Source organism: Ixodes scapularis, unplaced genomic scaffold (assembly GCF_016920785.2).
Source record: "Ixodes scapularis isolate PalLabHiFi unplaced genomic scaffold, ASM1692078v2 PGA_scaffold6__148_contigs__length_123643588, whole genome shotgun sequence".
Lineage (NCBI taxonomy): Eukaryota > Metazoa > Arthropoda > Arachnida > Ixodida > Ixodidae > Ixodes > Ixodes scapularis.
In genome coordinates, this window is record NW_024609881.1 from 36,423,422 (window position 1) to 36,567,600 (window position 144,179).

The following is a 144,179-nucleotide window of genomic DNA, read 5'->3' on the forward strand; positions in this document are numbered from 1 at the left end:
GTTGAGGCTCACCCTGAACGAGGTTGGTCGTCGATAAATAATTCGCCGGCCTTGAACCGAGAAAACTATTCGTAGACCTCTAATTTCTTAATAGCGTATTTTTTGTAAGCTGTTTGAAGCATTGCAAGAGTTTCGCCGCTTCTCACTGAAAGAAAACAAAATTTAATGCCGCGCGATCTCCTACAAATTCGGAATTGCAAAAAAAAAAAAAAAAAAAGACGAATAGTGTTTGTGAAGTGCTTGGGAAAAAGATTCACGATATGCAGCTATCAGTTTAGCAGACAACGTCGCTCGGAAAACTCACTCGGAAGGGGCGTCGCTAAGCTCTGCTAGCGGCGGAAGCTGGTACCGCCAACGGCCCCGCCTTCCAGAAATTTAATCCGGGTAATTTTGGGTCCCCCCTCGTATACTTTTTTTCGCACGTCATTTTTTTTTTTTTTGCTTTAAAGATGTTGATGATGCTATAAACGACAACCCCACTTTGCCAGTGAGTACAGTTGCAACGGAAAAAAAGTAGCACAAGTGACCGATCACCGGAGCGGCAAAATCGCGACAAGCGGCGCTATTGTACCGGAGCACGCCTTTAGCGAGAGTGCCAGTCATGTTGCATGTCTAAATGCGGGGGTGGCCGGCAGAATATTGAGGGATAAGATAGCTGTTAAAATATGGGCTTTGGGATGGGCTGCTTTCTGTGCCGGCCGCCCCCGCGTTGAGACATGAAACGTGACTGTCACTCTCGCTATCGGCGCGCTCGGGAACAATAGCGCCGCGTGTCGCGATTTTGCTGCTCCGGTCGTCGGTCACTTGTGCTACTCTTTTTCCGTTGCATCTGTACATTTGATCTAGCAAATAACGCGAAACATTATGTTCAGTGAAATGCAGATTCAGGGTCGCCTCATAGATGGCGCCAGCCTTCTTTGAGGCCAGTGTGTTCTGTAAAAAAAGCTAGACTTAAAAAAAAATGCATGTGCGATTTAATTGCGAACGCATTCTGCGGCGATTTATTTGCAAGTGCGCATGCGCTCTACAATCGGGTGGCGAGGGGGAAAGCGGGTGGTAAGGCGGATGCGTTCGCAGGCGATAAACGGGAATACGGGCCACTCGGTAGCGCCCAAACCTCCCATGGTGAACTATCGGCTTCGGCGGCCCACTTCTCGCTCTTCTGCTCTCTCCTCCTCTCTCGATGCCTCCGCAGAGCGTGGAGGACGTAGGACCCGTGGGCAATCGACGACCCGGAACTGGGTCAATCGGGGAACGAGGAGAGGAACGCCACCCTGAGTACACCTGTTTGGGTGTACTACATGTTTTGCCGGCTTTATGCTTCAATTCTTACAGGACGCGGAAGTTGAAGCCTGCAGGTTTCTGGCGGAGACGCACTTCCTAAAAGGAACCTTAAGTTTGGTCTTTCAGAACCTGATTCCTTTGAAGTAGCCGCATTCAGCGACTCTTATCTCAACAACCAGAACAAATCTCGCAAAAGTTCTGTTGGAATCCTGCAGTAAAATTCTTTGGGTAGATGTTTAAATAATTTTAGGCCACATAGGTTGCACGCTGCAGGTTTTGGAGGAGCTTCACTCCCCCAACTAACAAGTCGGTTTCGCTCTATTTTAAAGTGATTTTTTTGAAGTAGCCACATTCAGCGCCTCCTAACGCAACAACCAGGGCGAATCTCGCGAAGTTCCAGGGGAAACATGTTGCATAACTCTTTTAGTAGAAGTTTAAACAATTTGAAACCACATAGCCTCCACGCTGCACCTAACAGGCAGAGGCGCACTTTCGCGAAATACTTGACGCTTCGACCTTCTGGAACCCGATTATTTTGAAACAGTCAGATTTGGCGTCTCTTCACTCAACAACTAAGGCAAATCTCGCAGATTTTCAGGAGGATCGTGCAGTGCAACATTTCGAATAGATTCCTAAATAATTTTAAGCCATGTAGGTTACACGCTGCAGGTTCCTGGTGGAGGCGATCGTCGGCAAAATACTCTAGGTTATTATTCTTTTTTTTTTTGGAACGCGAGCTTTTTATGTTTAGCGCCTCTTATCTCAACCGCCAGGACGCAACTTGAAACGTTCCCGTGGAATCATGTAGTAAAACTCTTTGAGAATATGTCTAAATAATTTTAAGCCATATAGGATGCACAGTTCAGGTTCCTGACGGAGGGCACTCCCCCCGAGAACTCGTAAGTTCGCTCTTATGGGACGTGATTCTTTCGAAGTTGCCACAATCAGAGCTTCTTATGTCAACAACCATCGCGAATCTCCCAGAGATTCTGGGGAATCATGTAGTATAACTCTATGAATAGACATTTAAATTATTTCATGCCATATAGCTTCGAGGCTGCAGGTTCCTGATGGAGGCTCACTTCCCTAAAACACTCCAGGGCTCGCCCTTTTGGAACGTGATTTTTTCGAAGTAGCTAGATTCAGCTCTTTTATCTCAACAATAAGGACAAATCTCGCAAAGTTGCCATATAAAACTGTAGTAAAAGTCTTTCAGAAGATGTTTAAATACCCTTATGGCCGAATACGCCTCGCAAGTGGGCTCATTTTCATCTTCTGCACACGAGAAAGGAGGCACAAAGGCAGGAGAGGAGGTTGATGACTATTCCAACTAAGCTCCGCCCTCGCACATGTCGGGGGAGGCGGGGGGTAAACAAACATCGGCTTCGGTAATGGCGGCCGTGCTGTAGCGGTGACCGCGAGTCTTTTGTTTATTGTAGCCTTGTTAAAGTTTGCCGAGTTCACAAGATCGAGCACCTTTGTGCCCCTTAACGATTCCTCTGTCGTCTGCTCGAGGCATTTTGAAGATTCCAAGATAAAGACGACGAAGAGCATCAAAAAAGAAGGCGCTTGTCTATAAGGCCCCTGTATACAACAACTCAAATCTTTGACGTCACGGCGCGGTGGTGGCACGTCGGGCGCACTTTCGGTTCGTGGAGGCTTCCGAGATATTTGTGAAGGGTGAAAACACTGTTATGTTTACGTACTTACGCACGTACGACGAGAACGTGAAGTGTATGAAGGCCGAAGTACAGGCCAGAAGTTGCTTCAGTGCACGTTTGTGTGATGAAACGAACTGTCGCTTACGAATACATATAACTTGCCTGATATTTTTTATCGGATCTTTCGCAATTTTAGGTATTTCTGAAAAGGGAAGAAAGAGCAGGATTTCCTTGTCCGTGTGATCGTAACAAGCAGGTACGAAACACGCACCCGTATTGCGAGCCCGGAAAGCGAAGATTTGGGTCTCGAACCAATCACTTTAGAGTAAAAATAATTGCTCCTTCATTTCACTGAACGTCAACAGTAAAATAATAAAAGAGCTACTTATGCCGCTTTGGTAACATGTTCTAAACAAAGATGCTGCTCTCGCTGTATTATTAGCACAGCTTCATTCATGCAATAATTTTCATCGTACAGTATTTCATATCGCAGCGCAAATACAGTTCGCTTTGATAATCCTGACGACCTTTTTTAGACCTGCCATGTTCCCAATAAGTACACCATAAAATGTTATCATTATTGAAACGATTCCGACTGTTGCAGACGGTATACTTCAGTCATTCCATATCTGTTCGTCACCCGCAGTAGCCATATCGAGATGTTTCGAGGACCGGAAACAGCCAAATTCTAAAACAGCCAATTCTCGGAAGGCTTTTACCGTGATAAGTGTGAAATCCAGGCTAATTATATCTATTCGTTATAGACGTTTAAATTTCGCGTCCGATTTGTGAAGGATGGCTCTTTCGGGGCTAAATCCAGGCCCATGCATTTGTCCTTAACAACGTGCTTAGAAACGGTCTGTTTGGAGCAGTGACGTCACACTTACGGTTTCAATAGTATCTACACGTGCTGCCGTTTGTGTAGTCTAGCAACTTTGAAAACGTGCTGGCAACGGCGACTATCGGTCGCACTGCATGCGAATGAGCCTGCATCGGCATTGGTTCTCGCCTACGTCGGGCGTCGCGTTTTTGCGAGCAAGAAAACGCTCTATCCGGCCACGCTTTACCCGCAAGTGTAAACGTGCAATTAGGATCAATCATCATGCCTAACGACGAACAACATTAAAATACAGGCCACTGCAAAACCGTATTGAGCAATGTAATGCTATCCCGCGCATCACGCATGTTTTACGAGAGAAATCACATCCGGTCGGTAGGTCGGACACAGTCGTTAAAATCGCCCGCTCGTTACCCTAGAGAAAAAAAAAAGAAGGCATAAGAGAGATGCCCCGCCACCTTGTACACTCGTACATGATTCTCTGTAACGTTGCCTGCTCGCAAAACGTGTCAGTACCAATGGGCCACAACTTTTGCAGTGGTTCGCAGGATTTGCTTTTTTTTTTTTTTTTTTTTAATACCGAGCTCCGTCTGTGGGTACGGCTGTGACCTACACCCTAAAGGCTACCCAACGTGCCTCCACCCATCAGACCACACATTGGCATCGTGCGGTTGTATTATCTTTCATTGCTTTTTATGCAATATTTACAATAGATTCTACAGAAAGTATACGAAATAATCCCAGAATACGAAATATTCTAAAATGTAGGTACTGACAATGTCCATCGTGAGTTGCGGTGCCTACCGAAAATAGAGACAGTGGGAAGTGAGGATCGGGTAAAAGGGTGCACGTATGCGCTGAGTCTTTCTACAGAAAGATTCATTGCAGTCTAGGCGATCTCCACGATCACCCCAAGAGCTTACGCGTGAGCGGGAATTCGGAAACGCTTCCAGATCTGCCAGCTCAAAAAAGCGACTCAATCGAATTGCGTTCTTCCCGATCGGTGATTCCTTTGTTTACAAAGGTGGAACTGATCGTACTTCATAAGGTTGTTTATATACACATTCTGAAGGATGAATGCACACGCAGGAAAAAGCGGTTTCTTTCGAGGGCGCTGGTTAATAATTGAAGTTTTAATCACGTTTTGGAAGCCGAGGAAGACGAGGGGAGTGGATCGGTGGCCGAGTGGGCTAACGCGCACACCCAGCTCGACGCGCGTGGGGCGGAAGCTCGCGCTGCAGACCCCCAGAGATCCTGGGCTCAAGCCCCACCCCTGCCCGTTTCGATCTGGATGAGCATTGTACCTGTGTGCGGTCGTGTATCCTACTGCGTGATGCACGTTAAAGGCCCCAGGCTAGCGGTTGTACTGCACTGGCACAATTGCTCATCTACAGAGTAAACGAGTGTCGCCTCATCCTGGCAGACCGACCTTACGCTGTATAAATCACTAAAACGTCCAATTAGACTTTTGAGGAAGACTTCATCTATAGATCACATACTTATATATCATTTGAAAAGGCTCGTTCAAAAGCATACATATATTCAAGGAAAATAATGTTAAGCGCGTTTAATTAAAAAATATATTATTTTATAATTTTCAAAATTTTGTAGCATTTTATATCTACCCAAGAATGTAGCGAGCAGTAACGCAATATAACAACACCAAAAAACTCAAACAAACTTGCCAGTCCGAGCAGCCCCAAGGAGCACACCAGCGAGTTCCATCCAGTGCGATGCTTTTGAACAAAACCCCCTCAACCTTACGTTAGTTAAATCAGCACCTTTAATTGTGGACAGTTGGTGCCATTCAGTGATGTGCAGAGAAAGAGAAAAAAAAAAGAGTACGAGCGGTAACGACGGCGGGATAGCTCTGGCGGTGTTTTCTAATTGACCAGACGAATATACCATTATGGTATATCGGTATATTCGGCTTCTCAACGTGTGGTATATTCGGCTGGTTAATTTCCAGCCTCTTGGAGCACTGTGGAAAGACGATGCCCATTCGACAGGTCGAAGTCGGGCGCTCTAAGCATATTTGGTAGGTTCTGTCAGAGCGCCCTAAAATATTTGGATCGTGCCGTCCTCCGAATCGTAGCGCTGTGAGGCGCTCTAACGTCGAAGTGAGCGAGGCGGGAGACTGTGCCAGAGGACCGGTCACGTGACTCCAGCCACCTCCCTGTTAAGTTGAAAGAGACAGGAGCCTTTACGATCCAGAGGCTTTGCGTCGGACGTCGCCGCTTTTGGATACCAAGCATATCTCTATGTGCTGTTTAGTGATTTCCAGGAAGTGCTCGACGCTTGAAGGGGGACCGCAGCGAAAGCCAGCGTCCGTATTGAAGACTGCATATTTCGTGCGGGCGAGTGGTCATCTGGCGGGCTGTATAGATGAATGGTATGGACTAAACCCTTAGTATCGGGTGGCAGCTTGTGCCATGGCAGTAGAGTGGTTGTGGAAGGTGCCCTCGATATCTTGGTCCGAGCCAGCGCTCGGGCGGCTCCGAAAAGCGGCCGAGCATTCGGCGGGAGCCCCGTTCGTCTATTCGTCTAGCTCGCATTTATAGGCACTCCCGTACCTCCCAGATAAGATAGGATTGGAGGGCTAAAAAACGACCAGCCGAATATACCCTAAAAATATTATACTATATGAATGTTGTCTTACTTGTGTGAGCGTAAGTTGGGTCGAGCACAACACTTATCGTAAAAAAAAGAAACCAACTGGAGAACTACACTCTTTTAATGTGATAGCGCTAAGGAGCTCGTGTCGCAGTAAATCCGGCAGCGACGGGACCGTAAAATCCCCACTGGTCGATAGGGTCATGACGTCACAGCCACCTGACTTCACACGTGCGATGCCACGCCACATGACCTCGGGCGGGAACTTCAAACAACCCAAAACGCTCAAGTGTGACGTCAAATTTCAAGTGACATCACACGAGATATCACACGTGATATAAACCCTCGCTCGTCTTGGGAACGAGCGAAGGTTTATATGAAATGCTTTAGGTACGGACTCCGATAACGCAATCGCGTTTCGCTCTTAAAGGCGACGCTTAAGTGTTCTCCCCCCCCCCCCCCCCCTGTTTTCATTTACTTCGTGCTAGTCTGTTTCTCTGCACACTAAAACAAAGAAGTTGCTCAGATGTTTCCACTGCGCGAGTTTAGTCCGGCAGAGTATGGCGATATTGTTGCACGCTGTCCGTAAGAACTTTGGCCAATGCACTACGACTGGTAGTTTTTGTTCTTTACCTTGGAATAAGCAGTAGCAATACATGGACGAAAGCCGCAGTACGATTCTCATCCAGATCGAAAGGGGTAGCGTATTCCCTACCTGGGTAAGAAAGGTGGACTAGTCATACGTGCCTAATGACGGAAGAGACTCGCGGAAAAAGCATGGTGGGCGATACTGCAGTCCCAACATTTTAAAAGACCACAGAGTGGCCACCTAATGCAAGCATTTTATTTCTACATCGCTCCACAGCCAATGTACTTACTTACAACGTTGATCGCCAAATAACTTCAAATACAACCCCGAAGCAAACAACGAGAACGTTGCAAGCGCTGCCCTGCGTCTTTTGAACGATTAGCAACTAAACTAGCGAGTCGAAAGCGATCAATAAGTTCTAAAAAAAATAATGTTTATGTGGAGATGGTAATCAATTAAAATCAAAATGCAAAGTCCCTCTCTTTTGACCAAAAGAAAAGGGTCCCCCTCGGCCTACTCAAAGCAAAACAAAATTATCTACGATTGTGGGCCCGCGCGAACCGGTCAAAGACCTTTACTGACCGCTATAGATACTAATGATGTCATTCTTAGAAGCTGAAACGAAATCTCGGCCAGGTGCGCAAACCAAGCGGCAGTTTGATATCAAACCCTATGCACGCCTTGAAAGTGCCTTAATACGGCACCATACCAGTCGCCATTCCTCCATACATGTCCCTGTGCCCGTACCTTCTGAGCATACATTTCAAAACCATCCTATTTGTTCATATCGGCAAGGCCTGCCGAGAACAAACTGGATGGCGCGAAACGTAGGCTGCAGAAGGTACGGGCACAGGAGCACGGTACGGGGAAGTCGCCACTGATGTAGCGTCAGTGAAAGCAAGTTATGCATCTTTTTTTTTGATCCCACATGTGCGTGTTGCAATTGAGTAAAAAAATGAAAAGAAGCACCTGTAATAAAACAGACGTCCATGCCTGTTTTACTGACGGCCAGAAAATACCTACCACATGATAATAAAACGCGAGGGTGTCAACACGACATTGGGATTCGGCAATCGGCTATCATTTTGAGACTGCGCGACTTTCATTGCTCGATAAGATATTTTATTCCGCCGAGTATACGTGCCCTTAGACGGTCTTGAATTATTGTTTCCAGAGAAACCGTCCGGCAGGTCAAGTACCTATATTCGAAGGATGTCGGCTGGTAGTTGGGCTAAGCTTGTGCTCCTACCAGCAGCCGCCATTGCAATGCGTTATTCCGTGGACAATTTCAAGCTCTGTCCGTACGGGGACATGAGGTACATCATGGACGTGGACACAGGGGTTGACGATTCCATGGCTCTGATGGGGATGTTGTCTTACAGCAAGTGCGTCGAAGCCATTACTGTCGTCGCTGGTAACACCAATATGGAGAACGCGTATAACAACACAATGAGAGTGCTCAAGGAGCTTGGGCAGACGCAGGTATGTGCAACTTAGCAAATTTACGAGGACTGATTAAGAATGTTTGAAAGTAAGACTGCATCTGTTTCTATACGCAAGGTGGTGGACGAACAGCGTTCTGCTCGTGTTTGTGAATTTAATACATCCGCAGGTCGAAACCGACACTTGGACCTTCATAGCCTTTAGCGTTCAGTCGCAGCAAGTGAAGGCACTTTTCTTTTGTATGCTTTTCTGTTTCTTCTTATTTTTAGCGCGAACTGTTATGTAGGAAAACGATGTTAAACTTTTCCTCCGTCAACTTTCGTTTCTGAACAGTTTACGCAAAACCTTATATAAGTGCGAGTATTATTTTAGGGACTACGGTATGATCATTTTTTTTTCTTTTGCACTTAATGCTAATCTCTTAAACATAGTTCGCAAACGCCAGTACTGGTGATCGTTGTTTTCTTTTTTTTATATACATTGGTTTAAATTTGTTTTCAAGGATTGTATTGTTTTTTGTTTAACAGACGTGCTGCGTCAATATTGTATGTTATTTGACAGTTAGAGCACCCTTCAGTAGGCCCGGGGGCAGTTCATGGGCACTAAAAAGATCAAATAAATAAACACGTGTCGTTAGAACGGGTGACCAAGGCGTGCTTGTGAAAGTATGGCAGAGGTGCGTAAATGAATATAACGTTAATGTTTAAAAATATTTTACAGTTTTCATATATACCGGGTTTATGACCGTGTGAATTCTGGGCCTTTTGAAATTTAAGAGAGAGAGAGGAGCAAAAAAAAAAAAAGAAACCACATATGCACGAAAAGAAGCTCGCTGTTCTCTTTATTTTCTGAACCAATCTCGGAAGTATTATATGTCGATTGAATATGCCACATACTGGGCAGTGCGTTATGGGCTGTCTTTAACATTTTAATGAACGTTCGAAGGCAAAGTAATTTATATTTCAGACTAATCCAAGAAACTTCAGATTTTAGAGTGAATTCATAGGCCCATCAGATACTTCGCTGCCGCTACGAGACTTTGCTTACTTCTGTCTCAGGCTAATATTTTGCTTGGTATAGAATAAACATCTGAAGGTTTCTTGTGGGAAATTCCTTCAATATACTTTTTTTCTATTTGCTAGTTTAATTGTTTTATACTTTTTGCTATTCATTACGTTTTCTTATTTATTAATAATTTATTTTCATTTGAATCTCTTTGAACCTGTCCGCTTTGTAAATACCTGGTAGGTCCAAAAAGGTCAGTAAGCTTAGAATTGGTACCTTCGCTTATGCATGAACGTGGGGGCACCGTGATTGAAAATTCTAAAAATACTGCAAATTTGGAAGAAAAAAAAAAGTAAACGCCTACAATAGAGAATAGTACAAAACTAAGAGCGTGTGAGATAAGACGCGCAAAAGGAAGAGGAAAGGAATATAAGCGACGCTTCGTGCGCATGTCCTCCGTAAGGAGTACGTGCGCACGAACGCGAGGGCTGTCACAACATGACGCCAGAAGATTAAGAACAGACAAAACTAAGCCTAAAAAGGCACAGCAGCAAACGACAACCAGATGGGAGAACGAAGAACGGGAAGAGAGTAAAAAGAGTTACGAACAGGGAAGAACGGGACGACGAAGGAAAGTGGGAGACGGTGTCGACTCCGCAGAAAACTTACCGAAAACTACGGAAAAGAACGCGATGGCTGTTAAAACAGGCCGAAAAATAAATAATAAAACCGAAGGGCAAAACAGCAAAACGACAACCGGATGCGAAGAAGAAGAAATACCGCGAAAGTCAAAACTTATAGAGACGGGAAAAGTCACGTTACCAATGGCTTGCTGTTGTAGACCGACAGAAGATAAATGATAAATCACAATGCAATTGCATAGAGTTATTGCAACAAACTCTACAGTCTCGGCCGGCACTAGTGTGCTGTAGCATTTCGAAGCAGACAGCAAGCAGTCAGAAATTGACTTCCGGTAATGCATTTCCATGGGAAAAAGCCAGTGCATTTTCTCTCTGTGCTCCTTATAAGAGCGAATATCACGAATAATTTGTACGTACTAGGCACATTGTAAAATTTCTCAGTCACGCAGATGAAACAATTGGTCAGTTACAGTATTTCTATTTTAAATTTGTGGTATCAAAAACGTTGTAAGACCGCTTCGTACGTGCATTTATGTGCAGTGTCGGACACTGTTAGCGCGAATTCGGCGTCGACGCTTTTCAACTTCGGGCATATACGTGCCAAACGATCGAAGGACACGTGGAAAACCAAGAAAGACGGCAAGAACTACGCAATAACACTGGATTAGTAACTCATTGTGCATGCAGACGATCAAAATAAATTGAAAGCCACGTAATATAGTCAGATTTCCAATAAATAAGTACTGCTTCATTCTTTCTGCTGATGAATATGTGCGAAGATGCTTGTTCTAGGTTCAAATCATCACCCGCATGGTCCAAATCTTTGAAAATAAGGTGAGCCATAGAGCAGGTGCCCGATAAAGACTGCCCGACATGGAAAATGATAAAAAGACACCTTTCGACATGGAAAATGATAAAAAGACAACTTTCGTAGCTCACGAGATTTATTGTTTGGGTTCCACTGTTTCTTTAACCGATCGTAAAGGAGCACGACGAAGTCATTTTCATCTAATGACAGGACGAGCATATTAGCAATATATAAGCACCACCGAAATGCTAGCAAACCTTCAATACACTCTACATTCCTTTCGATCGTTAGTTTGCTTAGAATCCTCGCTCGTTTTCACGTCCCTTGCTTGAAACAGAGGTTTGGGCCTGAAATAGAGTGAAGTTTAACATCGTTCAGTGGTAGAGAAAAACAACGTAACTAAAGCAATTACATTTTCACAATACCAATAAAGGTGCATACTATCCGGTAACTGAAATGACAAAAGTTATTCATGTTATTTTCCGGCGAAGAGACATAAGTCACGCTTGTTTTCATAGGAATACACAGGGAGGCTGGAAATGTAGACTGCATGCTGTCTGCTTCAATTTGCAACCGGAAGTCGCGTAGAAACCAGCTCCAGCTCAGCTTCTAGTGTTTATTGTAATAACTCTTTGTTTAATTGCAAGCTCCTAGAAAAAAAAAAACCTTTAAAATTAAGGCGATTGTCTGTCCGGTGAAATCCGAAAGTTACTAAGTTTTCGCGCTGTAGAGTGGGCTGAAATATAGTCAGATATATTAATTTCAATAAAAGGGGCCTCAATATTTGTTCAATCAATCGTGAACATCAATACGCAACCGCACGCCAAATTTCGCAGTTCGCATGGCTGGGCATATTGTGACGTCACATGAGGCATGGTAACGTCAGAGTCGCAGGGGTTGACGTATTCTAGGCTTCAATCAACATGGTTAATGGTGCTTACAAATATCGCCGTCGAAGAGCTGAGCTTCCCCCAACACCGTACATGTTGTCTTTTTAAGAACGAGGTTATTTTACTGAGACAGCAGTCAGGAGTAAAGCCCCTCTATCCTGGGAAGAGTGGTGCCATCCATTGTTGTGGAAATGCTCGAGACACGTGCCGCTCGCCATTCTCGGAAGAACATGGCGTCTGAAATCAACCTCAGTGCTGCACTGTGTGGCCATGATCTTCCCAATGGCTCCGCGCTGCACGTCCCTCGTGCTTCGACGCTCCTTATGATATTTTTGAAACAAGAAGGGACTTTAGGCTGTTGATGTCGTGGCTCTCTTTGGATGATGTTTCGTCAGAGCTTCCGCTGCTGCCAACGAAAACGCCGTGCGTTTGACGGGGGCAATCTGAGCAGTTGGGATCTTTTAAAAGTTCACTACTTGTGCAGGGGAGGATTATAAATTCAGATATTGAGCAGAAGATATTACTTAAAGCAGTGACTATATAATTTACTCGTTCCCTTAAACAAAAGTTTACCGGACGACCCCTGTGAGGGTGGCAGGATATGGTAGGATAAATTACGCTAATTAAAACAAGTTTTTTTGCTGGGCAAAGAACGTTTTAGAGGCGTTCACATTCGCGACATGCAACGGTCGCGGAACCGACTAGTAATATTCGACTAGAGACCACCGACGTTCATACTGCCCACAACCGGCAAGTCAATTTTCAGAGCCTGCGGGGAGCCGCCGTCGATTAGGTCCTTCCCGCTACAGCTTGGGCTCGCATTTCGCAGCATTCCAATCTCCGTCGTCACACAGCTGAATCTGCGCCGTTTTTGCGATAAGAGAAATATTCGCGATGTTGGCGTCGGTTCTTTGGAGCCGTATAAAGAAAATCACAATCGCTCCATTTGCCTGCCCTCCCTCGAGCGGTACAGTACGTATCTTTTAAGTCGCGCGGCCGCTGCCGCTGCCGCGAACCAAGCTTCCGAGGTTTTGAACGGACATGTTAGTTGCTTATTCCGCACAAATGCCCCCCAAAGGCTGGCTCCCTGCCTTCCCGAATCTCATGGCTTGTGGTTTGGGCGCCGTGGGACCCGGAAAGGCAGGGAGCCAGCCTTTGGGGGGGAAAGCGCTTTATTCGAGCTCCAAGTGTTGCTTGAACCAGCTCCAGCCTAGAAGTGCCCGTCTCGTCGATTCTTCCTTCCGTCATCACGTCGCCTTTCCTCGACGCGCCAATCAGCGCACACCACGGGTAACAAAAATATAACAATCACACAACCCGACAACCCGTCGGCGACGGCGCTGAATATGCTGCCTCATGCATGTCGCATGCATGACACAGGCAAAATCGAGGCTCACTATACGTCCATTTCTTAGGCGCTGCTGATTCGTTCAGCCGCCGGGCGTCTGGAGGCGACCGGTCCGAAAATTTGGTCTGGAAGATACTGCCCCGAACCGGTCACTTTCGCATTTGAACTGTCGCTTTTGCGACAAGAAAACGTGTTGGACGAAAGTTGCCACTTGCAGGAGGAAACGCGCCTTTAGAGTGCTGGCTGCTACTTTTTACTCTATGCTTTCCACCATGTTTTTTTGTTTTCTTTTTCTTTTTATTACTTCCATATACGGGCAGTTTTATGGTTTCTTTTGTTTTCGGAATTGTGGAATTTGGGGATGTTTTATTAGAATCTCTCATTTATTTAAAGGGAAACTGAAGCGGTTCTCTATTTGAGAAAAGACATTTCAATGGCCTTCACTCTACCTCCAGGATAACGAATATCAAGATTATTTTTCAATTTGGTGCACGGAGGCTTCAGAAATTAATTTTTAAAGTACCGCCGAAGCCCCTCCTTCCCGGGGCGTGACGTCACACTAGGAGCTTTCGGAATATCTGCTCTCGCGCATCTTCAGCGCCTGTCAAAGCTATGCACGCGCACTCTTGCCATTTTCAGAAAGGTCAGAAAGAGACGTCACGACTGGTGTCAGTGCGGGGAAATATACCTGGCAAGCTTGCCGTTGCACGCGCTGCCCATACGAGCGACACGCGCTTGGCGGCCCGAAGATCCTAGTATGACGTCACGACTGGTCGAATGTTTTTTCGCTTTTTCTCGCTTTCCGTTGCATCTTCAGGGAAAACAAAAGTGATATTCAGATTCACGGGATAAAAATACGCCAGAATTCACCTCTAACTCGTTTTTTTCAAGAAGTGTTTCAGCTTCCCTTTAAGTGATCGTTACATGGCCAAGTTTGGAATAACGACGAAGACGCGAAGTTGGCGTCTGTTCCGGCCGCTGATCCCAAGCCGTCTCCATGCCGTCTCCACGTGCAATCTTGCGCCGTATTTGTGTATACCCTCGTGCGTAGGATTCCCTCGCGGTGCCATGAAGTTGTGCAATCTCGAGGCCATACGGCAGCCATTGCCAGACTAGAGAACAGTACTCGCGGCGCCATGGTGAACCTTGGGGTTATTATTCAACGTTATGTAAACTGGATATTGCGGGGAACTCTTGCAAGGATGCGGCAAGTTCCTCCGACGACGCGGCACATTAGTCGGGTTACGTAATCCGATGTCTTCAGGAGCTGTTCGGGTCGAGCGTAGGAATGTTCTTTCCGGAGCCGCTGCCCGTCGGTGCGTACGTGACCACAGAATAGGGAGCTTTAGCAGACCGTTTTCGTGCGGCCGCTCTGCAGAGCGGAGCGCGGAATTGCCACTACGCCTGCGCGCCGATGGTCTTGGCTGTAGAGTTCCGGGTAGGGGAGGGGCTTAGCGGAGCGGGAAACACGGTCTACTAAAACTCGCTAATAATGAAGTAAGCTATCAGAGCATTAGCTATTTTTTTTTAGATAAATGCTCCTGTGAAGCAGTGAATACTGTCAGTTTTGTTCCTTTGGCTGCTATCGAAAATAAATTTGCGCCAGCTGTTTAAACATTGCAATATCAAAAATGGAGGCAAGTACATGAAAAAGCAAAGTGGAGAAGAGCCTTTAATCGAGTAACAAATGGAAACACTCGTGTTTTACATTTAAAACGTTTTATGGTCGCTAACCTCAACCAAGGAAGTCATTTACAAATGATGGCATCTGTATTGTTCCAAAAGACGAAACCTTCATAGATTGAAAATGGCGTAGCAAAAAATGCTCCCAAAGGCAAGCATTCATTGTGCTCTGAAACGCGGAAACGAATTCCATGTTTATTTATTGGCCTCAAATGTTGCTTAGGGGGCATTGAAAACAACAAATGACAGTAAAATAAAACGATAGAAGATAGCCGAAAAACAGAGGTTGCAGAAAACATAATACCTCATTAAAGGTAAAACTCTCCTCTGTGACCGTAATGAGCGAATGCAAAGAGACAAATTTCGTTCTCAATGTTGATTTTCCGGTTGAGGTATATTTCACTCAGCGAATATCAATGAAAAATTTAACCTTGATTAAGGAAACTGCGATAAGAATAGGACGAAAGGAACGATAAGGATTGATCTACCCTTGTGGGAGAGCGCCTTTAGAGCTCGCGACACTAGAGCGCCGACGTTAGAGCGCGCGACACGAGGGCGCTGTGACAGTAGCGGGCTTGACACTAGCGCACACGACACGAGAGCGCATGACCGGTTTAGATTTCATATTAAAAATAGCGCAAAAAAAAACGGAATAAAAAAGACGGAGCTCACGATACGAGAGCGCACCCCAGCTGAGCCACGGCCTGACTGGAAGCGCGCGCTCTCTTTCTCTTCTTCCGGCCTCTGCAATTGGGGCAATAGCCACCTCCCGCCGCAATTCGCGGGGGGCGCTGTCACCTCACCCCTGGAGGGGCTTTAACCCCTGGGCTACCCTTTGCCGTTTGCACAGAGCGCGACCGCCAGTGTATCTCAGCGCTGTCGCAACTTGCGGCCGAGATTTTTATAGCCTTTGATACCTGATCCTTACGTTTAGGCCCTCAGCCACTATCTAATGCGCTTCTGATGAGCCCAGAACGGTGAATATTTGACGCACATCTGCGAGAGATTCGGGAGTAAAAAATGAAAGCCGTTTAGAACTCCCTGCAACGCCGAATTAGAGCACAGCTCTTGAGGAGGAATGAGTAGGGAAGTGTACTGAGGGGGGAGGAGGAGGGAAGGTTTTTGAGGGGAAGGTAAACCCCTTCTCCTTCTCACCCTCTCCCCTCATTCATGAATATGCTCCGGGGGGTCACCTGACCTCGGGGGGGAGGGGGTCACGTGGCCTCGGGGGGAGGGGGGTGTCACGTGACTTCGGGGGGAAGGGGGGAGGACGGGTCACATGACCTCGGGGAGGGGGGTCACGTGACCTCAGGGGATCACGTGACCTTGGAGGGGGGCACGCAACCCCTGGGGGTCACGTGACCTCGGGGGATCACGTGACCTTGGAGCCACCTTGGTGTTCACATGACCTCGGGGTTCACGTGACCTCGCGGTTCGTACGCCGGGGCGCGTGCAATATCTACTTTGCTGCGCGACATTTGATACGTCTCCTCACGTGATCGGATCTCGGCGAATAGCGGCGAGGGCGGCACGCGGCACATGGAACCAAACGCGGAACTCTGGCTCCCATAGGGAGCCTATATGGGAACTCTAAGTGGGGTGAGGTGGTTGCGCTTCTGGTGGCAAGCAAGTGACCTACATACGGAGAATAAATGCCGTTGACTCCCGGGCGATTGCAAAGGCAGTAAGAAGAGAAAGAGAGCGCGCGCCTCCAGTCCGACCGTGGTTGAGCGAACCGCGCGAAATGCGTGATGTACCCCCGGCTCCACAGACAGAACAAAATTGTGGGTCGGATCGGATCGGAGCATTGGTGATTTTTAAGTCATTGAAAAAGCCTTTAATAAAAAATAAAATAAAACGGTTACGATGTTTCCTAACCAGTTGTTTACTGACATCAGTGAGCAAAAGGCGTAGGGGAGTGGGGTGGGGCATATAGGCACAGGGGATTTCTGCGGTTGGGTGGAGCGGCGAGTCTAAGATTTCTTCGCAGTGCTGCGGTGCGCCTCTCCGATATACCATGAATACTTTACTTTTTGCTCCATTTGGTCTATTCTCGACAGGCATTTGGGATCCGATTTGTGTGGTGCTTATTTAGACGTCTCTCACATACTTTTCAATACTGTTGGGACCAGCCACGTAGCCAGAATTTTTATTCCGGGGCGGGGGGGGGGGGGGGGGATTCCAGCAAATTGGAAGATTTCGGGGGAGGGGGGGGAAGCCGGGAGTCATGGGTCCACCCCCTCCTTCCCTGGCTGCTTGATAGTGCCGCGCATGACCGTAATGAAGAAAGATCACCGCCAAAAGCTATCAGTGGAAAACTCGTCAAAAGGAATCTTAGCGCAATTTCATCGGACGCACAGCATTCCAGCCTTTTGGCGGATACAGGAAAACCTTCCCTGAAACTTTGCGAAATATATTTGAGAGAGTTTATTTTCTCAAATCTTAATTCGTTCACGCGTCGGATACGGTGACGGCGTCACCTTCTGTTGTGGAAAAAACACAACCTTAAGGCAATGCCTTTTTCGCATGTCTCAAAATGAGTCTACTTTGACCGTTCTCTGCATTCTACAGAATCGTAGCTTCCCCATCTTTGTTCTAGAAAGTAGTTCAATCTTCTAGGGTTGTAGAAGAATGCCTTGATTCAGGAGTATACGAATACCAACGATTTCAGAAATATATGAAGATGGAAGAAAACGTCTCAGCACAAACAGAAATAAGAGTTTGAACGTAAAATATTTATACATGTATAAACACCGAACTTTTACACGAGGATAGTGCCCCGAGTAGTGAATTTAAAGGATTGATTGAAGGATTCGTAGGTTGGCTGTATTTTTCGCCTTAAATCCCCGCAAATTTCACATAAAACACGCAATTGTCGAGCAAGTGGTCGGTTGGGTCGGGCCGCTCGCGCTTAAAGCCCCTTCATGTTTCAAAAATAGCGCAAGTTTCGTTGATGCATGAGGCACGTACAACGTGCAGCTTTTGGGAATATCATGGCGGCACAGCGCAGCCCTGGGCTAGATTTCAGACGCCATATTTTTCTCAAAAGTTGCAAGGGGCACGTGTCTCGAGTATTTCCACAACAATGAAAGGCGCCATTTTTTCCAGGATAGAGGGGCTTTACTCGCGATTTGACTGATTGTGCGCTCTTGCGACGGGCGGCCGCTCTAATGACACGCGAGCTACTGTCGCAGCCCTTTCGAGTCGCGCCCGCTAACGTCGCAGCACTCTCGTATCGCGCCCTCTCGCGTCACGGCGCTATCGCGTCGCGCGCGGTAACGTCGTGGCGCTGTACTGTCGGCGCTCGAATGTCGGCGCTCTTGGGTCGATCGTGCGATCTAGTGTTGTACATCCTACTCGTGTATGGTGCGGAGTGCATATTGCGGTGACAGGCCGCTTAAGCAAAAGCATTATTCAACATTCCAAGGGACCGTACATAAATAGGTTTCTTAACACATTGCACTATATTATGTAGAGATGACTATAGATGGCAGGTCTTGTCCATCAGAATTTGAAAGCATGAGCTTACTTGTGTAAAGATAAACAAATGAAGACCATAAGTTAGCCCCCTACGGCGTCCGTCTCCTCATGAAAGGCCTCTAATAGGCGTAACGACCGACAAATGCAGATTGCAGCCTATAGAGAGCCTTAAGTAAGAGTGCATTCAACTGCTCACCCGGGGTTACGTGTTAATGGGCGCCACTAAATTGCAAATTTCGCTGTGGTTCTTAGGCGCCACGGTCGGTTTTTCAACGACACTCTGGTTATAAACGACCCTGGAGATGCTTGAATGTTTTCCGCGAAAAATTAAATAACGCTTTTTTTAGACACCATTTTTGTTCTGATAGAAGGATTTTCTAAAGGCGAAAAAGGTCATCAAGCACACTCATAATGCTGGGCTTGGTCGCGACCTGGGCAATATATTTTCATCGCAGTAGTTACCTGACTGCCGCATAAAAGGCGCTGAGGGACTTATCCCGATTAGTTTGATTATTTTCAGTTTAATTGTGCTCGCGGCTGCGGAGGTGATTTATGTGGTTTTCGTTTAATTCTCTAATAAAACTGTTTCTATTGTAGCATAAGACTGATCAGTATTGTGGTAATTGTTGCGTCGGTGACTTGCACAATGTTGCGTTGGTGACTTGCACTTTCACATCTCTGAGTGATATACCGCCCCACGCATGCGCGCCATATGTTATCGCTTGGCGCCCTGGCTAGAAGAGCGGAACGCCGCTGGTGTGGGGATCGCTTTCATCTTGTGCGTTCTCGACGATGGACCATGTTGCAATAAAGCAGCAAGTCCTAGTGCCCCGGCGTCTGCCCCGACTTCCCCTCAACGTAACAGTGGCGACGAGATGTGGATCAGCAAGCGTGGTTGCTAAAGAACCATGAGCGTGGAAGAGGACGACAAGACTTCAGACAGGACTATGCAGAACAGTTCCGTCTCGGGGCACCTTCCGGAATTTTCTTCGGAGAAAGGCAACTTCGAAGTGTACGTGGAACGCTTTGAAGCTTTCGCAACTGCAAACAAGATTGACCTGGTTACCAAACAACAAGTATTTCTCACGCTTATCGGGGAGGCGGCGTTCACCACGCTTCGGAATGTGCTCTTTCCGAAAAAGCCTGTGGAAGCCACCTACGACGACATCGTCAAGATCCTCCTGAAAGCGGGTTCGAATCCCGGCTGAGGTGCCCGCAATATGACGGAGGCTTATTGCGGAGAAGACGCCGTGTAAACGAGCTTTCGGTTGCACGTCAAAAGATCCCCAGGTGGTCGAAATTAATCCTCAGTCCTCCGCTGGGGCGTGCCAGATGCCCGCCGTTGGTTTGGCGCGTAAAACCCCCAAATTTGACTTACATCCTCCTGAACCACTCTGCTCCCAGGCGTTCGGCGGTGGTAGAACGATACAAATTCTACCGAAGGGATCAACGTCAAGGTGAAAACATCAGTGACTTTGTCGTGGAAATAAAGAAACTGGCAGCTACGTGCGACTTCGGCACGTTTCTAGAGGAGGCGCTTCGAGACCGTCTCATCGTGGGATAACAAAACTACGCAATCCGCTGCAAGTTGCTGGCGACAAGCGATAAAGATCTCACCTTTGACCGGGCATTCAGCTCTGCCTTGGGAATGGAGGCCGCGCAAGGACGAAGCAAGGAGGTTCGACGAACAGAAGAACCCTCAGCTAGCACCAGTGTCCAAGAAGACGTCAACTGGCAGCGAAGGTCCACACAGCAACAACGTAAAACAACTTTCCGGCTTCAAAGACAAATGTCACTTGTACTAGGTGTGGTAACGCACAAAATTCAAAGGTGTGTCCTTACTTAAAGAGCACGCGTTTCAAATGCTAAAAACCTGGCCACATTGCGAAAATGTGTAGAACAAGTATCAAAGTCGTAACAACAGTAGAGAAAGCCGTTGAGGAAACTGAATTGTTCGAAGTTAGAGCAAAGCCAAAGGTAAACGCCTACTGTGTAAGCGTAATGATTGACGGCAAACAGGTCGAAACGCAAGTAGATACGGGATCTGCTGTTTCAATAATGAGTGAAAGCTCATTTGGTAAAACGTTTGGAAACAAACGCTGTGACAAAAGCAACTTAAGGCTAAAAGCTTACAATGGAAGTTCGATTCCAGTGAAAGGGTGTTTTAACGTTCGAGTAACGTACGAGGGAAGCGACCACACTTCGCCTTTGATCATTGCGCAGGATGCAAAAGGGACAGTCACTCCAAAGTTGCTGGGTCGCGACTGGTTATCAAAAGTTCGAATGAACTGGTCTCAGATAATCTCAGTGCACACGGTCATGACGGAAGTGTCTTGAAAACAGAAGTACAGTGACGTGTTTGAAACCGGATTCAGCGTAATCAAAGGCTTCAAAGGAAGCTTACTTCTTAAAGATTATGCCCCGCCTATTTTTTTGCAAAGCAAGGCCGGTTCCTTATGCGCTCTGTGAAAGCGTAGAGGAAGAACAAAAATCCTTTTAAGAAAACGGTGTAATCTACCGAGTCCAACACAGCGATTGGGCAACACCCTTCGTCGTCGTTCCAAAGGAAGACAAGACAGTGAGACTTTGAGGAAATTATCGTGTCAAAGTAAATCCACATTTGAAGGTAGATCACTACCCGCTTCCGTTGCATGAAGATATTTTTGCGGCAGTAGCGGGAGGAGCAGTCTTCACTGTCCTCGACTTGTCAAAAGCTTACTTGCAACTAGAGCTCGAGCAGCACTCGCAAGAGCTTCTAACGGTGAATACCCACCTCGGGTTATACCGGTTCCGACGACTTCCCTACGGCGTGGCAAGTGCGCCTGCATTGTTTCAGTCGGTGATAGATAAGATCCTTAAAGAAATGCCAAGCACTGCTTGCTACCTCGAAGATGTTCTAATTTCCGGTAGAACACACGAAGAATGCGCAGCAAACACCGAGCGCGTGTTGGAACGGCTACGCAAGCACGGAATCCGTGTTAACCCGAGGAAGTGTAATTTTTTTCTGAAAAGTGTCCGGTATCTTGGACACGAGATAAGAAGAAATGGACTGCAGCCAACAAAAGAAAAGGCGGAAGTGGTGTTGAAACCGCCAGAGCCACAAAACGAGAAAGAGTTGAGGGCTTTCTTAGGCTTACTGAACTTTTACGCAAAGTTTTTGCCGTGACTTGCCTCAACGCTAGAACCGATGCACAAACTGCTCTGAAATGGAAACGCATGGAACTGGACGCAGGAGTGCAAAGAAAGTTTTAAGTGTTGCAAAAAACTCCTGTGCAGCAATGCTGTTCTTGAGCTCTATGACGCAGCGAAACCGCTCAAATTGACGTGTGATGCATCTTCTTACGGTGTGGGCGCAGTTACCTCTCATGTGATCAACGGAGAAGAAAGGCCAGTGGCTTATGCATCTAGAACGTTAAGGGCCGCTGAGCGGAACTACGCTCATATCGAAAGAGAGGCGTTGGCGATCGTGTATGGCATACAGAAATTTCACAAGTATCTGTATGGCCGTCCGTTTACCATCGTAACAGACCACCAACCGCTCACGTACATTTTCGACCCGAAAAAGCATTCCAGCTCCATAGCCGCAGCAAGAATACGCCGCTGGTCCAACTTACTTGCCAGTTACCAGTACACCATCCAGTATCGGAAGGGTGGGTGCATTAGAAATACAGACGGGCTGTCCAGGTTACTGTTACCTTGTCCGCGGACGCAGGAAGCTGTTCATTGTTTCTCGCCCGTTCCTGACATGCAGCTAACAGCTAAAGATGTCGCAAAAGAAACTGAGGAAGACGATCATCTAAGGCATGGTCACGAGATGACTCGGCATGGTTGGCCCAAAGTTGTTGACAAAGAGCTGGAACCATACTTTATCAGACGGTACAAACTATCAATGGACATGAATTGCCTCCTATGGAAAAACCACGTGGTTATTCCAAGTTCCTTCAGGAGAAGCGTCCTGGATCTTCTGCACGAAGAACATCCAGGAGTTAACAAGATGAAAATGCTTGCTCGGGGGATCGTATGGTGGCCCAACGTTGACAAAGAGCTTGAGGGGTTTGTCAGAGAGTGATATTTGTGACAGTGTCCGCGCTTCGGTACCGACTGTACCGTTACAACCGTGGTTGTGGTGTTCCAATAATTGGGAACGCGTCCACTTGGACTTCGCCGAAAAAGATGGCAAGACTTTTCTGGTTATGGTTGACTCGCATTTCAAGTGGGTTGAAGTCAAACTCATGTCTAGCACAAACGCTCAGAAGACGGTAGAGGTCGTACGGTCGGTGTTTGCGTCGTCTGGACTACCGGTCCAAGTTGTCACATACAATGGTCCACAATTTGCTAGTCACGAGTTTCATGAATTCCTTCGTAAAAACGGAGTCAATAACATACGAACGCCACCATACCACCCGCAGTCGAATGGGGCCGCTGAACGGGTAGTTCAGACTGTAAAGAAGGCTCTGTTAAAATCGTTGTTGGCAGACCAAAGGAATGACTGCACAAGGAGCATGCAGCACAAGATTGACAATTTTCTTTTTCATACAAAATGACACCGCATTTTTTTACGGGTAAAACTCCCAGTGAACTTTTTCTCGGAAGGAAACTGCGAACGAGGTTATCTATTTTGAAACCAAACATGACGCGAGCAATGCCAACCAAAATGGAGAGCATCGAGTAGAGCTCGGATGAACGACGTGGTACTGTTTGCACCTTTTCTGTGTGAGACGCAGTAATGGTGAAATCCGTGAGGGTGAGAGTGTCAAATGGTTTAGGGGAAAAGTGATCAAGGTTGTGTCTAACGTTACATTTTGGGTACGGGTACAGCAGCGCATCAGATTTGTGCATGCAGAGCCTTTGAGAGCCGTGAACTCTGCACATATCCCCGTGCCAAAACAGGTCGCTCAACCGTATTGGTCTGCTCTACATGACAGCGCTGAGGATACACTTGTGGAAACGGCTGACGGCACAGGCCGCGCAGAAACTGGTCTGGGTGGTCCTGTTCACCCGCACGTCTCTCCTAGGCGAAGCACTCGTGCCAGAAGAACACTAGACAGGCTGGCGTATCATTGAGTGTGAATAATGAATTGGATTGTATGAGTTGTGTTATTACATGTTACTTATACTAATGCCTTACGAAATGTACGTTGGTGTAATAGCGACTGTAGACTCAAAGGGGAAGAAATGTTGCGTCGGTGACTTGCAAAATATTGCGTCGGTGACTTGCACTGTCATATCTTTGAGTGATATACCGCCCCACGCATGCGCGCCATATGTTATCGCTTGGCGCCCTGGCTAGAAGAGCGGAACGCCGCTGCTGTGGGGATCACTTCCATCTTGTTCGTTCTTGACGATGGACCATGTTCCAATAAAGCAGTAAGCCCTGCTGCCCCGGTGTCTGTCCCGACTTCCCCTCAACGTAACAGCAATAAGCCACTCTAAAAACTACAAAATGCCACAAAAATAATTACACACTAAAATGGCTTTCAAAAACTAAGACCTTGGCAGATCTTGTGCCAAATCTCGAAAATGTGTTTGACTGGTCACATTCTTGTGCTAAAATTTCAAGTCGAAACTCTTAGTACAAGGAAAATAAGAAAATAATAACATATTTTTTCCGCGGCGGAGCGGCACCAGTCGGGGAGACGCCGAACGACGGTCACGTTTCTTTGCCTTATCCAGAGATGGCGCTGCGGATTCACTGGACTCTGACTGGACGCGCCGAGCAAAAAAGGACGATTCTATTCGAGTTTTTGACGCCGTGCGATACTTGCCAAAATAAAGTAGTTTGGGTTTTCAGTTAAGTTTCACAATCCAGAAAGTGTAACGCCATAAATATGAATAAATAAAACTGTCAAATGCTGCTCCAGATGTGACGTACATTCGTCTGCGACGGTTCTTGTTTCGTGCATCGTCTGCGTTCAGAGTTTGACGTTTGAATAAGGCACGAGGGGCAGCCAGGAGTGTGCCCGAAAAAGCAGTGTTTGGGTGGCTCCGAAAAGAACCGTTGAAATTTGAAGTGCGGCATTCCTAGTTGTAGTCAAATGCCTCATTCACACACACATATACTAGCAAGAAAAAAAAAAGTGAAACTCTCTGCTCGACGTGCCCTGCGCGAACTTCGATACATTTTTCCAGCCTCCTCTCGTAGTCCTGGAAGACGGACTCGCGCATTTCATCACAGATGGCTTCGAATGCGTCGATGATGTGTTTTTTCAACTCCTGAAGGGTCCTCAATCGTCAGGCGTGCACTTCGACTTTTACGTACAACCCAGACAAAAAGAAATCTCAAGGGGTGAGGCCTGGAGACCGAGGGGGACAATCCATGTTCGGAGAGCCGCGGCCCACCCATCTCCCGGGAAACGTGTTGTTGAGCCAGGCTCTCACATGGGTTGCAAAGTGGGGGGGGGGGGGCGGGGGGGGGGGCGGGGGGGGGGTTTCTATCCTATTGGAATATGCAAGTTTCACGTTGCGAGTGTGCAGACTCCAGCTCTGGTAAATTCTCTTCCTCCTGCACCTTGAGGTGTCACCGGTCACCGTCGAGTCGAAAAACAACGGGCCGACGACACCCTTTCGCCATATGCCGCACCACACGACGACTTTCGGCAACTGAACAGGATGTTCGGTCGATCAGTCCGGGTTCGTACCAGACCACAAACTGCAGTTCTGCTTGTTGACGTGGCCGTCGTGATGAAAAACAGACTCGTCCGTAAAGACCAGGAAATGCAGGTGGCTGAGGTTTGCCTGAATTTGCTCCAGCTCGTCCTCGCAAAACTGCAATCCCCGTGCGTAGTCCTCTAGTTTCAGTTCGTGCTGGAGCTGCGCTTTGAAAGGGTACATTCGCCGGCGAAGCACCCGCCACACGAAGCCCCGGCTTAGGCTGAGCTGACGGGTTGCACGCCTAATCGAGAGATGGGGCTCCACTTCGAAAGCGTAAAGAACGACTTGACGCTCTTTTCGTTACGGCGATGTTTCTACTCAGTTCGGATATTTGTTTGTCACGTTTCCGTCTTGAGCAAACCATGTCACCCACTTGATGATAGTCTGCCGAGTGGGTGGTCTTCTGTTGAAGGCGGCCCGGCACTTTGTTCGCACTTGCTTGAAACTCCCTGTCGTTTTGTAACTGAAAACCAGCTGGAACCTTTCGTTGGAGCTCAGTTGTCGGCTGGTGAGGAATTGAACAAAATAGTAAAAGAAACGGCGATAAGAAATGAAGTTGGCGCTCTGAGACAGAAGCGCGAACGTCAAACTCCGAAAGCAGACGATGCACGAAACAAGAACAATCGCAGACGAAGGTACGTCACTTCAAGAGTAGCATTTGACAGTCTTATTTATTCATATTTATGGCTTGAGACTTTCTGAATTGTGAGACTTAACTGATAACCCAAACAACTTGATTTTGACAAATATCCCACGGAACTGAAAACTCGTATGAAAGCACGCTTTTTCACTCGGCGCGTCTAGAGTCACTAAATAAGCTACGCTTTCAGAGTACCGCATTCCTTTTCTTTGGCATTTTTCCGACAATACAGTTGCTCTATTTAAAAATATTCTGGCTCGCTGCGGCATCATTGGACAACGGCAGTCACGTGAGTCGCTATCATCATCATCGCGTTTTTTTAACACCACCATCTTGGGTCCAGCGATCCTCTGCCAGCTGTTGTTTGCTGTTTACTGCGCGCGCACGCTGAAGACCGTCGCTCGGCGCGCGCGTTTTCCGTGTTACGTTGAGATACGAACAACACCGCTTTGATCCGCTGCCACAGCTGCGGCCGCGGCAGTTGGCGCAGGCGGCGGCTACAGCTCGGCTTGGCTCAGCTACAGTCACTCCTCCATTTACGTGCGGACCCAAGATGGCGCCGCATGACGGGCTTCAGATGCGTAGTTTGGGGGTTTCGGTACTCTGAAAGCGTAGCTTTATTTAGTGACTCTAGGCGCGTCCAGTCACCGTCCAATGAATCCGTAGCGCTATCTCTGGATAAGGGAAAGAAACATGGCCGTTGTTCGGTGTCTCTCCGAGAGCTGCCGCTGAGCCGTTTAAAAAATAGGTTATCCTTTTCTTGTTTTCTTTGCACTCGGCACCCCGACTGGAATTTTTAGCAATTCACTGTAACCAGTCAGACATTTTTGAGAAACGTTCATACAAGATCTCTCAAGACCTTGATTTTTGAGAACCATTTTAGCGTGTACAGTTTTTTTTTTTTCGTGACGCCCTGTAATTAGTGATTTGAAACGCTCTCATTATTGTATATAAATGGTGCTCATTGCATTTTAATAGGTTTTCATACACTATAAGGCATACATCTAAATATGACAGCTTAACCGATTTTATGTTTTCTTTTCTCAGTTAGCGAGGTATTAAATTTCAGAATTTCAGAACTATAGCGACGAGTTAAAAGAAAACATATACGAAAACTCCTGAAGTGAACCGACGCGCGCGAAATCGCGGGGAGAGATTTTTCAGTCGTTCGCTTTGCTTATGTCCTTCCTTTGCCACGTGGATAGAAAATCTGTCCACGTAGACTGAGAATTGCTTCATGTGAATCTGAAACGTCTCACGAAAATGGTTGAGAGCGAAATAAAGGATTTAAGGTTTTCTCGTGATTTTTTCTTTCGGCCCACATTTTTTTTTTTAGGTATAGGATTAACGCTTCTTCCTTTTTCACGTTGAAGGGACGTCCCTTAACCTTGATTTTGTATTTTTAAGATTCCAGTTTACAAGGGCGCTGACAAGCCAATCCTCGGGCACTGGGAACCCGAAGAGGACTACTTTGGCTCCGACAACTTCGGAAACGTGGCATTGCAATATGTCATTGGGAACAATACAGCTCGAGATGATACCTTCGCACCGTTAAAGTTGATTGAGTTGATTAGAGCAAGCCCGAACCGAATAACGCTCATTCTGCTTGCACCCTTGACAAACCTTGCCATTGCGCTCTTGGTTGATCCGAACATAACAAGAAATGTGAGCGAAATCTTCATCTTGGGGGGAAACATCGAAGGTAAGCTACAACTCCATTATCCTCTATTGAGAAAAAGAATTGAATAAGTTGTAACTCAAGCAGTTGACCGCTCAGCACAGTCAAGTGTCGCATTGTTTTTTCTCTGAACCTCAGTGGCAATGACGTCATTGTTTGCTCATGGTGCAAAACCGGCGTAGTCGCGTAGTTACTCTCAAAAGAAAAGCAACAATGGATATTAGTGTGTGCGCAATCGACTCCCCTGGCGAGCGTGCCAACATATAAAAAAATGTTTATGCTCCTTAAAAAGCGGGAATCTGTTGTTTGCCTTTTTGGAATGTTTTAGCGTGCATCAAACGACACGGGTTTCGTTTGGTGATCATTCACATTTAAGCTTGCTCAAATTATAGTTCAGGAAAGTTTTGACCCTGCTACAAAACCTATTTCACACGCACCACGTAGCTTAAATAATAATTTCAGAAGTCTCTGGGCAAAGAATGACCTCATTTTGATTAAAAATGTGTCCATACTGTCGTCTTTCATATGAAAACAGCACAGTTTCCCGGACAGAAAAACAAAACATTCACCAGAATCTGTTTTATTGGGACGAAACGTGCACCATCGCGTAAAAAAAAGAGAGAAATGTTGGTTCTTGCGAGTGTAAAAGTTCCTATTTTTCAACTTCACGCTGGAACACCTTCGGTTAAGACCTGGCTGCGTCTAAAAGGGCACACCCGTTCCCTGGACTATGGACGGCGTATTCTGCAAGAAGCCCGAGTCTATAGAAGATCAGTTTTTAGATCGTTATGACGCATTTCTTTTTACTTAGATGTGGTGCTGCGTACTCTGAAGAATGGAATTTAACTGCAGATGGAATACGTTTTTTGCGGGTTAACTCAGCGGATCGTCTGCCCTATGAGTTAATTAAGTTGCTTAGTTTACACATCTGGAAGAGCCCCATGGTGGTGTGTCTTGCCGATGTAGACGTACCATCCTGTGCGCCCGTTCTCTTCTCAGAGCGTCACACAAATTCGAGAAGTATATCAGGTGCTGGGACAGGTCCCAGATCGGTTGGTCGCCTGTCCTGGACAGGCTGACCACGTTGAGATCCATTTATTCAATCAGTGTTGGCCGTGGCTCGGCTGGTGTGTTGAAAACATGTCTGCCCGCATGAGTCTTTTGTGCACTAAAACACTGTGGCAAAAAAAAAAAAGTGGTTGAGTGGGCTAGCGCACACCAGCTCGGAGAATGTGTAGCGACAGTTTGCGCTGCATGACCCAGGAATCCTGGGTTCAATCCTCACCCCTGCCCGATTCGATGTAAATTAGCATCGTACCGGCTTTTGGTCGTGTATCACACTACTGCGTGGTGCATGCTAAGAAAAAACAAAAACAGGCTAGCGGTCTGACAGTGAAGTGGCGCCCCCCTGCGGCCTAACTTTCGATGGCCCGCCAGTCTCGTCAGGCTCCATAGATCGCCACCTTGAGCACAGGCTCTCGCGGTCACTCATCGTCCACCATAACCAGGCTGCGGGTCCTCTTTTCTCTCGGCGGGCGCCTCGACACCGCTGTCCGCGATCCTGGGCTATCGTAACAAGCGGTTCTACTGCATTAGATAAATCTCTCATCTAAAGCTGAGCAACCAGCCACCCATTGGGGCTAACTTCCGGTTGTGTAAACATACTCACAACTTATTTATTCTAGAATGGGGGAGCATCTGTTGGGTGCAAAGATGGTACTTCTTTAGCAAAATGAGTAACAGTCAATAAGTGGGTGCAGCGGAACGATAGCCTTGAATGTGAGTTTGAGTTTATGCTTATCCTGTGAAACAACCTACTAAAATTATCCTAAAAAAACAAAAAAAAAAACAGGGCACGGTAACATTCGGCCTGGATCCGAGTTCAACTTCCTGGTGGATCCAGAGGCCGCCCAGGTGGTTCTTGATCGAGTAGAATGCAGAGTCACCATCGTGCCCTGGGAGGCAGTTCTCAAGTCCACCCTGCCATGGGTAATCAACGGAATCCACTCGTTCCGCACGTTGGCACGTAAAGGCATTAACTAGTGTTTACTAGCTCGAGCCAAAAGAAGTTGTTAAAAAAATGTTGTCCCCGTTTCTTCTTTTTTAATTAAATACAACTGACATCCTAAGAAACATACGGCGTGTAAAATCCTGAGTATTTTATTATCGCTGTGTAGGCACTTGAATTTAGCGTTAGTCGAAAACCAATTTAGAAGAACTAATCACGAAGCTAGGTACGCAAAAAAGCGTTCTCCCCGTTTTTTTTTTTTAATTTTATTAAATACAGCGATAAATATAAGAAACATACGGCGTCTCCAGTCCCGAGTATTTTGTTATCGCTGTGTAGGCAGCTGCATGTACCATTAGTCGAAAACCAATTCAGAAGAACTAGTCACGAAGCTAGAAGTGCAAAAAGTGGTCTCCCCGCTTTTTTTTTATTAAATACAGCCGACAATTTAAGAAACGTACGGCGTGTTTAGTTCCGACTATTTTGTTATTGCTGTGCAGGCACTTGAATTGGGCGTTTGTGAAAACCAACTGAGAAGAACGAAACACGAGGTTAGAAGTCTTCACTGCTAACCTCCTTCAAGACACCCTTCTTTTACTCAGATTGCATTCCGTTAGAGATATATGCTCGGGTTTTGAGTTGTATGCCTCTAAATATGCTAAAATGAGCAAATACCGATGGTGGGTTTTGACGATTGTTGTGTGTGGCGTTTTTGAACGAATCTCAATCTCCAAGTATTCAAAAGAGAGCTTCTATATATATATATATATATATATATATATATATATATATATATATATATATATTATTGTGATATATACGCGAATCGGTAAGACGACATTATAACTATTATTTATTATTCGTCGCTCCAATCTTTGTAAAAATTCCTAAAGATGCCTCCGCGGACAACTGTAACCTAAATTCTGAATGTTTTTGTTTGTTTTTGGATCGACTATGTTTAGTATTGCTTTTAAAATAATACCACGGGTAGAACCTTTCATCGCCTTCCAAATTGGGCAAAGCTTGTCCTTTTATCATGTACGAGTACTGAGAAATAGATTATGAAACAAAGGTTTTCACTTTTCGTTCAATTTTAGCAGGTTGTATAATTTTTTTTTCGTCGCGTTCTTTTTCCATTTTCTTTCACCTAGAATACATTCCGTTTGAGGTATATGCACTGGTTTTGAGTTTTCAGCGTCTTAGTATGCCAAAAAATTATTCTGGTTTGTTATCAACGTGAATTTCGCATTAAAATATACAATTTGGCATATAAAAATCTAGGTTTCCAATAGGATGTGTATGTCACTCTAATATTTTACAATATTATACTTTGACATTTCTAACGTAGTACAGATTATGTAGCGCATAGCGTTTAGGCTTGAGTCCTCTCCAATAAGCAGCGGCAGAAATTGTCCGAAAATCCGCTATCGGCAGTTGCGACTTTTTAGTGTTTAGACGTTTGGAATCACAAACTTGTTATTATACGCCTAACTACGTCAATGTATTTTATATGATTATTTGTAAAACGTCCCTTAGATTATTATAATAAATATAAAATATACAGCTATAACCCATAAACCCACCATCAGCATTTGCTCTTTCTTAGCACATTTAGAGGCTTCAAACTCAAAACTAGTGCATATTCCTCTAACAGAAGGTATGCTGGCTAAAAGAAGAGTGTACAAAAAAAAAAAAAAAAACGGAACGCGACAAAAAAAAAAAAAAATGCAGCATTTTGATATTCAACAAGAAGTGAAAACCTTTTCTGTTCCCTAATTTTTTTCTCAGTACTCATACATGATAAAAATAGGAACTTTGTTTAATTTGGAAGGCCATGAAAGGTTCTACACGTTGTATTATTTTAAAAGCGATACTAAACACAGTCGACTTGAAAAAAAAAATATCTGCAATTCAGGTCACAGTTGATCGCGGAGGCATATTTGGGAATTTTTACAAAAATCCCCAAACGTAGTTATAATGTCGACTTACCTACTTGCAAATATATCACACTAAAAATATAGATGCTCTCTTTTGAATACTTTGAGATTGAGAGTGATTCAAAAACGCTACACACGACGATTGTCAAAACCTCGTCGTCCCAACCCGCTTCTTTGAGATTTCTTGTTTTTTTTTTTTTTTTTTCAGAAATTGAACATGTCAGAGCATTTAAATAAAAAGGATTGTTCTTCTTTGGAACTTCCGCCAGGAAATATAAAAATTTCAAGCAAACGAAAAATATGACTGCCCCTCGTTGCCTGAACCCAAATCAAACCGCCCATATATACAGTAGTGAACAAAAAGATATGATATTTCGTTTCTTTTACAGAAGTAGTGCTCGACGTCTAGTTGATTGATTCATATTTAAGTAAGCATCAGTTTCTACTCTATAAATAAGTTAATGTAGTGTTCCATTGCAATGTTCATATCTATATCCCAGTTGGAAGAAAAGTTACCCACGCAAAAGCGGAAATATCATATATTTTGGTTCACTACTATATTGCAGAAGGGAGGATACATAGTCATAGTCATGGGTACTTAGATTCATAGATTCATATACATAGTCATAGACACATTGCAGAGGAGAGGATACACAGTGAAAACGAATGTAGAGGCACATTGAATAAATCTTAAACAACATATTAAACTTGTTCCGCAAACAATACAACAATAAAGGATAGTGTTACAATGCTGCACAAACAAATCAAAAACAACAACCATAATATTGAGGAAAAAAAAAAAAACGCTGGTGAGCTGGAATAACCGCGCCCGGCATATCATGAGCTGCCGGCGTCTGTATCTACTTACTCCCCTAATCCAATGATACGCCCGCGAGTGCAGGCTTGATCCTGGTATCTTTTCTTGTTTTAAAGGGCGTATTTAACAGCACAGTGGAAGGGCAGGGCAAGAAGGCCAAGTTCCTCAAGGCACTGACAAATCACACCATCTGCTGCTGTCTCGGAAACGGAAAAAGCCCTGGTTTCAGCCTCGGAGACTTCCTCGCCGTGCTGGCCGTGGTCGATCCCTCTTCAGTACACGAAAGGCTGCATCACCGCGTTGCTGTGGAGCTGACCGGCTTTCACACAAAAGGGATGCTTGTGCACGGATGGACAGCCGACATGCTTCCCCATGTCAATCGAACGGTGGACATTGTGGACTGGTTCAACGCGAGGAACATTGAAATGGCGTTTACAAAGACGTTTGGCTAGCTCTGCGGGTCACAACGAACAAAGAGCAGATGAAATATTAGCAGGAGTATAGGAAACGGACAGAGCCTGGGCTGATCTTGAAGTCGTGCAAGTTTTTGTTTTCGTGAAGTAAAGAAAGTGAAACAGCAAGAGCAATACCTAATAATGATCTAGTCGGGAGTTTCTAGACAAGATAATTTTGTATTTCTACTCGTTGTTTTACTATCTGTTCAGTACGAAAAAAAATGTTTTATTTAGTCTAGACATTTGAACGACAAGTGATTCCAAATAAACGTAAAAATGAAGTTGTATCATCATGGCTATTGGCGTCTTCATCTCATTGCCCGCCCTTTCGCGGTGGAAACAGGAAGCGCTCTATCGAAGATCCCCTGTTTCTCCTGCAAAGAGGCCCTGTTGGAGCTGCTCGAGGTCATGGTTCGCGAACAGCTATTTCTGAATGGAAAAACACTCCTCACTGCTGCAGCCCTTATGGGATTGAACCCTTCTGCTTCACCTATTTTCCAACGCCAGCGGAACATGCCGCAGTGAACCTAAGTGGATGCGGGTAGTCGTTCTTTCGACTCAGAAAGCCTGTTATTGGCGAAACGACTTCATTAAGAATTATAGTTAGATAATATTTCGGGAAATTTTGTGATTAAAAAAAAACTGAATCCTGAGTGATTTTCGGGATATTAACATGGAAAGAACTGGCGGTGAACTTGGATGTTTTGCCGATTGTCAAAGGTCGAGTGACAATGAATGTCATTTGACAAGAAATTTTCGCACTAGCTGTTGTTTTTGCTTTCACCTCAATAACCGTCATAAAAAAAAATTAGGCGACGGTCTCACGACGTTATGCATTTAGACAGCGAAAGCTCTTCTGCTTATTCGAAGATGTTAAGATGACGATTTATTGAAATTGTGTCGATCGTGCGTTGTACGGCAGTCTGATATGGAAATTACGTTGCGTTCATTGAGCGTCGATACGTCTTTGATGTATACACGATTTTAAGGTGGAGATGTCTGTCCAGCTGAATTTGGCCGGGAAACTGAATTGGTGTTAAGTCAAGTGACGTAAATATTTTCGCCAAATTTAGCTTGTGACCTGAATTTGTCTCGAGGTCCCATGACGCCTGGTCACGTGGCGTAAATTGCCCCGCCAAATTCAACGCGGAAACTGAAATGGTAGATTTTTCCGTGACTAAAATTTTTCCGCTAAATTTAACGTGGAACTTCAATTTGTATGTAGGTCCTGTGACTTCGTGTCACGTGACATCAATTCTCCAGCAAATTCAGCGAGAAACTGAATTAGTGTGTGGGTCACACGATGCTACCTTTTCCACTAAATTTAGGGGGAGACCTGAATATGTCTGTAGGGTTCCATGATGTCATGTCACGTGAAATAACTATTTTTGTCAAATTTGTCTGGGAAACGTTTACGCTCACGCGGTTTCGAAACCGTGGGACGGGCCGCCAAAACCTTCTGCTAAAAAAGGCGTTCCGGCTCCTTCTGAAGAAATAATAATTTCCCCCTTCACGTGGATTATTCATAGAAATGTAGGTGCCTTTCAGATTGGATATGTAGGTGCCTTTTTGATTGGAAGTATGCAACGCCAAAAGCATTGCATACTTCTTCCGGCAACCAAGTCATGCAAGAACTACTTCGGGCTGCGCATGGACTATGACCAAAACTGTGTTTTTTGATTGAGGTGAAAACGACTATTGAGTGTTTGAATTGATGCCAAACAACTTTTACCTTATACCTCGTTAATTAAAAATGAAGAATTTGACACTCGTGCTGATAATTTGCAAACTTTGGACTGCCATACTTGTATCCGTGCAATTCGATTTGTGACCCGTGACAGGCATTGAATGTTAGAACAACGAATGAATCATCGATTCAATATCAAACACTGTGTCCGGCAGTTCAATGCTTGCAAACGATTTAGGATCCCGTATGTGCCTCTGAGTTGTTGAGCTGAAAGCTATGATTTTCATAGTTTTTTTTTCCTTTAAACATCGTCATCCACCTTTTTTTCTGTACATCTGTTCAAACGTACTGTCGTGGGTACGGCTGAGTGTAACGTCGACAAGCGCTTTTGCTTGGCTGGCTTCGTATCTGGCGGATGACCCTAAGGTGGCATGGTTCTTCGGGCCGTAATTTGGTTTTGTCTGGGAATATACGCGCTTAAAACGCATAAAATAGAGGTGCTGCCATAATTTTCCTTCTTTGTCGAGAGTGTATTTTGGTCCTAAATCGCCAAACAAATTCCAAAGTTCGGCATCTGGCAGTTTGGATGTCATATCTGTCACCTTTGGGCCTAAATCACCAAGGAATTGCTAGAGTTACGCTTTACTTCTTGTTTGGTTTTGATCAAGAAGCGTTTTGGCGTAAATTGGCAAAGTGCAAGACTTAGGCTTCAATTCGGCTTCACTTTGGTTCATACGTGGTATCTGTCGCCGAACTTTGCCAATCACTTGGCAAGCCAGAGAAGGACCAGTGTAACTACAAAATATGCACTATAATACTAACTGAAGCCTCGGAACAAACCCGTGATAGGCCTAATTTAAGCTCCTATATATTCCTGTGCCAATTAGGGGGCGTTTTTCTGGAGCTGAGCCAACACCCTGAAAAAGGTAGGCGAGTATGATTTCTTGCAGGTCATTAGCGAAAGAATTACGGCTAACAATAACAGAACGCTTGCAAATTACGGAGCTCAGAATATTTATAGCTAAATAGATGCGATCCGCACAGCGACACTGAACGTGACTTCAAGATGTTCTCGTAGTCCTGCGCACGCCGTATTTTTAAGATAATATTATATGATGCGGTTCGTCACTCGCGATGGTTCTTTTACTGTTCGCCGTCAACGGTTGTTCCGTGTTCCGCAGAAAAGCGAACTGACGGACATTTTGTTTATTCGAGCTACGGTATGATTACAAACTGGAAGTGCGCTCAATCTTGGAGTGGCATCTCAAAGCTCGATTTCTCTCGGACAGCGTGTGGAACGGGGAGCGCAGACTTGTCACCGCTCAAGTGTTATAGACAGCTGTGTTCATAAAAGTTTATGGACAGAAGATATGGTTGACCTTTTGGCTGATCTGTACAGGCACGAGTCCAGGATGCAGATGATTCAAGGGAATCGCCGATTGTCCGTTACTTTAAAATGGTATTTTATTGGCGAGAATCTACACTTATCGGGTTTGATATAAATATTCACGAAGAGCGTTCATATCACATTTTTACGGCAACTTCCCAGCGAGACAAATATATATGTGTGATGTTGGCTGCTCTGCCCTTACTGTCTTTCACCATTGAGATATGCTATTCAGAGGAGATCTGAAAGAGTTCTGGTGGTAACCTCATGAGCTACATCGCCGATGTCGACACGGGTGTTGATGATGCGATGGCACTAATGGCAATGTTGATTTACAACAAGCACGTCGAAGCTATTACAGTTGTCGCCGGAAATACAGATTTGGAGAATGCGTATAATAATACAATGAGAGCGCTCCAGTAAATTAACAAGACGGAGGTATGTCCACATAGTAGAGGCATGTATATTACATTGTTAAGAGGAGAGCCGCACAACTAAATTTAACGGTAGATCTTGTACGTTTTTGACTAAGGCTCAAAAAATCTGACCACACCGAAAGTCATGAGGGTTCCTCTTTATTGTTTTAACGCATCCAGGAATGTCACATATGACAAAGAAAACTAGACATAAGGTTTTGAATTTCCGGTTCAGTCAGAAAAAGTTGGATGAAAATACGAAACCAGATTGCACTAAATTTTATCTTTACGCAAAAAAAGGAAAGCTTAAAATTCTGCGTTTTAGGTCAGTAGTCAGGCACCATTTTATTTTGCAGTCCACTTAGCCTTCTGCGTGGCGTGTGTACGAGTGAGACGAATATTGTATGTACTACTTTATACATCTTCGACTCGTGCAGAAAGGATGCATTTTCTTCTATCAGTGGGCATGGCATCCTTTTTTCTAGCTTTCTAAAATAAATTGAAAAATGTCCTGTCAAGAAAAAAAAAACAGTGTGTGTTCTCAAAAGAAAGAGACATTTACAGTGATTTTTTTAATATAAAAGATAAACAAACCGTCGTCGAGCGCTATCTCCCCCAAATGTACAAATGGCGGTCCGAACCAGAGGCAAAAGTTCAAGAACTACCCCTTATCTCATTAAACATTTATTAGAGATTTTCGGAAACGTCCAGTAAAGGTGGTTTTCGACGGAGCCCACGAACATACGGGGCTGAATGGTGCACCGGTAACGGAAACGGGTCCTATTTTCCCATAAAAATTTACGAAAATCACGTATAACTTCTCTGTCAGAAAACGCTTACTTCTGAATCTTTGGCATCTAGTCCAGACCACTAGCGCCATATATGGACGGGCATTGAGCCTCCGGTGATGCGCAGTTTATTTTTGCCGTGGTACAAACACTTTTCTGAGACAGGCTGCACACAAGGTGTTGTAGTTAAGGAATACGTGCAACATAAAAAAACATTGAAGTTTGCGCCCCTGTGGACATTTTTTTTGTTACTTTAGTAAAAATTAAAGTCATCAGTTTGCTGTAATATTTTATTATTTTTTATCTTTTATAAAAAAAAAAAGTTGTGTTAATGGTATCGAGTTTGTTTGATTCTGATGTAACGTTGGTCTGTAACGCGGTATCTTTATTTATAAGCACCGAGTAACGTCTTTTGTGACTTTTTTTTTTCGGTAACGCTTACAACACTGTTCTTTAATCTGGCATTCCATCTGCAAGATCCAGGTTTACAAGGGAGCGGACAGACCAATGCTGGGACTCTGGGAACCTGAAGCCATATACTTCGGCTCCGACAACTTTGGAAATGCGGCGCAAAACTACACTATTGGAAATACCTCGGCTAATGATACTACCTTCGAACTTTTAAAAATGATGGATTTGATTAGGTGAAGCTGCAACAGTACAACGCTAATTCTGCTTGGCCCTTTGACGAACCTTGCCATTGCTCTCATGGTTCATTCGCACATAACGAGATGCGTGAGCGAAATCTTTATCTTAGGAGGCAATATTGAAAGTAAGATGTTTTTACAATCTCTTGACTACAGCCTCTTGACAGTTTGTAACATATGTTTTTTGAGTTTTTTTCAATGAGAGATATGTATTTATTATATTAAGAAACGATCAACGCATCTAGGCGGTTGAACATTATTCGTGTATGTTTCTATTGCTATTTTTTATATATTTATTTCAATAGTGTGTCATTGTATTGATACACAATCTGGCTAGATGTTTCTAGTTTTGGTGCTTGTTTTTCTAGGTTTCTGCCAATGCAACGAGCTCCCAGATCTTATCAAGCTGCTTTTAGAATCCTCTTTGTCTGAGAGCCCTTTCTAAAATACAGGATTTCTCACTCAAAAAAAAAAGTTACAGGCTTTTTTTTTACCGCAAATATAAAGTATGCATCGCCGAACACTCATTCTCAGCCCAAATGCAGCGCTAGAGATTCAAACGACAAACCAGTGTTTCAAACCTAACCGTCATTTTATTCAAACGTTAAAAGCCATTTTCAGAATTTTTTAACGGAAAATTGGTAGTCCACAAAGCTCTTAAATGCATGGAGTTCTATAGAAGCACTTACCAAAAACCGTTAAAACTGGACCCCATTTTCTAATCGAGATTATCAGAAGATCACTTGTAACTTTTTGAATAAAACAGCGGTGAGTATTGAAACTTTGGCATCTAATTCAGACCGGTAGCGCTACATTGGGCGGAATAGAAGCTTTAGGCAAAGATTGGTTTATTTTTGTGGTAAAAGAAAAGAAACCTGTGAATTGTTTTGGGGGCACATCGTACATTGGAAAAACAGGGACTGTAATCTAAATTTGATTTGATACTTTTTCTAATGAAAGGCGAAGCAAAGAAAATATCGGGCCTCATGATTACCTTAACATGCTCTCACTCATATTCAGCGATGTTAGCACAACGTTCGTTGCATAAATGGTGTAAGAGCGGCACATGTTGCCACCTATGGCAGTAGGGTTCATTAAATCGAACGGTGCATATCATCCGATAGTCTATTCAATGTTAGCAATACCAGGCAAGCTTTACCTACGAAGTCCTCCACTTTTTCCACTTCAGCAGTGCGAATGCTGCAGATGAGTTGAATGGATAGGAAAAAAACTGCCAATAAAACGTGCAGAGGCTTTTGTAGCCGGCGGTTGTCCTGCTATTCTACACCTTCAACAGACTATAGCAATTACTAGCCCCACGTAATTGACCACTCAGCTTTTCTTGCAGGGTTTGCAAGGACAGCATTTCTCACTCCTGTAACACCTCATCCTGCCCTCCTCCTTTAAAAAAGTATTGCATTTTCCAACAAGGTAGAGGTCATAGATTGCACTAATAGTGTTACTATAAGTAAGTACAATAAATAAATTACTTTTTGTGGTAATGAAGAAGGTAAGGAATTACTTTTCTAGAGTGGTAATTTAATAATTTAATCATTACGTTCTAGCAGTAATCTCGAAAAAATAACTCAATTCTTTTGAAATTACTTTTGTCCCAAATAAGAAAGTTTGTTTGCGAACATTAGAAAAAGAAAAATTACTTTGCATATTGAAATTTCGTGCAGGAGGCACCAGGTCCAATAAAAGACGGCCATCTGTGCACAAAGCCTTGTACGAAGGACTCACCAGACGCAAAAACGCGGGCTGGAAAGACGAGGGAGAAACGCTTAGGTGTAAAGACACCGCTGGAAAGTCACGGCTAACGAAGTCTAGGCAAGAGAAACTCACGGCATCACGTCATTATGACGATGACACACTTCCTTCATTCCTAAGCTGACAGTGCGGTAGAAGCTACGAGCTCACCAAATTCAATCAAGTGCTTTCCTTTGGTCACCTGTCCCTTCCCTTTTTTCTGCCCGTAGGTATGAACAAGAGCCAGGTTAAGTGGTTAACTGGCGAAACAAAGGTGCGTCACTGTTCTAAGGACACGTAGTTTCCACCGCACTGTCAGATTAGGAATAAACGACTCATGGGTTGCAAAGAGGAGGGCACATCACCAGAGAGTTCAACATATCTTCATACCTTACAGGACATTACAAACAGATCTTCTGTCTTTTTGCTCTTTTGTCTGGCAAAGTCAAACTATAAGCTTCAACCCTTGTCAACAAACGACCGGAATAAGTAGTTAATCCCAAACACCTTGTGCAGACTAGAATAGAGCAAAGCAGGTGCCGCTTGGGGGTTGTGCTCGCTGCCTTTCCTTGGGAAGTTTATTCTGGATTAAGGGTACGAGCAGATATCTCCAACCATCTGTTGGGAAAATACACATTTTAGGAAGCTCGCGCCATACCTTTCCTCACGTGACGCTTCTGCCAAGCAAATATTCAGCGCCCTTGTGTGACAACGTGCAATAACTTGGGCTGTTCGGGTGTTTGGGTCAAATACCTCTGACAGGAACGAACGGGAATAAGTCAACTAGGGCTCTTGGGAGATTGAGATTAGATTGCATCCGAGCGGAAGGAAAACGTTTCACGTAACAACACTGTGAAAATGAGCTCCCAAGGCCTGACTTAACATACTGACTCATACTCTAACTTCTAAATCGGGAAGACGGAAACATATTACGCTCTAATTAAGGATCTTCGCCGCCGAATGAACAGTGAAACCGGTGAGTCGGCTGCCTTTTGTCACATCTAAAGGAGCTATTCATCATGCTTAAGATTTATTTCGTGTGCGCCAGCAAACCCACCGTTCAGTGTGGGTCACTTTGAGAGGCATGACGCTGCTGCGGTGTAAACGGGAAGATCTGAGGTTTGGTACATATACTGTAAATAAAATTATGGCGAATTCCTGCTTCAAGGTATTAAAATTAATGTCAAACTAATTTCATTTATTTTGGAAAGCAGTTGTAATATAAAATCATTACATTTAGTGTGTGGTAGTTTGGAGTATATTGTAATTTGTTTAGCAGTTTTCGGAAAAGTAATTAGCAATGTTATTTTATTACCTCTTGAAAGTAATATTGCCATCTCTGGTAGAGGGGCAAAGTAAGATAAACAGGAGTTCCAGTTCGCACACCAAAGTGAGAGTTCCAATCCCCCTTCCTTCCCCAGTCTTGGGTAGGTTACTTTTAAAAAGTAATTGGTTATAGTTTCTTTCACTTTCAGAAAAAAGTAGCGAAGTTACCGTTACAGTTACCGTAACAAGAGAGTAACTCGTTACAGTTACAGTTACTTTTAAAAATTCAAGCCGTTATTTTTAATTCCGTTTCTATAAAACAAAAAAAAAATGAGGAAAAACTAGAAACTCCTGTCACCAAAATTTATTGCATAAAAATAAAGTTCGCTCTTTACTTCATATTGTAACTCAGCAGCAGTTGCTCCTCGAAATTAGTGTCTGAAACTTTCCCTCGTTTAATGACGAACACGAAAAACCCGCAGTGCAGAGTAGTGGCGCTAATCAAAATACGAAATATGCGGAGTACCCTCCGCGCGTATTCTTGTTTCACGGTTGATTCACCCGATTAAAAAACATTTCCGCAGAAACAAGGACAACCGGAAGATAGATAGCTCTTCACGGTACGCAGATGTAAGTGTTCAGTCACAACGTACAAGCGCGTGCGTAAAAATTACTATATTTTTTTTTTCTCATCCGATCTACACGTTGCTATATTCTGGTCGTGATTCACGATAAAGAACGCACTCCTAAGTTTGTGCAAGGCCAACTCGACACTCAAAATGTCGGAGCAGACAATTTGGAAAGTGCAAAGAATAGTGTAGATTGTACTCGTTTAATGATATATAATGAATAAAAAAAACTGAAGTAACGACAAAACTGACGTCGTTACTTCCATCGTTACATCAGAAAAATTAATAGAAATAGAGTTATAACTTACATTTTTAAACAGGAACATGTTACAGTTACAAGTTAACAAGAAAGTAACGAAGTTACAGTAACGCGTTACTTGTTACGCGTTACTACCTAAGACTGCCCTCACCCCATCTGATCACGGCTCCCGGCGTGATCAGAGAGGGGGGGGAGGGGGGGGGGGGGGCTCCCAAACACACACTCAGGGGGAAACTAAAAGCACTAGGTGCGCAAGGGGCATACAAACGTGCGCGACGTAGTACCGAGTACAGGGCACCTTATTACCACTCAGCATGCAGTCATGTTGCGGCTTTAGTCTTGGCAGAGAGCAAGTCGTGTGCTTCTTGCGCAAGTCTTGCAGTGACGTTAACAAGACGCCGAGTTTGGATGGGCTCTGATTGAAGGATAGTGGGCAGACCTGAGAGCAAGCTGCCTTGATGTCTACCCACTGTCTTTAATTCAGAACCAATCAGAGCTCGGCGTTGTGACGTCCCCCAGAACCTCTGCAAAAGAGGCAGACGAAGTTGCGGTCTGTTTAAGAACGAAAAAAAAGAACGAATCACGCACCAGGTAGCACCGAGTTCTGGGCCAAAACTTGGCTTTTGTCTGGGAGTCTCGGAAAGGGAGGCCTAACTTTGGCACAAACAAGTGCCAAAGTTAGGCCTCCCCTTCCGATAGTTCGGCTGTCATCTGGCAGCTACGGGCAAACTCTCCAAACAAGTGCCAAAGTTAGGCTTCGCTTCACGATAGTTTGTCTGTCATCTGGCAGCTACGGGCCAAAGTTGCCAAACAAGTGCCAGAACTAGTCATACTGCCTTGGAGTTCGGCTGATGAGGTATTTGATGTACGCGAGTGGTCATCACCTCAATTAAATAGAAATCAAGTTTTATTTGGCTGGCCACTTTATCTTATTTTGCTGACCCGACTTTTTGCGATGCGGTCTAGTCGCGGAGAGGCTGAGCCAATCAACGGCGTTCGGAGCGAGAGTTTTTGAGAAGCGACTTGTCAACAAAGACTTGCTCATCGCGCACGCCAGAGTGACCATCTAACTATTTTTTTTTGCAATGCGATTTAGTCGCACCGCGCGACTGCTTACATCCCCGGTGTGAATGCGCCTTTACAGAAAGTGCTGCCATCGAGCTAGCGCTGCGCGAGACTGATGTGTGCACGTCTCCTCAACAGATATTATTATTAGGTGGCGCATTGCGAAAACGAACGTGGCTCATGTGCGTGTCTTGTATTGTGATTGAGCACTGTCAAGTCCTAGCGATAACAAAGAGCGGAAATGACCGGGGCCCGTGGCGCCGCTCCTTCATCACACTTGGGGAATTAAAATGAAATCCCGGAATTTGTACTATTTTAGCGTGTTGGTACTTTTTAAACATTTAGAAAGTGGAGACAAATAAGGGACGATACAGAAAGGACAATCTCTCAACTTCAACATCATTTATTTTCGGCTTCAAGCTTAAAGCCCGCCCGCTCCGTGGGAGTACAAGAAAGTGAATTCTCGGGGGAAGGAGAGGAGGCGGAGGAAGTGTACGCGATCCCCTTGTCCTGCGGGGCCAGGTACATCGGGCAAACAGGGCGATGCCTCAACGACCGACTCCGAGAACATCAATTGGACGCCGAAAGAGCTGCTTCTCAGCACCTGATCGTCATTCACTGGAGAAAATGTCCCGGCTGCGCTCCTACTTTCACCGGCACACGAGCCATGGGAGGCCACTGCGAGCGAGTCAAGAGAGAAATAATTGAGGCCTATCGGATGGCGACAAGCCCGCGACACATAAGCCCCCTTTCCAGTTCGCACTCAAGAAAGGAAATTATCTCTCTGAGGCCCACAATGGAAGCCGAACGCTGACAGACTAGGCAAGGCGAAAAGGTCACCGGCAGAAGCAGCCTTTTCTTTCATTCCGTTCCATTTCATTCCACAGAAGGGGTGGGATTTCCCCGTCCCTTATTCCCCTACTGTTGAACAGGTCGGGATACACTCTTTCCGCTGTAGCTTTGGCTGTACAGCAGAGTTTTTTTTTTTTTTTTTTTTATAAGTTGTTTTTGTTTTTCTTTTTTACTCTAAAGCGTCGAAAATGCAGAGGGAGCTTAACTGCGTTGTTGATGCCCCTTAGACCTCGCCTTTTGCAAGTCCTCCCCAGCTGCTTTTTTGTCTTCGTGCGGCTGTCAGCGAGCGCCACACCCGCTCGCTGGAGTGCACATAGGATTTCCGATACAGCTACGACCTGCCAGCGGTCAAAAGGGTGAAGTGAAACACGTGACCTCTCTATGTAGGACGCGTAAGACAAAAACGTTTGGACGAAAATTTGTCACGTGACTCTCTCTGTCACGCTGATGGGATCTCTGGGGCTGTTGTTTTCGCCGTTTGCCCAGTTATACAAATAGGCGGGCCACGTAGGTCCGGTTTTCGAACCGCGCTCTTCAGTGCTCTGTTGCTTTCGTGCGTTGCAGACGCCGCCGTGTTTTTGGTCGTAAACGGCCGGATTACGTCCATGCCAATTTTTTGGTAACAAGCATTTTTTTTACCGGAGTTCCTGGAATTTTGTGATGTGTTTGTTGGACACGCTTCGACAAAAACTGCTCTTCGCCGACGACGAGACGTCAGTTGAATATGCGCAACCTTCTTTCTCGAGTGTGTTTGTGGGCCCTATTGGAAAACCTCAATATGAACAGCGTATAATGGATGTTGTAAACAATATCTTTTTTATTGTATTACAATACGATATGGACAGTGTATTGGAAAATATTACATTTATTGTATTGTATTACAATCATGGTTTGTTATGGGATTCCAATACCGTATAAACCCTTATTGGATCCCCATGTGTCTATGGGGATCCAATAAGGGTTTACGATTCCAGTGTACTTAGCGTATTATGGATATTGGAATCAAATATATTATATCGGCTACCAATAAAACTATATACGAGTTGGAATATCACGTTCAGCACGACATTTCTTTGCAACGCAGTCTCTTCCTGTGTGTATTTCTGAGAGATAAAATAAAAAAAAATGTTGCTGTTGTCAAATTATGAATAAAGAAGCAAAACACTGGGCTTATCCATACCAAATATATTTAACATATTCCTGAACTGGAGGATCTGGCATTTACTGCAAAAGAAAGTTAATTGTTTAGGACCCTCATTCAAAAACTTACTGTTTGAAAACAGAATGTGAAATCCTCACCTTTTAATGAAAACAGCACCTCCTAGCTGTAGCCTTATAGAAACTGCAAAATAAAAATTTGTGATTTGTTCGCAGCAAGTAGCAATCCTTCACTAAGCCGGATAGATTCAAAATTATGTCTCCGTTTGATTGCGGAAAAATAAGCTTCCATTCCACTGTCACGGGTCATTCTGAGCTCGGTCAATTAAATATACCTATTGGCTCGTCTGGCTTCACAGTTCCTGCTTTGCACCTAACTAAAGTATCTGGAGTGCTCACCTTTGAGGTAAAACGAACTTGTGCTTGCTTGCTTGATTGTAGGCCATGGAAACTGGAAGAGAGATTTGCGATTAGTTGCGTTCAAGTAGCAATTACATTGAGTAGCCCCGTAAAGTACACTAAGTCGGAAAGATTAAAACAATTACATGCGCGGAACATAGATAACCTCTTGCGACGTAACTGGGCATACGTCAATATCGCTCGCGTGTATTACAAAAAAATAAGCTTCAATGCAGGAGCCCCCAGTGGTTCTGAGCTCCGTCAATTAAAAATGCTGTATCGGTGGTCTGGCTTCAGTATTCCTGCTTCGGGAATACCGAAGCAGGAATACTGAAGCAGGAATACTGAAGCAGGAATACTGAAGCAGGAATGCTGATTCCCGAAGGCGGCTTCGGCGGCCGACTTCTCGCTTGTTTGCTCTCGCCTCCCCTCTCGATGCCTCCGCAGAGCCCGGAGGACGTAGGACCCTTGGGCAATTGACGACCCGGAACTGGGTGAATCGGGAACGTGGAGAGGAACGCCAACCTGAGTACACCTGTTTGGGTGTACTACGTACTACACGTTTTGCCGGCTTTATGCTTCAATTCTTACAGGCCGCGGAAGTTGAAGCCTGCAGGTTTCTGGCGGAGAAGCACTTCCTAAAAGGAACCTTAAGTTCTGTCTTTCGGAACCTGATTCTTTGAAGTAGCCACATTCAGCGCCTCTTAACGCAACAACCAGGGCGAATCTCGCGAAGTTTCAGGTGAAACGTGTTGCACAACTTTTTTAGTAGAAGTTTAAACGATTTGAAACCACATAGCTTCCACGCTGCAGCTACCAGGCGGAGGCGCACTTTCGCGAAATACTTCACGCTTCGACCTTTTGGATCTCGATTATTTTGCTATAGTCAGATTTGGCGTCTCTTCACTCAATAACTGAGGCAAATCTCGCAGATTTTCAGGAGGAACATGCGGTGCAACATTTCGAATAGATTCCTAAATAATTTTAAGCCACGTAGGTTACACGCTGCAGGTTCCTGGTGGAGGTGAAGTCGCCAAAATACTCTAGGTTATTATTCATTTATTTTTTTGGAACGCGATTTTTTTTATGTTGAGCGCCTCTTATCTCAACCGCCAGGACGAAACTTGAAAAGTTCCCGTGGAATCATGTAGTAAAACTCTTTGAGAATATGTCTAAATAATTTTAAGCCATATAGGATGCACCATTTAATTTCCTGACGGAGGGCACTCCCCCCGAAAACTCGTAAGTTCGCTGCTATGGAACGTGATTCTTTCGAAGTTGCCACAATCAGAGCTTCTTATCTCAATAACCATGGGGAATCTCCCAGAAATTCTGGGGAATCATGTGGTATAACTCTATGAATAGATATTTAAATTATTTTATGACATATAGCTTCTGCGCTGCAGGTTCCTGATAAAGGCTCACTTCTCTAAAATACTCCAGGGCTCGCTCTTTTGGAACGTAATTTTTTCGAAGTAGCTAGATTCAGCTCTTTTATCTCAACAATAAGGGCAAATCTCGCAAAGTTGTCATATAGAACTGTAGTAAAAGTCTTTCAGACGATGTTTAAATACTCTTTTGGCCAAATACGCCTCGCAAGTGGGCTCATTTTCATCTTCTGCGCACGAGAAAGGAGGCACAAAGGCAGGAGAGGAGGTTGATGACTATTCCAACTAAGCTCCGCCCTCGCACATCTCGGGGGAGGCCGGGGGGTAAACAAACATCGGCTTCGGTAATGGCGGCCGTGCTGTAGCGGTGACCGCGAGTCTTTTTTTTATTGTAGCCTTGTTAAAGTTTGCCGAGTTCACAAGATCGAGCACCTTTGTGCCCCTTAACGATTCCTCTGTCGTCTGCTCGAGGCATTTTGAAGATTCCAAGGTAAAGACGACGAAGAGCATCAAAAAAGAAGGCGCTTGTCTATAAGGCCCCTGTATACAACAACTCAAATCTTTGACGTCACGGCGCGGTGGTGGCACGTCGGGCGCACTTTCGGTCCGTGGAGGCTTCCGAGATATTTGTGAAGGGTGAAAACACTGTGCTGTGTACGTACTTACGCCCGTACGACGAGAACGTGAAGTGTATAAAGGCCGAAGTGCAGGCCAGAAGTTGCTTCGGTGCACGTTTGTGTGATGAAACGAACTCTCGCTTACGAATACATACAACTTGCCTGATATATTTAATCGGATCTTTCGCGAACGTTGGGTATTTCCGAAGAGGGAAGAAACAGCAGGATTTCCTTATCAGTGTGATCGTTACAAGCAGGTACGAAACACGCACCCGTATTGCGAGCCCGGAAAGCGAAGATTGGGGCCTCTAACCAATCACTTTAGAGTAAAAATAATTGCTTCTTCATCTCACTGCACGTTAACAGTAAAACAATAAAAGAGCAACTTATGCTGCTTTGGTAACATATTCTAAGCAAATATGCTGCTCTCGCTGTATTATTAGCAGAGCTTCATTCATGTAATAATTTTCGACGTACAATATTTCATATCGCAGCGCAAATGCAGTGCGTTTTGATAATCCTGTCGAGTTTTCTTAGACACCATAAAATGTTATCATTATTGAAACGATTTCAACTGTTGAAGACGGCATACTTCATTCATTCCATATCTGTTCGTCACCTGCAGTAGCCATATCGAGATGTTTCGAGGACCGGAAACAGCCAAATTCTAAAACAGCCGATTCTCGGAAGGCTTTTATCGTGATAAGTGTGAAATCTAGGCTAATTATATCTATTCGTTATAGACGTTTAAATTTCGCGTCCGAATTGTGAAGAATGGTTCTTTCGGGGCTAAATCCAGGCCCATGCATTTGTCCTTAACAGCGACCTTAGAAACGGTCTGTTTGGAGCAGTGACGTCACACTTACGGGGTCAACATATCTACACGTTCTGCCGTTTGTGTAGTCTAGCAACTTTGAAAACGTGATGGCAACGGCGACTGTCCGTCGCACTGCATGCCAGTGAGCCTGCATCGGCATCGGTTCTCGCCTACGTCGGGCGTCGCGTTTTTGCGAGGAAGAAAACGGTCTACCCGGCCACGCTTTACCCGCAAGTGTAAACGTGCAATTAGGATCAATCATCATGCCTAACAACGAACAACATTAAAATACAGGTCACTGCAAAACCGTATTGAGCAATGTAATGCTATCCCGCGCTTCACGCATGTTTTACGAGAGAAATCACATCCGGTCGGTAGGTCGGACACAGTCGTTAAAATCGCCCACTCGTTACCCTAGAGAAAAAAAAAAGAAGGCATAAGAGAGATGCCCCGCCACCTTGTACACTCGTACATGATTCTCTGTAACGTTGCCTGCTCGCAAAACCTGTCAGTACCAATGGGCCACAACTTTTGCAGTGGTTCGCAGAATCTACTTTTTTTTTTTTTTTTTAATATCGTGCATTGTCTGTGGGCACGGCTGTGACCTACCCCCTAAAGGTTACCCAACGTGCCTCCACCCATCAGACCACACATTGGCATCGTGCTGTTGTATTATCTTTCATTGCTTCTTATGCAACATTTACAATAGATTCTATAGAAAGTATACGAAATAATCCCAGAATCCGAAATATTCTAAAATATAGGTACTGACAATGTTCATCGTGAGTTGCGGTGCCTACCGAAAATAGCGACAGTGGGAAGTAAGGATCGGGTAAAAGGGTGCACGTATGCGCTGAGTCTTTCTACAGAAAGATTCCTTGCAGTCTAGGTGATTTCCACGATCCCCCCAAGAGCTTACGCGTGAGCGGGAATTCGGAAACGCTTGCAGATCTGCCAGCTAAAAAAAGCGACTCAATCGAATTGCGTTCTTCACGATCGGTGATTCTTTTGTTTACAAAGGTGGAACTGATCGTACTTCATGGGATTGTTTATATACACCTTCTCAAGGATGACTGCACACGCAGGAAAAAGCGGTTTCTTTCAAGGGCGCTCGTTAATAATTGAACTTTTAATCACTTCTCGGAAGCCGAGGAAGACGAGGGGGGTGGATCGGTAGCCGAGTGGGCTAACGCGCACACCCAGCTCGACGCGCAAGGAGCGAAAGGTCGCGCTCCAGACCCCCAAAGATCCTGGGCTCGAGCCCCGCCCCTGCCCGTTTCAATCTGGATGAGCATCGCACCATCGTGCGGTCGTGTATCCTACTGCGTGATGTACGTTAAAGACCCCAGGCTAGCGGTTGTACTGCACTGGCACAATTGCTCATCTACAGTGTAAACCAGTGTCGCCTCATCCTGGCAGACCGACCTTACGCTGTATGAATCACTAAAACGTCCAATTTGACTTTTGAGGAAGACTTCATCTATAGATCACATACTTATATATCATTTGAAAAGGCTCCTTCAAAAGCATACACATATTCAAGGAAAATAATGTTAAGCGCGTTTAATTAAAAAAAAATATTATTTTATAATTTTCAAAATTTTGTTACATTTTATATCTACCCAAGAATTTAGCGAGCAGAAACGCAATATAACAACACCAAAAAACTCAAACAACCTTGCCAGTCCGAGCAGCCCCAAGGAGCACACCAGCGAGTTCCATCCAGTGCGATGCTTTTGAACAAAACCCCCTCAACCTTACGTTAGTTAAATCAGCACCTTTAATTGTGGACAGTTGGTGCCATTCAGTGATGTGCAGAGAAAGAGAAAAAAAAAAGAGTACGACCGGTAACGACGGCGGGATAGCTCTGGCGGTGTTTTCTAATTGATCAGCCGAATATACCATTATGGTATATTGGTATATTCGGCTTCTCAACGTATGGTATATTCGGCTGGTCAATTTCCAGCCTCTTGGAGCACTGTGGAAAGACGATGCCCATTCGACGGGTCGAAGTCGGGCGCTCTAAGCATATTTGGTAGGTTCTGTCAGAGCGCCCTAAAATATTTGGATCGTGCCGTCCTCCGAATCGTAGCGCTGTGAGGCGCTCTAACGTCGAAGTGAGCGAGGCGGGAGACTGTGCCAGAGGACCGGTCACGTGACTCCAGATACCTCCCTGTTAGGTTGAAAGCGAGAGGAGCCTTTTCGGTGCAGAGGCTTAGCTTCGGACGTCGCCGCCTTTGGATACCAAGCATATCTCGATGTACTATTCAGTGCTTTCCAGGAGGTGCTCGGCGCTTGAGGGGGGACCGCAGCGAAAGCCAGCGTCCGCATTGAAGACTGCATATTTCGTGCGGGCGAGTGGTCATCTGGCGGGTTGAATGGATAAATGGTATGGACTAAACCCTTACTATCGGGCGGCAGCTTGTGCCATGGCAGTAGAGTGGTTGCGGAAGTTGCCCTCGATATCTTGGTCCGAGCCAGCGCTCGGGCCACTCCGAAAAGCGGCCGAGCATTCGGCTGTCGCCCCGTTCGTCTATTCGTCTAGCTGGCATTTATAGGCACTACCGTACCTCCCAGATAAGATTCAGAGGATTGGTGGGCTAAAAAACGACCAGCCGAATATACCCTAAAAATATTATACTCTATGAATGTTGTCTTACTTGTGTGAGCGTAAGTTGGGTCGAGCACCACACTTATCGTAAAAAAAAGAAGCTAACTGGAGAACTACACTCTTTTAATGTGATAGCGCTAAGGAGCTCGTGTCGCAGTAAATCCGGCATCGACGGGACCGTAAACTCCCCACTGGTCGATAGGGCCATGACGTCACAGCCACCTGACTTCACACGTGTCATGCCACGCCACATGACCTCGGTTGGGAACTTCAAACAACCCAAAACGCTCAAGTGTGACGTCAAATTTCAAGTGACATCACACGGGATATCACACGCGATATAAACCCTCGCTCGTCTGGGGAACGAGCCAGGGTTTATATAAAACGCTTTAGGAACGGACTCCGATTACGCAATCGCGTTTCGCCGACGCTTAAGTGTTCTCCCCCCCCCCCCCTTTTTTTTATTTACTTCGAGCTAGTCTGTTTCTCTGCTTACTAAAACAAAGGAGTTGTTCAGATGTTTCCACTGCGCGAGGTTAGTCCGCCAGAGTATGGCGATATTGTTACACGCTGTCGGTCAGAACTTTGGCCAGTGCACTACGACTGGTAGTTTTTGGTCTTTACCGTGGAATAAGCAGTAACAATACATGGCCGCACGCCGCGGTACGATTCTCATCCAGATCGAAAGGGGTAGCGTATTCCCTACCTGGGAAAGAAAGGCGGACTAGTCATACGTGCCTAATGACGAAATAGACTGGCGGAAAAAGCACTGGTGGGCGATACTGCAGTTCCAACATTTTAAGAGACCACAGAGTGGCCACCTAATGCGAGCATTTTATTTCTACATAGCTCCACAGCCAATATACTTACTTACAACGTTGGTCGTCAAATAACTTCAAATACAACCCCGAAGCAAAAAACGAGAACGTTGCAAGCCCTGCAGTGCGTGTTTTGAACGATTAGTAACTAAACTAGCGAGTCGAAAGCGATCAATAAGTTCTAAAAAAAATATGTTAATGTGGAGATGTTAATCAATTAAAATCAAAATGCAAAGTCCCTCTCTTCGCACCAAAAGAAAAGTGTGCCCCTCGGCCTACTCAAAGCAAAACAAAATTATCTACGATTGTGGGCCCGCGCGAACCGCACAAAGACCTTTAGTGACCGCTATTGATATTAATGATGTCATTCTTAGAAGCTGAAACCAAATCGCGGCCAGGTGCGCAAACCAAGCGGCAGTTTGATGTCAAACCCTATGCACGCCTTGAAAGTGCCTTAATATGGCACCATACCAGTCGCCATTCCTCCATACATGTCACTGTGCCCGTACCTTCTGAGCATACATTTCAAAACCATCTTATTTGTTCACATCGGCAAGGCCTGCCGAGAACAAACTGGATGGCGCGAAGCTCAGGCTGCAGAAGGTACGGGCACAGGAGCACGGTACGGGGAAGTCGCGACTGATGTAGCGTCAGTGAAAGCAAGTTATGCATCTTTTTTTTTGATCCCACGTGTGCGTGTTGCAATTGAGTAAAAAAATGAAAAGAAACACCTGTAATAAAACAGACGTCCATGCCTGTTTTACTGACGGCGAGGAAACAATTACTACATGATAATAAACCGCGAGGGTGTCAACACGACATTGGGATTCGGCAACCGGCTATCATTTTGAGACTGCGCGACTTTCATTGCTTGATAAGATATTTTATTCTGCCGAGTATACGTGCCCTTAGACGGTCTTGAATTATTGTTTCCGGAGAAACCGTCCGGCAGGTCAAGTACCTATATTCGAAGGATGTCGGCTGGTAGTTGGGCTAAGCTTGTGCTCCTACCAGCAGCCGCCATTGCAATGCGTTATTCGGTGGACTATTTCAAGCTCTGTCCGTACGGGGACATGAGGTACATCATGGACGTGGACACGGGCGTTGACGATGCCATGGCTCTGATGGGGATGTTGTCTTACAGCAAGTGCGTCGAAGCCATTACTGTCGTCGCTGGCAACACCAATACGGAGAACGCGTATAACAACACAATGAGAGTGCTCAAGAAGCTTGGGCAGACGGAGGTATGTGCAACTTAGCAAATTTACGAGGACTGATTAAGAAGGTTTGAAAGTAAGACTGCATCTGTTTCTATACGCAAGGTGGTGGACGAACAGCGTTCTGCTCGTGTTTGTGAATTTATTTATTTATTTATTTATTTATTGTACCCTCAGGGCCCGAGGGCATTACAGAGGGGAGTGGGTTACAAAGCAAAATCACTAAAAAACAAAATGACAACCTAAGAATAGAAACACGAACATAAGAAATTTTAACTTAGAAAAGTGGTTAAACAACGCTTAAACATGGTGGCATCTGTTACAAACACAACTGACGATGGAAGGTGGTTCCACGTGATTGTTGTTTTGGGGATGAATGAATTATAAAAAGTAGTGGTTTTACAAACAGGTAGACCGATTTTGTGTTGGTGATCGACGCGTGGCGAGACATATGAGGGAGGGGTTAGTAATTTTTGATGCAAGGAAGAATTGTGATGATAAATTTCATGAAACAGACAAAGACGGGATAACTCACGACGTGAAGAAAGGTTAGGTAGGTTTAAAAACGTTTTCATGGATGTTACGCTTGCACTACGGTGATAGTTAGTAAGAATGAAGGGAACAGATCTATTTTGAATAGCTTCGACTGCTGTTGTAAGTAAGTCAGTACCGGGATCTCATATAGGGGAGGCGTATTCCAATTTAATACATCCGCAGGTCGAAACCGACACTTGGACCTTCATAGCCTTTAGCGTTTTGTCGCAGCAAGTGAAGGCACTTTTCTTGTGTATGCGTTTCTGTTTAATTATTTTTAGCGCGAACTGTTATGTAGGAAAACGATGTGCAACTTTTCCTCCGTCAACTTTCGTTTCTGAACAGTTTACGCAAAACCTTATATAACTGCGAGTATTATTTTAGGGACTACGGCATGGTCATTTCTTTTTCTTTTGCACTTAATGCTAATCTCTTGCGTTTGCGAACATAGTTCGCAAACGCCAGTACTAGTGCTTTTTGTTTTCTTTTTTTTATATACGTTGGTTTAAATTTTTTTTTAAATGATTGTATTATTTTTGTTTAACAGACGTGCTGCGTCAATATTGTATGTTATTTGACAGAGCACCCTTCAGTAGGCCCGGGGGCAGTTCATGGGCACTAAAAAGATAAATAAATAAACACGTGTCGTTAGAACGGGTGACCAAGGCGTGCTTGTGAAAGTATGGCAGAGGTGCGTAAATGAATATAACGTTAATGTTTAAAAATATTTTACAGTTTTCATATATACCGGGTTTATGACCGTGTGAATTCTGGGCCTTTTGAAATTTAAGAGAGAGAGAGGAGCAAAAAAAAAAGAAACCACATATGCACGAAAAGAAGTTCGCAGTTCTCTTTATTTTCTGAACCAATCTCGGAAGTATTATATGTCGATTGAATATGCCACATACTGGGCAGTGCGTTATGGGCTGTCTTTAACATTTTAATGAACGTTCGAAGGCAAAGTAATTTATATTTCAGACTAATCCAAGAAACTTCAGATTTTAGAGTGAATTCATAGGCCCATCAGATACTTCGCTGCCGCTACGAGACTTCGCTTACTTCTGTCTCAGGCTAATATTTTGCTTGGTATAGAATAAACATCTGAAGGTTTCTTGTGGGAAATTCCTTCAATATACTTTTTTTCTATTTGCTAGTTTAATTGTTTTATACTTTTTGCTATTCATTACGTTTTCTTATTTATTAATAATTTATTTTCATTTGAATCTCTTTGAACCTGTCCGCTTTGTAAATACCTGGTAGGTCCAAAAAGGTCACTAAGCTTAGAATTGGTACCTTCGCTTATGCATGAACGTGGGGGCACCGTGATTGAAAATTCTAAAAATACTGCAAATTTGGAAGAAAAAAAAAAGTAAACGCCTACAATAGAGAATAGTACAAAACTAAGAGCGTGTGAGATAAGACGCGCAAAAGGAAGAGGAAAGGAATATAAGCGACGCTTCGTGCGCATGTCCTCCGTAAGGAGTACGTGCGCACGAACGCGAGGGCTGTCACAACATGACGCCAGAAGATTAAGAACAGACAAAACTAAGCCTAAAAAGGCACAGCAGCAAACGACAACCAGATGGGAGAACGAAGAACGGGAAGAGAGTAAAAAGAGTTACGAACAGGGAAGAACGGGACGACGAAGGAAAGTGGGAGACGGTGTCGACTCCGCAGAAAACTTACCGAAAACTACGGAAAAGAACGCGATGGCTGTTAAAACAGGCCGAAAAGTAAATAATAACAAAACCGAAGGGCAAAACAGCAAAACGACAACCGGATGCGAAGAAGAAGAAATACCGCGAAAGTCAAAACTTATAGAGACGGGAAAAGTCACGTTACCAATGGCTTGCTGTTGTAGACCGACAGAAGATAAATGATAAATCACAATGCAATTGCATAGAGTTATTGCAAAAAACTCTACAGTCTCGGCCGGCACTAGTGTGCTGTAGCATTTCGAAGCAGACAGCAAGCAGTCAGAAATTGACTTCCGGTAATGCATTTCCATGGGAAAAAGCCAGTGCATTTTCTCTCTGTGCTCCTTTATAAGAGCGAATATCACGAATAATTTGTACGTACTAGGCACATTGTAAAATTTCTCAGTCACGCAGATGAAACAATTGGTCAGTTACAGTATTTCTATTTGAAATTTGTGGTATCAAAAACGTTGTAAGACCGCTTCGTACGTGCATTTATGTGCAGTGTCGGACACTGTTAGCGCGAATTCGGCGTCGACGCTTTTCAACTTCGGGCATATACGTGCCAAACGATCGAAGGACACGTGGAAAACCAAGAAAGACGGCAAGAACTACGCAATAACACTGGATTAGTAACTCATTGTGCATGCAGACGATCAAAATAAATTGAAAGCCACGTAATATAGTCAGATTTCCAATAAATAAGTACTGCTTCATTCTTTCTGCTGATGAATATGTGCGAAGATGCTTGTTCTAGGTTCAAATCATCACCCGCATGGTCCAAATCTTTGAAAATAAGGTGAGCCATAGAGCAGGTGCCCGATAAAGACTGCCTGACATGGAAAATGATAAAAAGACACCTTTCGACATGGAAAATGATAAAAAGACAACTTTCGTAGCTCACGAGATTTATTGTTTGGGTTCCACTGTTTCTTTAACCGATCGTAAAGGAGCACGACGAAGTCATTTTCATCTAATGACAGGACGAGCATATTAGCAATATATAAGCACCACCGAAATGCTAGCAAACCTTCAATACACTCTACATTCCTTTCGATCGTTAGTTTGCTTAGAATCCTCGCTCGTTTTCACGTCCCTTGCTTGAAACAGAGGTTTGGGCCTGAAATAGAGTGAAGTTTAACATCGTTCAGTGGTAGAGAAAAATAACGTAACTAAAGCAATTACATTTTCACAATACCAATAAAGGTGCATACTATCCGGTAACTGAAATGACAAAAGTTATTCATGTTATTTTCCGGCGAAGAGACATAAGTCACGCTTGTTTTCATAGGAATACACAGGGAGGCTGGAAATGTAGACTGCATGCTGTCTGCTTCAATTTGCAACCGGAAGTCGCGTAGAAACCAGCTCCAGCTCAGCTTCTAGTGTTTATTGTAATAACTTTTTGTTTAATTGCAAGCTCCTAGAAAAAAAAAAACCTTTAAAATTAAGGCGATTGTCTGTCCGGTGAAATCCGAAAGTTACTAAGTTTTCGCGCTGTAGAGTGGGCTGAAATATAGTCAGATATATTAATTTCAATAAAAGGGGCCTCAATATTTGTTCAATCAATCGTGAACATCAATACGCAACCGCACGCCAAATTTCGCAGTTCGCATGGCTGGGCATATTGTGACGTCACATGAGGCATGGTAACGTCAGAGTCGCAGGGGTTGACGTATTCTAGGCTTCAATCAACATGGTTAATGGTGCTTACAAATATCGCCGTCGAAGAGCTGAGCTTCCCCCAACACCGTACATGTTGTCTTTTTAAGAACGAGGTTATTTTACTGAGACAGCAGTCAGGAGTAAAGCCCCTCTATCCTGGGAAGAGTGGTGCCATCCATTGTTGTGGAAATGCTCGAGACACGTGCCGCTCGCCATTCTCGGAAGAACATGGCGTCTGAAATCAACCTCAGTGCTGCACTGTGTGGCCATGATCTTCCCAATGGCTCCGCGCTGCACGTCCCTCGTGCTTCGACGCTCCTTATGATATTTTTGAAACAAGAAGGGACTTTAGGCTGTTGATGTCGTGGCTCTCTTTGGATGATGTTTCGTCAGAGCTTCCGCTGCTGCCAACGAAAACGCCGTGCGTTTGACGGGGGCAATCTGAGCAGTTGGGATCTTTTAAAAGTTCACTACTTGTGCAGGGGAGGATTATAAATTCAGATATTGAGCAGAAGATATTACTTAAAGCAGTGACTATATAATTTACTCGTTCCCTTAAACAAAAGTTTACCGGACGACCCCTGTGAGGGTGGCAGGATATGGTAGGATAAATTACGCTAATTAAAACAAGTTTTTTTGCTGGGCAAAGAACGTTTTAGAGGCGTTCACATTCGCGACATGCAACGGTCGCGGAACCGACTAGTAATATTCGACTAGAGACCACCGACGTTCATACTGCCCACAACCGGCAAGTCAATTTTCAGAGCCTGCGGGGAGCCGCCGTCGATTAGGTCCTTCCCGCTACAGCTTGGGCTCGCATTTCGCAGCATTCCAATCTCCGTCGTCACACAGCTGCATCTGCGCCGTTTTTGCGATAAGAGAAATATTCGCGATGTTGGCGTCGGTTCTTTGGAGCCGTATAAAGAAAATCACAATCGCTCCATTTGCCTGCCCTCCCTCGAGCGGTACAGTACGTATCTTTTAAGTCGCGCGGCCGCTGCCGCTGCCGCGAACCAAGCTTCCGAGGTTTTGAACGGACATGTTAGTTGCTTATTCCGCACAAATGCCCCCCAAAGGCTGGCTCCCTGCCTTCCCGAATCTCATGGCTTGTGGTTTGGGCGCCGTGGGACCCGGAAAGGCAGGGAGCCAGCCTTTGGGGGGGGAAAGCGCTTTATTCGAGCTCCAAGTGTTGCTTGAACCAGCTCCAGCCTAGAAGTGCCCGTCTCGTCGATTCTTCCTTCCGTCATCACGTCGCCTTTCCTCGACGCGCCAATCAGCGCACACCACGGGTAACAAAAATATAACAATCACACAACCCGACAACCCGTCGGCGACGGCGCTGAATATGCTGCCTCATGCATGTCGCATGCATGACACAGGCAAAATCGAGGCTCACTATACGTCCATTTCTTAGGCGCTGCTGATTCGTTCAGCCGCCGGGCGTCTGGAGGCGACCGGTCCGAAAATTTCGTCTGGAAGATACTGCCCCGAACCGGTCACTTTCGCATTTGAACTGTCGCTTTTGCGACAAGAAAACGTGTTGGACGAAAGTTGCCACTTGCAGGAGGAAACGCGCCTTTAGTGTGCTGGCTGCTACTTTTTACTCTATGCTTTCCACCATGTTTTTTTTGTTTTCTTTTTCTTTTTATTACTTCCATATACGGGCAGTTTTATGGTTTCTTTTGTTTTCGGAATTGTGGAATTTGGGGATGTTTTATTAGAATCTCTCATTTATTTAAAGGGAAACTGAAGCGGTTCTCTATTTGAGAAAAGACATTTCAATGGCCTTCACTCTACCTCCAGGATCACGAATATCAAGATTATTTTTCAATTTGGTGCACGGAGGCTTCAGAAATTAATTTTTAGAGTACCGCCGAAGCCCCTCCTTCCCGGGGCGTGACGTCACACTAGGAGCTTTCGGAATATCTGCTCTCGCGCATCTTCAGCGCCTGTCAAAGCTATGCACGCGCACTCTTGCCATTTTCAGAAAGGTCAGAAAGAGACGTCACGACTGGTGTCAGTGCGGGGAAATATACCTGGCAAGCTTGCCGTTGCACGCGCTGCCCATACGAGCGACACGCGCTTGGCGGCCCGAAGATCCTAGTATGACGTCACGACTGGTCGAATGTTTTTTCGCTTTTTCTCGCTTTCCGTTGCATCTTCAGGGAAAACAAAAGTGATATTCAGATTCACGGGATAAAAATACGCCAGAATTCACCTCTAACTCGTTTTTTTCAAGAAGTGTTTCAGCTTCCCTTTAAGTGATCGTTACATGGCCAAGTTTGGAATAACGACGAAGACGCGAAGTTGGCGTCTGTTCCGGCCGCTGATCCCAAGCCGTCTCCATGCCGTCTCCACGTGCAATCTTGCGCCGTATTTGTGTATACCCTCGTGCGTAGGATTCCCTCGCGGTGCCATGAAGTTGTGCAATCTCGAGGCCATACGGCAGCCATTGCCAGACTAGAGAACAGTACTCGCGGCGCCATGGTGAACCTTGGGGTTATTATTCAACGTTATGTAAACTGGATATTGCGGGGAACTCTTGCAAGGATGCGGCAAGTTCCTCCGACGACGCGGCACATTAGTCGGGTAACGTAATCCGATGTCTTCAGGAGCTGTTCGGGTCGAGCGTAGGAATGTTCTTTCCGGAGCCGCTGCCCGTCGGTGCGTACGTGACCACAGAATAGGGAGCTTTAGCAGACCGTTTTCGTGCGGCCGCTCTGCAGAGCGGAGCGCGGAATCGCCACTATGCCTGCGCGCCGATGGTCTTGGCTGTAGAGTTCCGGGTAGGGGAGGGGCTTAGCGGAGCGGGAAACACGGTCTACTAAAACTCGCTAATAATGAAGTAAGCTATCAGAGCATTAGCTATTTTTTTTTAGATAAATGCTCCTGTGAAGCAGTGAATACTGCCAGTTTTGTTCCTTTGGCTGCTATCGAAAATAAATTTGCGCCAGCTGTTTAAACATTGCAATATCAAAAATGGAGGCAAGTACATGAAAAAGCAAAGTGGAGAAGAGCCTTTAATCGAGTAACAAATGGAAACACTCGTGTTTTACATTTAAAACGTTCTATGGTCGCTAACCTCAACCAAGGAAGTCATTTACAAATGATGGCATCTGTATTGTTCCAAAAGACGAAACCTTCATAGATTGAAAATGGCGTAGCAAAAAATGCTCCCAAAGGCAAGCATTCATTGTGCTCTGAAACGCGGAAACGAATTCCATGTTTATTTATTGGCCTCAAATGTTGCTTAGGGGGCATTGAAAACAACAAATGACAGTAAAATAAAACGATAGAAGATAGCCGAAAAACAGAGGTTGCAGAAAACATAATACCTCATTAAAGGTAAAACTCTCCTCTGTGACCGTAATGAGCGAATGCAAAGAGACAAATTTCGTTCTCAATGTTGATTTTCCGGTTGAGGTATATTTCACTCAGCGAATATCAATGAAACATTTAACCTTGATTAAGGAAACTGCGATAAGAATAGGACGAAAGGAACGATAAGGATTGATCTACCCTTGTGGGAGAGCGCCTTTAGAGCTCGCGACACTAGAGCGCCGACGTTAGAGCGCGCGACACGAGGGCGCTGTGACAGTAGCGGGCTTGACACTAGCGCACACGACACGAGAGCGCATGACCGGTTTAGATTTCATATTAAAAATAGCGCAAAAAAAAACGGAATAAAAAAGACGGAGCTCACGATACGAGAGCGCACCCCAGCTGAGCCACGGCCTGACTGGAAGCGCGCGCTCTCTTTCTCTTCTTCCGGCCTCTGCAATTGGGGCAATAGCCACCTCCCGCCGCAATTCGCGGGGGGCGCTGTCACCTCACCCCTGGAGGGGCTTTAACCCCTGGGCTACCCTTTGCCGTTTGCACAGAGCGCGACTGCCAGTGTATCTCAGCGCTGTCGCAACTTGCGGCCGAGATTTTTATAGCCTTTGATACCTGATCCTTACGTTTAGGCCCTCAGCCACTATCTAATGCGCTTCTGATGAGCCCAGAACGGTGAATATTTGACGCACATCTGCGAGAGATTCGGGAGTAAAAAATGAAAGCCGTTTAGAACTCCCTGCAACGCCGAATTAGAGCACAGCTCTTGAGGAGGAATGAGTAGGGAAGTGTACTGAGGGGGGAGGAGGAGGGAAGGTTTTTGAGGGGAAGGTAAACCCCTTCTCCTTCTCACCCTCTCCCCTCATTCATGAATATGCTCCGGGGGGTCACCTGACCTCGGGGGGGAGGGGGTCACGTGGCCTCGGGGGGAGGGGGGTGTCACGTGACTTCGGGGGGAAGGGGGGGAGGACGGGTCACATGACCTCGGGGAGGGGGTCACGTGACCTCGGGGGATCACGTGACCTTGGAGGGGGGCACGCAACCCCTGGGGGTCACGTGACCTCGGGGGATCACGTGACCTTGGAGCCACCTTGGTGTTCACATGACCTCGGGGTTCACGTGACCTCGCGGTTCGTACGCCGGGGCGCGTGCAATATCTACTTTGCTGCGCGACATTTGATACGTCTCCTCACGTGATCGGATCTCGGCGAATAGCGGCGAGGGCGGCACGCGGCACATGGAACCAAACGCGGAACTCTGGCTCCCATAGGGAGCCTATATGGGAACTCTAAGTGGGGTGAGGTGGTTGCGCTTCTGGTGGCAAGCAAGTGACCTACATACGGAGAATAAATGCCGTTGACTCCCGGGCGATTGCAAAGGCAGTAAGAAGAGAAAGAGAGCGCGCGCCTCCAGTCCGACCGTGGTTGAGCGAACCGCGCGAAATGCGTGATGTACCCCTGGCTCCACAGACAGAACAAAATTGTGGGTCGGATCGGATCGGAGCATTGGTGATTTTTAAGTCATTGAATATGCCTTTAATAAAAAATAAAATAAAACGGTTACGATGTTTCCTAACCAGTTGTTTACTGACATCAGTGAGCAAAAGGCGTAGGGGAGTGGGGTGGGGCATATAGGCACAGGGGATTTCTGCGGTTGGGTGGAGCGGCGAGTCTAAGATTTCTTCGCAGTGCTGCGGTGCGCCTCTCCGATATACCATGAATACTTTACTTTTTGCTCCATTTGGTTTATTCTCGACAGGCATTTGGGATCCGATTTGTGTGGTGCTTATTTAGACGTCTCTCACATACTTTTCAATACTGTTGGGACCAGCCACGTAGCCAGAATTTTTATTCCGGGGGGGGGGGGGGGGGGGGGATTCCAGCAAATTGGAAGATTTCGGGGGAGGGGGGGGAAGCCGGGAGTCATGGGTCCACCCCCTCCTTCCCTGGCTACTTGATTGTGCCGCGCATGACCGTAATGAAGAAAGATCACCGCCAAAAGCTATCAGTGGAAAACTCGTCAAAAGGAATCTTAGCGCAATTTCATCGGACGCACAGCATTCCAGCCTTTTGGCGGATACAGGAAAACCTTCCCTGAAACTTTGCGAAATATATTTGAGAGAGTTTATTTTCTCAAATCTTAATTCGTTCACGCGTCGGATACGGTGACGGCGTCACCTTCTGTTGTGGAAAAAACACAACCTTAAGGCAATGCCTTTTTCGCATGTCTCAAAATGAGTCTACTTTGACCGTTCTCTGCATTCTACAGAATCGTAGCTTCCCCATCTTTGTTCTAGAAAGTAGTTCAATCTTCTAGGGTTGTAGAAGAATGCCTTGATTCAGGAGTATACGAATACCAACGATTTCAGAAATATATGAAGATGGAAGAAAACGTCTCAGCACAAACAGAAATAAGAGTTTGAACGTAAAATATTTATACATGTATAAACACCGAACTTTTACACGAGGATAGTGCCCCGAGTAGTGAATTTAAAGGATTGATTGAAGGATTCGTAGGTTGGCTGTATTTTTCGCCTTAAATCCCCGCAAATTTCACATAAAACACGCAATTGTCGAGCAAGTGGTCGGTTGGGTCGGGCCGCTCGCGCTTAAAGCCCCTTCATGTTTCAAAAATAGCGCAAGTTTCGTTGATGCATGAGGCACGTACAACGTGCAGCTTTTGGGAATATCATGGCGGCACAGCGCAGCCCTGGGCTAGATTTCAGACGCCATATTTTTCTCAAAAGTTGCAAGGGGCACGTGTCTCGAGTATTTCCACAACAATGAAAGGCGCCATTTTTTCCAGGATAGAGGGGCTTTACTCGCGATGGGACTGATTGTGCGCTCTTGCGACGGGCGGCCGCTCTAATGACACGCGAGCTACTGTCGCAGCCCTTTCGAGTCGCGCCCGCTAACGTCGCAGCACTCTCGTATCGCGCCCTCTCGCGTCACGGCGCTATCGCGTCGCGCGCGGTAACGTCGTGGCGCTGTACTGTCGGCGCTCGAATGTCGGCGCTCTTGGGTCGATCGTGCGATCTAGTGTTGTACAGCCTACTCGTGTATGGTGCGGAGTGCATATTGCGGTGACAGGCCGCTTAAGCAAAAGCATTATTCAACATTCCAAGGGACCGTACATAAATAGGTTTCTTAACACATTGCACTATATTATGTAGAGATGACTATAGATGGCAGGTCTTGTCCATCAGAATTTGAAAGCATGAGCTTACTTGTGTAAAGATAAACAAATGAAGAGCAAAAGTTAGCCCCCTACGGCGTCCGTCTCCTCATGAAAGGCCTCTAATAGGCGTAACGACCGACAAATGCAGATTGCAGCCTATAGAGAGCCTTAAGTAAGAGTGCATTCAACTGCTCACCCGGGGTTACGTGTTAATGGGCGCCACTAAATTGCAAATTTCGCTGTGGTTCTTAGGCGCCACGGTCGGTTTTTCAACGACAAACTGGTTATAAACGACCCTGGAGATGCTTGAATGTTTTCCGCGAAAAATTAAATAACGCTTTTTTTAGACACCATTTTTGTTCTGATAGAAGGATTTTCTAAAGGCGAAAAAGGTCATCAAGCACACTCATAATGCTGGGCTTGGTCGCGACCTGGGCAATATATTTTCATCGCAGTAGTTACCTGACTGCCGCATAAAAGGCGCTGAGGGACTTATCCCGATTAGTTTGATTATTTTCAGTTTAATTGTGCTCGCGGCTGCGGAGGTGATTTATGTGGTTTTCGTTCAATTCTCTAATAAAACTGTTTCTATTGTAGCATAAGACTGATCAGTATTGTGGTAATTGTTGCGTCGGTGACTTGCACAATGTTGCGTTGGTGACTTGCACTTTCACATCTCTGAGTGATATACCGCCCCACGCATGCGCGCCATATGTTATCGCTTGGCGCCCTGGCTAGAAGAGCGGAACGCCGCTGGTGTGGGGATCACTTTCATCTGGTGCGTTCTCGACGATGGACCATGTTGCAATAAAGCAGCAAGTCCTAGTGCCCCGGCGTCTGCCCCGACTTCCCCTCAACGTAACAGTGGCGACGAGATGTGGATCAGCAAGCGTGGTTGCTAAAGAACCATGAGCGTGGAAGAGGACGACAAGACTTCAGACAGGACTATGCAGAACAGTTCCGTCTCGGGGCACCTTCCGGAATTTTCTTCGGAGAAAGGCAACTTCGAAGTGTACGTGGAACGCTTTGAAGCTTTCGCAACTGCAAACAAGATTGACCTGGTTACCAAACAACAAGTATTTCTCACGCTTATCGGGGAGGCGGCGTTCACCACGCTTCGGAATGTGCTCTTTCCGAAAAAGCCTGTGGAAGCCACCTATGACGACATCGTCAAGATCCTCCTGAAAGCGGGTTCGAATCCCGGCTGAGGTGCCCGCAATATGACGGAGGCTTATTGCGGAGAAGACGCCGTGTAAACGAGCTTTCGGTTGCACGTCAAAAGATCCCCAGGTGGTCGAAATTAATCCTCAGTCCTCCGCTGGGGCGTGCCAGATGCCCGCCGTTGGTTTGGCGCGTAAAACCCCCAAATTTGACTTACATCCTCCTGAACCACTCTGCTCCCAGGCGTTCGGCGGTGGTAGAACGATACAAATTCTACCGAAGGGATCAACGTCAAGGTGAAAACATCAATGACTTTGTCGTGGAAATAAAGAAACTGGCAGCTACGTGCGACTTCGGCACGTTTCTAGAGGAGGCGCTTCGAGACCGTCTCATCGTGGGATAACAAAACTACGCAATCCGCTGCAAGTTGCTGGCGACAAGCGATAAAGATCTCACCTTTGACCGGGCATTCAGCTCTGCCTTGGGAATGGAGGCCGCGCAAGGACGAAGCAAGGAGGTTCGACGAACAGAAGAACCCTCAGCTAGCACCAGTGTCCAAGAAGACGTCAACTGGCAGCGAAGGTCCACACAGCAACAACGTAAAACAACTTTCCGGCTTCAAAGACAAATGTCACTTGTACTAGGTGTGGTAACGCACAAAATTCAAAGGTGTGTCCTTACTTAAAGAGCACGCGTTTCAAATGCTAAAAACCTGGCCACATTGCGAAAATGTGTAGAACAAGTATCAAAGTCGTAACAACAGTAGAGAAAGCCGTTGAGGAAACTGAATTGTTCGAAGTTAGAGCAAAGCCAAAGGTAAACGCCTACTGTGTAAGCGTAATGATTGACGGCAAACAGGTCGAAACGCAAGTAGATACGGGATCCGCTGTTTCAATAATGAGTGAAAGCTCATTTGGTAAAACGTTTGGAAACAAACGCTGTGACAAAAGCAACTTAAGGCTAAAAGCTTACAATGGAAGTTCGATTCCAGTGAAAGGGTGTTTTAACGTTCGAGTAACGTACGAGGGAAGCGACCACACTTCGCCGTTGATCATTGCGCAGGATGCAAAAGGGACAGTCACTCCAAAGTTGCTGGGTCGCGGCTGGTTATCAAAAGTGCGAATGAACTGGTCTCAGATAATCTCAGTGCACACGGTCATGACGGAAGTGTCTTGAAAACAGAAGTACAGTGACGTGTTTGAAACCGGATTCAGCGTAATCAAAGGCTTCAAAGGAAGCTTACTTCTTAAAGATTATGCCCGGCCTATTTTTTTGCAAAGCAAGGCCGGTTCCTTATGCGCTCTGTGAAAGCGTAGAGGAAGAACGAAAATCCTTGGAAGAAAACGGTGTAATCTACCGAGTCCAACACAGCGATAGGGCAACACCCTTCGTCGTCGTTCCAAAGGAAGACAAGACAGTGAGACTTTGAGGAAATTATCGTGTCAAAGTAAATCCACATTTGAAGGTAGATCACTACCCGCTTCCGTTGCATGAAGATATTTTTGCGGCAGTAGCGGGAGGAGCAGTCTTCACTGTCCTCGACTTGTCAAAAGCTTACTTGCAACTAGAGCTCGAGCAGCACTCGCAAGAGCTTCTAACGGTGAATACCCACCTCGGGTTATACCGGTTCCGACGACTTCCCTACGGCGTGGCAAGTGCGCCTGCATTGTTTCAGTCGGTGATAGATCAGATCCTTAAAGAAATGCCAAGCACTGCTTGCTACCTCGAAGATGTTCTAATTTCCGGTAGAACACACGAAGAATGCGCAGCAAACACCGAGCGCGTGTTGGAACGGCTACGCAAGCACGGAATCCGTGTTAACCCGAGGAAGTGTAATTTTTTTCTGAAAAGTGTCCGGTATCTTGGAGACGAGATAAGAAGAAATGGACTGCAGTCAACAAAAGAAAAGGTGGAAGTGGTGTTGAAACCGCCAGAGCCACAAAACGAGAAAGAGTTGAGGGCTTTCTTAGGCTTACTGAACTTATACGCAAAGTTTTTGCCGTGACTTGCCTCAACGCTAGAACCGATGCACAAACTGCTCTGAAATGGAAACGCATGGAACTGGACGCAGGAGTGCAAAGAAAGTTTTAAGTGTTGCAAAAAACTCCTGTGCAGCAATGCTGTTCTTGAGCTCTATGACGCAGCGAAACCGCTCAAATTGACGTGTGATGCATCTTCTTACGGTGTGGGCGCAGTTACCTCTCATGTGATCAACGGAGAAGAAAGGCCAGTGGCTTATGCATCTAGAACGTTAAGGGCCGCTGAGCGGAACTACGCTCATATCGAAAGAGAGGCGTTGGCGATCGTGTATGGCATACAGAAATTTCACAAGTATCTGTATGGCCGTGCGTTTACCATCGTAACAGACCACCAACCGCTCACGTACATTTTCGACCCGAAAAAGCATTCCAGCTCCATAGCCGCAGCAAGAATACGCCGCTGGTCCAACTTACTTGCCAGTTACCAGTACACCATCCAGTATCGGAAGGGTGGGTGCATTAGAAATACAGACGGGCTGTCCAGGTTACTGTTACCTTGTCCGCGGACGCAGGAAGCTGTTCATTGTTTCTCGCCCGTTCCTGACATGCAGCTAACAGCTAAAGATGTCGCAAAAGAAACTGAGGAAGACGATCATCTAAGGCATGGTCACGAGATGACTCGGCATGGTTGGCCCAAAGTTGTTGACAAAGAGCTGGAACCATACTTTATCAGACGGTACAAACTATCAATGGACATGAATTGCCTCCTATGGAAAAACCACGTGGTTATTCCAAGTTCCTTCAGGAGAAGCGTCCTGGATCTTCTGCACGAAGAACATCCAGGAGTTAACAAGATGAAAATGCTTGCTCGGGGGATCGTATGGTGGCCCAACGTTGACAAAGAGCTTGAGGGGTTTGTCAGAGAGTGATATTTGTGACAGTGTCCGCGCTTCGGTACCGACTGCACCGTTACAACCGTGGTTGTGGTGTTCCAATAATTGGGAACGCGTCCACTTGGACTTCGCCGAAAAAGATGGCAAGACTTTTCTGGTTATGGTTGACTCGCATTTCAAGTGGGTTGAAGTCAAACTCATGTCTAGCACAAACGCTCAGAAGACGGTAGAGGTCGTACGGTCGGTGTTTGCGTCGTCTGGACTACCGGTCCAAGTTGTCACATACAATGGTCCACAATTTGCTAGTCACGAGTTTCATGAATTCCTTCGTAAAAATGGAGTCAATAACATACGAACGCCACCATACCACTCGCAGTCGAATGGGGCCGCTGAACGGGTAGTTCAGACTGTAAAGAAGGCTCTGTTAAAATCGTTGTTGGCAGACCAAAGGAATGACTGCACAAGGAGCATGCAGCACAAGATTGACAATTTTCTTTTTCATACAGAATGACACCGCATTTTTTTACGGGTAAAACTCCCAGTGAACTTTTTCTCGGAAGGAAACTGCGAACGAGGTTATCTATTTTGAAACCAAACATGACGCGAGCAATGCAAACCAAAATGGAGAGCATCGAGTAGAGCTCGGATGAACGACGTGGTACTGTTTGCACCTTTTCTGTGTGGGACGCAGTAATTGTGAAATCCGTGAGGGTGAGAGTGTCAAATGGTTTAGGGGAAAAGTGATCAAGGTTGTGTCTAACGTTACATTTTGGGTACGGGTACAGCAGCGCATCAGATTTGTGCATGCAGAGCCTTTGAGAGCCGTGAACTCTGCACATATCCCCGTGCCAAAACAGGTCGCTCAACCGTATTGGTCTGCTCTACATGACAGCGCTGAGGATACACTTGTGGAAACGGCTGACGGCACAGGCCGCGCAGAAACTGGTCTGGGTGGTCCTGTTCACCCGCACGTCTCTCCTAGGCAAAGCACTCGTGCCAGAAGACCACTAGACAGGCTGGCGTATCATTGAGTGTGAATAATGAATTGGATTGTATGAGTTGTGTTATTACATGTTACTTATACTAATGCCTTACAAAATGTACGTTGGTGTAATAGCGACTGTAGACTCAAAGGGGAAGAAATGTTGCGTCGGTGACTTGCAAAATATTGCGTCGGTGACTTGCACTGTCATATCTTTGAGTGATATACCGCCCCACGCATGCGCGCCATATGTTATCGCTTGGCGCCCTGGCTAGAAGAGCGGAACGCCGCTGCTGTGGGGATCACTTCCATCTTGTTCGTTCTTGACGATGGACCATGTTCCAATAAAGCAGTAAGCCCTGCTGCCCCGGTGTCTGTCCCGACTTCCCCTCAACGTAACAGCAATAAGCCACTCTAAAAACTACAAAATGCCACAAAAATAATTACACACTAAAATGGCTTTCAAAAACTAAGACCTTGGCAGATCTTGTGCCAAATCTCGAAAATGTGTTTGACTGGTCACATTCTTGTGCTAAAATTTCAAGTCGAAACTCTTAGTACAAGGAAAATAAGAAAATAATAACATATTTTTTCCGCGGCGGAGCGGCACCAGTCGGGGAGACGCCGAACGACGGTCACGTTTCTTTGCCTTATCCAGAGATGGCGCTGCGGATTCACTGGACTCTGACTGGACGCGCCGAGCAAAAAAGGACGATTCTATTCGAGTTTTTGACGCCGTGCGATACTTGCCAAAATAAAGTAGTTTGGGTTTTCAGTTAAGTTTCACAATCCAGAAAGTGTCACGCCATAAATATGAATAAATAAAACTGTCAAATGCTGCTCCAGATGTGACGTACATTCGTCTGCGACGGTTCTTGTTTCGTGCATCGTCTGCGTTCAGAGTTTGACGTTTGAATAAGGCACGAAGGGGCAGCCAGGAGTGTGCCCGAAAAAGCAGTGTTTGGGTGGCTCCGAAAAGAACCGTTGAAATTTGAAGTGCGGCATTCCTAGTTGTAGTCAAATGCCTCATTCACACACACATATACTAGCAAGAAAAAAAAAAGTGAAACTCTCTGCTCGACGTGCCCTGCGCGAACTTCGATACATTTTTCCAGCCTCCTCTCGTAGTCCTGGAAGACGGACTCGCGCATTTCATCACAGATGGCTTCGAATGCGTCGATGATGTGTTTTTTCAACTCCTGAAGGGTCCTCAATCGTCAGGCGTGCACTTCGACTTTTACGTACAACCCAGACAAAAAGAAATCTCAAGGGGTGAGGCCTGGAGACCGAGGGGGACAATCCATGTTCGGAGAGCCGCGGCCCACCCATCTCCCGGGAAACGTGTTGTTGAGCCAGGCTCTCACATGGGTTGCAAAGTGGGGGGGGGGGGGGGGGGGGGGCGGGGGGGGGGGGGGGGTTCCATCCTATTGGAATATGCAAGTTTCACGTTGCGAGTGTGCAGACTCCAGCTCTGGTAAATTCTCTTCCTCCTGCACCTTGAGGTGTCACCGGTCACCGTCGAGTCGAAAAACAACGGGCCGACGACACCCTTTCGCCATATGCCGCACCACACGACGACTTTCGGCAACTGAACAGGATGTTCGGTCGATCAGTCCGGGTTCGTACCAGACCACAAACTGCAGTTCTGCTTGTTGACGTGGCCGTCGTGATGAAAAACAGACTCGTCCGTAAAGACCAGGAAATGCAGGTGGCTGAGGTTTGCCTAAATTTGCTCCAGCTCGTCCTCGCAAAACTGCAATCCCCGTGCGTAGTCCTCTAGTTTCAGTTCGTGCTGGAGCTGCGCTTTGAAAGGGTACATTCGCCGGCGAAGCACCCGCCACACGAAGCCCCGGCTTAGGCTGAGCTGACGGGTTGCACGCCTAATCGAGAGATGGGGCTCCACTTCGAAAGCGTAAAGAACGACTTGACGCTCTTTTCGTTACGGCGATGTTTCTACACAGTTCGGATATTTGTTTGTCACGTTTCCGTCTTGAGCAAACCATGTCACCCACTTGATGATAGTCTGCCGAGTGGGTGGTCTTCTGTTGAAGGCGGCCCGGCACTTTGTTCGCACTTGCTTGAAACTCCCTGTCGTTTTGTAACTGAAAACCAGCTGGAACCTTTCGTTGGAGCTCAGTTGTCGGCTGGTGAGGAATTGAACAAAATAGTAAAAGAAACGGCGATAAGAAATGAAGTTGGCGCTCTGAGACAGAAGCGCGAACGTCAAACTCCGAAAGCAGACGATGCACGAAACAAGAACAATCGCAGACGAAGGTACGTCACTTCAAGAGTAGCATTTGACAGTCTTATTTATTCATATTTATGGCTTGAGACTTTCTGAATTGTGAGACTTAACTGATAACCCAAACAACTTGATTTTGACAAATATCCCACGGAACTGAAAACTCGTATGAAAGCACGCTTTTTCACTCGGCGCGTCTAGAGTCACTAAATAAGCTACGCTTTCAGAGTACCGCATTCCTTTTCTTTGGCATTTTTCCGACAATACAGTTGCTCTATTTAAAAATATTCTGGCTCGCTGCGGCATCATTGGACAACGGCAGTCACGTGAGTCGCTATCATCATCATCGCGTTTTTTTAACACCACCTTCTTGGGTCCAGCGATCCTCTGCCAGCTGTTGTTTGCTGTTTACAGCGCGCGCACGCTGAAGACCGTCGCTCGGCGCGCGCGTTTTCCGTGTTACGTTGAGATACGAACAACACCGCTTTGATCCGCTGCCACAGCTGCGGCCGCGGCAGTTGGCGCAGGCGGCGGCTACAGCTCGGCTTGGCTCAGCTACAGTCACTCCTCCATTTGCGTGCGGACCCAAGATGGCGCCGCATGACGGGCTTCAGATGCGTAGTTTGGGGGTTTCGGTACTCTGAAAGCGTAGCTTTATTTAGTGACTCTAGGCGCGTCCAGTCACCGTCCAATGAATCCGTAGCGCTATCTCTGGATAAGGGAAAGAAACATGGCCGTTGTTCGGTGTCTCTCCGAGAGCTGCCGCTGAGCCGTTTAAAAAATAGGTTATCCTTTTCTTGTTTTCTTTGCACTCGGCACCCCGACTGGAATTTTTAGCAATTCACTGTAACCAGTCAGACATTTTTGAGAAACGTTCATACAAGATCTCTCAAGACCTTGATTTTTGAGAGCCATTTTAGCGTGTACAGTTGTTTTTTTTTCGTGACGCCCTGTAATTAGTGATTTGAAACGCTCTCATTATTGTATATAAATGGTGCTCATTGCATTTTAATAGGTTTTCATACACTATAAGGCATACATCTAAATATGACAGCTTAACCGATTTTATGTTTTCTTTTCTCAGTTAGCGAGGTATTAAATTTCAGAATTTCAGAACTATAGCGACGAGTTAAAAGAAAACATATACGAAAACTCCTGAAGTGAACCGACGCGCGCGAAATCGCGGGGAGAGATTTTTCAGTCGTTCGCTTTGCTTATGTCCTTCCTTTGCCACGTGGATAGAAAATCTGTCCACGTAGACTGAGAATTGCTTCATGTGAATCTGAAACGTCTCACGAAAATGGTTGAGAGCGAAATAAAGGATTTAAGGTTTTCTCGTGATTTTTTCTTTCGGCCCACATTTTTTTTTTTTAGGTAAAGGATTAACGCTTCTTCCTTTTTCACGTTGAAGGGACGTCCCTTAACCTTGATTTTGTATTTTTAAGATTCCAGTTTACAAGGGCGCTGACAAGCCAATCCTCGGGCACTGGGAACCCGAAGAGGACTACTTTGGCTCCGACAACTTCGGAAACGTGGCATTGAAATATGTCATTGGGAAAAATACAGCTCGAGATGATACCTTCGCACCGTTAAAGTTGATTGAGTTGATTAGAGCAAGCCCGAACCGAATAACGCTCATTCTGCTTGCACCCTTGACGAACCTTGCCATTGCGCTCTTGGTTGATCCGAACATAACAAGAAATGTGAGCGAAATCTTCATCTTGGGGGGAAACATCGAAGGTAAGCTACAACTCCATTATCCTCTATTGAGAAAAAGAATTGAATAAGTTGTAACTCAAGCAGTTGACCGCTCAGCACAGTCAAGTGTCGCATTGTTTTTTCTCTGAACCTCAGTGGCAATGACGTCATTGTTTGCTCATGGTGCAAAACCGGCGTAGTCGCGTAGTTACTCTCAAAAGAAAAGCAACAATGGATATTAGTGTGTGCGCAATAGACTCCCCTGGCGAGCATGCCAACATATAAAAAAATGTTTATGCACCTTAAAAAGCGGGAATCTGTTGTTTGCCTTTTTGGAATATTTTAGCGTGCATCAAACGACACGGGTTTCGTTTGGTGATCATTCACATTTAAGCTTGCTCAAATTATAGTTCAGGAAAGTTTTGACCCTGCTACAAAACCTATTTCACACGCACCACGTAGCTTAAATAATAATTTCAGAAGTCTCTGGGCAAAGAGTGACCTCATTTTGATTAAAAATGTGTCCATACTGTCGTCTTTCATATGAAAACAGCACAGTTTCCCGGACAGAAAAACAAAACATTCACCAGAATCTGTTTTATTGGGACGAAACGTGCACCATCGCGTAAAAAAAAGAGAGAAATGTTGGTTCTTGCGAGTGTAAAAGTTCCTATTTTTCAACTTCACGCTGGAACACCCCCGGTTAAGACCTGGCTGCGTCTAAAAGGGCACACCCGTTCCCTGGACTATGGACGGCGTATTCTGCAAGAAGCCCGAGTCTATAGAAGATCAGTTTTTAGATCGTTATGACGCATTTCTTTTTACTTAGATGTGGTGCTGCGTACTCTGAAGAATGGAATTTAACTGCAGATGGAATACGTTTTTTGCGGGTTAACTCAGCGGATCGTCTGCCCTATGAGTTAATTAAGTTGCTTAGTTTACACATCTGGAAGAGCCCCATGGTGGTGTGTCTTGCCGATGTAGACGTACCATCCTGTGCGCCCGTTCTCTTCTCAGAGCGTCACACAAATTCGAGAAGTATATCAGGTGCTGGGACAGGTCCCAGATCGGTTGGTCGCCTGTCCTGGACAGGCTGGCCACGTTGAGATCCATTTATTCAATCAGTGTTGGCCGTGGCTCGGCTGGTGTGTTGAAAACATGTCTGCCCGCATGAGTCTTTTGTGCACTAAAACACTGTGGCAAAAAAAAAAGTGGTTGAGTGGGCTAGCGCACACCAGCTCGGAGAATGTGTAGCGACAGTTTGCGCTGCATGACCCAGGAATCCTGGGTTCAATCCTCACCCCTGCCCGATTCGATGTAAATTAGCATCGTACCGGCTTTTGGTCGTGTATCACACTACTGCGTGGTGCATGCTAAGAAAAAAAAAAAAAAAAACAGGCTAGCGGTCTGACAGTGAAGTGGCGCCCCCCTGCGGCCTAACTTTCGATGGCCCGCCAGTCTCGTCAGGCTCCATAGATCACCACCTTGAGCACAGGCTCTCGCGGTCACTCATCGTCCACCATAACCAGGCTGCGGGTCCTCTTTTCTCTCGGCGGGCGCCTCGACACCGCTGTCCGCGATCCTGGGCTATCGTAACAAGCGGTTCTACTGCATTAGATAAATCTCTCATCTAAAGCTGAGCAACCAGCCACCCATTGGGGCTAACTTCCGGTTGTGTAAACATACTCACAACTTATTTATTCTAGAATGGGGGAGCATCTGTTGGGTGCAAAGATGGTACTTCTTTAGCAAAATGAGTAACAGTCAATAAGTGGGTGCAGCGGAACGATAGCCTTGAATGTGAGTTTGAGTTTATGCTTATCCTGTAAAACAACCTACTAAAATTATCCTAAAAAAAAAAAAAAAAAAAAACAGGGCACGGTAACATTCGGCCTGGATCCGAGTTCAACTTCCTGGTGGATCCAGAGGCCGCCCAGGTGGTTCTTGATCGAGTAGAATGCAGAGTCACCATCGTGCCCTGGGAGGCAGTTCTCAAGTCCACCCTGCCATGGGTAATCAACGGAATCCACTCGTTCCGCACGTTGGCACGTAAAGGCATTAACTAGTGTTTACTAGCTCGAGCCAAAAGAAGTTGTTAAAAAAATGTTGTCCCCGTTTCTTCTTTTTTAATTAAATACAACTGACATCCTAAGAAACATACGGCGTGTAAAATCCTGAGTATTTTATTATCGCTGTGTAGGCACTTGAATTTAGCGTTAGTCGAAAACCAATTTAGAAGAACTAATCACGAAGCTAGGTACGCAAAAAAGCGTTCTCCCCGTTTTTTTTTTTTAATTTTATTAAATACAGCGATAAATATAAGAAACATACGGCGTCTCCAGTCCCGAGTATTTTGTTATCGCTGTGTAGGCAGCTGCATGTACCATTAGTCGAAAACCAATTCAGAAGAACTAGTCACGAAGCTAGAAATGCAAAAAGTGGTCTCCCCGCTTTTTTTTTATTAAATACAGCCGACAATTTAAGAAACGTACGGCGTGTTTAGTTCCGACTATTTTGTTATTGCTGTGCAGGCACTTGAATTGGGCGTTTGTGAAAACCAACTCAGAAGAACGAAACACGAGGTTAGAAGTCTTCACTGCTAACCTCCTTCAAGACACCCTTCTTTTACCCAGATTGCATTCCGTTAGAGATATATGCTCGGGTTTTGAGTTGTATGCCTCTAAATATGCTAAAAAGGAGCAAATACCGATGGTGGGTTTTGACGATTGTTGTGTGTGGCGTTTTTGAACGAATCTCAATCTCCAAGTATTCAAAAGAGAGCTTCTATATATATATATATATATATATATATATATATATATTATTGTGATATATACGCGAATCGGTAAGACGACATTATAACTATTATTTATTATTCGTCGCTCCAATCTTTGTAAAAATTCCTAAAGATGCCTCCGCGGACAACTGTAACCTAAATTCTGAATGTTTTTGTTTGTTTTTGGATCGACTATGTTTAGTATTGCTTTTAAAATAATACCACGGTTAGAACCTTTCATCGCCTTCCAAATTGGGCAAAGCTTGTCCTTTTATCATGTACGAGTACTGAGAAATAGATTATGAAACAAAGGTTTTCACTTTTCGTTCAATTTTAGCAGGTTGTATAATTTTTTTTTCGTCGCGTTCTTTTTCCATTTTCTTTCACCTAGAATACATTCCGTTTGAGGTATATGCACTGGTTTTGAGTTTTCAGCGTCTTAGTATGCCAAAAAATTATTCTGGTTTGTTATCAACGTGAATTTCGCATTAAAATATACAATTTGGCATATAAAAATCTAGGTTTCCAATAGGATGTGTATGTCACTCTAAAGTTTTACAATATTATACTTTGACATTTCTAACGTAGTACAGATTATGTAGCGCATAGCGTTTAGGCTTGAGTCCTCTCCAATAAGCAGCGGCAGAAATTGTCCGAAAATCCGCTATCGGCAGTTGCGACTTTTTAGTGTTTAGACGTTTGGAATCACAAACTTGTTATTATACGCCTAACTACGTCAATGTATTTTATATGATTATTTGTAAAACGTCCCTTAGATTATTATAATAAAAATAAAATATACAGCTATAACCCATAAACCCACCATCAGCATTTGCTCTTTCTTAGCACATTTAGAGGCTTCAAACTCAAAACTAGTGCATATTCCTCTAACAGAAGGTATGCTGGCTAAAAGAAGAGTGTACAAAAAAAAAAAAAACGGAACGCGACAAAAAAAAAAAAAAAAATGCAGCATTTTGATATTCAACAAGAAGTGAAAACCTTTTCTGTTTCCTAATTTTTTTCTCAGTACTCATACATGATAAAAATAGGAACTTTGTTTAATTTGGAAGGCCATGAAAGGTTCTACACGTTGTATTATTTTAAAAGCGATACTAAACACAGTCGACTTGAAAAAAAAAAATATCTGCAATTCAGGTCACAGTTGATCGCGGAGGCATATTTGGGAATTTTTACAAAAATCCCCAAACGTAGTTATAATGTCGACTTACCTACTTGCAAATATATCACACTAAAAATATAGATGCTCTCTTTTGAATACTTTGAGATTGAGAGTGATTCAAAAACGCTACACACGACGATTGTCAAAACCTCGTCGTCCCAACCCGCTTCTTTGAGATTTCTTGTTTTTTTTTTTTTTCAGAAATTGAACATGTCAGAGCATTTAAATAAAAAGGATTGTTCTTCTTTGGAACATCCGCCAGGAAATATAAAAATTTCAAGCAAACGAAAAATATGACTGCCCCTCGTTGCCTGAACCCAAATCAAACCGCCCATATATACAGTAGTGAACAAAAAGATATGATATTTCGTTTCTTTTACAGAAGTAGTGCTCGACGTCTAGTTGATTGATTCATATTTAAGTAAGCATCAGTTTCTACTCTATAAATAAGTTAATGTAGTGTTCCATTGCAATGTTCATATCTATATCCCAGTTGGAAGAAAAGTTACCCACGCAAAAGCGGAAATATCATATATTTTGGTTCACTACTATATTGCAGAAGGGAGGATACATAGTCATAGTCATGGGTACTTAGATTCATAGATTCATATACATAGTCATAGACACATTGCAGAGGAGAGGATACACAGTGAAAACGAATGTAGAGGCACATTGAATAAATCTTAAACAACATATTAAACTTGTTCCGCAAACAATACAACAATAAAGGATAGTGTTACAATGCTGCACAAACAAATCAAAAACAACAACCATAATATTGAGGAAAAAAAAAAAACGCAGGTGAGCTGGAATAACCGCGCCCGGCATATCATGAGCTGCCGGCGTCTGTATCTACTTACTCCCCTAATCCAATGATACGCCCGCGAGTGCAGGCTTGATCCTGGTATCTTTTCTTGTTTTAAAGGGCGTATTTAACAGCACAGTGGAAGGGCAGGGCAAGAAGGCCAAGTTCCTCAAGGCACTGACAAATCACACCATCTGCTGCTGTCTCGGAAACGGAAAAAGCCCTGGTTTCAGCCTCGGAGACTTCCTCGCCGTGCTGGCCGTGGTCGATCCCTCTTCAGTACACGAAAGGCTGCATCACCGCGTTGCTGTGGAGCTGACCGGCTTTCACACAAAAGGGATGCTTGTGCACGGATGGACAGCCGACATGCTTCCCCATGTCAATCGAACGGTGGACATTGTGGACTGGTTCAACGCGAGGAACATTGAAATGGCGTTTACAAAGACGTTTGGCTAGCTCTGCGGGTCACAACGAACAAAGAGCAGATGAAATATTAGCAGGAGTATAGGAAACGGACAGAGCCTGGGCTGATCTTGAAGTCGTGCAAGTTTTTGTTTTCGTGAAGTAAAGAAAGTGAAACAGCAAGAGCAATACCTAATAATGATCTAGTCGGGAGTTTCTAGACAAGATAATTTTGTATTTCTACTCGTTGTTTTACTATCTGTTCAGTACGAAAAAAAATGTTTTATTTAGTCTAGACATTTGAACGACAAGTGATTCCAAATAAACGTAAAAATGAAGTTGTATCATCATGGCTATTGGCGTCTTCATCTCATTGCCCGCCCTTTCGCGGTGGAAACAGGAAGCGCTCTATCGAAGATCCCCTGTTTCTCCTGCAAAGAGGCCCTGTTGGAGCTGCTCGAGGTCATGGTTCGCGAACAGCTATTTCTGAATGGAAAAACACTCCTCACTGCTGCAGCCCTTATGGGATTGAACCCTTCTGCTTCACCTATTTTCCAACGCCAGCGGAACATGCCGCAGTGAACCTAAGTGGATGCGGGTAGTCGTTCTTTCGACTCAGAAAGCCTGTTATTGGCGAAACGACTTCATTAAGAATTATAGTTAGATAATATTTCGGGAAATTTTGTGATTAAAAAAAAACTGAATCCTGAGTGATTTTCGGGATATTAACATGGAAAGAACTGGCGGTGAACTTGGATGTTTTGCCGATTGTCAAAGGTCGAGTGACAATGAATGTCATTTGACAAGAAATTTTCGCACTAGCTGTTGTTCTTGCTTTCACCTCAATAACCGTCATAAAAAAAAATTAGGCGACGGTCTCACGACGTTATGCATTTAGACAGCGATAGCTCTTCTGCTTATTCGAAGATGTTAAGATGACGATTTATTGAAATTGTGTCGATCGTGCGTTGTACGGCAGTCTGATATGGAAATTACGTTGCGTTCATTGAGCGTCGATACGTCTTTGATGTATACACGATTTTAAGGTGGAGATGTCTGTCCAGCTGAATTTGGCCGGGAAACTGAATTGGTGTTAAGTCAAGTGACGTAAATATTTTCGCCAAATTTAGCTTGTAGCCTGAATTTGTCTCGAGGTCCCATGACGCCTGGTCACGTGGCGTAAATTGCCCCGCCAAATTCAACGCGGAAACTGAAATGGTAGATTTTTCCGTGACTCAAATTTTTCCGCTAAATTTAACGTGGAACTTCAATTTGTATGTAGGTCCTGTGACTTCGTGTCACGTGACATCAATTCTCCAGCAAATTCAGCGAGAAACTGAATTAGTGTGTGGGTCACACGATGCTACCTTTTCCACTAAATTTAGGGGGAGACCTGAATATGTCTGTAGGGTTCCATGATGTCATGTCACGTGAAATAACCATTTTTGTCAAATTTGTCTGGGAAACGTTTACGCTCACGCGGTTTCGAAACCGTGGGACGGGCCGCCAAAACCTTCTGCTAAAAAAGGCGTTCCGGCTCCTTCTGAAGAAATAATAATTTCCCCCTTCACGTGGATTATTCATAGAAATGTAGGTGCCTTTCAGATTGGATATGTAGGTGCCTTTTTGATTGGAAGTATGCAACGCCAAAAGCATTGCATACTTCTTCCGGCAACCAAGTCATGCAAGAACTACTTCGGGCTGCGCATGGACTATGACCAAAACTGTGTTTTTTGATTGAGGTGAAAACGACTATTGAGTGTTTGAATTGATGCCAAACAACTTATACCTTATACCTCGTTAATTAAAAATGAAGAATTTGACACTCGTGCTGATAATTTGCAAACTTTGGACTGCCATACTTGTATCCGTGCAATTCGATTTGTGACCCGTGACAGGCATTGAATGTTAGAACAACGAATGAATCATCGATTCAATATCAAACACTGTGTCCGGCAGTTCAATGCTTGCAAACGATTTAGGATCCCGTATGTGCCTCTGAGTTGTTGAGCTGAAAGCTATGATTTTCATAGTTTTTTTTTCCTTTAAACATCGTCATCCACCTTTTTTTCTGTACATCTGTTCAAACGTACTGTCGTGGGTACGGCTGAGTGTAACATCGACAAGCGCTTTTGCTTGGCTGGCTTCGTATCTGGCGGATGACCCTAAGGTGGCATGGTTCTTCGGGCCGTAATTTGGTTTTGTCTGGGAATATACGCGCTTAAAACGCATAAAATAGAGGTGGTGCCATAATTTTCCTTCTTTGTCGAGAGTGTATTTTGGTCCTAAATCGCCAAACAAATTCCAAAGTTCGGCATCTGGCAGTTTGGATGTCATATCTGTCACCTTTGGGCCTAAATCACCAAGGAATTGCTAGAGTTACGTTTTACTTCTTGTTTGGTTTTGATCAAGAAGCGTTTTGGCGTAAATTGGCAAAGTGCAAGACTTAGGCTTCAATTCGGCTTCACTTTGGTTCATACGTGGTATCTGTCGCCGAACTTTGCCAATCACTTGGCAAGCCAGAGAAGGACCAGTGTAACTACAAAATATGCACTATAATACTAACTGAAGCATCGGAACAAAACCGTGATAGGCCTAATTTAAGCTCCTATATATTCTTGTGCCAATTAGGGGGCGTTTTTCTGGAGCTGAGACAACACCCTGAAAAAGGTAGGCGAGTATGATTTCTTGCAGGTCATTAGCGAAAGAATTACGGCTAACAATAACAGAACGCTTGCAAATTACGGAGCTCAGAATATTTATAGCTAAATAGATGCGATCCGCACAGCGACACTGAACGTGACTTCAAGATGTTCTCGTAGTCCTGCGCACGCCGTATTTTTAAGATAATATTATATGATGCGGTTCGTCACTCGCGATGGTTCTTTTACTGTTCGCCGTCAACGGTTGTTCCGTGTTCCGCAGAAAAGCGAACTGACGGACATTTTGTTTATTCGAGCTACGGTATGATTACAAACTGGAAGTGCGCTCAATCTTGGAGTGGCATCTCAAAGCTCGATTTCTCTCGGACAGCTTGTGGAACGGGGAGCGCAGACTTGTCACCGCTCAAGTGTTATAGACAGCTGTGTTCATAAAAGTTTATGGACAGAAGATATGGTTGACCTTTTGGCTGATCTGTACAGGCACGAGTCCAGGATGCAGATGATTCAAGGGAATCGCCGATTGTCCGTTACTTTAATATGGTATTTTATTGGCGAGAATCTACACTTATCGGGTTTGATATAAATATTCACGAAGAGCGTTCATATCACATTTTTACGGCAACTTCCCAGCGAGACAAACATATATGTGTGATGTTGGCTGCTCTGCCCTTACTGTCTTTCACCATTGAGATATGCTATTCAGAGGAGATCTGAAAGAGTTCTGGTGGTAACCTCATGAGCTACATCGCCGATGTCGACACGGGTGTTGATGATGCGATGGCACTAATGGCAATGTTGATTTACAACAAGCACGTCGAAGCTATTACAGTTGTCGCCGGAAATACAGATTTGGAGAATGCGTATAATAATACAATGAGAGCGCTCCAGTAAATTAACAAGACGGAGGTATGTCCACATAGTAAAGGCATGTATATTACATTGTTAAGAGGAGAGCCGCACAACTAAATTTAACGGTAGATCTTGTACGTTTTTGACTAAGGCTCAAAAAATCTGACCACACCGAAAGTCATGAGGGTTCCTCTTTAGTGTTTTAACGCATCCAGGAATGTCACATATGACAAAGAAAACTAGACATAAGGTTTTGAATTTCCGGTTCAGTCAGAAAAAGTTGGATGAAAATACGAAACCAGATTGCACTAAATTTTATCTTTACGCAAAAAAAGGAAAGCTTAAAATTCTGCGTTTTAGGTCAGTAGTCAGGCACACCTCTTTTTGCCGTCCACTTAGCCTTCTGCGTGGCGTGTGTGCGAGTGAGACCAATATTATATGTACTACTTTATACATCTTCGACTCGTGCAGAAAGGATGCATTTTCTTCTATCAGTGGGCATGGCATCCTTTTTTCTAGCTTTCTAAAATAAATTGAAAAATGTCCTGTCAAGAAAAAAAAAAACAGTGTGTGTTCTCAAAAGAAAGAGACATTTACAGTGATTTTTTTAATATAAAAGATAAACAAACCGTCGTCGAGCGCTATCTCCCCCAAATGTACAAATGGCGGTCCGAACCAGAGGCAAAAGTTCAAGAACTACCCTTTATCTCATTAAACATTTATTAGAGATTTTCGGAAACGTCCAGTAAAGGTGGTTTTCAACGGAGCCCACGAACATACGGGGCTGAATGGTGCACCGGTAACGGAAACGGGTCCTATTTTCCCATAAAAATTTACGAAAATCACGTATAACTTCTCTGTCAGATAACGCTTACTTCTGAATCTTTGGCATCTAGTCCAGACCACTAGCGCCATATATGGACGGGCATTGAGCCTCCGGTGATGCGCAGTTTATTTTTGCCGTGGTACAAACACTTTTCTGAGACAGGCTGCACACAAGGTGTTGTAGGTAAGGAATACGTGCAACATAAAAAAACATTGAAGTTTGCGCCCCTGTGGACATTTTTTTTGTTACTTTAGTAAAAATTAAAGTCATCAGTTTGCTGTAATATTTTATTATTTTTTATCTTTTATAAAAAAAAAAAGTTGTGTTAATGGTATCGAGTTTGTTTGATTCTGATGTAACGTTGGTCTGTAACGCGGTATCTTTATTTATAAGCACCGAGTAACGTCTTTTGTGACTTTTTTTTTCGGTAACGCTTACAACACTGTTCTTTAATCTGGCATTCCATCTGCAAGATCCAGGTTTACAAGGGAGCGGACAGACCAATGCTGGGACTCTGGGAACCTGAAGCCATATACTTCGGCTCCGACAACTTTGGAAATGCGGCGCAAAACTACACTATTGGAAATACCTCGGCTAATGATACTACCTTCGAACTTTTAAAAATGATGGATTTGATTAGGTGAAGCTGCAACAGTACAACGCTAATTCTGCTTGGCCCTTTGACGAACCTTGCCATTGCTCTCATGGTTCATTCGCACATAACGAGATGCGTGAGCGAAATCTTTATCTTAGGAGGCAATATTGAAAGTAAGATGTTTTTACAATCTCTTGACTACAGCCTCTTGACAGTTTGTAACATATGTTTTTTGAGTTTTTTTCAATGAGAGATATGTATTTATTATATTAAGAAACGATCAACGCATCTAGGCGGTTGAACATTATTCGTGTATGTTTCTATTGCTATTTTTTATATATTTATTTCAATAGTGTGTCATTGTATTGATACACAATCTGGCTAGATGTTTCTAGTTTTGGTGCTTGTTTTTCTAGGTTTCTGCCAATGCAACGAGCTCCCAGATCTCATCAAGCTGCTTTTAGAATCCTCTTTGTCTGAGAGCCCTTTCTAAAATACAGGATTTCTCACTCAAAAAAAAAGGTTACAGGCTTTTTTTTTACCGCAAATATAAAGTATGCATCGCCGAACACTCATTCTCAGCCCAAATGCAGCGCTAGAGATTCAAACGACAAACCAGTGTTTCAAACCTAACCGTCATTTTATTCAAACGTTAAAAGCCATTTTCAGAATTTTTTAACGGAAAATTGGTAGTCCACAAAGCTCTTAAATGCATGGAGTTCTATAGAAGCACTTACCAAAAACCGTTAAAACTGGACCCCATTTTCTAATCGAGATTATCAGAAGATCACTTGTAACTTTTTGAATAAAACAGCGGTGAGTATTGAAACTTTGGCATCTAATTCAGACCGGTAGCGCTACATTGGGCGGAATAGAAGCTTTAGGCAAAGATTGGTTTATTTTTGTGGTAAAAGAAAAGAAACCTGTGAATTGTTTTGGGGGCACATCGTACATTGGAAAAACAGGGACTGTAATCTAAATTTGATTTGATACTTTTTCTAATGAAAGGCGAAGCAAAGAAAATATCGGGCCTCATGATTACCTTAACATGCTCTCACTCATATTCAGCGATGTTAGCACAACGTTCGTTGCATAAATGGTGTAAGAGCGGCACATGTTGCCACCTATGGCAGTAGGGTTCATTAAATCGAACGGTGCATATCATCCGATAGTCTATTCAATGTTAGCAATACCAGGCAAGCTTTACCTATGAAGTCCTCCACTTTTTCCACTTCAGCAGTGCGAATGCTGCAGATGAGTTGAATGGATAGGAAAAAAACTGCCAATAAAACGTGCAGAGGCTTTTGTAGCCGGCGGTTGTCCTGCTATTCTACACCTTCAACAGACTATAGCAATTACTAGCCCCACGTAATTGACCACTCAGCTTTTCTTGCAGGGTTTGCAAGGACAGCATTTCTCACTCCTGTAACACCTCATCCTGCCCTCCTCCTTTAAAAAAGTATTGCATTTTCCAACAAGGTAGAGGTCAAAGATGGCACTAATAGTGTTACTATAAGTAAGTACAATAAATAAATTACTTTTTGTGGTAATGAAGAAGGTAAGGAATTACTTTTCTAGAGTGGTAATTTAATAATTTAATCATTACGTTCAAGCAGTAATCTCGAGAAAATAACTAAATTCTTTTGAAATTACTTTTGTCCCAAATAAGAAAGTTTGTTTGGGTACATTAGAAAAAGGAAAATTACTTTGCATATTGAAATTTCGTGCAGGAGGCACCAGGTCCAATAAAAGACGGCCATCTGTGCACAAAGCCTTGTACGAAGGACTCACCAGACGCAAAAACGCGGGCTGGAAAGACGAGGGAGAAACGCTTAGGTGTAAAGACACCGCTGGAAAGTCACGGCTAACGAAGTCTAGGCAAGAGAAACTCACGGCATCACGTCATTATGATGATGACACACTTCCTTCATTCCTAAGCTGACAGTGCGGTAGAAGCTACGAGCTCACCAAATTCAATCAAGTGCTTTCCTTTGGTCACCTGTCCCTTCCCTTTTTTCTGCCCGTAGGTATGAACAAGAGCCAGGTTAAGTGGTTAACTGGCGAAACAAAGGTGCGTCACTGTTCTAAGGACACGTAGTTTCCACCGCACTGTCAGATTAGGAATAAACGACTCATGGGTTGCAAAGAGGAGGGCACATCACCAGAGAGTTCAACATATCTCCATACCTTACAGGACATTACAAACAGATCTTCTGTCCTTTTGCTCTTTTGTCTGGCAAAGTCAAACTATAAGCTTCAACCCTTGTCAACAAACGACCGGAATAAGTAGTTAATCCCGAACGCCTTGCGCAGACCCTGGACCTTTTCCTGAGTATCCTTGGCCTTGTTAAGTAAAGGTGCCTTCTGCAGCCGGAAAAAAAAACCAACTAGAATAGAGCAAAGCAGGTGCCGCTAGGGGGTTGTGCTCGCTGCCTTTCCTTGGGAAGTTTATTCTGGATTAAGGGTACGAGCAGATATCTCCAACCATCTGTTGGGAACATACACATTTTAGGAAGCTCGCGCCATACCTTTCCTCACTTGACGCTTCTGCCAAGCAAATATTCAGCGCCCTTGTGTGACAACGTGCAATAACTTGGGCTGTTCGGGTGTTTGGGTCAAATACCTCTGACAGGAACGAACGGGAATAAGTCAACTAGGGCTCTTGGGAGATTGAGATTAGATTGCATCCGAGGCGGAAGGAAAACGTTTCACGTAACGACACTGTGAAAATGAGCTCCCAAGGCCTGACTTAACATACTGACTCATACTCTAACTTCTAAATCGGGAAGACGGAAACATATTACGCTCTAATTAAGGATCTTCGCCGCCGAATGAACAGTGAAACCGGTGAGTCGGCTGCCTTTTGTCACATCTAAAGGAGCTATTCATCATGCTTAAGATTTATTTCGTGTGCGCCAGCAAACCCACCGTTCAGTGTGGGTCACTTTGAGAGGCATGACGCTGCTGCGGTGTAAACGGGAAGATCTGAGGTTTGGTACATATACTGTAAATAAAATTATGGCGAATTCCTGCTTCAAGGTATTAAAATTAATGTCAAACTAATTTCATTTATTTTGGAAAGCAGTTGTAATATAAAATCATTACATTTAGTGTGTGGTAGTTTGGAGTATATTGTAATTTGTTTAGCAGTTTTCGGAAAAGTAATTAGCAATGTTATTTTATTACCTCTTGAAAGTAATATTGCCATCTCTGGTAGAGGGGCAAAGTAAGATAAACAGGAGTTCCAGTTCGCACACCAAAGTGAGAGTTCCAATCCCCCTCCCTTCCCCAGTCTTAGGTAGGTTACTTTTAAAAAGTAATTGGTTATAGTTTCTTTCACTTTCAGAAAAAAGTAGCGAAGTTACCGTTACAGTTACCGTAACAAGAGAGTAACTCGTTACAGTTACAGTTACTTTTAAAAATTCAAGCCGTTATTTTTAATTCCGTTTCTATAAAACAAAAAAAAAATGAGGAAAAACTAGAAACTCCTGTCACCAAAATTTATTGCATAAAAATAAAGTTCGCTCTTTACTTCATATTGTAACTCAGCAGCAGTTGCTCCTCGAAATTAGTGTCTGAAACTTTCCCTCGTTTAATGACGAACACGAAAAACCCGCAGTGCAGAGTAGTGGCGCTAATCAAAATACGAAATATGCGGAGTACCCTCCGCGCGTATTCTTGTTTCACGGTTGATTCACCCGATTAAAAAACATTTCCGCAGAAACAAGGACAACCGGAAGATAGATAGCTCTTCACGGTACGCAGATGTAAGTGTTCAGTCACAACGTACAAGCGCGTGCGTAAAAATTACTATATTTTTTTTTCTCATCCGATCTACACGTTGCTATATTCTGGTCGTGATTCACGATAAAGAACGCACTCCTAAGTTTGTGCAAGGCCAACTCGACACTCAAAATGTCGGAGCAGACAATTTGGAAAGTGCAAAGAATAGTGTAGATTGTACTCGTTTAATGATATATAATGAATAAAAAAAACTGAAGTAACGACAAAACTGACGTCGTTACTTCCATCGTTACATCAGAAAAATTAATAGAAATAGAGTTATAACTTACATTTTTAAACAGGAACATGTTACAGTTACAAGTTAACAAGAAAGTAACGAAGTTACAGTAACGCGTTACTTGTTACGCGTTACTACCTAAGACTGCCCTCACCCCATCTGATCACGGCTCCCGGCGTGATCAGAGAGGGGGGGGAGGGGGGGGGGGGGCTCCCAAACACACACTCAGGGGGAAACTAAAAGCACTAGGTGCGCAAGGGGCATACAAACGTGCGCGACGTAGTACCGAGTACAGGGCACCTTATTACCACTCAGCATGCAATCATGTTGCGGCTTTAGTCTTGGCAGAGAGCAAGTCGTGTGCTTCTTGCGCAAGTCTTGCAGTGACGTTAACAAGACGCCGAGTTTGGATGGGCTCTGATTGAAGGATAGTGGGCAGACCTGAGAGCAAGCTGCCTTGATGTCTACCCACTGTCTTTAATTCAGAACCAATCAGAGCTCGGCGTTGTGACGTCCCCCAGAACCTCTGCAAAAGAGGCAGACGAAGTTGCGGTCTGTTTAAGAACGAAAAAAAAGAACGAATCACGCACCAGGTAGCACCGAGTTCTGGGCCAAAACTTGGCTTTTGTCTGGGAGTCTCGGAAAGGGAGGCCTAACTTTGGCACAAACAAGTGCCAAAGTTAGGCCTCCCCTTCCGATAGTTCGGCTGTCATCTGGCAGCTACGGGCAAACTCTCCAAACAAGTGCCAAAGTTAGGCTTCGCTTCACGATAGTTTGTCTGTCATCTGGCAGCTACGGGCCAAAGTTGCCAAACAAGTGCCAGAACTAGTCATACTGCCTTGGAGTTCGGCTGATGAGGTATTTGATGTACGCGAGTGGTCATCACCTCAATTAAATAGAAATCAAGTTTTATTTGGCTGGCCACTTTATCTTATTTTGCTGACCCGACTTTTTGCGATGCGGTCTAGTCGCGGAGAGGCTGAGCCAATCAACGGCGTTCGGAGCGAGAGTTTTTGAGAAGCGACTTGTCAACAAAGACTTGCTCATCGCGCACGCCAGAGTGACCATCTAACTATTTTTTTTTGCAATGCGATTTAGTCGCACCGCGCGACTGCTTACATCCCCGGTGTGAATGCGCCTTTACAGAAAGTGCTGCCATCGAGCTAGCGCTGCGCGAGACTGATGTGTGCACGTCTCCTCAACAGATATTATTATTAGGTGGCGCATTGCGAAAACGAACGTGGCTCATGTGCGTGTCTTGTATTGTGATTGAGCACTGTCAAGTCCTAGCGATAACAAAGAGCGGAAATGACCGGGGCTCCGTGGCGCCGCTCCTTCATCACACTTGGGGAATTAAAATGAAATCCCGGAATTTGTACTATTTTAGCGTGTTGGTACTTTTTAAACATTTAGAAAGTGGAGACAAATAAGGGACGATACAGAAAGGACAATCTCTCAACTTCAACATCATTTATTTTCGGCTTCAAGCTTAAAGCCCGCCCGCTCCGTGGGAGTACAAGAAAGTGAATTCTCGGGGGAAGGAGAGGAGGCGGAGGAAGTGTACGCGATCCCCTTGTCCTGCGGGGCCAGGTACATCGGGCAAACGGGGCGATGCCTCAACGACCGACTCCGAGAACATCAATTGGACGCCGAAAGAGCTGCTTCTCAGCACCTGATCGTCATTCACTGGAGAAAATGTCCCGGCTGCGCTCCTACTTTCACCGGCACACGAGCCATGGGAGGCCACTGCGAGCGAGTCAAGAGAGAAATAATTGAGGCCTATCGGATAGCGACAAGCCCGCGACACATAAGCCCCCTTTCCAGTTCGCACTCAAGAAAGGAAATTATCTCTCTGAGGCCCACAATGGAAGCCGAACGCTGACAGACTAGGCAAGGCGAAAAGGTCACCGGCAGAAGCAGCCTTTTCTTTCATTCCGTTCCATTTCATTCCACAGAAGGGGTGGGATTTCCCCGTCCCTTATTCCCCTACTGTTGAACAGGTCGGGATACACTCTTTCCGCTGTAGCTTTGGCTGTACAGCAGAGTTTTTTGTTTTTTTTTGTTTTTTTATAAGTTGTTTTTGTTTTTCTTTTTTACTCTAAAGCGTCGAAAATGCAGAGGGAGCTTAACTGCGTTGTTGATGCCCCTTAGACCTCGCCTTTTGCAAGTCCTCCCCAGCTGCTTTTTTGTCTTCGTGCGGCTGTCAGCGAGCGCCACACCCGCTCGCTGGAGTGCACATAGGATTTCCGATACAGCTACGACCTGCCAGCGGTCAAAAGGGTGAAGTGAAACACGTGACCTCTCTATGTAGGACGCGTAAGACAAAAACGTTTGGACGAAAATTTGTCACGTGACTCTCTCTGTCACGCTGATGGGATCTCTGGGGCTGTTGTTTTCGCCGTTTGCCCAGTTATACAAATAGGCGGGCCACGTAGGTCCGGTTTTCGAACCGCGCTCTTCAGTGCTCTGTTGCTTTCGTGCGTTGCAGACGCCGCCGTGTTTTTGGTCGTAAACGGCCGGATTACGTCCATGCCAATTTTTTGGTAACAAGCATTTTTTTTACCGGAGTTCCTGGAATTTTGTGATGTGTTTGTTGGACACGCTTCGACAAAAACTGCTCTTCGCCGACGACGAGACGTCAGTTGAATATGCGCAACCTTCTTTCTCGAGTGTGTTTGTGGGCCCTATTGGAAAACCTCAATATGAACAGCGTATAATGGATGTTGTAAACAATATCTTTTTTATTGTATTACAATACGATATGGACAGTGTATTGGAAAATATTACATTTATTGTATTGTATTACAATCATGGTTTGTTATGGGATTCCAATACCGTATAAACCCTTATTGGACCCCCATGTGTCTATGGGGATCCAATAAGGGTTTACGATTCCAGTGTACTTAGCGTATTATGGATATTGGAATCAAATATATTATATCGGCTACCAATAAAACTATATACGAGTTGGAATATCACGTTCAGCACGACATTTCTTTGCAACGCAGTCTCTTCCTGTGTGTATTTCTGAGAGATAAAATAAAAAAAAAATGTTGCTGTTGTCAAATTATGAATAAAGAAGCAAAACACTGGGCTTATCCATACCAAATATATTTAACATATTCCTGAACTGGAGGATCTGGCATTTACTGCAAAAGAAAGTTAATTGTTTAGGACCCTCATTCAAAAACTTACTGTTTGAAAACAGAATGTGAAATCCTCACCTTTTAATGAAAACAGCACCTCCTAGCTGTAGCCTTATAGAAACTGCAAAATAAAAATTTGTGATTTGTTCGCAGCAAGTAGCAATCCTTCACTAAGCCGGATAGATTCAAAATTATGTCTCCGTTTGATTGCGGAAAAATAAGCTTCCATTCCACTGTCACGGGTCATTCTGAGCTCGGTCAATTAAATATACCTATCGGCTCGTCTGGCTTCACAGTTCCTGCTTTGCACCTAACTAAAGTATCTGGAATGCTCACCTTTGAGGTAAAACGAACTTGTGCTTGCTTGCTTGATTGTAGGCCATGGAAACTGGAAGAGAGATTTGCGATTAGTTGCGTTCAAGTAGCAATTACATTGAGTAGCCCCGTAAAGTACACTAAGTCGGAAAGATTAAAACAATTACATGCGCGGAACATAGATAACCTCTTGCGACGTAACTGGGCATACGTCAATATCGCTCGCGTGTATTACAAAAAAATAAGCTTCAATGCAGGAGCCCCCAGTGGTTCTGAGCTCCGTCAATTAAAAATGCTGTATCGGTGGTCTGGCTTCAGTATTCCTGCTTCGGGAATACCGAAGCAGGAATACTGAAGCAGGAATACTGAAGCAGGTATACTGAAGCAGGAATGCTGATTCCCGAAGGCGGCTTCGGCGGCCGACTTCTCGCTTGTTTGCTCTCGCCTCCCCTCTCGATGCCTCCGCAGAGCCCGGAGGACGTAGGACCCTTGGGCAATTGACGACCCGGAACTGGGTAAATCGGGAACGTGGAGAGGAACGCCAACCTGAGTACACCTGTTTGGGTGTACTACGTACTACACGTTTTGCCGGCTTTATGCTTCAATTCTTACAGGCCGCGGAAGTTGAAGCCTGCAGGTTTCTGGCGGAGAAGCACTTCCTAAAAGGAACCTTAAGTTCTGTCTTTCGGAACCTGATTCTTTGAAGTAGCCACATTCAGCGCCTCTTAACGCAACAACCAGGGCGAATCTCGCGAAGTTCCAGGTGAAACGTGTTGCACAACTTTTTTAGTAGAAGTTTAAACGATTTGACACCAAATAGCTTCCACGCTGCAGCTACCAGGCGGAGGCGCACTTTCGCGAAATACTTCACGCTTCGACCTTTTGGAACTCGATTATTTTGCTATAGTCAGATTTGGCGTCTCTTCACTCAATAACTGAGGCAAATCTCGCAGATTTTCAGGAGGAACATGCGGTGCAACATTTCGAATAGATTCCTAAATAATTTTAAGCCACGTAGGTTACACGCTGCAGGTTCCTGGTGGAGGTGAAGTCGCCAAAATACTCTAGGTTATTATTCATTTATTTTTTTGGAACGCGATTTTTTTTATGTTGAGCGCCTCTTATCTCAACCGCCAGGACGAAACTTGAAAAGTTCCCGTGGAATCATGTAGTAAAACTCTTTGAGAATATGTCTAAATAATTTTAAGCCATATAGGATGCAACATTTCATTTCCTGACGGAGGGCACTCCCCCCGAAAACTCGTAAGTTCGCTGCTATGGAACGTGATTCTTTCGAAGTTGCCACAATCAGAGCTTCTTATCTCAATAACCATGGGGAATCTCCCAGAAATTCTGGGGAATCATGTGGTATAACTCTATGAATAGATATTTAAATTATTTTATGACATATAGCTTCTGCGCTGCAGGTTCCTGATAAAGGCTCACTTCTCTAAAATACTCCAGGGCTCGCTCTTTTGGAACGTGATTTTTTCGAAGTAGCTAGATTCAGCTCTTTTATCTCAACAATAAGGGCAAATCTCGCAAAGTTGTCATATAGAACTGTAGTAAAAGTCTTTCAGACGATGTTTAAATACTCTTTTGGCCAAATACGCCTCGCAAGTGGGCTCATTTTCATCTTCTGCGCACGAGAAAGGAGGCACAAAGGCAGGAGAGGAGGTTGATGACTATTCCAACTAAGCTCCGCCCTCGCACATCTCGGGGGAGGCCGGGGGGTAAACAAACATCGGCTTCGGTAATGGCGGCCGTGCTGTAGCGGTGACCGCGAGTCTTTTTTTTATTGTAGCCTTGTTAAAGTTTGCCGAGTTCACAAGATCGAGCACCTTTGTGCCCCTTAACGATTCCTCTGTCGTCTGCTCGAGGCATTTTGAAGATTCCAAGGTAAAGACGACGAAGAGCATCAAAAAAGAAGGCGCTTGTCTATAAGGCCCCTGTATACAACAACTCAAATCTTTGACGTCACGGCGCGGTGGTGGCACGTCGGGCGCACTTTCGGTCCGTGGAGGCTTCCGAGATATTTGTGAAGGGTGAAAACACTGTGCTGTGTACGTACTTACGCCCGTACGACGAGAACGTGAAGTGTATAAAGGCCGAAGTGCAAGCCAGAAGTTGCTTCGGTGCACGTTTGTGTGATGAAACGAACTCTCGCTTACGAATACATACAACTTGCCTGATATATTTAATCGGATCTTTCGCGAACGTTGGGTATTTCCGAAAAGGGAAGAAACAGCAGGATTTCCTTATCAGTGTGATCGTTACAAGCAGGTACGAAACACGCACCCGTATTGCGAGCCCGGAAAGCGAAGATTGGGGCCTCTAACCAATCACTTTAGAGTAAAAATAATTGCTTCTTCATCTCACTGCACGTTAACAGTAAAACAATAAAAGAGCAACTTATGCTGCTTTGGTAACATATTCTAAGCAAATATGCTGCTCTCGCTGTATTATTAGCAGAGCTTCATTCATGTAATAATTTTCGACGTACAATATTTCATATCGCAGCGCAAATGCAGTGCGTTTTGATAATCCTGACGAGTTTTCTTAGACACCATAAAATGTTATCATTATTGAAACGATTTCAACTGTTGAAGACGGCATACTTCATTCATTCCATATCTGTTCGTCACCTGCAGTAGCCATATCGAGATGTTTCGAGGACCGGAAACAGCCAAATTCTAAAACAGCCGATTCTCGGAAGGCTTTTATCGTGATAAGTGTGAAATCTAGGCTAATTATATCTATTCGTTATAGACGTTTAAATTTCGCGTCCGAATTGTGAAGAATGGTTCTTTCGGGGCTAAATCCAGGCCCATGCATTTGTCCTTAACAGCGACCTTAGAAACGGTCTGTTTGGAGCAGTGACGTCACACTTACGGGGTCAATAGTATCTACACGTGCTGCCGTTTGTGTAGTCTAGCAACTTTGAAAACGTGATGGCAACGGCGACTGTCCGTCGCACTGCATGCCAGTGAGCCTGCATCGGCATCGGTTCTCGCCTACGTCGGGCGTCGCGTTTTTGCGAGGAAGAAAACGGTCTACCCGGCCACGCTTTACCCGCAAGTGTAAACGTGCAATTAGGATCAATCATCATGCCTAACAACGAACAACATTAAAATACAGGTCACTGCAAAACCGTATTGAGCAATGTAATGCTATCCCGCGCTTCACGCATGTTTTACGAGAGAAATCACATCCGGTCGGTAGGTCGGACACAGTCGTTAAAATCGCCCGCTCGTTACCCTAGAGAAAAAAAAAAGAAGGCATAAGAGAGATGCCCCGCCACCTTGTACACTCGTACATGATTCTCTGTAACGTTGCCTGCTCGCAAAACCTGTCAGTACCAATGGGCCACAACTTTTGCAGTGGTTCGCAGAATCTACTTTTTTTTTTTTTTTTAATATCGTGCATTGTCTGTGGGCACGGCTGTGACCTACACCCTAAAGGTTACCCAACGTGCCTCCACCCATCAGACCACACATTGGCATCGTGCTGTTGTATTATCTTTCATTGCTTCTTATGCAACATTTACAATAGATTCTATAGAAAGTATACGAAATAATCCCAGAATCCGAAATATTCTAAAATATAGGTACTGACAATGTTCATCGTGAGTTGCGGTGCCTACCGAAAATAGCGACAGTGGGAAGTAAGGATCGGGTAAAAGGGTGCACGTATGCGCTGAGTCTTTCTACAGAAAGATTCCTTGCAGTCTAGGTGATTTCCACGATCCCCCCAAGAGCTTACGCGTGAGCGGGAATTCGGAAACGCTTGCAGATCTGCCAGCTAAAAAAAGCGACTCAATCGAATTGCGTTCTTCACGATCGGTGATTCTTTTGTTTACAAAGGTGGAACTGATCGTACTTCATGGGATTGTTTATATACACCTTCTCAAGGATGACTGCACACGCAGGAAAAAGCGGTTTCTTTCAAGGGCGCTCGTTAATAATTGAACTTTTAATCACTTCTCGGAAGCCGAGGAAGACGAGGGGGGTGGATCGGTAGCCGAGTGAGCTAACGCGCACACCCAGCTCGACGCGCAAGGAGCGAAAGGTCGCGCTCCAGACCCCCAGAGATCCTGGGCTCGAGCCCCGCCCCTGCCCGTTTCAATCTGGATGAGCATCGCACCATCGTGCGGTCGTGTATCCTACTGCGTGATGTACGTTAAAGACCCCAGGCTAGCGGTTGTACTGCACTGGCACAATTGCTCATCTACAGTGTAAACCAGTGTCGCCTCATCCTGGCAGACCGACCTTACGCTGTATGAATCACTAAAACGTCCAATTTGACTTTTGAGGAAGACTTCATCTATAGATCACATACTTATATATCATTTGAAAAGGCTCCTTCAAAAGCATACACATATTCAAGGAAAATAATGTTAAGCGCGTTTAATTAAAAAAAAATATTATTTTATAATTTTCAAAATTTTGTTACATTTTATATCTACCCAAGAATTTAGCGAGCAGAAACGCAATATAACAACACCAAAAAACTCAAACAACCTTGCCAGTCCGAGCAGCCCCAAGGAGCACACCAGCGAGTTCCATCCAGTGCGATGCTTTTGAACAAAACCCCCTCAACCTTACGTTAGTTAAATCAGCACCTTTAATTGTGGACAGTTGGTGCCATTCAGTGATGTGCAGAGAAAGAGAAAAAAAAAAGAGTACGACCGGTAACGACGGCGGGATAGCTCTGGCGGTGTTTTCTAATTGATCAGCCGAATATACCATTATGGTATATTGGTATATTCGGCTTCTCAACGTATGGTATATTCGGCTGGTCAATTTCCAGCCTCTTGGAGCACTGTGAAAAGACGATGCGCATTCGACGGGTCGAAGTCGGGCGCTCTAAGCATATTTGGTAGGTTCTGTCAGAGCGCCCTAAAATATTTGGATCGTGCCGTCCTCCGAATCGTAGCGCTGTGAGGCCCTCTAACGTCGAAGTGAGCGAGGCGGGAGACTGTGCCAGAGGACCGGTCACGTGACTCCAGATACCTCCCTGTTAGGTTGAAAGCGAGAGGAGCCTTTTCGGTGCAGAGGCTTAGCTTCGGACGTCGCCGCCTTTGGATACCAAGCATATCTCGATGTGCTGTTCAGTGCTTTCCAGGAGGTGCTCGGCGCTTGAGGGGGGACCGCAGCGAAAGCCAGCGTCCGCATTGAAGACTGCATATTTCGTGCGGGCGAGTGGTCATCTGGCGGGTTGAATGGATAAATGGTATGGACTAAACCCTTACTATCGGGCGGCAGCTTGTGCCATGGCAGTAGAGCGGTTGCGGAAGTTGCCCTCGATATCTTGGTCCGAGGCAGCGCTCTGGCCACTCCGAAAAGCGGCCGAGCATTCGGCTGTCGCCCCGTTCGTCTATTCGTCTAGCTGGCATTTATAGGCACTCCCGTACCTCCCAGATAAGATTCAGAGGATTGGTGGGCTAAAAAACGACCAGCCGAATATACCCTAAAAATATTATACTCTATGAATGTTGTCTTACTTGTGTGAGCGTAAGTTGGGTCGAGCACCACACTTATCGTAAAAAAAAGAAACTAACTGGAGAACTACACTCTTTTAATGTGATAGCGCTAAGGAGCTCGTGTCGCAGTAAATCCGGCATCGACGGGACCGTAAACTCCCCACTGGTCGATAGGGCCATGACGTCACAGCCACCTGACTTCACACGTGTCATGCCACGCCACATGACCTCGGTTGGGAACTTCAAACAACCCAAAACGCTCAAGTGTGACGTCAAATTTCAAGTGACATCACACGGGATATCACACGCGATATAAACCCTCGCTCGTCTGGGGAACGAGCCAGGGTTTATATAAAACGCTTTAGGAACGGACTCCGATAACGCAATCGCGTTTCGCCGACGCTTAAGTGTTCTCCCCCCCCCCCTTTTTTTTTATTTACTTCGTGCTAGTCTGTTTCTCTGCATACTAAAACAAAGGAGTTGTTCAGATGTTTCCACTGCGCGAGGTTAGTCCGCCAGAGTATGGCGATATTGTTACACGCTGTCGGTCAGAACTTTGGCCAGTGCACTACGACTGGTAGTTTTTGGTCTTTACCGTGGAATAAGCAGTAACAATACATGGCCGCACGCCGCGGTACGATTCCCATCCAGATCGAAAGGGGTAGCGTATTCCCTAGCTGGGAAAGAAAGGCGGACTAGTCATACGTGCCTAATGACGAAATAGACTGGCGGAAAAAGCACTGGTGGGCGATACTGCAGTTCCAACATTTTAAGAGACCACAGAGTGGCCACCTAATGCGAGCATTTTATTTCTACATCGCTCCACAGCCAATAAATATACTTACTTACAACGTTGGTCGTCAAATAACTTCAAATACAACCCCGAAGCAAAAAACGAGAACGTTGCAAGCCCTGCAGTGCTTGTTTTGAACGATTAGTAACTAAACTAGCGAGTCGAAAGCGATCAATAAGTTCTAAAAAAAATAATGTTAATGTGGAGATGTTAATCAATTAAAATCAAAATGCAAAGTCCCTCTCTTTGCACCAAAAGAAAAGGGTGCCCCTCGGCCTACTCAAAGCAAAACAAAATTATCTACGATTGTGGGCCCGCGCGAACCGCACAAAGACCTTTAGTGACCGCTATTGATATTAATGATGTCATTCTTAGAAGCTGAAACCAAATCGCGGCCAGGTGCGCAAACCAAGCGGCAGTTTGATGTCAAATTCTATGCACGCCTTGAAAGTGCCATAATATGGCACCATACCAGTCGCCATTCCTCCATACATGTCCCTGTGCCCGTACCTTCTGAGCATACATTTCAAAACCATCTTATTTGTTCACATCGGCAAGGCCTGCCGAGAACAAACTGGATGGCGCGAAACTCAGGCTGCAGAAGGTACGGGCACAGGAGCACGGTACGGGGAAGTCGCGACTGATGTAGCGTCAGTGAAAGCAAGTCATGCATCTTTTTTTTTTGATCCCACATGTGCGTGTTGCAATTGAGTAAAAAAATGAAAAGAAACACCTGTAATAAAACAGACGTCCATGCCTGTTTTACTGACGGCGAGGAAACACCTACTACATGATAATAAAACGCGAGGGTGTCAACACGACATTGGGATTCGGCAACCGGCTATCATTTTGAGACTGCGCGACTTTCATTGCTTGATAAGATATTTTATTCCGCCGAGTATACGTGCCCTTAGACGGTCTTGAATTATTGTTTCCGGAGAAACCGTCCGGCAGGTCAAGTACCTATATTCGAAGGATGTGGGCTGGTAGTTGGGCTAAGCTTGTGCTCCTACCAGCAGCCGCCATTGCAATGCGTTATTCGGTGGACAATTTCAAGCTCTGTCCGTACGGGGACATGAGGTCCATCATGGACGTGGACACGGGCGTTGACGATGCCATGGCTCTGATGGGGATGATGTCTTAGAGCAAGTGCGTCGAAGCCATTACCGTCGTCGCTGGCAACACCAATATGGAGAACGCGTATAACAACACAATGAGAGTGCTCAAGGAGCTTGGGCAGACGCAGGTATGTGCAACTTAGCAAATTTACGAGGACTGATTAAGAAGGTTTGAAAGTAAGACTGCATCTGTTTCTATACGCAAGGTGGTGGACGAACAGCGTTCTGCTCGTGTTTGTGAATTTAATACATCCGCAGGTCGAAACCGACACTTGGACCTTCATAGCCTTTAGCGTTTTGTCGCAGCAAGTGAAGGCACTTTTCTTGTGTATGCGTTTCTGTTTTTATTATTTTTAGCGCGAACTGTTATGTAGGAAAACGATGTGCAACTTTTCCTCCGTCAACTTTCGTTTCTGAACAGTTTACGCAAAACCTTATATAACTGCGAGTATTATTTTAGGGACTACGGCATGGTCATTTCTTTTTCTTTTGCACTTAATGCTAATCTCTTGCGTTTGCGAACATAGTTCGCAAACGCCAGTACTAGTGCTTTTTGTTTTCTTTTTTTTATATACGTTGGTTTAAATTTTTTTTTAAATGATTGTATTATTTTTGTTTAACAGACGTGCTGCGTCAATATTGTATGTTATTTGACAGTTAGTGCACCCTTCAGTAGGCCCGGGGGCAGTTCATGGGCACTAAAAAGATCAAATAAATAAACACGTGTCGTTAGAACGGGTGACCAAGGCGTGCTTGTGAAAGTATGGCAGAGGTGCGTAAATGAATATAACGTTAATGTTTAAAAAAAAAATTACAGTTTTCATATATACCGTGTTTATGACCGTGTGAATTCTGGGCCTTTTGAAATTTGAGAGAGAGAGAGAGAGAGCAAAAAAAAAAAAAGAAACCATATATTCACGAAAAGAATTTCGCAGTTCTCTTTATTTTCTGAACCAATCTCGGAAGTATTATATGTCGATTGAATATGCCACATACTGGGCAGTGCGTTATGGGCTGTCTGTAACATTTTAATGAACGTTCGAAGGCAAAGTAATTTATATTTCAGACTAATCCAAGAAACTTCAGATTTTCGAGTTAATTCATAGGCCCATCAGATACTTCGCTGCCGCTACGAGACTTTGCTTACTTCTGTCTCAGGCTAATATTTAGCTTTATATAGAATAAACATCTGAAGGTTTCTTGTGGGAAATTCCTTCAATATACTTTTTTTTCTATTTGCTAGTTTAATTTTTTTATACTTTATTTTCTATTCATTACGTTTTCTTATTTATTAATAATTTATTTTCATTTGAATCTCTTTGAACCTGTCCGCTTTGTAAAAACCTGATAGGTCCAAAAAGGTCAGTAGGCTCAGAATTGGTACCTTCGCTTATGCATGAACGTGGGGGCACCGCGATTAAAAATTCTAAAAATACTCCAAATTTGAAAGAAAAAAAAAGTAAACGCCTACAATAGAGAATAGTACAAAACTAAGAGCGTGTGAGATAAGACGCGCAAAAGGACGAGGAAAGGAAGATAAGCGACGCTTTGTGCGCATGTCCTCCATAAGGAGTACGTGCGCACGAACGCGAGGGCTGTCACAACATGACGCCAGAAGATTAAGAACAAACAAAACTAAGCCTAAAAAGGCACAGCAGCAAACGACAACCAGATGGGAGAACGAAGAACGGGAAGAGAGTAAAAAGAGTTACGAACAGGGAAGAACGGGACGACGAAGGAAAGTGGGAGACGGTGTCGACTCCGCAGAAAACTTACCGAAAACTACGGATAGGAACGCGATGGCTGTTAAAACAGGCCGAAAAATAAATAATAAAACCGAAGGGCAAAACAGCAAAACGACAACCGGATGCGAAGAAGAAGAAATACCGCGAAAGTCAAAACTTATAGAGACGGGAAAAGTCACGTTACCAATGGCTTGCTGTTGTTGACCGACAAAAGATAAATGATAAATCACAACGCAATTGCATAGAGTTATTGCAACAAACTCTACAGTCTCGGCCGGCACTAGTGTGCTGTAGCATTTCGAAGCAGACAGCAAGCAGTCAGAAATTGACTTCCGGTAATGCATTTCCATGGGAAAAAGCCAGTGCATTTTCTCTCTGTGCTCGTTTATAAGAGCGAATATCACGAATAATTTGTACGTACTAGGCACATTGTAAAATTTCTCAGCCACGCAGATGAAATAATTGGTCAGTTACAGTATTTCTATTTGAAATTTGTGGTATCAAAAACGTTGTAAGACCGCTTCGTACGTGCATTTATGTGCAGTGTCGGACACTGTTAGCGCGAATTCGGCGTCGACGCTTTTCAACATCGGGCATATACGTGCCAAACGATCGAAGGACACGGCGAAAACCAAGAAAGACGGCAAGAACTACGCAATAACACTGGATTAGTAACTCATTGTGCATGCAGACGATAAAAATAAATTGAAAGCCACGTAATATAGTCAGATTTCCAATAAATAAGTACTGCTTCATTCTTTCAGCTCATGAATATGTGCGAAGATGCTTGTTCTAGGTTCAAATCATCACCCGCACGGTCCAAATCTTTGCAAATAAGGTGAGCCATAGAGCAGGTGCCCGATAAAAACTGCCCGACATGGAAAATGATAAAAAGACACCTTTCGACATGGAAAATGATAAAAAGACAACTTTCGTAGCTCACGAGATTTATTTTTTGGGTTCCACCGTTTCTTTAACCGATCGTAAAGGAGCACGACGAAGTCATTTTCATCTAATGACAGGACGAGCATATTAGCAATATATAAGCACCACCGAAATGCTAGCAAACCTTGAATACACTCTACATTCCTTTCGATCGTCAGTTTGCTTAGAATCGTCGCTCGTTTTCACGTCCCTTCCTTGAAACAGAGGTTTGGGCCTGAAATAGAGTGAAGTTTAACATCGTTCAGTGGTAGAGAAAAATAATATAAATAAAGAAATTACATTTTCACAATACCAACAAAGGTGCATGCTATCCGGTAACTGAAATCACAAAAGTTATTCATGTTATTTTCCGGTGAAGAGACATAAGTCACGCTTGTTTTCATAGGAATACACAGGGAGGCTGGAAATGTAGACTGCATGCTGTCTGCTTCAATTTGCAACCGGAATTCCCGTAGAAACTAGCTACAGCTCAGCCTCTAGTGTTTATTGTAATAACTCTTTGTTTAATTGCAAGCTCCTAGAAAAAAAAAAAACCTTTAAAATTAAGGCGATTGTCTGTCCGGTGAAATCCGAAAGTTACTAAGTTTTCGCGCTGTAGAGTGGGCTGAAATATAGTCAGATATATTTATTTCATTAAAAGTGTCCTCAATATTTGTTCAATCAACCGTGAACATCAATACGCCACCGCACGCCAAATTTCGCAGTTCGCATGGCTGGGCGTATTGTGACGTCATATGAGGCATGGTAACGTCAGAGTCGCAGGGGTTTACGTATTCTAGGCTTCAATCAACATGGTTGATGGTGCGTACAATTATCGCCGTCGAAGAGCTGAGCTTCCCCCAACACCGTACATGTTGTCTTTTTAAGAACGAGGTTATTTTACTGAGACAGCAGTCAGGAGTAAAGCCCCTCTATCCTGGGAAGAGTGGTGCCATCCATTGTTGTGGAAATGATCGAGACACGTGCCGCTCGCCATTCTCGGAAGAACATGGCGTCTGAAATCAAGCTCAGTGCTGCACTGTGTGGCCATGATCTTCCCAATAGCTCCGCGCTGCACGTCCCTCGTGCTTCGATGCAGCTTATGATATTTTTGAAACTAAAAAAGACTTTAGGCTGGAGATGTCGTGGCTCTCTTTGGATGATGTTTCGTCAGAGCTTCCGCTGCTGCCAACGAAAACGCCGTGCGTTTGATGGGTGCAATCTGAGCAGTTGGGCTCTTTTAATTTAAAAGTCAATTACTTGTGCGGGGGAGGATTATAAATTTGGATATTTAGCGCAAGATATTACTTAAAGCAGTGACAATATAATTTACTCGTTCCCTTAAACAAAAATTTACAGGACGATCCCTGTAAGGGTGGCAGGATATGGTAGGATAAATTAAGCTAACTAAACAAGTTTTTTTCCTGAGCACAGAACTTTTTAGAAGCGTTCACATTTGCGACATGCAGCGGTCGCGGAACCGACTAGTAATATTCGACTAGAGACCACCGACGTTCATACTGCCCAGAACCGGCAAGTCGATTATCAGAGGCTGCGGGGAGCCGCCGTCGATTAGGTCCTTCCCGCTACAGCTTCGGCTCGCATTTGGCTGCATTCCAATCTCCATTGTCACACAGCTACATCTGCGCCGTTTTTGCGGTAAGAGAAATATTCGCGATGTTGTCGTCGGTTCGTTGGAGCCGTATAAAGAAAAGCACCATCGCTCCATTTGCGTGCCCTCCCTCGAGTGGTACAGTACATATCTTTCAACCCGCGCGGCCGCTGCCGCTGCCGCGAACCAAACTTCCGAGGCTAGGAACGGACATGTTGGTTGCTTATTCGGCACAAATTCCCCCCCCCCCCCCCCCCCCCCCCCCCAAAGGCTGGCTCCCTGCCTTCCCGGGTCTCACGGCTTGTGGTTTGGGCGCCGTGGGACCCGCAAAGGCAGGGAGCCAGCCTTTGGGGGGGGGGGGGGGGGGGGGGGAGCGCTTTATTCGAGCTCCAAGTGTTGCTTGAACCAGCTCCAGCCTAGGAGTGCCCGTCTTGTCGATTCTTCCTTCCGTCACACGTCGCCTTTCCTCGACGCGCCAATCAGCGCACACCACGGGTAACAAAAATATAACAATCACACAACCCGACAACCCGTCGGCGACGGCGCTGAATATGCTGCCTCATGCACGTCGCATACATGACACAGGCAATATCGAGGCTCACCATACGTCCATTTCTTAGGCGCTGCTGATTCGTTCAGCCGCCGGGCGTCTGGAGGCGACCGGTCCGAAAATTTGGTCTGGAAGATACTGCCCCGAACCGGTCACTTTCGCATTTGAACTGTCGCTTTTGCGACAAGAAAACGTGTTGGACGAAAGTTGCCACTTGCAGGGTGAAACGCGCCTTTAGAGTGCTGGCTGCTACTTTCTACTTAATGCCTACCACAATGTTTTGTTTTTTTCTTTTTTCTTACTTCCAGATACGGGCAGTTTTATGGTTTCTTTTGTGTTCGGAATTGTGGAATTTTGGGATGTTCTATTAGAACCTCTCATTTATTTAAGTCATGGTTACATGGCCGAATTTGGAATAACGACGAAGACGCGAAGTTGGCGTCTGTTCCGGCCGCTGATCCCAAGCCGCCTCCATGCCGTCTCCACGTGCAATCTTGCGCCGTATTTGTGTATACCCTCGTGCGTAGGATTCCCTCGCGGTGCCATGAAGTTGTGCAATCTCGAGGCCATACGGCAGCCATTGCCAGACTAGAGAACAGTACTCGCGGCGCCATGGTGAACCTTGGGGCTCTTATTCAACGTTATGTAAACTGGATATTGCGGGGAACTCGAGCAAGGATGCGGCAAGTTCTGCCGACGACGCGGCACATTAGTCGGGTAACGTAATCCGATGTCTTCAGGAGCTGTTCGGGTCGAGCGTAGAAATGTTCGTTCTGGAGCCGCTGCCCGTCGGTGCGTACGTGACCACAGAATAGGGAGCTTTATTAGACCGTTTTCATGCGGCCGCTCTGCAGAGCGGAGCGCGGAATTGGCACTGCGCCAGCGCGCCGATGTTCTTGGCTGCAGAGTTCCGGGTAGGGGAGGGGCTTAGCGGAGCGGGAAACACGGTCTACTAAAACTCGCTAATAATGAAATAAGCTACCAGAGCATTACCTATTTTTTTTAAATAAATGCTAATGTGAAGCATTGAATACTGTCAGTTTTGTTCCTTTGGCTGCTATCGTAGAGAAGTCGACGAGTATGGGTTTGTAGACGGTAGACGAAAATAAATTTGCGCCAGCTGTTTAAACATTGCAATATCAAAAATGGAGGCAAGGACATGAAAAAGCAATGTGGAGAAGAGCCTTTAATCCCGTAACAAATTGAAACACTCGTGTTTTACCTTTAAAACGTTCTATGGTCGCTAACCTCAACCAAGGAAGTCATTCACAAATGATGGCATCTGTATTGCTCCAAAAGACGAAACCTTCATAGATTGAAAATGGCGTAGCAAAAATGCTCCCAAAGGCAAGCATTCACTGTGCTCTGAAACGCGGAAACGAATTCCATGTTTATTTATTGGCCCCAAATGTTGCTTAGAGGGCATTGAAAACAACAAATGACAGTGAAATAGAGCGATAGAAGATAGCCGCAAAACAGAGGTTAAAGAAATCATAATACCTCATCAAAGGTAAAAGTATCCTCTGTGACCGTAATGAGCGAATGCAAAGAAACAAAGTTGCGTGCTAAATGTTGATTTTCTGTTTGAGGTGTATTTCACTCAGCGAATGCCACTGAAACATTTAACCTTGATTAAGGAAACTGCGATAGGAATTGGACCAAAGGAATGATAAGAATTGATCTACCCTTGTGGGAGAGCGTCTTTAGAGCTCGCGACACGAGGGCGCTGTGACAGTAGCGGGCTTGACACTAGCGCACACGACACGAGAGCGCATGACCGGTTTAGCTTTCATATTAAAAATAGCGCAAAAAAAACGGGATAAAAAATACGGAGCTCAGGATACGAGAGCGCACTCCAGTTGAGCCACGGCCGGACTGGAAGCGCGCGCTCTCTTTCTCTTCTTCCGGCCTTTGCAATTGGGGCAATAGCCACCTCCCGCCGCAATTCGCGGGAGGCACTGTCACCTCACCCCTGGAGGGGCTTTAACCCCTGGGCTACCCTTTGCCGTTTGCACAGAGCGCGACTGCCAGTGTATCTCAGCGCTGTCGCAACTTGCGGCCGAGATTTTTATAACCTTTGATACCTGATCCTTACGTTTAGGCCCTCAGCCACTATCTAATCCGCTTCTAATGAGCCCAAAACGGTGAATATTTGACGCACATCTCCGAAAGATTCGGGAGTAAAAAAGGAAAGCCGTTTAGAACTCCCTGTAACGCCGAATTAGAGCCCAGCTCTTGGGGAGGAATGAGTAGGGAAGTGTACTGAGGGGGGAGGAGGAGGGAAAGGTTTTGAGGGGAGGGTAAACCCCTCCTCCTTCTCATCCTCTCCCCTCATTCTTGAATATGCTCCGGGGGATCACCTGACCTCGCGGGGAGGGGGTCAGGTGGCCTCGGGGGGAGGGGGGTGTCACGTGACTTCGGAGGGAAGGTGGGAGGACGGGTCACATGACCTCGGGGAGGGGGTCACGTGACCTTGGAGGGGGCACGCGACCTCTGGGGATCACGTGACCTTAAGGGGGTCACGTGACCTTGGAGCGACCTTGGTGGTCACATGACCTCGGCGTTCACGTGACCTCGCGGTTCTTACGCCTGGGCGCGTGCAACATCTACTTTGCTGCGCGACATTTGATACAGCTCCTCACGTGATCGGATCTCGGCGTATAGCGGCGAGGGCGGCACGCGGCATATGGAAGCAAACGCGAAACTCTGGCTCCCATAGGGAGCCTATACAAAAACTCTAAGTGGGGTGAGGTGGTTGCGCTTCTGGCGGCAAGCAAGTGACCTACATACGGAGAATAAATGCCATTGACTCACGGGCGATTGCAAAGGCCGTAAGAAGAGAAAGATAGCGCGCGCCTCCTGTCCGGCCGTGGTTGAGCGAACACCGCGAAATGCGTGATGTACCCCCGGCTCCACAGGCAGAACAAAATTGTGGGTCGGATCGGATTGGAGCATTGGTGATTTTTAAGTCATTGAATATGCCTTTAATAAAAAATAAAAATAAAACGGGTACGATGATTCCTAACCCGTTGTTTACTGACATCGGTGAGCAAAGGGGGTAGGGGAGTGGGGTGGGGCAGATAGGCACAGGGGATTTCTGCGGTTGGGTGGAGCGGCGAGTCTAAGATTTCTTCAGTGCTGCGGTGCGCCTCTCCGATATGCTATTAATACTTTACTTTTTGCTATATTTGGTCTATTGTCGACAGGTATTTGGGATCCGATCTGTATGGTGCTTATTTAGACGTCTCTCACAAACTTTTAAATACTATAGGGACCAAGCGCGTAGCCAGCATTTTTATTCCGGGGGGGGGGGGGGGGGGGGGGGGGGAGGATTCCAGTCAATTGGAAGATTTCGGGGGAGGGGGGGAAGCCGGGAGTCATGGGTCCCTCCCCCTCCTCCCCTGGCTACTTGATTGTGGCGCCCATGACCGTAATGAAGAAAGATCACCGCCAAAAGCAATCAGTGAAAAACTCGTCAAAAAGAAGTCTTAGCGCAATTTCATCGGACGCACAGCTCTCCAGCCTTCTGACGGATAAAGGAAAACATTCCCTGAAACTTTGCGAAATATATTTGAGAGAGTTTATTTTCTCAAATCTTAATTCGTTCACGCGTCGGATACGGTGACGGCGTCACCTTCTGTTGTGGAAAAAACACAACCTTAAGGCAATGCCTTTTTCGCATGTCTCAAAATGAGTCTACTTAGACCGTTCTCTGCATTCTACAGAATCGTAGCTTCCCCATCTTTGTTCTAAAAAGTAGTTCAATCTTCTAGGGTTGTAGAAGAATGCCTTGATTCAGAAGTGTACGAATACCAACGATATCAGAAATATGTGAAGATGGAAGAAAACGTCTCAGCACAAACAGAAATAAGAGTTTGAACGTAAAATATTTATACATGTATAAACACCGAACTTTTACACGAGGATAGTGCCCCGAGTAGTGAATTTAAAGGATTGATTCAAGGATTCGTATGTCAGCTGTATTTTTCGCCTTAAATCCCCGGAAATTTCACATAAAACACGCAATGTCCGAGCAAGTGGTCGGTTGGGTCGGGCCGCTCGCGCTTAAAGCCCCTTCATGTTTCAAAAATAGCGCAAGCTTCGTTGATGCATGAGGCACGTACAACGTGCAGCTTTTGGGAATATCATGGCGGCACAGCGCAGCACTGAGCTAGATTTCAGACGCCATATTTTTCTCAAAAGTGGCAAGGGGTACGTGTCTAGAGTATTTCCACAACAATGAAAGGCGCCACCTTTTCCAGGATAGAGGGGCTTTACTCGCGATTTGACTGATTGTGCGCTCTTGCGACGGGCGGCCGCTCTAATAGGGAGTTTTTGTAGATCGTTTTCGCTGTCCCGCAAGGCCCTCCGCAACCCGCTACGATAGCGGGAACTCCACAGTCAAGGCTATCGGCGCGCAGGCGCAGTAGCAACTTCTTCGTTGCGGAACGCTTAGCGGAAAGAGCAGCGCGGTCTACGAAAACTCCCTATTGACACGCGAGCTACTGTCGCAGCCCTTTCGAGTCGCGCCCGCTAACGTCGCAGCACTCTCGTATCGCGCCCTCTCGCGTCACGGCGCAATCGCGTCGCGCGCGCTAACATCGTGCAGCTGTACTGTCGGCGCTCTAATGTCGGCGCTCTTGGGTTGATCGTGCGCTCTAGTGTTGTACAGCCTACTCTTGTATGGTGCGGAGTGCATATTGCGGTGACAGGCCGCTTAAGCCAAAGCATTATTCAACATTCCAAGGGACCGTACATCAATAGGTTTCTTAACACATTGCACTATAATTATGTAGAGATGACTAAAGATGGCACGTCTTGTCCATCAGAATTTGAAAGCATGAGCTTACTTGTGTAATGATAAACAAATGAAGAGCATAAGTTAGCTACCTACGGCGTCCGTCTGCTCATGAAATGCCTCTAATAGGCGTAACGACCGACAAATGGAGGCACTTATGATTGCAGCAGATAGAGAGCCTCAAGTAAGAGTGCATTCAACTGCTCGCCCGGGGTTACGTGTTAATTGGCGCCACTAAAATGCAAATTTCGCTGTGGTTCTTAGGCGCCACGGTTGGTTTTTCAACGACACTCTGGTTACAAACAGCCATGGAGATGCTTAAATATTTTGCGCGAAAAAGTAAATAACGCTTTTTTTTAGACACCATTTTTGTTCTGATAGAAGGAGTTTCTAAAGGCGAAAAAGGGCATCAAGCACACTCATAATGCTGGGCTTGGTCGCGACCTGGGCAATAAATATATTTTCATCGCAGTAGTTACCTGACTGGCGCATAAAAGGCGCTGAGGGACTTATCACGATTAGTTTGTTTATTTTCGGTTTAATTGTGCTCGCGGCTGCGGAGGTGATTTATGTGGTTTTCGTTTAATTCTCTAATAAAACTGTTTTTATTGTAGCATAAGACTGATCAGTCTTGTGGTAATTGTTGCGTCGGTGACCTGCACAATGTTGCGTCGGTGACTTGCGCTGTCACATCTCTGAGTGATATACCGCCCCACGCATGCGCGCCATATGTTTTCGCTTGGCGCCCTGGCGAGAAAAGCGGAACGCCGCTGCTGTGGGGATGACTTTCATCTGGTTCGTTCTCGACGATGGACCATGTTGCAATAAAGCAGTAAGCCCTGCTGCCCCGGCGTCTGTCCCGACTTCCCCTCAACGTAACAGTGGCGACGAGATGTCGGTCAGCAAGCCTGGTTGCTGAAGAACCTTGAGCGTGGAAGAGGACGACAAGACTTCAGACAGGACTATGCAGAACAGTTCCGTATCGGGGCAGCCTCCGGAATTTTCTTCGGAGAAAGGCAACTTCGAAGTGTACGTGGAACGCTTTGAAGCTTTCGCAACTGCAAATAAGATTGACCTGGCTACCAAACAACAAGTATTTCTCACGCTTATCGGGGAGGCGGCGTTCACCACACTTCGGAATCTGCTCTTTACGAAAAAGCCTTTGGAAGCCACCTACGACGACATCGTCAAGATCCTCCTGAACCACTACGCTCCCAGGCGTTCGGCGGTGGTAGAACGATACAAATTCTACCGAAGGGATCAACGTCAAGGTGAAAACATCAGTGACTTTGTCGTGGAAATCAAGAAACTGGCAGCTACGTGCGACTTCGGCACGTTTCTAGAGGAGGCGCTTCGAGACCGCCTCATCGTGGGACTACAGAACGACGCAATCCGCTGCAAGTTGCTGGCGACAAGCGATAAAGATCTCACCTTTAACCGGGCCTTCAGCTCTGCCTTGGGAATGGAGGCCGCGCAAGGACAAAGCAAGAAGCAAGGAGGTTCGACGAACAGAAGAACCCTCAGCTAGCACAAGTTTCCAAGAAGACGTCAACTGGCAGCGAAGGTCCACACAGCAACAAGGTAAAAAGAACTTTCCGGCTTCAAAGACAAATGTCGCTTGTACTAGGTGTGGTAACGCACAAAATTCAGAGGTGTGTCCTTACTTAAAGAGCACGTGTTTCAAATGCTCAAAACCTGGCCACATTGCGAAAATGTGTAGAACAACCCTGCTGAAAAAAAAACATTTGAAATTCAAACTGGTCGACCCGTTTGAATCAAACCTGTCGATCCGTTTGAATCAAACGTGATTATGGGATACGGTACCCGTTTGAAACGGTACCCGTTCAAAACGGTACCCATTTGATACGGATGCCCGTTCGACCTGACACGTGACCACACGTTTGAACGTGCCATTCGGATTCGCTAGCCCTAAATAGGTATCGTCTGGGAGGTTGGTCGTTTTAAACTTATTTAAGACGTCCCGAATCTCATAAACGTATTTATAACATGGAGAAAACACGGAGAACAAATGCGCTCGCGTAGGTGCTTGCAAATGGACAGCTAGAAAACAGACACAAAGGATTGTTTTTGAATTCTCCTCGAAGTTTATTACCTCTTCTGACGACAAGTAGAAACGTGCAACCGATCTGTGAAATGTGCGAGGCACTTTAAGCTTTTATACAACTGAGAAGATTGCAAAGCAAAAAAGAACCGAGGTAATTCTAGACTACACAGCTAGACTTTCGGGGAAATTATTCTCCCGGCTGCCGCGTGAATTGGCGCTGCATAATTCTACGGATAACCTGGAAGAGTACGCGTAGACAAGCGGTCAATCGTTGCCAACACGTATTTTGCAGTGCACTTACCATAATAATAGCGGACTTGACAGATGTAATCCGTGATATTTTTCCGTCACGGTCAAAGCACGAGAACCACACAAACACAAAAACGAGAAGGAAGGCTCGTTGAAGCTTCAACACGATGCGGCGCACAAGCTGTCATTTGCCGAACCCAGCCAAACCGCAAGAATTCCTGACTTCTTTGAAGAATCGCTTGTCGCCGATATACGCGTAGGACTTTTCGAACATTTGGTGCAGAGACATTCTCATAAGACCGCAGGGAAAGGCGGCAGATCGAAGCAGGCAGGACCAAACTAAGTTGCAACGGAAAACAAGCAGACAAAAAACAAGCGACTGTCAACACGCGCGCAGCCGGATCTGGCTATGCTTATCAGCGTGGAGCGTGCCCTACCCTCTCTCTGGTCACGTGACAGAGCCGACCAGAGAGGAGGAAGGAGGCGACGGCGAGGTCAAGAAGCAAGACACCGGGACACCCCACCCCCCTCCCTAGCAACCCTCTCCCCTCATGCATTGGCTTTTTGTGGCAATGCAGTCAATGCTAGAAGAGAGGCTGCACGGACCGCTGTACACGCGCTTTTCTTCTCTCTTGGAGTTACCACTGCACGTCGCGTTTGCAGCCTTGGAAAGCAGGCGAAACGCGCGCATTTCAGTACGCACGCTGGAAGTGGCGTCGGCCATGAGCTCGGCTAGCGCCCGAGCCAAAAAAGCACCCAGCACGAGCTCGTAATTTGACTGCTGCAGCGGCGGGCGTGCTCTCGCAATGCTCGATGTTCTTGCAGGCACGTGTTCGCGCTACCTTCACCGCGTCTTGAAATGAAGTGAAACGGACTCCAGAAGTGCATTCTTTCATGCGGTCCCGTCTTCTGCGAGAGAGATGCGAGCTGAATAAGAAAATTTAGGCAAAAGAGATCGACACAGTTTTAAAGTTCTGTCAAAAATATTGGCTCACCAACGTCGCGCGTTTACGTCAAAGAAAAAAAAAATGTGTTCGTTTTAGTTGCAGTATAAGCGCACATGAGCGCACTTAAAATTTAAATACAATTACTTGCATTACGCGGACGATCTGAAATTAGCCAGCCTTCCGGAAACATTGGCTGCGACGGCTCAAACAGCCAGGCGTGCCCAGGCCGCCGTTCTGTACGTTCAATATCAAACGGGCTCCCGAGAGCCGTTTGATTAAACCGGTACAGTTTGACAGTCCGGTCACCCGCTTGTGCAACATGTTCACCGGTTTGAGCAAACGTGCGACAACTTTGCCCAAACGAGCCGCCCATTTGCCCCGACGAGTGACCCGTTTGCCAAAGAAGTGACCAGTTTGCCCAAATAGGTGACCGTTATGGCTCATATGGGGGACCCCTTTGAGCCATAAGGGCGACCCCTTTGGCAAACTGGTGACCGGTATGGCTAAACTGTTACCGCTATAGACCCGTTTATTTTCATACAGGCGCCAAATGGTTTTTTTCAGTAGGGAAGTATCAAAGCTGTAACCACAGTAGAGAGAGCCGTTGAGGAAACTGAATTGTTCGAAGTTAGAGCAAAGCCAAAGGTAAACGCCTACAGTATAAGCGTAATGATTGACGGCAAACAGGTCGAAATGCAAGTAGATACGGGATCTGCTGTTTCAATAATGAGTGAAAGCTCATTTGGTAAAACGTTTGGAAACAAACGCTGTGAAAAAAGCAAGTTAAGGCTAAACGCTTACAATGGAAGTTCGATTCCAGTGAAAGGGCGTTTTAACGTTCGAGTAACGTACGAGGGAAGCGACCACACTTCGCCGTTGATCATTGCGCAGGATGCAAAAGGGACAGTCGCTCCAAAGTTGCTGGGCCGCGACTGGTTATCAAAAGTGCGAATGAACTGGTCTCAGGTAATCTCAGTGCACACGGTCATGACGGAAGTGTCTTGAAAACAGAAGTACAGTGACGTGTTTGAGAGCGGATTCAGCGTAATCAAAGGCTTCAAAGGAAGCTTACTTCTTAGAGATAATGCCCGGCCTATTTTTTGCAAAGCAAGGCCGGTGCCTTATGCTCTCCGTGAAAGCGTAGAGGAAGAACGAAAATCCTTGGAAGAAAACGGTGTAATCTACCGAGTTCAACACAGCGATTGGGCAACACCCTTAGTCGTCGTTCCAAAGGAAGACAAGACAGTGAGACTTTGAGGGGATTATCGTGTCAAAGTAAATCCACATTTGAAAGTAGATCACTACCCGCTTCCGTTGCATGAAGATATTTTTGCGGCAGTAGCGGGAGGAGCAGTCTTCGCTGTCCTCGACTTGTCAAAAGCTTACTTGCAACTAGAGCTCGAGCAGCACTCGCAAGAGCTTCTAACGGTGAATACCCACCTCGGGATATACCGGTTCCGACGACTTCCCTACGGCGTGGCAAGTGCGCCTGCATTGTTTCAGTCGGTGATAGATCAGATCCTTAAAGAAATGCCAAGCACTGCTTGCTACCTCGATGATGTTCTAATTTCCGGTAGAACACACCAAGAATGCGCAGCAAACACCGAGCGCGTGTTGGAACGGCTACGCAAGCACGGAATCCGTGTTAACCCGAGGAAGTGTAATTTTTTTCTGAAAAGTGTCCGGTATCTTGGACACGAGATAAGAAGAAATGGACTGCAGCCAACAAAAGAAAAGGTGGAAGTGGTGTTGAAACCGCCAGAGCCACAAAACGAGAAAGAGTTGAGGGCTTTCTTAGGCTTACTGAACTTTTACGCAAAGTTTTTGCCGTGACTTGCCTCAACGCTAGAACCGATGCAAAAACTGCTCTGAAATGGAAACGCATGGAACTGGACGCAGGAGTGCAAAGAAAGTTTTAAGTGTTGCAAAAAACTCCTGTGCAGCAATGCTGTTCTTGAGCTCTATGACGCAGCGAAACCGCTCAAATTGACGTGTGATGCATCTTCTTACGGTGTGGGCGCAGTTACCTCTCATGTGATCAACGGAGAAGAAAGGCCAGTGGCTTATGCATCTAGAACGTTAAGGGCCGCTGAGCGGAACTACGCTCATATCGAAAGAGAGGCGTTGGCGATCGTGTATGGCATACAGAAATTTCACAAGTATCTGTATGGCCGTCCGTTTACCATCGTAACAGACCACCAACCGCTCACGTACATTTTCGACCCGAAAAAGCATTCCAGCTCCATAGCCGCAGCAAGAATACGCCGCTGGTCCAACTTACTTGCCAGTTACCAGTACACCATCCAGTATCGGAAGGGTGGGTGCATTAGAAATACAGACGGGCTGTCCAGGTTACTGTTACCTTGTCCGCGGACGCAGGAAGCTGTTCATTGTTTCTCGCCCGTTCCTGACATGCAGCTAACAGCTAAAGATGTCGCAAAAGAAACTGAGAAAGACGATCATCTAAGGCATGGTCACGAGATGACTCGGCATGGTTGGCCCAAAGTTGTTGACAAAGAGCTGGAACCATACTTTATCAGACGGTACAAACTATCAATGAACATGAATTGCCTCCTATGGAAAAACCGCGTGGTTATTCCAAGGTCCTTGAGGAGAAGCGTCCTGGATCTTCTGCACGAAGAACATCCAGGAGTTAACAAGATGAAAATGCTTGCTCGGGGGATCGTTTGGTGGCCCAACATTGACAAAGAGCTTGAGGGGTTTGTCAGAGAGTGATATTTGTGACAGTGTCCGCGCTTCGGTACCGACTGTACCGTTACAACCGTGGTTGTGGTGTTCCAATAATTGGGAACGCGTCCACTTGGACTTCGCCGAAAAAGATGGCAAGACTTTTCTGGTTATGGTTGACTCGCATTTCAAGTGGGTTGAAGTCAAACTCATGTCTAGCACAAACGCTCAGAAGACGGTAGAGGTCGTACGGTCGGTGTTTGCGTCGTCAGGACAACCGGTCCAAGTTGTCACATACAATGGTCCACAATTTGCTAGTCACGAGTTTCAAGAATTCCTTCGTAAGAACGGAGTCAAGCACATACGAACGCCACCATACCACCCGCAGTCAAATGGGGCCGCTGAACGGGTAGTTCAGACTGTAAAGAAGGCTCTGTTAAAATCGTTGTTGGCAGACCAAAGGAATGACTGCACAAGGAGCATGCAGCACAAGATTGACAATTTTCTTTTTCATACAGAATGACACCGCATTTTTTACGGGCAAAACTCCCAGTGAACTTTTTCTCGGAAGGAAACTGCGAACGAGGTTATCTATTTTGAAACCAAACATGACGCGAGCAATGCAAACCAAAATGGAGAGCATCGAGTAGAGCTCGGATGAACGACGTGGTACTGTTTGCACCTTTTCTGTGTGGGACGCAGTAATGGTGAAATCCGTGAGGGGTGAGAGTGTCAAATGGTTTAGGGGAAAAATGATCAAGGTTGTGTCTAACGTTACATTTTGGGTACGGGTACAGCAGCGCATCAGATTTGTGCATGCAGAGCCTTTGAGAGCCGTGAACTCTGCACATATCCCCGTGCCAAAACAGGTCGCTCAACCTTATTGGTCTGCTCTACATGACAGCGCTGAGGATACACTTGTGGAAACGGCTGACGGCACAGGCCGCGCAGAAACTGGTCTGGGTGGTCCTGTTCACCCGCACGTCTCTCCTAGGCGAAGCACTCGTGCCAGAAGACCAATAGACAGGCTGGCGTATCATTGAGTGTGAATATTGAATTGGATTGTATGAGTTGTGTTATTACATTTTACTTATACTAATGCCTTACAAAATGTACGTTGGTGTAATAGCGACTGTAGACTAAAAGGGGAAGAAATGTTGCGTCGGTGACTTGCAAAATATTACGTCGGTGACTTACATGTCATATCTTTGAGTGATATACCGCCCCACGCATGCGCGCCATATGTTATCGCTTGGCGCCCTGGCTAGAAGAGCGGAACGCCGCTGCTGTGGGGATCACTTTCATCTTGTTCGTTCTTGACGATGGACCATGTTTCAATAAAGCAGTAAGCCCTGCTGCCCCGGTGTCTGTCCCGACTTCCCCTCAACGTAACAGCAATGAGCCACACTAAAAAGTACAAAATGCCACAAAAATAATAAAACACTAAAATGGCTTTCAAAAACTAAGACCTTGGCAGATCTTGTGGCAAATCTCGAAAATGTGTTTGACTGGTCACATTCTTGTGCTAAAATTTCAAGTCAAAACTCTTAGTACAAGGAAAATAAGAAAATAATAACATATTTTTTCCGCGGCGGAGCGGCACCAGTCGGGGAGACGCCGAACGACGGTCACGTTTTTTTGCCTTCTCCAGAGATGGCGCTGCGGATTCACTGGACTCTGACTGGACGCGCCGAGCAAAAAAGGACGATTCTATTCGAGTTTTTGACTCCGTGCGATACTTGCCAAAATAAAGTAGTTTGGGTTTTCAGTTAAGTTTCACAATCCAGAAAGTGTCACGCCATAAATATGAATAAATAAAACTGTCAAATGCTGCTCCAGATGTGACGTACATTCGTCTGCGACGGTTCTTGTTTCGTGCATCGTCTGCTTTCAGAGTTTGACGTTTGAATAAGGCACGAGGGGCAGCCAGGAGTGTGCCCGAAAAAGCAGTGTTTGGGTGGCTCCGAAAAAAACCGTTGAAATTTGAAGTGCGGCATTCCTAGTTGCAGTCAAATGCCTCATTCACACACACATATACTAGCAGGAAAAAAAAAAGTGAAACTCTCTGCTTGACGTGCCCTGCGCGAACTTCGATACATTTTTCCAGCCTCCTCTCGTAGTCCTGAAAGACGGACTCCCGCATTTCATCACAGATGGCTTCGAATGCGTCGATGATGTGTTTTTTCAGCTCCTAGGGGTCCTCAATCGCCAGGCGTGCACTTCGACTTCTACGTACAACCCAGACAAAAAGAAATCTCAAGGGGTGAGGTCTGGAGACCGAGGAGGACAATCCATGTTCGGAGAGCCGCGGCCCACCCATCTCCCGGGAAACTTGTTGTTGAGCCAGGCTCTCACATGGGTTGCAGAGGGGGGGGGGGGGCGGGGAGGGGGGGGGGGCTCCATTTTATTGGAATATGCAAGCTTCACGTTGCGAGTGTGCAGACTCCAGCTCTGGTAAATTCTCTTCCTCCAGCACCTTGAGGTGTCACCGGTCACCGTCGAGTCAAAAAACAACGGGCCGACGACACCCTTTCGCCATATGCCGCACCACACGACGACTTTCGGCAACTGAACAGGATGTTCGGTGAATCAGTCCGGGTTCGTACCAGACCACAAACTGCAGTTCTGCTTGTTGACGTGGCCGTCGTGATGAAAAACAGACTCGTCCGTAAAGACCAGGAAATGCAGGTGGCTGAGGTTTGCCTGAATTTGCTCCAGCTCGTCCTCGCAAAACTGCAATCCCCGTGCGTAGTCCTCTAGTTTCAGTTCGTGCTGGAGCTGCGCTTTGAAAGGGTACATTCGCCGGCGAAGCACCCGCCACACGAAGCCCCGGCTTAGGCTGAGCTGACGGGTAGCACGCCTAATCGAGAGATGGGGCTCCGCTTCGAAAGCGTAAAGAACGACTTGACGCTCTTTTCGTTACGGCGATGTTTCTACACAGTTCGGATATTTGTTTGTCACGTTTCCGTCTTGAGCAAACCATGTCACCCACTTGATGATACTCTGCCGAGTGGGTGGTCTTCTGTTGAAGGCGGCCCGGCACTTTGTTCGCACTTGTTCGCACTTGCTTGAAACTCCCTGTCGTTTTGTAACAGAAATCCAGCTGGAACCTTTCGTTGGAGCTCAGTTGTCGGCTGGTGAGGAATTGAACAAAATAGTAAAAGAAACGGCGATAAGAAATGAAGTTGGCGAACTGAGACAGAAGCGCGAACGTCAAGCTCAGAAAGCAGGCGATGCACGAAACAAGAACCATCGCAGACGAAGGTACGTCACTTGAAGTGTAGCATTTGACAGTTTTATTTATTCATGTTTATGGCTTGAGACTTTCTGAATTGTGAGACTTAACTGATAACCCAAACAACTTTATTTTGGCAAATATCCCACGGAACTGAAAACTCGTATGAAAGCACGCTTTTTCACTCGGCGCGTCTAGAGTCACTAAATAAGCTACGCTTTCAGAGTAACGCATTCCTTTTCTTTGGCATTTTTCCGACAATACGGTTGCTCTATTTAACAATATTCTGGCTCGCTGCGGCATCATTGGACAACGGCAGTCACGTGAGCCGCTATCATCATCATCGCGTTTTTTTTAACACCACCATCTTGGGTCCAGCGATCCTCTGCCAGCTGTTGTTTGCTGTTTACTGCGCGCGCACGCTGAAGACCGTCGCTCGGCGCGCGCGTTTTCCGTGTTACGTTGAGATACGAACAACACCGCTTTGATCCGCTGCCACAGCTGCGGCCGCGGCAGTTGGCGCAGGCGACGGCTACAGCTCGGCTTGGCTCAGCTACAGTCACTCCTCCATTTGCGTGCGGACCCAAGATGGCCCCGCATGACGGGCTTCAGATGCGTAGTTTGGGGGTTTCGGTACTCTGAAAGCGTAGCTTTATTTAGTGACTCTAGGCGCGTCCAGTCACCGTCCAATGAATCCGTAGCGCTATCTCTGGATAAGGGAAAGAAACATGGCCGTTGTTCGGTGTCTCTCCGAGAGCTGCCGCTGAGCCGTTTAAAAAATCGGTTATCCTTTTCTTGTTTTCTTTGCACTCGGCACCCCGACTGGAATTTTTAGCAATTCACTGTAACCAGTCAGACATTTTTGAGAGAAGTTCATACAAGATCTCTCAAGACCTTGATTTTTGAGAACCATTTTAGCGTGTACAGTTTTTTTTTTTTTCGTGACGCTCTGTAATTAGTGATTTGAAACGCTCTCATTATTGTATATAAATGGTGCTCATTGCATTTTAATAGGTTTTCATACACTATAAGGCATACATCTAAATATGACAGCTTAACCGATTTTGTGTTTTCTTTTCTCAGTTCGCGAGGTATTAAATTTCAGAATTTCAGAACTATAGCGACGAGTTAAAAGAAAACATATACGAAAACTTCTGAAGTGAACCGACGCGCGCGAAATCGCGGGGAGAGATTTTTCAGTCGTTCGCTTTGCTTATGTCATTCTTTTGCCACGTGGATAGAAAATCTGTCCACGTAGACTGAGAATTGCTTCATGTGAATCTGAAACGTCTCACGAAAATGGTTGAGAGCGAAATAAAGGATTTAAGCTTTTCTCGTGATTTTTTTTTTCGGCCCACATTTTTTTTTTTTTGAGGTATAGGATTAACGTTTTTTCCTTTTTCACGTTGAAGGGACGTCCCTTAACCTTGATTTTGTATTTTTAAGATTCCAGTTTACAAGGGCGCTGACAAGCCAATCCTCGGGCACTGGGAACCCGAAGAGGACTACTTTGGCTCCGACAACTTCGGAAACGTGGCATCGAAATATGTCATTGAGAAAAATACAGCTCGAGATGATACCTTCGCACCGTTAAAGTTGATCGAGTTGATTAGAGCAAGCCCGAACCGAATAACGCTCATACTGCTTGCAGCCTTGACGAACCTTGCCATTGCGCTCTTGGTTGATTCGAACATAACAAGAAATGTGAGCGAAATCTTCATCTTGGGGGGAAACATCGAAGGTAAGCTACAACTCCATTATCCTCTATTGAGAAAAAGAATTGATTAAGTTGTAATTCAAGCAGTTGACCCCTCAGCACAGTCAAGTATCGCATTGTTTTTTCTCTGAACCTCAGTGGCAATGACGTCATTGTTTGCTCATGGTGCAAAACCGGCGTAGTCGCGTAGTTACTCTCAAAAGAAAAGCAACAATGGATATTAGTGTGTGCGCAATAGACTCCCCTGGTGAGCGTGCCAACATATAAAAAAATGTGTATGCTGCTTAAAAAGCGGGAATCTGTTGTTTGCCTTTTTGGAATATTTTAGCGTGCATCAAACGACACGGGTTTCGTTTAGTGATCATTCACGTTTAAGCTTGCTCAAATTATAGTTCAGGAAAGTTTTGACCCTGCTGCAAAACCTATTTCACACGTACCACGTAGCTTAAATAATAATTTCAGAAGTCTCTGGGCAAATAATGACCTCATTTTGATTAAAAATGTGTCCATACTGTCGTCTTTCATATGAAAACAGCACAGTTTCCCGGACAGAAAAACAAAACATTCACCAGAATCTGTTTTATTGGGACGAAACGTGCACCATCGCGTAAAAAAAAAGAAGAGAAATGTTGGTTTTTGCGAGTGTAAAAGTTCCTATTTTTCAACTTCACGCTGGAACACTCCCGGTTAAGACCTGGCTGCGTCTAAAAGGGCACACCCGTTCCCTGGACTATGGACGGCGTATTCTGCAAGAAGCGCGAGTCTATAGAAGATCAGTTTTTAGATTGTTATGACGCATTTCTTTTTACTTAGATGTGGTGCTGCGTGCTCTGAAGAATGGAATTTAACTGCAGATGGAATACTTTTTTTGCGCGTTAACTCAGCGGATCGTCTGCCCTATGAGTTAATTAAGTTGCTTGGTTTACACATCTGGAAGAGCCCCATGGTGGTGTGTCTTGCCGATGTAGACGTAGCATCCTGTGCGCCCGTTCTCTTCTCAGAGCGTCACAAAAATTCGAGAAGTATATCAGGTGCTGGGACAGGTCCCAGATCGGTTGGTCGCCTGTCCTGGACAGGCTGGCCACGTTGAGATCCATTTATTCAATCAGTGTTGGCCGTGGCTCGGCTGGTGTGTTGAAAACATGTTTGCCCGCATGAGTCTTTTGTGCACTAAAACACTGTGGGAAAAAAAAAAAAGTGGTTGAGTGGGCTAGCACACACCAGCTCGGAGAATGTGTAGCGACAGCTCGCGCTGCATGACCCAGGAATACTGGGTTCAATCCTCACCCCTGCCCGATTCGATCTAAATTAGCATCGTACCGGCTTTTGGTCGTGTATCACACTATTGCGTGGTGCATGCTAAGAAAAAAAAAAAAAAACAGGCTAGCGGTCTGACAGTGAAGTGGCGCCCCCCTGCGGCCTAACTTTCGATGGCCCGCCAGTCTCGTCAGGCTCCATTGATCGCCACCTTGAGCACAGGCTCTCGCGGTCACTCATCGTCCACCATAACCAGGCTGCGGGTCCTCTTTTCTCTAGGCGGGCGCCTCGACACCGCTGTCCGCGATCCCGGGCTATCGTAACAAGCGGTTCTACTGCATTAGATAAATCTCTCATCTAAAGCTGAGCAACCAGCCACCCATTGGGGCTAACTTCCGGTTGTGTAAACATACTCACAACTCAATTATTCTACAATGGGGGAGCATCTGTTGGGTGCAAAGATGGTACTTCTTTAGCAAAATGAGTAACAGTCAATAAGTGGGTGCAGCGGAACGATAGCCTTGAATGTGAGTTTGAGTTTATGCTTATCCTGTAAAACAACCTACTAAAATTATCCTTAAAAAAAAAAAAACAGGGCACGGTAACATTCGGCCTGGATCCGAGTTCAACTTCCTGGTGGATCCAGAGGCCGCCCAGGTGGTTCTTGATCGAGTAGAATGCAGAGTCACCATCGTGCCCTGGGAGGCAGTTCTCAAGTCCACTCTGCCATGGGTAATCAACGGAATCCTCTCGTTCCGCACGTTGGCACGTAAAGGCATTAACTAGTGTTTACTAGCTCGAGCCAAAAGAAGTTGTTAAAAAAATGTTCTCCCCGTTTCTTCTTTTTTAATTAAATACAACTGACATCCTAAGAAACATACGGCGTGTAAAATCCTGAGTATTTTATTATCGCTGTGTAGGCACTTGAATTTAGCGTTAGTCGAAAACCAATTTAGAAGAACTAATCACGAAGCTAGGTACGCAAAAAAATGTTTTCCCCGTTTTTTTTTTTAATTTTATTAAATACAGCGATAAATTTAAGAAACATACGGCGTCTCCAGTCCCGAGTATTTTGTTATCGCTGTGTAGGCAGCTGCATGTACCATTAGTCGAAAACCAATTCAGAAGAACTAGTCACGAAGCTAGAAATGCAAAAAGTGGTCTCCCCGCTTTTTTTTAATTAAATACAGCCGACAATTTAAGAAACGTACGGCGTGTTTAGTTCCGACTATTTTGTTATTGCTGTGCAGGCACTTGAATCGGGCGTTAATGAAAACCAACTCAGAAGAACGAAACACGAGGTTAGAAGTCTTCACTGCTAACCTCGTTCAAGACACCCTTCTTTTACCCAGATTGCATTCCGTTAGAGATATATGCTCGGGTTTTGAGTTTTATGCCTGTAAATATGCTAAAAAGGAGCAAATACCGATGGTGGGTTTTGACGATTGTTGTGTGTGGCGTTTTTGAACGAATCTCAATCTCCAAGTATTCAAAAGAGAGCTTCTATATATATATATATATATCATTGTGATATATACGCGAATCGGTAAGACGACATTATAAGTAGTATTTATTATTCGTCGCTCCAATCTTCGTAAAAATTTCTAAAGATGCCTCCGCGGACAACTGTAACCTAAATTCTGAATGTTTTTGTTTGTTTTTGGATCCACTATGTTTAGTATTGCTTTTAAAATAATACCACGTGTAGAACCTTTCATCGCCTTTCAAATTGGGCAAAGCTTGTCCTTTTATCATGTACGAGTACTGAGAAATAAATTATGAAACAAAGGTTTTCACTTTTCGTTCAATTTTAGCAGACTGAATAATTTTTTTTTTCGCCGCTTTCTTTTTCCATTTTCTTTTACCGAGAATACATTCCCTTTGAGGTATATGCACTGGTTTTGAGTTTTCAGCCTCTCAATATGCCAAAAAATTATTCTGGTTTGTTATCAACGTGAATTTCGCATTAAAATATAGAATTTGGCATATAAAAATCTAGGTTTCCAATAGGATGTGTATGTCACTCTAATGTTTTACAATATTATACTTTGACATTTCTAACGTAGTACAGATTATGTAGCGCATAGCGTTTAGGCTTGAGTCCTCTCCAATAAGCAGCGGCAGAAATTGTCCGAAAATCCGCTATCGGCAGCTGCGAGTTTTTAGTGTTTAGACGTTTGGAATCACAAACTTGTTATTATACGCCTAACTACGTCAATGTATTTTATATGATTATTTGTGAAACGTCCCTTAGATTATTATAATAAAAATAAAATATACAGCTATAACCCATAAACCCACCATCAGCATTTGCTCTTTCTTAGCAGATTTAGAGGCTTCAAACTCAAAACTAGTGCATATACCTCTAACAGAAGGTATGCTGGCTAAAAGAAGAGTGTACAAAAAAAAACGGAACCCGACAAAAAAAAATATGCAGCATTTTGATATTGAACAAAAAGTGAAAACCTTTTCTGTTTCCTAATTTTTTTCTCAGTACTCGTACATGATAAAAATAGGAACTTTGTTTGATTTGGAAGGCCATGAAAGGTTCTACACGTTGTATTATTTTAAAAGCAATACTAAACACAGTCGACTCGAAAAAAAAAAATATCTGCAATTCAGAGTCACAGTTGATCGCGGAGGCATGTTTGGGAATTTTTACAAAAATCCCCAAACGTAGTTATAATGTCGACTTACCTACTTGCAAATATATCACACTAAAGATATAGATGCTCTCTTTTGAATACTTTGAGATTGAGAGTGATTGAAAAACGCTACACACGACGATTGTCAAAACCTCGTCGTCCCAACCCGCTTCTTTGAGATTTCTTTTTTTTTTTTTTTCAGAAATGGAACATGTCGGGGCATTTAAATAAAAAGGATTGTTCTTCTTTGGAACATCCGCCACGAAATATAAAAATTTCAAGCAAACGAAAAAATATGACTGCCCCTCGTCGCCTTAACCCAAATGAAACCGCCCATATATACAGTAGTGAACAAAAAGATATGATATTTCGTTTCTTTTACAGAAGTACTGCTCGACGTCTAGTTGATTGATTCATATTTAAGTAAGCATCAGTTTCTACTCTATAAATAAGTTAATGTAGTGTTCCATCGCAATGTTCATATCTATATCCCAGTTGGAAGAAAAGTTACCCACGCAAAAGCGGAAATATCATATATTTTGGTTCACTACTATATTGCAGAAGGGAGGATACATTGTCATAGTCATGGGTACTTAGATTCATAGATTCATATGCATAGTCATAGACACATTTCAGACGAGAGGATACACAGTCAAAACGAATGTAGAGGCACATTGAATAAATCTTAAACAACATATTAAACTTGTTCCGCAAACAATACAACAATAAAGGATAGTGTTACAATGCTGCACAAACAAAACAAAAACAACAACCATAATATTGAGGAAAGAAAAAAAACGCAGGTGAGCTGGAATAACCGCGCCCTGCACATCATAATCTGCCGGCGTCTGTATCTACTTACTCCCCTAATCCAATGATACGCCCGCGAGTGCAGGCTTGATCCTGGTATCTTTTCTTGTTTTAAAGGGCGTATTTAACAGCACAGTGGAAGGGCAGGGCAAGAAGGCCAAGTTCCTCAAGGCACTGACAAATCACACCATCAGCTGCTGTCTCGGAAACGGAAAAAGCCCTGGTTTCAGCCTCGGAGACTTCCTCGCCGTGCTGGCCGTGGTCGATCCCTCTTCAGTACACGAAAGGCTGCATCACCGCGTTGCTGTGGAGCTGACCGGCTTTCACACAAAAGGGATGCTTGTGCACGGATGGACAGCCGACATGCTTCCCCATGTCAATCGAACGGTGGACATTGTGGACTGGTTCAACGCGAGGAACATTGAAATGGCGTTTACAAAGACGTTTGGCTAGTTCTGCGGGTCACAACGAACAAAGAGCAGATGAAATATTAGCAGGAGTATAGGAAACGGACAGAGCCTGGGCTGATCTTGAAGTCGTGCAAGTTTTTGTTTTCGTGAAGTAAGGAAAGTGAAACAGCAAGAGCAATACCTAATAATGATCTAGTCGGGAGTTTCTAGACAAGATAATTTTGTATTTCTAGTCGTTGTTTTACTATCTGTTCAGTGCGAAAAAAAAATGTTTCATTTAGTCTAGACATTTGAACGACAAGTGATTCCAAATAAACGTAAAAATGAAGATGTATCATTATGGCTATTGGCGTCTTCATCGCATTGCTCGCCCTTTCGCGGTGGAAACAGGAAGCGCGCTCTATCGAAGATCCCCTGTTTCTCCTGCAAAGAGGCCGCGGTGGAGCTGCTAGAGGTCATGGTTCGCGAACAGCTATTTCTGAATGGAAACAACACTCCTCACGGCTGCAGCCCTTATGGGATTGAACCCTTCTGCTTCACCTATTTTCCAACGCCAGCGGAACATGCCGCAGTGAACCTAAGTGGATGCGGGTAGTCGTTCCTTCGACTCAGAAAGCCTATTATTGGCGAAACGACTTCATTAAGAATTATAGTTAGATAATGTTTGGGGAAATTTTGTGATTAAAAAAAAACTGAATCCTGAGTGATTTTCGGGATATTAACTTGGAAAGAACTGGCGGCGAACTTGGATGTTTTGCCGATTGTCAAAGGTCGAGTGACAATGAATGTCACTTGACATGAAATTTTTGCACTAGCTGTTGTTCTTGCTTTCACCTCAATAACCGTCATAAAAAAAAATTAGGCGACGGTCTCACGACGTTATGCATTTAGACAGCGATAGCTGTTCTGCTTATTCGAAGATGTTGCGATGACGATTTATTAAAATTGTGTCGATCGTGCGTTGTACGGCGGTCTGATATGGAAATTACGTTGCGTTCATTGAGCGTCGATACGTCCTTGATGTATACACGATTTTAAGGTGGAGATGTCTGTCCAGCTGAATTTGGCCGGGAAACTGAATTGGTGTTAAGTCAAGTGACGTAAAAATTTTCGCCAAATTTAGCTTGTAACCTGAATTTGTCTCAAGGTCCCATGACGCCTGGTCACGTGGCGTAAATTGCCCCGCCAAATTCAATGCGGAAACTGAAATGGTAGATTTTTCCGTGACGCAAATTTTTCCGCTAAATTTAACGTGGAACTTCAATTTGTATGTAGGTCCTGTGACTTCGTGTCACGTGACATCAATTCTCCAGCAAATTCAGCGAGAAACTGAATTAGTGTGTGGGTCACACGATGCTACCTTTTCCGCTAAATTTAGGGGGAGACCTGAATATGTCTGTAGGGTTCATGATGTCATGTCACGTGAAATAACTATTTTTGTCAAATTTGTCTGGAAAACGTTTACGCTCACGCGGTTTCGAAACCGGGGGACGGGCCGCCAAAACCTTCTGCTAAAAAAAGCGTTCCGGCTCCTTCTGAAGAAATATTAATTTCCCCCTTCACGTGGATTATTCATAGAAATGTAGGTGCGTTTCAGATTGGATATGTAGGTGCCTTTCTGATTGGAAGTATGCAACGCCAAAAGCATTGCATACTTCTTCCGGCAACCAAGTCATGCAAGAACTACTTCGGGCTGCGCATGGACTATGCCCAAAACTGTGTTTTTTGATTGAGGTGAAAACGACTATTGAGTGTTTGAATTGATGCCAAACAACTTTTACCTTATACCTCGTTAATTAAAAATGAAGAATTTGACACTCGTGCTGATAATTTGCAAACTTTGGACTGCCATACTTGTATCCGTGCAATTCGATTTGTGACCCGTGGCAGGCATTGAATGTTAGAACAACGAATGAATCATCGATTCAATATCAAACACTGTGTCCGGCAGTTCAATGCTCGCAAATGATTTAGGAACCCGTATGTGCCTCTGAGTTGTGGAGCTGAAAGCTATGATTTTCATATTTTTCTTTTTCCTTTAAACATCGTCATCCGCCTTTTTTTCTGTACATCTGTTCAAACGTACTGTCGTGGGTACGGCTGAGTGTAACGTCGACAAGCGCTTTTGCTTGGCTGCCTTCGTATCTGGCGGATGACCCTAAGGTGGCATGGTTCTTCGGGCCGCAATTTGGTTTTGTCTGGGAATATACGCGCTTAAAACGCACGAAATAGAGGTACTGCCATAATTTTCCTTCTTTGTCGAGAGTGTATTTTGGTCCTAAATTGCCAAACAAATTCCAAAGTTCGGCATCTGGCAGTTTGGATGTCATATCTGTCACCTTTGGGCCTAAATGACCAAGGAATTGCTAGAGTTACGTTTTACTTCTTCTTGTTTGGTTTTGATCAAGAAGCGTTTTCGCCTAAATTGGCAAACTGCAAGACTTAGGCTTCAATTCGGCTTCACTTTGGTTCATACGTGGTATCTGTCGCCGAACTTTGCCAATCACTTGGCAAGCCAGAGAAGGACCAGTGAAACTACAAAATATGCACTATTATACTAACTGGAGCCTCGGAACAAAACCGTGATAGGCCTAATTTAAGCTCCTAGGAATTCTTGTGCCAGTTAGGGGGCGTTTGTCTGGAGCTGAGCCAACACAATGAAAAAAGGTAGGCGAGTTTGATTTCTTGCAGGTCACTAGCCAAAGAATTACGGCTAACAATAACATAACCCTTGCAAATTACGGAGCTCAGGATATTTTTAGCTAAATAAATGCGATCCGCACAGCGACACTGAACGTGACTTCAAGACGTTCTAGTATTCCTGCGCACGCCGTATTTTTAAGATAATACTATATTATGTGGTTCGTCACTCCCGATGGTTCTTCTACTGTTTGCCGTCACAGGTTGCTCCGTGTTCCGCAGAAAAGCGAACTCACGGACATTTTGTTTATTCGAGCTGCGGTATGATTAGAAACTAGAAGTGCGCTCAATCTTGGAGTGGCATCACGAAGCTCGATTTGTCTCGGACAGCGTGTGGAACGGGGAGCGCAGACTTGTCACCGCTGAAGTGTTATAGACAGCTGTGTTCATAAAAGTTTATGGAAAGAAGATATGCTTGACCTTTTGGATGATCTGTAGAGACACGAGTCCAGGATGCAAATGTTTCAAGGGAATCGCCGATTGTCCGTTACTTTAATATTGTATTTTATTGGCGAGAATTTACACTTATCAGGTTTGATATAAATATTCACGAAGAGCCTTCATATCACATTTTTCCGGCAACTTCCCCACGAGACAAACATATATTTGTGATGTTGGCTGCTGTGACCTTACTGTCTTTCACCATTGAGATATGCTATTCAGAGGAGACCTGGAAGAGTTCTGGTGGTAACCTCATGAGCTACACGCCGACGTCGACACGGGTGTTGATGATGCCATGGCACTAATGGCAATGTTGATTTACAACAAGCACGTCGAAGCTATTACTGTTGTCGCCGGTAATACAGATTTGGAGAATGCGTATAATAATACAATGAGAGTGCTCCAGGAAATTAACAAGACGGAGGTATGTCCACATAGTATATGCATGTATATTACATTGTTAAGAGAAGAGCCGCACAACTAAATTTAACGGGAGATCTTGTACGTTTTGGACTAAGGCTCAAAAAATCTGGCCACACCGAAAGTCATGAGGGTTCATCTTCATTGTCTTAACCTATCCAGGAATGTCGTATATGACAAAGAAAACTAGACATAAGGTTTTGAATTTCCGGTTCAGTCAGAAGAAGTTGGATGAAAATACAAAACCAGAGCGCACTAAATTTTATCTGCACGCATAAAAAAGGAAAACTTAAATTTCTGCGTTTTAGGTCAGTAGTCAGGCACCATTTTATTTTGCAGTCCACTTAGCCTTCTGCGTGGCGTGTGTGCGAGTGAGACGAATATTGTATGTACTACTTTATACATCTTCGACTCGTGCAGAAAGGATGCATTTTCTTCTATCAGTGGGCATGGCATCCTTTTTTCTAGCTGTCTAAAATAAATTGAAAAATGTCCTGTCAAGAAAAAAAAACTGTGTGTGTTCTCAAAGGAAAGAGACATTTACAGCGATTTTTTTAATATAAAAGATAAACAAACCGTCGCCGAGCGCTATCTCCCCCAAGTGTACAAATGGCGGTCCGAACCAGAGGCAAAAGTGCAAGAACTACCCGTTATCTCATTAAAAGTTTATAAGCGATTTTCGGAAACGTCCAGTAAAGGTGGTTTTCGACGGAGCCCACGAACATACGGGGCTGAATGGTGCACCAGTAACGGAAACGGGTCCTATTTTCCTATAAAAATTTACGAAAATCACGTATAACTTCTCTGTCAGATAACGCTTACTTCTGATTCTTTGGCATCTAGTCCAGACCACTAGCGCCATATATGGACGGGCATTGAGCCTCCGGTGATGCGCAGTTTATATTTGCCGTGGTACAAACACTTTTCTGAGACAGGCTCCACACATGGTGTGGTAGTTAAGGAATACGTGCAACATAACAAACATTGAAGTTTGCACCCCTGCGGACATTTTTTTGTTACCTTAGTAAAAATTAGTCATCAGTTTGCTGTAAAATTTTATTATTTTTTTATCTTTTATTAAAAAAATCCTTGTTAACAGTATCGAGTTTGTTTGATTCTGATGTAACGTTGGTCTGTAACGCGGTATCTTTATTCATAAGCACCGAGTAACGTCTTTTGTGACTTTTTTTTCGGTAACGCTTACAACACTGTTCTTAACTCTGGCATTCCATCTGCAAGATCCCGGTTTACAAGGGAGCCGACAAACCAATCCTGGGACTCTGAGAACCTTAGGCCGTATACTGCGGCTCCAACAACTTTGGAAATGTGGCGCAGAATTACACTATTGGAAATAACTAGGCTAATGATACTACCTTCGAACTTTTAAAAATGATGGAATTGATTAGGGGAAGCTGCAACAGTACAACGCTAATTCTGCTTGGCCCTTTCACGAACCTTGCCATTGCGCTCTTGGTTGACCCGCACCTAACAAGATGCGTGAGCGAAATCTTCATCTTAGGAGGCAATATTGAAAGTAAGATTTTTTTACAATCTCTTGACTACAACCTCTTGACAGTTTGTAATATATGTTTTTTGAGTTTTTTCAATGAGAGATATGTATTTATTATTTTAAGAGACGATTCACGCGTCTAGACGGTTGAACGTTATTCGTGTATGTTTCTATTGCTATTTTTATATATTTATTTCAATAGTGTGTCATTGTATTGATGCACAATCTGGCTAGATGTTTCTAGTTTTGGTGCTTGTTTTCTAGGCTTCTGCCCATGCAACGAGCTCGCAGATCTCATCAAGCTGCTTTTAGAATCCTCTTGGTCTGGGAGCCCCTTCTAAAATACATAATTTCTTCCTCAAAAAAAAAAAAGTTACAGGCTTTTTTTTACCGCAAATATAAAGTATGCATCGCCGAACGCTCATTCTCAGCCCAAATATAGCGCTAGCGATTCAAACGAAAAACCAGTGTTTCAAACCTAACCGTTATTTTATTCAAACGTTTTAAGCGATTTTCAGAATGTTTCAGCAGAAAATGGTAGTCCACAAAGCTCTCGAACGCATGGAGCTCTATGGAAGCACTTACCAAAAACCTTTAAAACTGGACCCCATTTTCTAATCGAGATTATCAGATCACTTGTAACTTTTTGAATAAAACAGCGGTGAGTATTAAAACTTTGGCATCTAATTCCGACCGGTAGCGCTACATTGGGCGGAATACAAGCTTTAGTCAATGATCGGTTTATTTTTGTGGTAAAAAAAAGATGTGAATTGTTTTGGGGGCACATCGTACATTGAAAAAACAGGGACTTTAAGCTAAATTTGATTTGATACTTTTTTTAATGAAAGGCGAGGCAAAGAAAATATCGGGCCTCATGATTACCTTAAAGGGCCCCTGAAAAGAAAAAAAAAGTTTTTTTTAAACAGTCTGGTTGGAACACGCGTGTCAAAAAATGAATTTTACGCGAAAAAAAAATTTTTTTAGAGCAATATTGACGGCGAAAGATTTATTTGAAGTTTTGCGCGCAAATTCCATGGTCATTCAGCTCGGCTTCTCATTGGTAGCGATGGTCATTCAACTCAGCTTCTCATTGGCCAATAGAATGAGTGACAGCTTAGATGTTGGTTTTAAAATCTTCGTGATTTTTTTAAATCGCCTTTTGAATTACATATTTTTAGGTTTAAGAAACAATCCATCGAATGAATGTCGCAATTGTTTACAAACGTTTTACAAAATCGTAACTTCCGTTCGGATACCACAACAAAACAACAAACAAAAGCTTCGCCATTTTGTTTTCTGTCGTGGTCGCCGTCTTCGCGTTTCGCGTTCTGAAGAGGGCTTGTTGCTTGTGTTAGTTAGTCAGTCATAGTAAGTACTTAGGAAGTGGCGCGGGGTGACAGGTTTCTGTTTTTCTGCTCTTCTTTGCGCGATTCGTGTGTCCCGTTTACCTCATCTTTTGTTTGTTTTCTGGCGCGCGCCAGTGCCAATGTTTGTTTAGATGTCGGTTCCCGTGGTTCCCGTAAAGAGTTTAGTGAGGCACGCGGCACCGCACTCAACGTTTAATAAAAAAAAAATATCAGTTACCACTGCGTGTCCTCGCGGCGGCTTGAAGGATCGTGCGGCTCGAACGAACTCGTCGAGGCACCCGCTTCGCCGCGGCGAAGCGGGTGCCTCGCGGCGATCGGAGCGGACGCCTTCCGGCTGGCGAGGCGTGTCCTCGTACGGACGAAGGCCGAGCTGCTGGCAGCGTTGAAGCAACCGACGCTTCAGGTCGGGGTCCACCGCGACGACTATGTACTGTGTGTACGACCACGGTGACCACGGTACGTGCACGATACGACGCGGTATGTCGTTCGACCGGCAGACAGCCGGCCAGGGGCTGTGTTCCAAATCTCCAAATGGATCCGAGTTTCTCCGGCGGATCGTATCACGTGACAGCACAGATTGAAAAACGCTGTACGCGGGTAGGTTTTAGAACGCCAAGAGTACAAAACCCTCACCCTGGGGTAAGATCGAGTCAATTTTGGAACACGGCCAGGAAGTAGCAATGGCTCTCGTGCGGGGCGCAGCCAAGCCAGGAAAGCAGCCAAGCCGATCCACTACGAAGAGGCGGGGAGTACCTCTCCTCCACGCGCCCGAAATGCCGAGAGAGAGAAAAGTGGAAAGGAGGTGCCTGCCGACTAAATTGCGTCTGGCGCAGTCAATATTGCTCTAAAAAAATTTTTTTTTCGCGTAAAATTTATTTTTCGACACGCGTGTCTCAACCAGACTGTTTTTGAAAAACTTTTTTCTTCTTTTCAGGGGCCCTTTAACATGCTTTCACCCATATTCAGCGATGTTAGCACAACGTTCGTTGCATAAATCGTGTAAGAGCGGCACATGTTCTAACCTATGGCAGTAGGGTTCATTAAAATCGAACGGTGCATATCATCCTATAGTCTATTGAATGTTAGCAATACCAGGCAAGCTTTACCTACGAAGTCCTCCACTTTTTCCACTTCAGCAGTGCGAATGGTGCAGATGAGTTGAATGGATAGGAAAAAGACCGCCAATAAAACGTGCAGAGGCTTTTGTAGCCGGCGGTTGTCCTGCTATTCTACACCTTCAACAGACTATAGCAATTACTAGCCCCTCGTAATTGACCACTCAGCTTTTCTTGCAGGGTTTGCAAGGACAGCATTTCTCACTTCTGCGACACCTCATCCTGCCCTCCTCCTTTAAAAAAGTATTGCATTTTCCAACAAGGTAGAGGTCAAAGATGGCACTAATAGTGTTACTATAAGTAAGTACAATAAATAAATTACTTTTTGTGGTAATGAAGAAGGTAAGGAATTACTTTTCTAGAGTGGTAATTTAATAATTTAATCATTACGTTCAAGCAGTAATCTCGAGAAAATAACTAAATTCTTTTGAAATTACTTTTGTCCCAAATAAGAAAGTTTGTTTGGGTACATTAGAAAAAGGAAAATTACTTTGCATATTGAAATTTCGTGCAGGAGGCACCAGGTCCAATAAAAGACGGCCATCTGTGCACAAAGCCTTGTACGAAGGACTCACCAGACGCAAAAACGCGGGCTGCATAGACGAGGGAGAAACGCTTAGGTGTAAAGACACCGCTGGAAGGTCACGGCTAACGAAGACTAGGCAAGAGAAACTCACGGCATCACGTCATTATGATGATGACACACTTCCTTCATTCCTAAGCTGACAGTGCGGTAGAAGCTACGAGCTCACCAAATTCAATCAAGTGCTTTCCTTTCGTCACCTGACCCTTCCCTTTTTTCTTCCCGCAGGTATGAACAAGAGCCTGGTTAAGTGGTTAACTGGCGAAAAAAAGGTGCGTCACTGTTCGAAGGACACCTAGTTTCCACCCCACTGTCAGATTAGGAATAAACGACTCACGGGTTGCAAACAGGAGGGCACATCACCAGAGAGTTCAACATATCTTAATACCTTACAAGACATTACAAACAGATCTGTCTTTTTGCTCTTTTTTCTGGCAAAGTCAAACTATAAGCTTCAACCCTTGTCAACAAACGACCGGAATAAATAGTTAATCCCAAACGCCTTGTGCAGACCCTGGACATTTTCCTGCGTATCCTTGGCCTTGTTAAGTAAAGGTGGCTTCTGCAGCTGGGAAAAAAACAACTAGAATAGAGCAAAGCAGGTGCCGCTTGGGGGTTGTGCTCGCTGCCTTTCTTTGGGAAGTTTATTCTGGATTAAGGGTACGAGCAGATATCTCCAACCATCTGTTGGGAAAATACACATTTTAGGAAGCTCGCGCCATACCTTTCCACACTTGGCGACGTTTCTGTTAAGCAAATATCCAGAGCCCTTGTGTGACAACGTGCAATAACTTGAGCTGTTCGGGTGTTTGGGTCAAATACCTCTGAGAAAAAAGAACGGGAATATGTCAACTAGGGCTCTTGGGAGATTGAGATTAGGTTGCATCCGAGGCGGAAGGAAAACGTTTCACGTAACGACTCTGTAAGAATGAGCTCCCAAGGCCCGACTTAACATACTGACTCATACTATAACTTCTAAATCGGGAAGACGGAAACATATTACGCTCTAATTAAGGATATTCACCACCTAATAAACAGTGAAACCGGTGAGTCGGCTGTCTTTTGTCACATCTAAAGGAGCTATTCATCATGCTTAACATTTATTTCGTGTGTGCCAGCAAACCCACCGTTCAGTGTGGTTCACTTTGAGAGGCATAATGCTGCTGCGGTGTAAACGGGAAGATCTGAGGTTTGGTACATATACTGTATATAAAATTAGGGCGAATTTCTGCTTCAGGGTATTAAAATTAATGTTAAACTAATCTCATTTATTTTGGAACGCAGTTGAAATATAAAATCATTACATTTAGTGTGTGGTAATTTGGAGTATATTCTAATTTGTTTTGCAGTTTTCAGAAAAGTAATTAGCAATGTTATTTTATTACCTCTCGAAAGTAATATTGCATCTCTGGTAGAGGGGCTAAGTAAGATAAACAGGGGTTCCAGTTCGCACACGAAAGTGAAAGTTCCAATCCCCCTCCCTTCCCCAGTCTTGGGTAGGTTACTTTTAAAAAGAAATTCGTTATAGTTTCTTTGACTTTCAGAAAAAAGTAGCGAAGTTACCGTTACAGTTACCATAACAAGAGAGTAGCAAGTTACAGTTACAGTTACTTTTAAAAATTCACGACGTTATTTTTAGTTCCGTTTCTATAAAACAAAAAAATGAGGAAAAACTAGAAACTCCTGTCACCAAAATTTATTGCATAAAAATAAAGTTCGCTCTTCACTTAATATCGTAACTCAGCAGCAGTTGCTCCTCGAAATTAGTGTCTGAAACTTTCCCTCGTTTAATGACGAACACGAAAAATCTGCAGTGCAGAGTAGTGGCGCTAATCAAAATACGAAATATGCGCAGTACCCTCCGCGTGTGTTCGTGTATCACGGTTGATTCACCCGATTAAAAAGCGTTTCCGCAGAAACAAGAACAACCGCAAGATAGATAGCTCTTCACGGTACAAAGATGTAAGTGTTCAGTCACAAAGTACAAGCGCGTGCGTAAAAATGACTAGATTTTTTTTACTCATTCGATCTACACGTTGCTATATTCTGGTCGTGATTCACGATAAAGAACGCACTCCTAAGTTTGTGCAAGGCCAAATCGACACTCAAAATATCGGAGCAGACAATTTGGAAAGTGCAAGGAATAGTGTAGATTGTACTCGTTTAATGATATATAATGAATAAAAAAAACTGTAAAGCAACGACAAAACTGACGTCGTTACTTCCATCGTTACATCAGAAAAATTAATAGAATTAGAGTTATAACTTACATTTTTAAAAAGGAACTTGTTACAGTTACAAGTTACCAAGAAAGTAACAAAGTTACAGTAACGCGTTACTAGTTACGCGTTACTACCTAAGACTGCCCTCACCCCATCTGATCACGGCTCCCGGCGTGATCAGAGAGGGGGGGGGGGAGGGGGGGGGGGCTCCCAAACACAGACTCAGGGGGAAACCAAAAGCACTAGGTGCGCAAGGGGCATACAAACTTGCGCGACGTAGTAGCGAGTACAGGGCACCTTATTACCGCTCAGCATGCAATCACGTTGCGGCTTTAGCCTTGGCAGAGAGCAAGTCGTGTGCTTCTTCCGCAAGTCTTGCAGTGACGTTAAAAAGACGCCGAGTTTGGATTGGCTCTTATTTGAAGGATAGTGGGCAGACCTCAGAGCAAGCCGCCTTGATGTTTACCCACTGTCTTTAATTCAGAACCAATCAGAGCTCGGCGTTCTGACGTCCCCCAGAACCTCTGCAAAAAAGGCAGACGAAGTGGCGGTCTGTTTAAGAACGAAAAAAAAGAACGAATCACGGACCAGGTAGCACCGGGTTCTGGGCCAAAACTTGGCTTTTGTCTGGGAGTTTAGGGCATTTAAAAGCCCGAAGAATCCAAAGTAGAGCCAAACCTCACCTCCCTTGGCAACAGTCTGGGTATTTCGGTCCTAATTCGCCAAACAAATGCCAAACTTAGGCTTCACTGCCTGGTAGTTCGGCTGTCATCTGGCACCTTTGTGCCTAAATCGCCTAACAAATGCAAGAGCTAGGCTTACTTCCCGGTAGTTCGGCAGATATTTGGCATTTTTGGGCCAAAATCGCCAAACTAATGCGAAGGTTAGGCTTCACTATTTCACAGTTCGGCTGTCATCTGGCACCTTCGGGCCTAAATCGCCACAGATGTGCCAGAGTTAGGCTTACTACCTTGTAGTTCGGTTGACATCTGGCAACTTTGGGCCCAAGTCGCCAAACAAATGCCAAAGTTAGGCGTCGCTTCTCGATAGTTGGGCTGTCATCTGGCAGCTACGGGCCAAAGTCGCCAAACAAGTGCAAAAGTTAGGCTTCGCTTCTCGATAGTTGGGCTGTCATCTGGCAGCTACGGGCCAAAGTCGCCAAACAAGTGCAAAAGTTAGGCTTCGCTTCCCCATAGCACGGCTCTCATCTGGTAGCTACGGGCGAAAGTTGCCAAACAAGTGCCAAAGTTAGGCTTCGCTTCCCGCTAATTCGGCTGTCATCTGACAGCTATGGGCAAAAATCTTCAAACAAGTGCCAAAGTTAGGCCTCGCTTCCCGATAGTTTGTCTGTCATCTGGCAGCTACGGGCCAAAGTTGCCAAACAAGTGCCAGAACTAGTCATACTGCCTTGGAGTTCGGCTCATGAGGTATTTGATGTACGCGGGTGGTCTTCATCTTAATTAAATAGAAATCAAGTTTTATTTGGCTGGCCAATTTATCTTATTTTGCTGACCCGACTTTTTGCGATGAGGTCTAGTCGCGGAGAGGGTGAGCGAATCAACGGCTTTCGGAGCGAGAGTTTTTGAGAAGCGACTTGTCAACGAAGACTTGCTCATCGCGCACGCCAAAGTGACTATCTAATTAATTTTTTTTTGCAATGCGATTTAGTCGCACCGCGCCACTGCTTACATCCCCGGTGTGAATGCAACTTTACAGAAAGTGCTGCGATCGAGCTAGCGCTGCGCGAGACTGATGTGTGCACGTCTCCTCAACAGATATTATTATTAGGTGATGCATTGCGAAAGCGAAAGTGGCTCATGTGCGTGTCTTGTATTGTGATTGAGCACTGTCAAATCTTAGCGATAACAAAGAGCGGAAACGACCGGGGCTCCGTGGCGCCGCTCCTTCATCACACTTGGGGAATTAAAATGAAATCCCGGAACTTGTACTATTTTAGCGTGTTGGTACTTTTTTAAACATTTAGAAAGTGGAGACACATAAGGGACGATACAGAAAGGACAATCGTTCAACTTCAACAACATTTATTTTCGGCTTCAAGTTCAAAGCCCGCCCGCTCCGTGGGAGTACAAGAAAGCGAATTCTCGGGGGAAGGAGAGGAGGCGGAGGAAGTGTACGCGATCCCCTTGTCCTGCGGGGCCAGGTACATCGGGCAAACGGGGCGATTCCTCGACGACCGACTCCGAGAACATCAAATGGACGCCGAAAGAGCTGCTTCTCAGCACCTGATCGTCATTCACTGGAGAAAATGTCCCGACTGCGCTCCTACTTTCACCGGCACACGAGCCATGGGAGGCCACTGCGAGCGAGTCGGAAGTGAAATATTTGAGGCCTATCGAATGGCGACAAGCCCGCGACACATAAGCCCCCCTTCCATTTTGCTCTCAAGAAAAAAGATTATCTCTCTGAGGCCCACAATGGAAGCCGAACGCTGACATACTAGGCAAGGCGACAAGGTCACCGGCAGAACCGGCCTTTCCTTTCATTCCGTTCCATTTCATTCCACAGAAGGTCTGGGATTCCCCCGTCCCTTATTTTCCTACTGTTGAACAGGTCGGGATACACTCTTTCCGCTGTAGCTTTGGCTGTACAGCAGAGTTTTTTTTTGTTTTTTTTTTTATAAGTTGTTTTTGTTTTTCTTTTTTACTCTAAAGCGTCGAAAATGCAGAGGGAGCTTAGCTGCGTAGTTGATGCCCGTTCGACCTCGCCTTTTGCAAACCCTCCCCAGCTGTTTTTTTTTTTTTTGTCTTCGTGCGGCTGTCAGCGAGCGCGACACCCGCTCGAAGCAAATCAGAAAGGGTGAAGTGAAACACGTGACCTCTCTATGTAGGACGCGTAAACAAAAACGTTTGGACGAAAATTTGTCACGTGACTCTCTCTGTCAGGCTGATGGGATCTCTGGGGCTGTTGTTTTCGCCGTTTGCCTAGTTATACAAATAGGCGGGCCACGTAGGTCCGGTTTTCGAACCGCGCTCTTCAGTGCTCTGTTGCTTTCGTGCGTAGCAGACGACGCCGTGTTTTTTGGTCGTAAATGGCCGGAATACGTCCATGCGAATTTTTTGGTAACAGGCATTTTTTTTTACCGGAGTTCGTGGAATTTTGTGATGTGTTTGTTGGACACGCTTCGACAAAAACTGCTATTCGCCGACGACGAGACGTCAGTTGAATATGCGCAACCTTCTTTCTCGAGTGTGTTTGTGGGTCCTATTGGAAAACCCCAATATGAACAGCGTATTATGGATATTGTAAACAATACCTTTTTATTGTATTACAATACGATATGGGCAGTGTATTGGAAAACATTACATTTATTGTAATGTATTACAATTATGGTTTGTTATGGGATTCCAATATCCATAATACGTTGAAAACATTGGAATCCAATACCGTATAAACCCTTATTGGGTTTATACGGGTGTCTATGGGGATCGAATAAGGGTTTACGATTCCAGTGTACTTAGCGTATTATGGATATTGGAATCAAATATATTATATCGGCTACCAATAAAACTATATACGAGTTGGAATTTCTATTGGGAAACCCCAATATAAACAGCGTATTATGGATATTGGTAAACAATATCTTTTTATTGTATTGCAATACAATATAGACAGTGTATTGGAAAACATTACAGTTATTGTATTGTATTACAATAAGGATTTGTTATGGGATTCCAATATCCATAATACGCTGAAAATATTGGAATCCAAGACCGTATAAATCCTTATTGGATCCCCATATGTCGTATGGGGATCCAATAGGGGTATACGATTCCAATATACTCAGCGTATTATGGATATTGGAATCCAATATATTATATCGGCTAACAATAAAACTATATACGAGTTGGAATATCACGTTTATCGCAACATTTCTCTGCAACGCAGTCTCTTCTTGTGTGTATTTCTGAGTGATAAATTAAAAAAAAATGTTGCTGTTGTCAAATTGTGAATAAAGAAGCAAAACACTGGACTTATCCATACCAAATATATTTAACATATTCCTGAACTGGAGGATCTGGCATTTACTGCAAAAGAAAGTTAATTGTTTAGGACTCTCATTCAAAAACTTGATGTTTGAAAACAGAATGTGAAATCCTCACCTTAATAAAAACATCACCTGCTAGCTGTAGCCATATCGAAACTGCAAAATAAAAATTTGTGATTAGTTTGCGACAAGTAGCAATCCTTCACCGAGCCGGATAGATTCAAAATTATGTCTGCGTTTGATTGTGGAAAAATAAGCTTCAATGCCACTGCCACAGGTCATTTTGAGCTCGGTCAATTAAATATAGGTATCCGCTCGTCTGGCTTCACTATTCCTGCTTCGCACCTAACTAGAGTATCTGGAATGCTCACCTTTGAGGAAAAACGAACTGGTGCTTGCTTGCCTGTAGGCCGTGGAAACTGGAAGAGAGATTTGCGGTTAGTTGCGTCCAAGTAGCAGTTACTTTGAGTAGCCACGTAAAGTACACCAAGTCTGAAAGATTCAAAATTACATGCGCGGGACATAGATATCCTCTTGCGACGTAACTGGGCACGTGTCAATGTCGCCCGCTTGTATTACAGAAAAATAAGCTTCAATGCAGGAGCTCCCAATCGTTCTGAGCTCCGTCAATTAAAAATGCTGTACCGTTCGTATGGCTTCAGTATTGCTGCTTCGGGAATCTGGAATTCTCACCTTTAAAGAAAAGCAAACTGAGACCTGCTGGCTCTTAGGCTGTGGAAACTGACAGAAAGATTTGCGATTAGCTGCGTCCAAGTATCAATTTCTTTGACCAGCCACCTACAGCACACTAAGCCGGATAAATTCAAAATTACATGTGCGTGACATAATATGCCTCTTGTGACAAAACTGGGCACATGTTTTGTCGCCTACAGCTACACTGAAGCCAGACAGACAAGCGGTACGGCGCCTTTAATTCACGGAGCTCAGAACGAGTAGGGACACTTTCACTGAAGCTTGTTTTGCTGCAATACACACTTGTATTGCAGCAAAATAAGCTTCAGTGAAAGCGTCCCGAGTCGTTCTGTCAATTAAGTATGCCATACCGCTTGTCTGGCTTCAGTATTGCTGCTTCAGAGCAATCTAGAAAATCTAGAATCCTCACCTTTGAACGAGAACGAACTGGCGCCGGCTGGCTTGTGGGCCATGGAAACTGCAAGAGAGATTTGCGATTAGTTACGTCCAAGTAACAATTTTTTTTGGGTAGCCACCTACAGCACACTCAAAATTACATGTACGGGACACAGATGCCTCATGCGACGGAACTCCCTTCGTCCTTGTTTTCTGTTAACTCTGCTCACCTTCACCACTCGCCTCCAATTTCTGCGCTACTTCTTTAATCTCGATTCCCTGGTTCCCAAAGGCCATGCCATGGCCTGCGCCAGCCACGGATATGTCAGCTCTCCGACTGGCGCTATTGTGGCAGACGCCACAGCACCTGGCGCTTGATGTGCTCTTTCAATATTTTGAGCACGGCTCAAAACAGGTGGATGGGTGTCTGGTATGCCCTTTGCTTATTTGCGGATCGTTCCGAATCAGAGAGTAGGCGCTTCTGCGACCTGGGCGTAGGCTCGGTATTTTACAATAGTTTAAACCGAACTCTGCAGGAATCTTGAAACATAACAAACATAATGTGCACGCCAAAAGGCATAGCAAATGAAACACCCACCATCTATCTATTTTCGTTTCTTGTCCGCAAGAAGCTGTCGTATGTGTAGCCTCCCTTGCTTAAGCCGTTCCTCCCTAGTGTCCCGGTTGGGTCCCGTCCTGATGAATCGTCGGTGGAGACCCGAGGAGCGGTCAACATCAGATTAGACCTTTTTGAGACAGAACCATATACTTGCTGAGAGGAAGTACACCCAAACGAATCTCAGGCATGTCATTTATAGTACGCTTTAAATTGAGACGCATGATGTAAAATGAGACGTCAATACTGACGCACCCCTTTTGCGAACCCAAAATTTTGAAGGCCTTGTCCCCCTCGCTAGGGGGACAAGGCACATGAATCCCGGCATGTGGATGAAATTTTTACCTTAACATCCCGACTCAATGCCCATCCCTGAATTTTCGACCACCACAATTTTAGAAAAAAAAAAAATTTTTAGAAAACATTGAAACATCTACCACCCCTACAAACGCCTGAACCAAGCATACTCGTACCGTGGCTTGTTTGCTCCGTGCCGCCCCCGAGTTAATTCGGGCTGACAATGTTTTTTTTTTTTTTTTTTAAATGGAACCCACGTTCTTAGTTTTGGTTTGTCTTGTACAAGCAGGTGGACACTTTTATAAAGCTTCCTCCCTATGCGCTTCCGAGTCAACATTTTTGCAATGGCCAGCCCCCGGGCTTTGATTTTGCGCTCCTTGGTGAATGCTGAAACTCATATAGGCGGGCAATAGCTCGCCTTGAAAATACTTGCTTTTGGTGGCCGAGAACAAACTCGTGTTCCTGATTGGCAGCCCTGCCAAGAATTGCTGCACACACCCTAAAGATTAGTCTAACACAGATGCTTTGGCCGGACAGAGACACAAAAGCCTGAAAAAAGACCACTATACAGACAGGAAATAGAGTGTCTGTGAGGAATGAAACAAACACCTCAGATAGACATCAGTCACTCACCTTGAAAACACTTGCCACCCTATTGAAAAAGGCCAATATGAACTCGGCTTATTGGAAATATTGTATTCCAATGAAGCTGGTGGAAACCAATAAAAACTTATTGTTATCCGATTAACCCAATACGCACGATGGGAATTCATATCGGAGCACAATATCCCGATATAGTATGTGGTTATTGGTATACAACAGGATATTGGAGCACAATATCCCGATATAACTTGCGGTTATTGGTATACAACACGATATCGAAGCACAATATCCCGACAGAACTTACGGTTATTGGAATAGAATACGACACCGCGTGCATATTGGTGACCGACATGGACATACTGTGCGGCCACACGATATATAAATATCGGTCGTCGATCACGGGCCCTAAGGAGAATACAATATCGCGTGGATAAATCTCAGAACGAATTCCAAGTTACCAACATGAATTACGTCGGCATGTACCGCGGACTAAGAGGATACGTAACACAGTATTGATCGCCCGTGAAGCAACATGTGGATATCGGTACGCCCACATATACGACATCGCGTGAATGATATCGTAGAACAGCAGGAGTTACCATACGGCAATACGAGAGCGAACGTTATTGGAGGTGGATACACACAGAACACAAACGTTCCGCGTTGCAAACACATTCACATTGATCGAAAGCGCAAGTGTACGTACGGCACACAGTACACAGAGCCTCGAGCGCTTGAAATGCTAGACAACCACCAAACCATTCAGAATAACTAGCTGGGACACCCGCGACGTACCTTTCAATGAAAAAGCCCAATAACGACGTGCTCATTGGAGTGATCGTTTTCAAACAAATGTTTATTGCAGTTTTAATGCAACAAAAGTTAGGTTACCGATGTTGAAACCCAAATCGAACGCGATACGTGACAATGTCAGTTCGCACGATAAAATAATGAGGATTAATGGGCTTGACAGGTCACGTGCTTCTTACCCGCACATTTATCGATATTGACCCACCTTTCTGGGTAATCCTACGTCGTACACAAAATCCACAACCACACACGAGCACATTTCACCCACCACTCTTCGTCGCCTGTTTCGCAAGATTCACACACTGTAAAAAACGACGGGAAAAATACGTGCATTTGCGCCATCAAACGATAGGTTACAGACTCGTTTTATGAGAAAAGTTTCCATCGTCAACCCGCGCGCGCGAAAGCTCGAGCGCTCGAGCTTCGGAGGCAGTTCGAATTCCGAAGGGGGGCGAGCCGAGCGAGCCGCGAGTAGCCCTTCGAGCCAGACAAGCAGCTGAGCGAGCCGCCGAGTGGCCGAATCGGCCGAATCCGCCGATCCAGCCAAGCCTAGCCAAGCCGCCGAGATTACGCCATTGCGCAGCCGGCGCAGCGACCGCGACCGCGCCAACCCGGCGAGACAGCGAGACAGCGGCGGTGGCGGGACCGACGGATAACGGCTCGTCAAGTTCGTCGCGCACTTTGCTTGTGGATTCCAAGTGAAACCAACGCACTTTCAATCGCTTCGAAAGGTACGTATAGACGACTTTATTACTTGCAGCTTTGAGGGCTTTGGTATACACAGATCAAAGTGAACACTGAAGGACAGAAGGGATACATGATGTTTTGAAATCGCAGATTATTTGAACGCATGCGTCCCCTGCATAAAGCGTCTGGCTGTGCTCTGTTGCAGACGTCATTTCGACCGCGTGTACTCTGATGTAACTTCAGTCAGTGTTTACACTCGGCTAGCTATCACTCGGCTTGTTATCTCATGTGCGAAATAGACGTAGAACCCAGCGCCTCGTCTCTTTCGGATATTCAACCTCCAGCCCCCTGGCTCCCAGCGTGCTTACCGGCGCAAACCGTTCGACGTGTTGGATTCGTGGGCTCGTTCGAAGAGGCGTTGTTTAACGCTCGCGAGTCGCCGAAGTGTTACCGGAGCTTCTCTTTACGAAAGTCGCGATCGACGCTGGGCTCTGAGCTCGTACTTTTTTCTTCCCTGGTAGACTAAGAGTGCCGACCATTCATCTGTGGTGCCGACTGGCGCCGTACGAAGTTGAGAAAAGCTAGCGAGTCTGTCTGATTTTCGTGACGCCGCCCAACTGCTCTGCTACCGGCTGCGCTCAAAGAATAAGGTAAAAAAAAAACAAAAAAAAAACGCGGTTTTTATTTAAAAAAAATTTTTTTTTGCCATGTTTTATTTCAGTCGCCGCAAAGTAAATCGCGGCCGTACGTCGGTTGACTCCCGATTACTGTCTCTACATCGTAGATTGTCTCACCACAATGGTGCCTCGTTGGTGTGATCTTATTCTGATATCGTTACATCTTGCTTTTTCATCTTGGCACACTTCTAGACGACCTTCTACACGTTGCACTCTTTGTCGACATGTCGCTGGTGTTAGACACAAATCTGAAGTCGCTGTTTGCTCACTCCTTGGTGCACATATTTCATGTTCAACATCAGGTATCTGAAGGAGGCGCCATGAAACCCTGGAGTTTGTTTAGAGGTACCTCAACATACTGTATTCAAGTGTCGTTTTGTGTGTTATAGTTTCCTACAAAACCAAATTGCACTTTGTTCGTAATATACCCTATAACTGTTCACAACAATTAAAGTTGCTATGAAACATTGGCCACGAGAGGTGACTCGGCCAACGCAGCCTGAAGATTCCTCGCATAATTTTCTTCATGGGTCATTTTGGACATTGACAAATTTTCTTGTGAATAACGAGTGTTATGCACATGTGTTCTACTTTTTGCACAGGTACTTCAGTTACCCAGGCAGCACAAGGTGTTGGGCCAATATTGGAAGAGCATTGGCAAAAAAAGGTCCAACGATGGTCCACTTTAACCAATCTGCACCCAATATTGTCTATGCCATTATATAGCATCTTCAGTGATGGCCCAGCTTCTCCAATGACCAACCAATATTGGAAGCACATTGGCATAAAATGGGCAATCTTGGCCTGTCAGTTCCATTCACTTGCGAATATTGGATGAACACTGGCATAAAATGGACAATGTTGGCCTGTCAGTTCCATTGGGTCGCGAATATTGGATGAACACTGGTATAAAATGGGCAATCTTGGCCTGTCAGTTCCATTGGCTTGTGAATATTGGATGAATAGCGGCGTAAACCGGACAATGTTGGCCTGTCAGTTCCATTGGCTCGCGAATATTGGACGAACACTGGTATAAAATGGGCAATCTTGGCCTGTCAGTTCCATTGGCTTCCGAATATTCGATGAATACTGGCGTAAACCGGACAATGTTGCCCTTTGAGTACCCTTGGCTTGCTAACATTGGATGAACACTGGAATAAAATGGTCAACGTTGGCCTGTCCGTGCCGTTGGCATTCCAATATTTGATGGGGACTGAAAATGGACACTGTTGGCTTGTCTGCAGCATTGGCTTGCCAATGTTGAATAGCTTATAATGGTTACTGTTGTCTTGTTAGTACCATTCGCTCATCGTCATTTAAAAAACACAGTGGCATATAATGGTCAAAGTGTGTTAGTCTCACAACACCATTGGCTTAATAGTGGAAGCATGTTGAAATAGGCTGGTTTTGGCAAATTTCGTTTTACCTCAACAAGTTGAAATTGCTCGAGCGATTGTCAATTTAATGTTCTTTTTTCAAAGCGCGATTGAGGTGCTTTTCTGCAAAGTAAACAAAACAATAACAACGTACAGAACTTAATGGTGGTGTTTTGCTCTTTCACTGTGCATACTAAGGAGTCGCGAGCGATATGGGCTCATCAGGACCGCCCACTGGGAAAAAAAAAAAAGAAGAATCGATGTGCGCGTTATAGTCACCATAATAGATTATGTTGACTTTATGATCTCGACAGAAAAGCTTCGTACTCTAACTACGGGCTTGTGGGCTGCACCTCGTGTCAGGTGAAGAACTTCTTTGCGATTGATTGGAACAGGACACTATTCTGAAATGTGGTTGTACAATGACGGCTCTATGACTTTACGGCACTACTGGTGCTACAATAAGAGCCCTAATGCCACCTACATGGCGCCAAGGCACTGATAGCAGACGACAATGTTTGTTTGATATGGAGTCTAGCCCCTTTTTTCCGCATTTGATTTATCACTGTATCTTCAATATTGACATTAGGCTCCGAGCTGATTTCAGAGCTTCGTGTCAGTCAGTCCTTCTCCGTCCACTTGCTGTAGAGTTTATCATGTCTAAGCAATCTCTTCTACATTGGTTTTTGGAAACCCGGATAGCAAATACCAGCAGAGAGAAACGAAATAATTGGAGAGAGAAGTATGCAGGGGAGGGGTCGCGCCGACGGCCTCGGAACTAACGTCCCTGAACGGCTTCCCCTCCCATTTTCCCCACGCCGTCACTAATCTCTCCTTTGTGGGTGAAGAGGACTCGACGACCTTGAGGGAGGAGGACACTGCGCATTCCTAAGCTGACAGGGCCGGGGAAGCTACGCGCCGGCCGGACCAGTCATCACCTGCACCGCTCTCTGCGCGTGGTTACGGGAGAGAGTGTGACCACGTGAATAAATATAAACCTGAGATTGGTTCACCGAGCTTCTTAGCTTCCTCTGCACTCTCAGCTTAGGGGTGATGGAGTCCAGACCGCGAAACACACGCACACACGCACACAGAAGCACACAGAAAGTGGGATCGCGAGCACCAAGGCCACACGATAAGGCAACGACTGGAAGGCGGTGGGGACGGTCTCCTCAATTTCCAACACGCGCATCCGCGAACTGCAAGTGGGCAGGTGGGCTTCGCAAATCATGCATTTTTTTTTTTTTTTGTGGCAGAAATAGCTTTTTTTTTTAAGGAACAAGAATGGCAAGATAATCATGCTGATACCAGGACACCGTGGGTCCGTTTCCTGGTTGTCCGAGTGCATTTGATTGCTTAGCAGACTGCTTTTATCGGGCGAAGCGGCTCGGCATCTCCGCCATCCATGGGCAAGAACGGTGGTTCTAGGGTTCCGAT

At 45.0% G+C, this 144,179-nt stretch overlaps 2 protein-coding genes and 1 pseudogene across 2 annotated transcripts; all 3 read left to right on the forward strand.

The window, feature by feature from the left end:
• The first annotated feature begins 8,197 nt into the window (after window positions 1–8,197).
• On the forward strand, window positions 8,198–32,466 carry LOC8037072 (probable uridine nucleosidase 2). Its single transcript, XM_029994283.4, has 4 exons — window positions 8,198–8,467; window positions 26,982–27,276; window positions 29,105–29,241; window positions 32,131–32,466. The coding sequence occupies exons 1-4, from the start codon at window positions 8,198–8,200 to the stop codon at window positions 32,464–32,466; spliced, it is 1,038 nt and encodes a 345-aa protein (XP_029850143.3).
• A 19,501-nt stretch (window positions 32,467–51,967) lies between these two features.
• Window positions 51,968–76,817, forward strand: LOC121838381 (probable uridine nucleosidase 2). Its single transcript, XM_042294584.1, has 4 exons — window positions 51,968–52,266; window positions 71,348–71,642; window positions 73,476–73,612; window positions 76,482–76,817. Exons 1-4 carry the CDS (start codon window positions 51,997–51,999, stop codon window positions 76,815–76,817), a joined length of 1,038 nt encoding a protein of 345 aa, XP_042150518.1. The 5' UTR covers window positions 51,968–51,996.
• A 19,612-nt stretch (window positions 76,818–96,429) lies between these two features.
• Window positions 96,430–122,415, forward strand: LOC121838372 (annotated as a pseudogene).
• Window positions 122,416–144,179: the final 21,764 nt, after the last annotated feature.

Coding starts and splice junctions, on each gene's coding strand:
- LOC8037072 (XM_029994283.4), top strand. CDS start 8,198: ATGTCGGCTGGTAGTTGGGCTAAGCTTGTGCTCCTACCAGCAGCCGCC. Junction 27,277..29,104: donor CTTGGGGGGAAACATCGAAG/GTAAGCTACAAC, acceptor AAAAAAAAACAG/GGCACGGTAACATTCGGCCT. Junction 29,242..32,130: donor TCAAGTCCACCCTGCCATGG/GTAATCAACGGA, acceptor CTTGTTTTAAAG/GGCGTATTTAACAGCACAGT.
- LOC121838381 (XM_042294584.1), top strand. CDS start 51,997: ATGTCGGCTGGTAGTTGGGCTAAGCTTGTGCTCCTACCAGCAGCCGCC. Junction 52,267..71,347: donor AGAAGCTTGGGCAGACGGAG/GTATGTGCAACT, acceptor TGTATTTTTAAG/ATTCCAGTTTACAAGGGCGC. Junction 73,613..76,481: donor TCAAGTCCACCCTGCCATGG/GTAATCAACGGA, acceptor CTTGTTTTAAAG/GGCGTATTTAACAGCACAGT.